The 144,179-nt window shown below is 44.2% G+C and overlaps 1 protein-coding gene across 2 annotated transcripts; it reads right to left on the minus strand.

Annotated features, from left to right (window-relative positions):
- Positions 1-10,691: 10,691 nt before the first annotated feature.
- On the minus strand, positions 10,692-93,868 carry LOC146810339 (uncharacterized). 2 transcript variants are annotated; one of them, XM_085617331.1, is made up of 5 exons: positions 93,446-93,868; positions 69,610-69,673; positions 64,364-64,450; positions 63,209-63,418; positions 10,692-12,235 (listed from the first exon to the last, which is right to left on the minus strand). In XM_085617331.1, the coding sequence occupies exons 1-5, from the start codon at positions 93,494-93,496 to the stop codon at positions 11,865-11,867; spliced, it is 783 nt and encodes a 260-aa protein (XP_085473457.1). In that variant the 5' UTR covers positions 93,497-93,868; the 3' UTR covers positions 10,692-11,864. The 2 variants fall into 2 exon arrangements, with proteins under 2 accessions (XP_085473457.1, XP_085473458.1); XM_085617332.1 differs by having other exon boundaries at positions 63,209-63,415; positions 93,446-93,784.
- Between the last annotated feature and the right edge of the window lie 50,311 nt (positions 93,869-144,179).

Here is a 144,179-nt window from a genome sequence, read left to right on the forward strand (position 1 = left end):
CATCCCGCAGCTTGAGATAAAAGTAGCAAGTAAATGGACCGAGGCTGCACTATACCTAAAGGGGCTCTGCCTGACCAACCAATTGAGGGCGGCAAATGGCAGGACACCCTCTGACAGAGCGAGGTGTAAAACCTTTGATAACGGCATTAGGTCTAGCACTATAGATTATATCTTGGTCCACCTTGGGATGTGGCATGGTCTCGAGGATATGATGGGTAAACCTCGAATCGAAAGTGACCATAACCCATTAGTAGCCTACTTTAGGTCAGGCATGGGAGAAAGTACGGTAAAAGTAAATGTTATGGAAGGCCTACCTGTTCAGCTTACAAATGATGAACGTCACCTGAAGTGGGAAAAAGTTGCACAGCAACTCGATCTCGTCGACAAAATAAAAAGTAGTCTGGATGAGGTGTTGTCATTAATGGGGACGGATTATAATAACAGCCAACCTGATATAATTGTAGAGAATATACACACTACATTTTTTGCTAAACTTAAAAACTATTTCTGCGAAAAAATTGTAGCAAAACGGTTCTACAAAAAAAACCAAAATAATTGGTTTAATATAATTGCCAGCAAGCACGGGAAGAACTAGGAACTGCGCTTAAAATTAAAGATTTGAGCAAAATAAAGCAAGCACAGAGTAATTATAAGAGGGTACAATGGAACGCCAGAAAGGAGTGGGAGGAGAGCAAATGGCAAGATCTTAAGATCGCGTGTAGCGGAAAGAACCAAACAAAGTTCTGGGACATTTTTAAGTGGAAAAGGGGGGAAGTTATAGAATGTCCACATAATTCTGTCCCCCAGGATGCTTGGATAAAGTTTTTTAAAAGTCAGTATGCTAAGGATACTGATGATAGCCAGTTCGAATATGAACCCGTTTTTTATAGTGAGCCACCTTTTAGTGCTAAAGAGGTCGACAGAGCTCTCGATACTGTAAATTTGGGCCGGGCACCGGGTATGGACCTAATCCCTGCAGATGTGTTCGTATATGATAGACAGAGTTGGCGCCTTTATATTACCTACTTGGCCAATGCCATTGCCCAGGGCATGGCCATACCTCAATCTTGGAAAGGCGCCGAAATAGTCCCTATATATAAAAAAGGGGATAAGTCTTTGGCTAGTAACTACAGGCCTATTAGCCTAATAGATGCCATACAAAAAATTATCGGACGGCTGGTCCTGGGGAAAATCCAGTCCTGGATGGAGGATGCAAATATTTTGAGCCCTCTACAGGCTGGTGTCCGCCCCAGGACCAGCACTATCGATCAGGTCTTTAGATTTTTAATACTTTACTGGAGGACAGTGGTTTTAGACAAAGGTGTCCTGTACGCAGAATTTGTCGACCTGCGGGCGGCATTCGATTTGGTCCCGCGTAGCAAACTGTGGCAAGTACTCAAGGAGCTGGGTATGGCACCGGAGTTGCTGGCACTTGTCATCCGCTTACATGAGGACAATTTTGTTCGGGTACGTTGGGGTAGACCTGGAGAGGTTACCGAATCCTTCCCCGTGGAGCGGGGTGTGCGGCAGGGTTGTGTCTTGGCACCTACCCTGTTCTCACTCTTCGTTAACGGGGTGGCAGAGTTCCTCTCCAGGGTCCCCACGGATGCCCCAGCTCTGGCTGGGGCTCGCGTCCCGGTCCTCATGTTCGCGGATGACACTTTGTTGGTTTCGAAAACTCCGAGTGGCCTCCAGCTTACCTTGCGGCGCTTCGAAGAGTTTTGTCTATTGCGTGGACTAGAAATCAATGTCGCAAAGACCAAGTTTATGGTGCTCAATGGTCCCAGACCCAATAAAATGCATAGACCATTTAAAGGAGTAATTCTTATGAATGGATCCCCACTAGAACAGGTCGATGCATTTACATATTTGGGAGTAACACTGCAGAAAAACATGCACTGGAATAACCATATAGAACTTTCGATACTGAAACACCAACAACAGTCTGGTATTCTAATGAAACGCTTCAAAGCCTCGCAGTCTCAGCCAATGGAGCCATTTTTAGAGATATATACGATGAAGATTCGTAGTTCGGCTCTGTATGGGTCTGAGCTGTGGGGGTATGGTAAAAATCCACAGCGGTTGAATACCATGGAAAAGGAGTATATCCGGAAAGCTGTTGGTGTTCCCCAGAGCACCCCCCTGTTACCCCTTTTTCGCGATCTTGGCTTAAAATCTTTGCAGGACGTAGCTTATCTGCGTCCTTTGCTATATTGGTGTAGGGTATGGACAACTGATGAGCTTAGTCATTATGCAATGGGCCTAAAGGAAATTATAGAAAAAGATTCCTCCCACAAGATAGAATGGTTGAAATCTCTAAAATTATTACTATATCGTATGGGACTGAGAGATCTTTGGGACGACCCTTCTAATGCAGATTTCCCTTCAAAAGTCTCTTTGAAAAATAGATATTGGGAGATGATCGGCTCAGAATCATATACTAAGGGATGCTCATCTACTTTAACTGGCAGATTTTTGGAATTTAAGCCTGACATCAGACTGGAACCGTATTGGGGTTTAATAGAAGTTCCGTCTGATCGAAAACTTTTTTTCCAGTTAAGGATAGGCACACTTCCGGTGCGATCATTTACATCTCATTGGGTAGTGGGGTCAGAAAGTAGATGCCCAAAGTGTCTGGACGAGCATGAATCTATGAGTCATTTTGTACTCTTTTGTCCGCTCTATACCATCCCACGTAAGAAATGGGTACTACCCGTTTGCCGATTGATGGGCATCCGAAGATATGAGGTAGCCATGAGAATCTTGTCAACTGACCCAAGCCCGACAATCTCTATTGCAATGTCAAAATACATTAAGTGGGCCTGGGCCATTCGGTCTAAATCGATCAAATGTTAAAGTAACTTTTTATTAGAAATTTGACTGGATTGTAATATTTTATGGGTTGGTTCACCAATGTACCCATGCGTACTGCTAATCCTATTATATGCTTTTTTATATTGCGATTTTTAAATGTAAAAACGTGTTGAAATTGTGTGTATACTGTTTTATGTCACTTTTACAACTTAATTGTTGAATAAAGTATTTGAATTGAATTGATACGTGAGCTGCGCAAGGACATTTGCAGCACCAACTTGACTGGAGCTACCCAGCGCTCCTTACGACTGCGTGCCACCATCTTGATTCTCAGCAGCAAAAGCCAGGGTTGTTTACCTTCATCGTGAGGCACTGCGTAAGCTACAATATTTGACTGGGAATGGAGAGTATGAAGTGGTATATTATTCTCCCTCTTTTACGGATCGGCTCAACGTTGGGCCAATGGAATATGTAGCCACCTAGGTATATTTTACTGCGTGCTGTGGTAATGACTTCCGATTGCTGTCGAAAACACAGCTTCAGCCTGACAGAGTTCTACTAAGTCTTGCAGCAAGTCTATGTTTTTATGGCTATTATGTATGGGGACAGTGCTATGCTTCAGGTGAGAGGTCGCTCACCAGTGTTCTTTTGGTGTTCATTTGCACCGCATATGGTTTTCTGGTGTGCTTTCAAAGGTTTTGCAATGTTGAACATTTTACGTGCATTTATGACTTCATTATGTGCTGTGTTTGCCATTGTCTTCCGACAGGGTTTCCTAAATCAGCTCTTAATGTGCTGTTATGAATGATGTAAGGTATTTCATGATGTGCTGTGTTATGTTTGTTGTAAGGATGTATGAATGACTTAAGCATGACAGGGGCATCGGTGATGCAGTTTATATGCTGTTCTGTGTTGTCATTTTGTTTGTTTTAGTTTTTTTCACATAAAATAAGCACACGTAGATAACTAATGAGGTTTCCTTGGGTTGACTTAGAGGTGGTAAGTCACCCTTGTTTGTGTTAGTGTGTTTTCCTGTATTGTTATGACTGTATGAGGAGGAGTCATTCTGTCATTGTGAACCTTTTTCGGATGGTGTGCTTTGCTATATCCTTATGCATATGTGGTATGTGGGCTGATTGTGAGTAGATTATGTTGAGCGTGGACTCTCCACACAGTAAGCTTGACTCATTAATCCAGGAGATTTGTGTTTGATTTTTTTTTGTTACACCCTTCCTACAAGGTAAGGGTGAAGGGCGGCGGTTGATGCTAAACTTCTTGTGTTTGAATTTTGTTTTTGCTCCACCCTTGCTATGTCTAAGGGTGAAAGGCAGAGAGTAAGCCAAATGAATGTGTTCTTTCCACTCTTCTTACGGAGTAAGGGTGAGAGGCAGGATTAAGGCAACTCTTGAGTGTGTGAAGGTTTGATGCGTTAGTAAAATTTGTTTCCTCTCTTACCATGGGTTAGGGTGAAGGGCAGTCAGTAAGTTAGCTCATTCGTTTTTGAAAATGTGACTTATGTGAAGTATTGTTCACCATTCCTATGGGGTTAGGGTGAAGGTTCAGTGTTGAAGCCAAATGATGTGTGCTTAAAGTGTTGTTCCACCCCTACTACGGGTTAGGGTGAAGGGCATTATTTAGGCCAAGGTGGTTCACCAGTCAAGGTGTTTCATCTTTCCTGTTGTTTTGTTCTTTTGCTATAGGCTGTCCACTACTGCGCCCTGGTTTATGGTTCCCTCCCTGCTGTCTTTATGTCAGATGATTGTGCCAGCTGGCATGTTTGTGTCACTTTGGGGACTGTTCGAGGATTAGTGGTGTGGTAGAGTTTGTATGTTGTGTTCTGGGTAGAAAGGGAGAAGGAGATATTATTACGATTATTTGCTGTTGCTACTTTCATGGTCCACTGCAATTATTATGTTGCTTATTCAGTTACGCATAATGCTTGCAATGTTTTCACCTGTTTTTCACATGCACTTTTAGTGTGTGTTTTGTGTCCAGTTGTGCATAATGCATGCAATGCTTTCCACCTGTTATCTTCATGCATCTGTATTGTTTCTCATTGCTATATGGTACACACCATGCAAGAGTCTAATGTAATTCTGTGAAAAGAAGGGAGATTTGTTATACCTGCTGCGCAGCCAGTGTGACTGTGGTGTGGAATGTTGGTGTGTGATGATGCTGTGGAATGTTGGATGAGTGAGGGAGTCAGTTGGAGGATGGGCTGAGCAGCAGGAAGGCCGCTCCTGGTGGGGCTCTTCATACCATCTATCTTTATAAACCAACTTATCTAATCAACCTGGGAACTGGACATCATTTATTACAACAAGGACATGATAGACCTCTGAGGAAAGTCACAGTGTTGTGTGAGAAGTGAAATGCGGCAGGTCAACAGTTCCACAGATTCTGAGATCACAATGTCTTTGTAGTAGTGTGTGGTGGTGGACAGTGTCAAATACAGCTGATAATCCAGAAGCAACAAGGCAGTTCCTCCATTCTTGCTCACTGTGAGTTTGAGAATATCCCAGATAGATATGATGTCTGACTCTGTGCCTGTGCCTGATCTGAATCCGGACTGTTGGTCTGACATTAAGCCAAGCTAGGGTATGTATTTAGTAAATTTGTCCTTTTTGCATACTTTGGAGAGTGGGAGTCAAATTTGCCTTTTAGTAACCTTAATACAGTTTGTGGAAAATGGAAGTGAAGTTAAACAGCAGCATACACACAAAACTAGCTGATTTAAACTGAAATTGCAAAGGAGAAGCTGCCTGTTCTTATCACTTCACTCTGACCTTTATCTCTGGTATGCACAGGGCTTGCAGTTGCTGGGGAGGGGGGACCAAATGGGGTTAGCTAACTTGGGTTTCCTGGGTGTAAGGGCCTGTGCAGAGTTCAGAAGGGAGTCCTGCTTGTGTGACTCTACGTCCAGGCCCAATCACTAGGCTGAATCAGGTGTGCAGTGGGAAGGAGGGGCTACTGCCTCATCTCACAAACTCCTTGGTTGAAGGCTGGTCCAAATACTTGACTCATCTTTAAAGGTGTAAATATTAGAACTTGTGAATCCTTCATTAAGGATATTTGATCACCAATCTTGGGGCTGGAGCTACCATGTTCACAAGAGCAAAAAGACTGCACTAGGGACAAAGAAAGTGCTACATATGATTCACTAGGAATGTGGATGTTTTTCAACCTTACTATTTTAAAGACTTTTTGAGGTAAGACCCTCCTTCAACTGCTAATTGGTTTCTCTAGTTGTGCTTCAATGCCACTCTACATTTTCTCTGCGTGTGTCCATCATGCCGTGCATGGAAAATCAGTGACAGCCACTCCACTTTAAATTGGGCAGGGCGACTACCAGTACGATATGGTGTTGTACAGATAAATGGGCTGCTGGGTCAAGTGCTGCTACTAGCAGAGCACCCTGAGGTTCACCAACGGTAACCTAGCAGCTTTCCCACCTCCAAATGGAGCTGGAAAACTACGGGTTTAGAAGACTTGGGTTTTATGTTGGTGTTCTCGCTCCATCAAACTCTAAGTGAGGTCCAGTGATTTTGATGGTTCTTTCATCACACCACCAGGAAATTAAGTGATTGGTTTAGTCTGACATGGTATTTGTATGTCTAATGTCAGCTGAAAATATATTCGAAGGATATTAGTGAGTTGCTGTGAATCAACATATATGTTGTCAATCTTCTACCCAACTGTTTTATCTGGATGTGGTGTGTCAATTTCCTAAAAAGTAAGGGAACTAACAGTAGTAGATGTGACATGAGTTTACCCACTAACTAAACTCAATGCGTTTTTAATGTGTTTTTCACAAAGCACCTTCCTAGTGCTAATGAGGCATTCCAAAGAACCAGCACCCAACTATTTTCATGATTCACATTCAATTTGTATAAGGATATGATGATTAAGATGATTACTTTTGAAAATTCAGAACTGTGCCTTAGTTCACCTTTCAAACAATTGTGGAAGGTGATATTGTTTTATATATTGGGCTTTTGTTTTTATGAAGTATTGCAAATGATTATGTTTATTTTGGTCACATAATTTCTAAGGTTTCTATTTAAAACTATGCAATAAAGAGATTAAAGTTGAAATATTCAACTGAGGGCTTGCGCAAATGGCAGGCTAAATCTAGTGTACTGAAAATGGTGTAAATTACATAAAAATACTTAAACCATATCCTTTTCCTTCTGCGTTGTCAATTGTTCACCTGTTATTACATTCATGTTTGTAGTCAATCTTTGTTTTCACCCAAGCATATTGAGTAGACCCATTACCAAAATCCATCATGAAAAGCAATTCTTTTTCATAAAGCTCTTTATATATCTTCAGTCTTCCATGTGATCCTCTGAAGACTCCAGAGATCAATTTATGGCAGCAGATCAACAATTGTTTTGTATTTACTGAAATATTTGGATTCCCTTTTACCAGACATGCTTTGCCTTTCCATAGCACACACAACCAATGCATAAGAAGTTGACAAGTAATTTGTGAAGTAGGCATAGCTCAAGACTCAACGTGTTTAGGAGATGAGATTTAAACAAGATGATACAATACACTAAGAGTGTTTTTAGATGATGTACATAAACATATATACACTGGTGGGTGTTGAGACACATATTGGTAGAGTTATCATTGGTCAATGAGGGAGATCGGGTAAGCAGAATCATCTGGCATGACTTTCAAGGTCAGGAAGTTGGGTTTTATAGATAGTTTGCAGTATTGAAGGGAGAGGTTGACTCAGAGATGTTCAGAAGTAGTTTATAGAACAGAAGTCTAAAGAGGGCCCAAAAACAGCAAAGTGGTTTAGGTTGTGAGAGAAAAAGATGCAGGTCAGGACAAAGCATGCAATAAGCTGAAATAATGTTGGGGTGGTGTACCATGTACATTACTCAGCATTAGCGTGAGGAGCTTAAATTGGTTTGAGAACCAGCATGGTTAGAACATTTTGGGTGAAGTAGTTGTATATCTAGGGATATTGAAAAGTGTTATGGTCAAATTGATTGTGCCACTGGTGAGAGAGTGTACTGTGTATTATTAGTAAATTGCTGCAATGTTCTAGTTTGCAGATCATCAGATCTGATTGACAATTGGATCAAATTGAAAGATAGGTGGGACCACATGTCAAGATCTTAAGTTAATAGAGTACCAGGGATGAAGCAGTGGAGTAGGTGAAGCACTCCCATCTTATAGTTAAATGGTAATGTATAAGAAAGTTCTTGGTGCAGGACAGAAAAATTAAATCATATGGAGGTCAGATACAATTATAGGGCATAGTAGATAGTGTGGAAGAGGTAGTAAATTAATGACATCTGTATTAAATGATTTGAGTATTAGGGAAACGGGGTCATTTATAATTCGAAGGCTGTGTGACAGATATTTTGAAGTTAAGATTTGAGTGAGTGACATGAGAAGAAATGTACATGCCATCACTTCAGAAGTTGGATAGAGTAACCTAAGTGAGATATTATGTCACCGAGAGACATGACATACCAGGTTAAAGTGAAAGAAGCCCAGGGAAATGCCAATCAGTGATGTAGGCAGAAACAGAGGGAGAACCATTAAACAGAGAATGTGGAAATGGTGCAATAGAATAATAATCGTCAGATTTTGGCCTGTCTGGCCTGTCATTCCCGGGGATGCTTGAATCATTAGGACAGTGTGATATTCAACACTTTTCAATGCTGGAAAAATCAATCGAATTAATGGACAAGAGGTGTGTGTTGTGAGCAGTGATAAAAAACAGAGACATTCATGAGAAGGACATTCTTGTGGATTAGAGCCAGATTGTAAAGGGTAGGGAAGATTGTAGAGGGATATGCTACTCATGGGGTAGGTATTTAAAAGTGTCCATAGGGTTTTTGTCAAGGAGGATGATTTTCAGTACTGTAAAGCGGTGGGGATGGAATGGGGGTTCAACAGTGTTTATATTTAGCAGAGACAGAACAACTGCTGACTTAATAGGGATTTTTGTTTGAAGAGTGAAAAGAGAAAAGTCAAACTAAGGAAGACAGATCTAGAGCCTTGATTATTGTGGGAGGCAGCAGATCAAATGTGACAGGTCAAGTTGAAATATCAGAGTTAAGAGATCCATTATCTTGGTCACGTAATAGAAGAGCTGAGTATGGATGACTGTGGGAAAGGCAAGGGTAGTTTGTAAGAGTGTGTAGGTTGAAGTACAATGGCTGCACTTAGAACATTACTAACAGTGCTGATCTTTGTGGAAAATAAAGTCAGAGTGGTTGTGGGGCGGGGAGTAGATGAGAGAGGTAGTGTTATATTATAGCTGATAAAGGTAACGTTTGAGTAAGGAGATGAGGTCAATATAATAATCAGATTGATCTCAGCTAATAGCTATTATTAGGTGTGAATCAGAGGAAGCCGGCTTGGCTCGTGGGTGGGGGGCGAGCGCAGGGCGGGTTACGCAGTGGGGGTGTGGTGGGGCAATTGCGGGAGGGAGTGACCAAAATAAAATAAACCTTGCATTGCCGCGACCGGGTCCCTCGTCTCTGCTCCTGTTCTCCTGCCTCTGACTTCAGGAACAGGATACAGGCAACCAGGCTCCCTCCCCTAAACCAATCAAAATGCTGCAATGAAGCATTGTGATTGGTCTGAGCGCCGTGACACTGCAACCAGCCAGGTACAGGAGGGGTGGGTATGTTCTCCATGCAGGCTGTAATGTCATTGCGCAGTTAGGAATGGGCAAACCTCTCCACTGCCCTGTTCCGAGAGCAGAGAAGCCCCGCCTACCCACCCACCTGCAAAGCAGCACAAACATAAAATGATAATAACTGAAAGTTATTATCATTTTATGTTTTTACCTCTCGCACTGCCTGAAAGCAGTGGGGTGACACTCTCCCACCATAGCGGAGGAGCCGCCCCTGGTGTGAATAGCATCTATGTTACTGTGCATGTGCCTAGAAATGGATTAATATAGCCTTAGAGCCCGACGTAGCGGGCTCTACTGGCCATTAAAGGCCGCTCCAGCATTAAAGGCCCGAGCCAAAGATGAAGGCCTTCAACAAGAAAGCAGGCCTTTAAGAGACTGTAGAGCCCGCTATTGAGGGCTCTAAGGCTATTTAAAAAATCTGCCCCTAGAGGGCATAATGTTCTAAATTGTAAAAACAAAGGCCTTTTGGAGCCCAAGGGGGTTTAAATCCCCTCGGGCTCCAAAAAGCCTTTGTTCCCAGCAACAGCTGTGAAATGAAAAAACATTGGAATTTAGCTCTCCAGACTTCTAGCAGCCAGTAGAAGTCCGGAGCACTCCATTGTCTACAATGGACCGCTCAACATTCCAATGTTCTAATATCCTCTACTACCACAGCTCGGTACACATTTTTGTCTTGATGGTACCAATGGTAGACATCAGCCCATGGTTGGGGCCTAAAGGAGATGGGGTGAACATGCTTGTCAAAGAAAAAAGTAATTGTGCATAAGGTTAAGATGATATGTTATGTGGTTGGGAATTTTCTTCCATTTAGTAATGTAGATTTTGGAATTCTGGATAAGGACAGAGAGAAGGTAATTGGTACATGTATGCAGAAGTGGACAGAAAGGGAGGTGATGATCATGAAAACCAGTAGGATGGGAAAAAACGTTCATGTGAATTTCTATGCCGCATATATTAGAAAGGGTTATCTTATGGAAGGAACTGAAAAACAACCTCTTTCCAAAACCCTCTTCTTAAAGAACATTATCTGGTTATTCGATTTTCTTCTTCTTCTATGACAGCAAAAACTTCCATTCACTACGGTAACCAAGAGCACAAATGCTGATATTGATACATAATTCGAAGGAGCATCTGCCTGTCAATTAAAATAACTGTTGTGGAACATAACACCGGTTTATGTGATGAGCAGTGAAATAAAGCTAAAGTATTTCACCAGCAAAATAAATCTATCTTTTTATTTGGCAATAAAGTGTACACAATTTTTCAGTAGTTGGCAAGGGGAATTTCATTTAACATTGTACATGCAACTAAACTACATTCATATTTCTATGAACACTGCTGCTCCCTCTGGGGCACAGTTAACCTTTAAACTATGAACTGTAAATCCAGGATTTGAGATGCAGTCTGTTTCTTCATTTAACACGATTAGTTTTTGGGTGAAACAGATACTAGTATTCAAAATTTCAATCTAACTGCTTAGGAAAAGGAAAGGGGCAGATATGTGAAACAGTGGCAGGTGTGGGATGCACGAGGGACAGATGTAGAATGCAGAGATGGGGCTGCCCTGGTACTAGACGTGGGATGCACTGGAGGCAAATGGGTGATTAAAATTGGGCAAATGCAAGATACAGGTTATGTGTTTTAAAGAGTGTAGTAGTGGGACAAACAAGGGCAGAAGTTGAGCAGGTGTTGAACTCAGTTGACCAGAACATGGAACAAGTAGGGGGCACCACAAAATAAAAGGCAAATCTAAAGCACCCTCATATCATGCCAGGCTACCTTAATATTTATCATACATATACACCCCCTGAAGCCCGAGAACATCATTTTCCACCTTGCCCAGTGTTGGTCACGATGTAAAGTGCAAAAAGATCTTAAAGTGTATTCAAGATTGATATGTCAAAGGCAGTTTTTCAAGTATCTTATATGTCCATTTACATTTTCACATACGTAGCATTGTAAGTAACGATATGCTAGGTCATGCTGTATTTTTAAGGAAATATTATACACACTAAATAGCATGTCATTAATGATCTCAAAAAGCTCTCTGAGACAGTGTGAGGGCTTCAACAACTGGAAGTAGTGGCATGGGTGGTTCCAGATCTCTAAACAGTAGCAACAATGAATAATGTCTATTGCTGTCTATTACCCCAATATTTCACCTTCAAATTGTAGATTGTGAATCTGGAGTAATTCCCACTTTTCACAGCCTTATAAAAGTAAAATGACAACGACGTGTGACAAGATAACCTCCTGCAAGACAAGTCAACCTTCATGGTGCTTTCTGTGCATTAGATGTTTAAGGGATGATCCTTGCCTGACCCAAGAACCACACACTATACTATCATGCCTCAGAACGTGTTCTTAGCCAGCTCCCGGTCTACAAGGCTAGCCCGGTCAGCTCAGCCACTTCCTTCAAGATGCTCTTGGCTTCCTCTTGATACTGTCTGGACTTCTGCTGGACCAGGCCAACTTTAAGGATATTGTTCTCCAGGTTGGCCTCCACCCGCACCTGGTCCAGGTAGGCTAGCTGCCTCTGCTTCAGGTTTTCAGACAGCTGGCTCTTGCTGTGAAGCACCGAGCGGATCATCTCCTGCAGCTTCGTTTCATTGGCGAGGATTAGCTTGGAGGCTCTACTGAGCTTCTCCACTTGCACTTGCGCCTGCTCGAGGTTCTCGGGCACGTCCTCATCATTTTTCACATGGAGTGAAAAACTGTAACCCTTCATCTGCAGTTGTACATCATAGTCACCTGTAAGACAAAAGTGCATACACTCATCTCGTGCTTGGCGGACATCCCAACAGCAGTCTAAACATTTGTCTTCAGGAAACGATCCCCTTAGGACTGGAAAGCCACTAATCGTGAATGACTGTCAAACGTAGTATGAGAAACAAAGTGCACTTATAAATCAAAATCTATCTAGTTTTTTCTTTAATTACTTCTGCTATTCATTTATGTTGCAATTGAGGCTCTGAAACAGAAGCCAACAGCCAAGCGAGGACCTATGCGGCTTAACCACTTGTTTAAATATATAATCCTTCGACTTTGCAGCCGTTCACTACAATCCATCAAGTTTCCTTGGGAAGAAAGCTGCCCTAAGTGTATTTAAATGTGTCCTAATGGCATTGCCTCATCGGTCGTGTGCTACTCTGAGAGCAGCGAGTTTATTTTCATTCATATGCATTTGGTTTCGAGAGCTATGTTTTTTGGCCCCCTTTGTGTCTCCCTGCTCTGCGTTTCCACAGTAGGAAGATTTACAGTTAGCCTAAGGGTTTGGATTGGCTACCGACTGAAACCTTAATGCGATGATGGCGGGATGGGCCTGAAATAAAAGGGGGAAAATGTGACAGGGAAATCAGATGGTGGTAGGTTTGCTATCCTTGCGGTCCTCATACCACAAACAAGGCATTAGCACAGGGAGCGAACCAAAGAGGGCTTTTCATGAGCACACAAATCCTTAGTGTTTTGGCCAAACTCTATGCAATAACACCATACAGCCCTATGCAAAAACACCATACAGGACTTTCCATTTCCACCTCTCCTACGGCCCCGCCTCAATAGGTGCAATAAAGTGTTTCTAGGGTCTGGAACAAGGAATTACTCTACATGTCCAATGAGTGCAGCATGCGATTATTGGATGTTTCCCTGTTCTAAAAAACTTACGATTCAAAACATGCATTACTGTTCTCTTAGCAGGAACATCAAGCTAAGTATTCACATGTGAAGAAAAACTAAACAAGCTTTGGCAAATCGTATAGGTCTGGAGTTGGCTGCCAGCTTTTTGTCTTTGTTAATGTTTGTTTTATTATCGTTTTGGTAAAACTTTAGTCTTGTTGGAGGTGTTAGGACTCCGCAAAATATAAAAAGAATGGAATTGGCTGAAAGCTAGATCATATTATTTGTCTCAAATTCATATCCCGCTATAGTAATCCCTGGCACTGGAGGGACTCCTTTGAGTGCAATGTGCTCCATGCAAAAGCGCAGAATGCCGTCACAACGCAGTGAAGTTAGCCAATAACTTAAGTGGGATGGTCGACTGCCATATAGTGAATGGTTTAGTGGGAGGAAGAAAGCTTTGAATGGTGCAATAACAGAACAATGGCTTATGAGGGCTGGCTGTAAGCAGTCCAGAGGACAGCTGCCCACTCTAGTCTTCCGAAATGGAAACTTTATTTTTAAAGCTGCATGGATCCCTTTATGGGCATAGACTGCTAAAATAGTTTCCATTTGGGAATACACATGCAGGGTCAGAGGTCTGGTGTCATCTGAACTCCACCAGCCCTGCAATTACAGCCAATCACAGTGGTTAGCCAACTGCATCCTGCCTAATTGATATTCATTAGGCAGGTTTTTTTCTGTAATCAACTGCAAATATTCAATTTGAGAAATAACTTATTAGTGCATAAGTAGGATCGCTCATAACACAATGGGTGAGATGGAGGTATGTACAGCACACCCTTCATGATCACTAATCAAATTTCAGAAACAAGTAAGGTGGCTGAAGATATAAGGCCAATTTGGTCTAAATCAGGGGTACTCACAAACTTTCTCTCGGGGGCCAAATTTACAGTGTGGTTTGTGGCCGAGGGCCGCACCGATGGGGGCGGGGGCAGTGGGGGAGGAGGCGGGGCTAGAGCAAAAAAAAAAAACGGGACCATGAGGTTGAACACAGGCCCCTGCAGCAGACGCCTTCGTCCACTGAGCCACCAGACCCGGCATTCACACATATCTATCTATCTATCTATCTATCTATCTATCTATCTATCTATCTATCTATCTATCTATCTATCTATCTATCTATCTATCTATCTATCTATCTATCTATCTATCTGTCTATCTATCTATCTATCTATCTAGCTCTGTCTCCCTCCCTCCCTCCCTCTATCACTCTCCCTCTATCACTCTCCCTCTCTCTGTCTCCCTCTCTCTCTATCAATTTCTCTCTCTCTCTCTCCCTCCCTCAGTCTCCCTTTCTCTCTCTCTCCCTCCCTCAGTCTCCCTCTGTCTCGCTCACTCTGTCTCCCTCCCTCCCTGTCTCAGTCCCTCCCTCCATCCCTCCCTCTCCCTCTTGTCTCCCTCCCTCTATCTCCCTCCCTCTATCTCCCTCCCTCTGTCTCCCTCCCTCTGTCTCCCTCCCTCTGTGTCTCCCTCCCTCTGTGTCTCCCTCCCTCTCTCTGTCTCCCTCCCTCTGTGTCTCCCTCCCTCTCTCTGTCTCCCTCCCTCTCTCTGTCTCCCTCCCTCTCTCTGTCTCCCTCCCTCCCTCTCTCTGTCTCCATCTCTCTCTATCTATTTCTCTCTCTCTCCCTCTGTCTCCCTTTCTCTCTCTCTCCCTCCCTCAGTCTCCCTCTGTCTCACTCACTCTGTCTCCCTCCCTCTCTGTCTCAGTCCCTCCCTCCATCCCTCCCTCTCCCTCTTGTCTCCCTCCCTCTATCTCCCTCCCTCTGTCTCCCTCCCTCTGTCTCCCTCCCTCTGTGTCTCCCTCCCTCTGTGTCTCCCTCTCTCTCTCTGTCTCCCTCCCTCTCTCTGTCTCCCTCCCTCTTCTCTGTCTCCCTCACTCTCTCTGTCTCCCTCCCTCCCTCTCTCTGTCTCCCTCCCTCCCTCTCTCTGTCTCCCTCCTTCCCTCTCTGTCTCCCTCCCTCTCTCTGTCTCCCTCCCTCTCTCGGTCTCCCTCCCTCTCTCTGTTTCCCTTCCTCTCTCTCTCCCTCCCTCTCTCTGTCTGCCTCCCCCTCTCTCTGTCTCCCTCCCTCCCTCCCTACCTGTCTCACTCACTTTGTTGGTCTCCCTCTCTCTCTGTCTCCCTCCCTCTGTCTCTCTCTCTCCCTCCCTCTCCCTGTCTCCCTCCCTCCCCCTGTCTCCCTCCCTCTCCCTGTCTCCCTCCCTCTATCTCTCTCTTCCTCTGCCTCACTCACTGTGTTTGTCTCCCTCCCTCTCTGTCTCCCTCCCTCTCTGTCTCCCTCCCTCCCCCTGTCTCCCTCCTTCCCTCTCTCTCCCTCCCTCTTTGTCTCCCTCCCCATCTCCCTCCCTCTCCCTCTCTCTCCTTCCCTCTCTCTCTCCCTGTCTCCCTCCCTCTCTCTATCTCTCTCTCTCAATCAGTTTGTCTCCCTTTCTCTCTGTCTCCGTCCCTCTCTGTCTCCCTCCCTCTCTGTCTCCCTCCCTCTCCATCTGTTCTCCCTCTGTCCCCCTCCCTCCCTCTGTCTCCCTCCCTCTCCCAACTTGTCTCTCTCTCTCGCTGTCTCTCCCTCCCTGTCTCCTGCTCTGTCTTCCCCCTCTCCCTCTTTCCCTCCCTCTGTCGCACTCTGTCTTCCTCCCGCTTTAAACTCACCTGCTGCTCTCACTAGCTGCTGCCCGCAGCCCCCCCCCCCTCCCCCCCTGTCTCTCACCTCACCCGGCGCTTCCCTGGAACACAAACAGCCGCCGCACCCAAGTACTTCACAGGTCTTTTAAAGGCCAAGTCACTTGTTAATGAGGCTTTGTTGTATTTCATCTCTTCTTAGCGCCCCTGCATCTCCACTCATTCAGAGGAACCCTATCACAAAAAAATCATGCTAATTCAGTGAGTATCCTACCCTGACAACCCAGGATTTGCTTCCCTAACTTTAGGAATGGAGAGCTTCATGGTCTGGGTATAGATGGTATCCTCTGTAGTCACACATTCGACAAGAGGCATACCATGTGGAACAACTAGGAGTGCCTTTAGGTGTGTCTGGGTGCACAACAGGCTAGTGTGAAGTTCTTTATGTGTGAGCTGAGGCAATGTCTTTGAAGTGCAAATGGGGCTGTGCTCAACTCTGCCCCCAATCCTGCTTGCACAGCCCCTCCTGCCAAAAACCAGTCCCCCGATTGTGTGGCTGTGTAGGAGGAATACACAAAGGTCAACTACAACTACATTGTCATGTGACCCAGGAAACAGGCTGAAGGCACCAAATAGTTAGGAAAATAATATACCAACTTGCTAAAAGTGATTTATTCAGAAGTGTGACTTTAACATTTAAGAGGATTTTAAATTACAATTCCTTACATACCAAACACAATATTGCTACCTGTTCCTAAACAAAGGTTACCACTTAATAAATGTAATAATAAATCTCAATATTATCCTACGGGAGAGGTAGGCATCACAGTAGTGAGATAGAAATTTGTGAGTTATTCACTACCAGGACATGTACATCTTAAAAGTACATGTGCGACATTTCAAATACAACACACCCTGCCATGTGGGCTGTTTAGGACCTGCCTAGGGGTGACATATATGTAATAAAAAGGGAGTTTTCATCTGTAAAGCGGTTTATTCTGCCAAATCAAATTGGCAGTTTAATGCTGCATACAGGCTCCAATGGCAGGTCTGGGACATGGTTTAAAGAGCTACTTCAGTGGGCGGCATAATAAGTGCTGCAGACCCACTAGTATCATTTAATTGACGAGCCATGGGTACATGGTATACAATATTACTAAGGGCTTAAACGTAAATTAAATATGACAATCAGGTGTAAGCCAATTTTACCATGTGTTAGGGAGTGAGCACAAGCATTTTAGTCCTGGGTAGCAGTGGTAGAGTGCACAGAGTCCTAAGGCCGACAAAAACAAACTGAGCAACAGAGGAGAGGAGAAAGCAAAACGTTTGTGGGACAACTACCCTAAGGTTGACAAATCTAACACTTATTCTCTCAAAGATAACTTGGCTTGCAATGTTTCATCTAGGTCTATTAATGCACTCGCATGACTATGTACTTGATTTCAGGTAACAAAACTGGGTGGCCAAGATTTGTTCTCTAGTTGTTCCCAAGATGTGGTACAGCCTTCCTTCCTTATTTCTCTTAAAACCTGTGTTGTGCAATCATGCTGACTCTTCGGGCTTTCTTAAATTTCTGATGTTAATGAGTGCTCCTTGCCTAAAACAATTGCTCCCTGTTTTACTGCACCATGAATAACAATAGGTGTTGGGACTTCTCCAAATATGTGTTCTTACTTATCAAAGAGGACTTCACAAAAAATTCCAATACTTCAGAGTATCTCATGGAAACCAAAAGCAATACTTATATGCAGCGGTAAAACATGTATGCAACTTTTAGAAAACTGAGTGCTATTCCCTCAGAATTTTTCAGGATGGATGGCCATAGGGTTTGTCAACGGATATATTAGCTCCTTTCAGTGCCCTCCTGCCAAAAGCCTGTCCATCCTGCGGCGGTTGTCTGGGCTCTCTATGGCCAGTCCAGCCTTGGCACCTGCTGATTTATCCTAGATGCAACTTTTTAGGTTGAAATGTAACCAAAATAATACTATAATCTTAGAATCACGTACGACTGCTCTTACAGCTTTTTAATCTTTTGTGACTAGTTAAACAATCTCTGATGTAGCTTTCTAATTATCGATTCGAACCATCAACAGTTTCTACTATTTCTATGATGGCATAAGTGAAACTAATACATTTGGGAACTAAAAAACAGGTGCTTTCGCCCCTTAACTTGCGAGTACATGTTTTATCATTCTCACTGAGATGAAAACATGACTCATCAAAGTTTGGATTCACCTTTAGTTTCAGTTTCATCCAGATCACTGGTATGGGAGCTTGTCCCACTGTCATATTTCTAGGCTGACATTGCATTCCTTATATTTTTCCCTACATGCAATAGCGGGGCTTTGCTCCACAGCAGGCTGTTATACAAAATCGCACTAAGTCACTGTTGACGACATAACTCTACTTCAGTGCACACTTCTCCAAAATGAACCATTAGAGCACCAGCGTTTGCTGCTGAATAAAGTGAAACCTTTCTTACCTGAATCTAACTTTAGGACAACAGTGCAAGCCTTGTCCTCTCCCTACCAATCCCTAACTCAGCAGTCTTCCTGACGACAAAAAGGCACCTACCATTGAAAGAATATAACAAAATATACACTGGGAGAATGTGCAGTCTGAAATGTTTCGACTCCCTTGTGGGGTTCCACAGGGGTCTGCTCTTTCACCGACTCTCTTTAATATTTATGTTGCCCCGTTGGCCAAATTGGTTAGAAAACATGGATTTTCACTAATTATGTATGCCGATGACTCTCAGCTCACCATCTCAGTCACAGAGCCCTTAGATATAGTAGCTACTGGTTTTCATGCATGTCTAGCTGACATTATGCACTCGATGAGCTCAAATTTTCTAAAAATCAATACTGACAAAACCGAGGTCCTTGAATTTGGCAAAGGTCCATCGGTATGGAACACAAGCTGGTGGCCCAAGGAGGCGGGACTCTGCCCCACCCCTGTTTCAAAGGTAAAGAACCTGGGGATAACCCTGGACAATCAGCTAAACCTATCCGCCCATATTAATAAACTAACCTCTTCCTATTTCCTCCTTTTAAAAACTTTAAGGAAAATGTTCCCTTTTATAACAACAGAATTTCAAAAGACAATTGTAGTTTCACTTTTTCTATCAAAACTAGACTACTGTAATGCCCTTTTTGTGGGAATTGGCAAGGCACAGGAGAGGAAGCTCCAATCATTGCAAAATGCGGCAGCTAGGTTACTTATGAATATACCTAAGGGCCGCCCTACCTCAGAGGCCATTAAAACTCTACACTGGCTCCCGGTCTGACATAGGGTTAACTTTAAAGCTCTATGTCTAGTACACAAGGCTCTTTATGGAGGTATATCCAGAGAAGTAGGGAAACTCTTCACAAGATATCTTCCTGTCAGAACACTCAGATCATCTACAGAAGGTCTTGTTTGTATCCCAAAAACGCGGAAGGTCAGATGGGGAGGTAGAACACTATCTTACTGTGCAGCAAAATTATGGAACCAGATGCCATGTCCCCTGCGTTGTCAACCGAACCGTTTAAATTTCAGGAAGGACCTAAAAACCTGGTTGTTCGGTAAAAACTAATGAACTCACCTGGAAGAATGTCACGTCTCACACCCAGCGCCAAGACACCATGGCATTCGTGCGCTTTATAAATAACACTTCAAATCAAATCAAATGCAAGACGACATGTTTCATCATAGATCTGTATAAGCTCTACCACATGACCCCAGCTCTACACAGGCTTCTTCTCCATATACTAAAAATACCTCAGAAATTATCCACCTTAAAAAGACAGCACCACACTTGATAACCTGAATGGAGACAAAGGAAAAGGTCAGAAGGCATGTGTTCTCCATTGATACATCCAGGATGGGAGCCGTATAGCCAACAAAATCACAATGGCTCGCACACTCCTACAAAACCGAAACTGAAGACTGCAATGATTGCTATCACCCTGTACCTTAGAAAACTTCTATTTCCAACATATTGTAATGATTCCGAATCATATCTCCGGGTTCCAACTCATGTTCAGGGCTCCCCTACTTTCAAGATAGTTTGGTATGTGAATTGGATCCTAGAACTCCTAAATAACCTGTGCTTTATCAAAGAGCTTCATCGACCAGACAATCAGGGCACCAGTCAGACTTACTTTAATTTGAAAGCATTCAACATTTTCCATTTCCTCCTTCCCCACCCAACATCTGTGCCAACTATACCCTCATGCACTCCAAATATTATCCAAGAGGCATCTCCAGGTCTCATTGACAGACCAAGAGCAGTCATAGAGCCTTACTTTCATCTTTATTGGGCAGTATGGCCAAGAAGATGTCCCATTCACTAAATTTATGACTTGCTTCCCCTCTTTTATGGTATGTTATGATATATATGCTTACAAAGTGCTCAAATGCCAAAAAAGGCATCTTGCTACTAGCTGAGCTACTAATCAGTGTAAGAACCTGACCGATGTTAAGCAGAAGGGAACAGCCATGTCTCCAAAGACTTTCTAAACAGCATAAAGTTAGATAGGGCTCTGAGATGTGGAGGCAAGGAATTCCAGGCCTTCAAACAGCGGCAGTCCATGCAGGTAAGAGCGGTAAAGCGGTGGAGCCGGGTTGAGGGGGATTTGACAGACAACCACGAGGGAAAATTAAATAAATAAATAATTTCCCCTCTTGGTCGTCTATTGAATCCCTCCCCAACCTAGCCCCACTGCCCCACCGTTCTTACCAGCACGGGCCGTGGTTGCATTCGAAGCTCCAACTACTAAGCCTCTGCCTCCCCAGTTCACGCCCTTAAATCTGGGGACAACCACCAAATGTGGGGAGGCCGAGCATATGGATCTGCCAGGTTTATACCAGAAAAAAATATTTCTTAAAAAAATAAGTCCCTGCTGGTAAAGTGCCTTATGAACCAGACATAGCACTTTGAACGTGATCCTCTTCCTAACTGGAAGCCAGTGTAGTTTTTTGATTTCACCATAAACTGACTGGTACTCTGGGATTCTACAGAACACACAGACTGCCACATTCTGCAAGGTCTGTAATTTATTCAGGACACACTGATGTGCATGCAAGTATAGACCGTTGCAGTAATCAATCTGTGACAAGACCAGCGAGGTAATCACTGTCTTCTGTAGATGAGCCAGGATGAATGGCACAATTTTCTTAACCATTTTCAAAGTAGCAAAGGCAGCGGAAGTGACCACATTTACCTGGTTAGAATAAGATAGTTTATCTTTAAGAACAGCTCCTAGGTTCTTTGCTGACTTAACCGGGGATGGAGGTAAACCGAGTTCTGATGACCACCGACAAGGGGACCAAAACGATGGCTGAGCCCCAAACAACAACACCTCGGTCTTACTGGCGTTGAGTTTGAGGGGTTTTATGGCCATCCAATGGCTGACTGCTTTCATGCAGTTGCATGAATTACCGGCAACTGTTTGGTCATCCGATGCAAATGACATGACAATTTGCGTGTCTTCGCCAAATGTCATTAATGTGAAACCAAAGGAGCGGATCAGATCAGCAAGAGGGATAACATATATATTAGAAAGAGTTGGACTAAGTGGGGATCCCTGAGGGGCCCGGCAGGGAAGATAAATTGTAAGAGATATAAAATTGTCCAAAGTTACTGGTTGCTCCCATCGTGTAAGGAAGAAGTTCAGCAAATTCCATGCTGACCGAGTCACCCCGATCCTGTCCAGACGATCCATTAGCAGCCCATGACTCATAGTATCAAAGGCCACTGACAGATTAAGCAGGACCAGGGAGGTCCTGCCTCCGGGATCAAGGGGCATCCTGTTCTCTTCCGTCGCCTTGATGAGGGCCGTCTCTGTGCTATACCTCACCCAGAAACCAAATTGGGTGGTGTCCAAAAAGTTGTTAGTCTGGACATAATCCACCAGTTGTTTATTGAGGGCCTTCTTGATAATCTTGGCCGGTAAAGGGAGGCAGGAAATGAGCCGATAGCTACCCGTATCAAGTGGGCCAAGTGAAGGTTTTTTTAATAGTGGTCACACGAACTCTGTCTTCCAAACAGAAAAATTCCTGAATGGCACATCAGGTTACAAATATCAGCCAATACTAGGCCAAGAACTTCAGCTGCCAAAGAGGCTACTCTCAGTGGACAAGAGTCTCTTGGTGAACCTGATTTAGAAGATGTAGTCCTTTCCGTGAATTCCTACACAGCAGGGATAAATTGACATGGTGAAGACCCCAGATCGACTTGCAGGGGGGGTTTCTCAACTGAGGGGAATGAGGAAATGCATGTGGAGGAATTATTTTAAACTTCCTTGACTTTCCGGTGAAAAGTGTTCACCAGAGAGTCACAAAAGGATTGGAGAAGGAATCGGTAGTGAGCTTTTTATGGTCACAAACAGCTCCTTTGAAGAATTTCCTGCTGCTTCAATTTTATTAGTAAAATATATTGACTTTGCCTAACGATTCGCTGTCTTATATCTAGCCAAACAGCTCTTACATCTAGCCTTCTCAGAATCACATTAGCGGACTCTTCAGTGCCTTCCTTGTCTTCTACAGGCCTTTAGATTTCCGAGAACCAGGGCCCGTGGATGTTCTCGCTTGATCCTGGACTTCTTTGCAGGCGTCTGAGTGTACTGGTCAAAACTAGCCAGTTGGAATACTGTCCTACTGAGGACTCAACGTCCTCAGAAAGGACTGGCAGCATGTCCCTTAATTGCTTAGAAAGGGCCGGCCTTTGGATTTTGTGCCCTCTCTGTGATGATGTCCAAAAGGCATACTCAACACCATAGTTTCAATTTCTGCACATTATTCCACCTATGACTCTTTCAGTGCTAATAACTTAATTTTGGTCATGTGACCTAATGTTGTATATATCACTGTTTTACGTACCTTCCCAAATTTTACCAGCACATCATGCACCCCATGGTTACGGGAGACTCACTTTCTTGAACTCCATGTGTATGCATATATCCTCTCCAACATTGCACTGAATGATAAAAATTGTCCAACGTATATTGAGTGGGACTGGTTAAGATTCTCAAATATATCAAATGTACCCTCTTCAATCAAGTCACCAAACTGCACTACCTTTGCAGCATCCCAAACCCGCACATCTATTTTCCTAGCTACATTATGAAACACCGGCAGAGACGATATTGGAAAATCAGGAGTGAAAGGCACTGTAAATTAAATCCTTAATGTCATTCTATCTATACAATATTTCACAGACAAAATTAATCTGCTGTATTTTATATTTTTGTGAACGGCATCTAGCAGACACATCAGTGTATCTACTCCCTCACCTTCGAACATCCCATACTAAACTCTCACCTGTAGAATCCGGCACCCATCTAACCACCAACTGTAATTGGGTGGCCAGATTATAAAGTTGCTTATCTGGAGCCTTTGTCCGACCTCTGTGGTAGGGAGCTGTAGCTTTCTCAGGGAACACTTACGGCCATGACCAAACCCCCCCCACCCTTATATCAAATCTGTCAGCTAACTATTAGTTCTCACAAACACGTTCCTGGATAGTCTCAGCAGGATCACAGTAAAAGAGTCCAATAGCCTTAGAAGGACAATCAGTTTGGACAAAACAATTCTGCCTAGGGCTGAGATAGGAAGTCACTTCCAGAATTTAAAGGACCCTTTAATTGTAGCAAGTTATCTCATTATATTATTAGCTATTAGGTCTTCTTCAGTGTGGTATATTCGGATTCCTAGATATTTAAATGTGTTGCTCTCCCAGTGGACAGGAAACACCACCTCGCCCCTTATAAAAGATTCTTCCTGCTGCCACAGAAGAAAAACACAAGTCTTAGCAAAGTTCATCCTCACTACCTACACTATTCTAAAATATTTTAGTGCACGCAGCACCTGGTCCATGTCCTCCATTTCCTTTGGCAGATACAGCTAGACAAACCGATACGATGTACGGCACTTTGTCTTTTCTTATCCCCCAACTCTCAACCCTCTGTCTATACCTTGTTGCCACCCCTTTCCATGGTCAAAGCGAACAGGAACAGGGAGAGTAAACACCCCTTCTGCTTCCCCCTCTCAATCAAACAGGACACCAAGACTAACCTGCCAGTTTTAGCTCTTGCAGGCAGGCAGACAGGAGACAAATCCATTTAGGCATCCCATTGCAAAACTCAATTTTCTCCAGAACTGTAAATATGTATTTCCAAATTAGGGTTTGGTAGGCTTTCCACAGATCTATTGACATTGCTGCTGGATATTGACACTCTAAAGACATTCCTCCATAGCATGGTGAAGGTGTCTAATATTCATGGCGACACATATATTAGTTATAAAAACCTAACTGGTTAGGATGAGAAAGTTCCAAATCCAGGGCATCATCCTTTCAGCTATAACCTTAGCCAATATTTTGTATTCAAGATTAAGTATCAACAGGGGCCAATATGCTTTGGTCTGTAATAAATCCTGACCGAACTTGGGGATTATCACTATAATCACTTCCATTGTAGTCTGTGACAACGTCCCACCAATACATGCTGCTTCATGCATTTGCTGCAGTTTGGGAGCTAGAATCAATGCATATGTTGAATAAAACTCTATTGGGATTACAATCCCACCCGGATCCTTTCCTGAAGCCAGCCATCTGATAGCGATTATAGTCTCCCTCACACTCAGTGGAGCTTCCAGGGCCTCCAACTGTACCTAATTCAGTTTGTTAATTCCTGCACAACTCATGTTCTACCACAGAGCTCCTGTCATAGTCATCTGGGCTTTGATATAGGGAGTGGCAATAGTTCCTCACTACTCCATTAATCTGGTATTCTGTGATAACTATTGTCCAACCCTTAATTTTGCAGTGCAGTGATCTGGCCATGTCCCTCCTCATTTCACACCAACCATGGCAGCAAACAGCCTGGTTTATCTGCCGCAGCATGCTGTCTGAGGGTCATTCATCTGTAATCTAATGTACATAGACTATGTATCAGTTCACATTGTTTCTTCACTGTAAGGGTTTATAAAATCTGGACTCCCGCATGCACCTCTCTATCCATGCTGGTTATCTTTTTCTCAAGAGTTGTGATATTCTCAGTGCTACTTTATTCCCATAAGTGGCTGTAATGCACACACCCTGTATATATGCAATGAAGGCTACTCACTGAATGTCTGCATCATCCGTTGAGGCTTCATACAGCTCTAAAAACTACAGGATGTTTAAAACAATCATCTAAAAAAATACTCTGTCCTGTGGAACCTCAACTCCAATTTGGGATGCCAGCAGAGGCCCGTGCAGGTATGAGCGGTGGGCCAGGTGGCTGGGGATTTCGTCAGACGACGAGGAGGGAAAATTAATTATTTATTTAGTTTTCCTCGTGGTCGTCTCTAAAATCCCCCCAACCTGGCCCCACCACTCTTACCTGCATGGTCTGCTCCGGCGGGATGCACTGTCTATCACCCCCATATTTTCAGCCACTACTGGATATAATCAGATAGCACTCTGGCCAGGTTTCTCACCCGTATGAAGGCCCACACCAGTTGCTCAGGTTGCAGTAACAGATCAAGCCTGGACTATAGTGTATGCACTTGTCAGTTGTGTGTAGCTTTGGAGTGTCTTGATTCTCCATCAGACTAAAATTCAACAGAAGAAGGACATCACTATTTGCCTGTCCCACCTCAACAGCAGGGGGCCTTTTGATAGTTCTCCAGAGGTTCAGTCCCTCTGACCACAGGACAGCTGCATATCTCACTCCACCCACAATTAATCAACGGAGCCTGGAAACTGACAGCATGTTACCGGTGGGTGTTGTTAATTTTCTTCTTATGCAGGAAGAACAAAAAGGGTGTTAGAAGTAATGTTCAGACTATGATTCTCGGCCATGTGGCTCAGCTTTGAGTTTCCTAACAGTCAGCAAATCTTGCTTTCTGCCAATGTATACCTGTTCTATATACCAGAATGAAGGTGCGGCTCCTCAATTTGTGTGGAGGAGCGTCACCCCACATGCCCCAGACCTGAAAAATTAAATGGCAATAGGTTTATTTATTACCATTTTATTTTTCAGCAACCCGTCACAAACTAAATGTCAGGAAGGGGCTGTGCCAGTACTGCTGAGTGGAAGCAGCAGGGAGGTGTGGACCTTAAAATGCACGTCTCTTTGGCCGGCCATCTTGGGACGGCCAGCCAAATAAACGCATTTTAAAGTTCTCTAACCTAGCAATCATAGACAGCTGATTTAGAGAAAGCGCAGGCCTCCAGGCCTCTTAGGAGCACTGAGAGCGCCTGCTTTATCCAATCTTGGTACTGCTCTCATGCTGTGAGAGCAGCGACAGCTTTGGATAGTGGAGTTTCCTGTGTCAGGAGCTTCCAGAAGACACTCGAGGGAGGAGGATGTCGCGCTGCAAGTTAGGACGGTAAGTCTATTTTTTTTTTGTGCCCCCGCCCCACCATCTGCGGTACAAGGTGGAAGGTACTGTAACAATACTACAAAGATCATCCTTTTTTTATTGAAAAAGGTACATTATTTACCTCTCTCTGGTGTCTTCTTCTGAGACTAAACGTACAACACAGGGAAGATGACAAATTATAAGAGGCTCCCTGGCAGCAGGGTTATTTGGCCAAATAATAAGTACATCACTCGCACAAAGTAGACTCTTGTGTTATTCTCTCCTTGGACAGACTGCTAGTTGGGGAGCACTGTTCTCCAAATGTACATTGGCTTCCTATTTTCTTTCTCTCTTTTTTTTAAGTCATCTTATATTTGTACACTGGCCAAAATCAACCCTGGCTCTGTGCCGGACTTTCCCTGGTTTAGAGCATTAACAAGGCATGGCTGCCAAGGTCTAGGCTTGACATGAGTAGGTGGGTGGAGAGGGAACTTTTCAGACATATGGATGAAACTACAACGCAAAAAGTTGGGCATCTCCCTGGGGTGTATGTGGCGGGGGAGGTAGGGGCACGCTAATATATGTGGGCCAACTTTGTGAAGAATGGAGGCTCTTCCATCAACTTAATGCATAGTGAAATCACAGCAATTCAGCTTTGTCCGAATGCTTAGTTCAATAGATTGATAATAAGGTATTAGCCCCTTTTATGGAATGCAGCGATAGTGGTGTTTTAATTTTTGAACAGACTACTGTTCTGAGGTCAGTGAATGTATGGAGGTCACAGATGGGGCAGAAGCAGGTATGTTGCGTGCGTGCGTGTGCGTGCGCGTATGCTAATAATCTTATCAAACCCATGCTGCAAAGCATTAGCAGCTTTTAAAAGCCCTTGCCTTCTGTTATTGCCCATAACTGCATGGCGGAAATAGAAAATTTTAAACCACCACCAGAGGGAAAGAGTGCTTAATGAAAGCCCCGAAATGCTGGGCACTCGTTGACATGAACGTAGCCCCAGTGTGATCAAATTGCTGGTAAATTGTTTGTATTAAACTGGTCTTCAATTGCCATTCTTCAAACTGGGCGTCAACTTGAACTAGGAGAAAAGTAAAAGTGTTTACTTCAGTTTATGTGATGAAAAATTCCTAGCAGAGACATACTTTCGACTATTGCTATACATTTTTGTAAGTTCAGGTATAAACACCTATTTCGTTTTCTCGTGGCAGTCTTATGGACCTTTGACCATGCCCGGGAAATAAGCTGATATTTACGGAACATTGATAAACGTTTTCGAGTCCATTTTGGGACGTAGAGTACTGCTGCCTGGTGCAGATTGGGAAGTTTGTGAAACCAGCCGTGATACATTTATATTTGAAAACATTTTTTTTAAAAACCTTTGTTAAAGAAACCTAACATTATGATGCCACCGGCTATGGGTTCAGGGTGGAGTGTGATTAGGTTTTTTCCAGTCTCTGGAAATGTTTTCAACAGTTTAGATGCATCCACTATTAATATAAGTATGAAGGCAATTAATTTAGTGAATGGTGCTAGAAGTTTTCCATGGTAGACAGCGCTATACAAACAAAAACATTATTATGTAAAAATACACGACTAAACTTGCTCGACATTTTCGACTTTAGAACATGTTCACATTATAGAACGTTAATAACACATTCAGCGGGGAGGCGGGGGGGGGGGGGCAGAATACAGAGTGCGACTTCAGACTGGTGTCGAGGTGGGCACAGCTATGGCATATTCGGAGACTCTACGTGCATTTGTGGGCTGGGCAGCATGTACAGAGCCGGTATGTTTACAGCGGGATAGAGGCCCGCTGCCAGGAGTGTTTCAGAGGCATCGGCAGCGGCCTCTGCGCGCTTTGCTCTCACTCTTCTGCCCCCACAAAGTGCCCTGCCAACAAAAACTGCACATCTGTCACTGGCTGCTGCTGCCCCGCCACGAGCTGGGCGGGATGCCCAGTCACTGGTGACAGACACGCAGTGAGCGCTGATAGACATGTTGTCTGTCCGTACCCACCGGTCCACACGTCTGTTATCAAGTCCACTTTCCTTCCTTCTGATTCGTCTAGTGCCCTGCCCCCCGCTGTCAGCGCGTTCCTGCGCAGCTCAATCACAAGATCTCTTGAGCAATCGCGATGATTTGGGATCTGCCAACAGGGAACTGAACCTTTAATTAATTCGCCTTAACCCAGTGCTTCCATGGCCAAAATATGAAATATTTTGTTTTTGTAGATTGAGATTGCCATTTCCCATAAACTGCAGCATAGTCATGCAGAGTGAGGAAGTGAATTGGACAGGATCCCTTGATTAGTCAGGCTCAGACTTCAGTATGGCTAGACCGGGGTAAAGCCAATCTCACAGTGACATCCGGAAGGAACCATTGCGGCTCTAGCACATGCAGGGCCGGACTGGGAACCCAAAGCAGCCCTGGCAAATTTGGTCAGACCAGCCCTTTGCAGTGGTGGCTGGTGGCATTTGAAAGTGGTGAGGCGTAAAATTATTGTCGTACTGCACTGCGGCGAGCGAGCGACCCCGAACAACCTATAGGGGAAAATGTTGAAAAAAGAGTGGACAAATGGTGAATTTTCAAGCAAATTTGAGGAAGCAGGAAGGTTAATAAAGCAATACGATTTAATAATTTATCATTTAAGAAACTGCAAATTTTTAGGAGCTATAGAGGTGATGGAGATACGTCACTCCGGAATAACCTAGTGTTACAATTTTACAAAGTGGCCAGGAAGATTACATTAAAAAAAGTGAAACGCGTTGCCAAAAAAAAGATTAATGCTGTATGCCTTTGTTCATGCCTTCCCTTTAGCACAAATATATATTTTTTTAAAAGGCCGATGTGCCCTAAGTTACAACATCCACATTTAGCATTCAGCACATTTACAAATAAAATATACCTACAAGGAGGGAACGCAGCTACCCGTCCGGCCCATAATAAATTTGAACAAATATGGGAGTGCATGCCAGACTGGCCTAACAAAAAAAGATAAACACCTTCCTCCGCCAGGATGATAGTATGTGTAAGAGCGTCCACCGGTGGGATCTTTACTTAATTCAGCACCCCCTCCAACAACAGATTGGATCCTCACACTTGGCACCAAGCTCTCCCATCAGAGGTCACACTTCCAACCATGCATTCTACTACAAAGCAGAGCGCTTCGAAGCAGGTTGCTACACATGTCACGTAAGAATCACAGTAAAACAGAACATTATAAAATTACATAAACATGTAAAAACATACCACGTCATGATGTGATAAAATAATGTAGCTGCATATCATATCTCAAACCTTAAAATTGCAATAAATAACATAGCACAGCATACCCTAGAACAGCACAAAACTATGTAACTTAACATTACATAACTAACAAACCATAGCACTGCAGTTTACAAACATGGTGCAACAACAACAGGAGCCATGTTCGTTCCCCTGTCAGTGCGAGGCCTCTCAATAAATCGCCACGAAGCCTTCGGCTAGCACAGCAAGACTTGACTGTGTCCTGGTAACTGAGCACTGCAAGTTGCTGCAACTTACTCAGCCATGGCAGTTTTCCTCCTCATAGCACCCTGAGGCCGTGCAGGTGGCAGTGTAGTGCCTCATAACCCACTGATAAGATAAGATATATGAGAGATCCAGTGTGGACGTGAAAGCCCAGGGTAGACCACAAGTGAGAAGCTTTTTAAGGAACTCGTAATTTCTCCCGCCAACATGTCCTTTGTCTACAAAACAACACAACATTCAAGTAAATGACATTTCCTACCGAGGCTATGGAGGCTCCGAGGGGGAATGCCTGCTCGGAGAGAACCGACTGCTGCTCCTGGGAGCTCCAGCGGTAATTACTCTTGGGGAGGCCTCGCGGGGCTGCGCGTCAGGCGGGACATAGCAGCCGGCATTGCTAGGTCAGAGCTGAGTGCGGGAGGTGGGCACGCACAACCGTGTCTGAACACAATCTCTCCACAGCAGTCGCGGATCGCAATACGGGGGGGGGAGGGAGACAGAGGGGGGACGGAGATGGAGGGGGCGAGGGAGTCGGGGGGGGTCACACGGGCAGTTTAAAATAAAAATAAAAAACACAATTTACCTAGTCCATGCCGCCTCTATTCCTTGCCTGGGCCGGGGTCCCGCGTTGGGGGCTGCTTGGCGCCTTCTGTTCTGCTCTGTTCTGGGCCGGTCCCACGCCTTCATATTCTTAACAACAGCCCTGGCCCCTCAGGCTGCGCGGTGTGTGAGGCAGTCAATCCTGGCGCTGCATTAGCAGCACCGGGATTGGCTAGGGCACGAAGACGCTCCGCCCATTAGAGACCGGGAGTTGCTGCATGAAGCAACCCTCGGCCTCTCGGTCCCGGACTACCCCCTCGCTCTCCTGGTCCTTAGGAGGTGGCTGTAGTGTGCATGTTCGGGCTGGTCATAAAAATGACCAGCCCAAAATCGAGCATGTGCACTATTGCAGCTGCGCTTTAGTAAGTGCTGCTGTCAGTCACCCTCCTTGCTGCCGCAGCCAGCCCCGCCCCCACCTCCCTTCAGCGCCGATGGAATGAATGATGAATCAATGCCTGCCTGAGCAGAGCGACTCGCGAAGCAAGTACTTTAAACAACTTTACTATTTTGCTTGCATGCGGCGCGACTTGGGGCCATGTGGCCCGGTGGGGCAACGCCCCAGCGCCCCAATGGACGCACCGCGCCTGGCCCTTTGTATGGTGTGTAGTGAGAGAGCATACACAGCAAGCGAGCCTGACCACTACAAAGTGGGCTGGGGGTGTGGGTGTTCTCTCCCAGACAATATTTTGTGAAAAATGTACAAAAATGGTGCATTTTACAACACATTTTCGTTTTATACTCAACTGTATTAGCTTTTAAAGAAAAGTAAATGATGATCATACAGTGCACCAGGAGACCACAATCTTGTTAGGCATGGGTATCCGCAGAAATGTTCCCGGGGAGGGGGGGGGGGCAAAATGTTAACGTCTCCCCTGTTTTTCTGACTGCTTTCTCCATTCTCCTGCTTTATCTCGTTTTTTTACTGCTTCCTCCTTCCATTTTTCTGAGTATTTTCTCATGCTTTTGCCTTATTTTCACAGCTTTTTGTAGTGTCGCGGTCTAGTTGACGCGCACTACGTCAGGGGGCAGGAACGCTTTCTCCTGCATTTGCCATGTTTTTTTCCTGCCTTTTCCTTAGTCTCCCCATTGTTCTGACTGTTTTTTCCTGCTTTTGCCTTGGTTTTTTTAACTGCTTTTTCCTTCCTCGTCCCCCATTTTTCTGACTCTTTCTGCCCTGATTTTTACCTTCCTCTCCTAAAAGTCTCCTTCTGTTTTCCACCACGTTTCAGAAAATAAACAAAACCAGGCAGGGTTTGCTGTAAAACATACAGGCTGTCAAAAAGCCCTAAAACTTCAAGTTTTAAATAGTTTTAAACTGATCTATTGTTATATCTGAACACGAAGCGCAGGACAGAGAAGCTGCCTCTCTCTGAGCTCTCTCTCCATCTGACTAGAGAGGAACCCGCGCTGTGTACACTTGCTGGGGGCTAAGCAGGTCGTAGTTGGACCATGATTGGTCCAGCTCTCGATTTGCATCATGTCAGGCAACTAGGCGATATGGTTGTCAGCTATCATTGGTGGCCCTCATCTATCCAATGACAGTGCTGCCTGCCTCGCCTGCCTGCAATGCTGCCTGAGCCTCCTGGTGGCTGTCCCATATGATTGGTAGCTGAGCGCTATGCTAGATGTCATTGGTAGTACCATAGCACTGAGCTACCAATGACATGAGTCATGGGAAGAAATAATAACTAAAAAAGAGAAAGCAGATAAAACATCCTGGTAGTAGTGGCGCCCGAGTCACTTCAAACTGCGAAAAGTTTGGACAAATAAAAAGTCGCGGGAGCGCAGTTCATTTCAATTTCACGTCAGTGTCACTGAGTCACAGTGGTAGGGAAGCGAAAATATACCTTAGAAGCATCGGCCGGAATTGGGGTTTTGATGTTGTCCTTTAAAAGTCTATTGTTTATCTCCTAAACCATATCCCGGCCCGAGCACTTTAAACAACACCAATCAATGTTTTAGTAGATTCCCTTAAATGTGCACCAGTGGCAGAAATTCAGGGAAACTTTCGAAATCGTATACTTATGTAAGTTAGCTTTTATTTCCGCCAAATAAACTTTAGCCACGTAAAATGTACTGTTTCCCCCAGGTGCATTCATAAAAGCTTTGCGTTATTATTAATCTGTTTAGCGACGCAAAATGTTTTCAGTGGTTGAAATATATAGATTAATGGCCGTGCTACCGGTGGAGTCGAGACGAGTCCAGTTCAGATGCTTCTCCGCTTCTTTTGTATGTAGCACTGCATACTTCACTTCTGCAGTTTCTAAGCGGTGTACGTAACAGATGCAACTATGTCAAATTTTATGTCCGTTCATTTGCTGATCTCGGAAGGAAGGTCGAGATGCCTTGGCAGATTTCACCTCGCAGACTCCAGAACACCGCATTTGTCAGCTGCGAGAGTTAGGCTGAGTAAGCACAAGAGAAACGAACAGGTGCCTCGAGTAGCAAGTGTGACTGTAGAAAGAGAACAAGCATTTCCAATGCAATAGGTCTCGAATTACTGAAAGTTTGAGCTATTGGCGTTGCATCATTATTTGCTACGCCAGTAGCTCAAACTTTAACTACTGTGAGACCTATTGCATTGCAAATGCTTGTTTTAAAGAGCTGATTTTATCAAAGGATCTGAGACATGTGCCTGGAAGTTGTGCGCTTGATCTGGTTATATTTTTTTTATTTAAAACCATCTATTTCTCGCGACTGCCAGTTCAGTTGTGATCCGTGTTCTTTATTATCGGACTGGACTTCTGTTGCTTGCTTTGGCAATGTTTAGTTCTTTGAAATAGGCTAAAAGTCTTTAAGAATGGTTTTAGGTTATTGGTGTACAGCCTCAATTTTTGCCCCATCTGATTATGTTGCATCCAGACTTGAAGAGATCCAATAGCACTTTAGAGTCACCAATGGTAATGCGGTCTGTTGTGGTGTTAAAGATAAATAGCCTGTATGGTGCTGAGCCTGCTTGTCTGTGTGCTGCCCGAGTGGCTGGACCCATAGCTTAAAACAAGCCACGCAGATCACGTTGAAATTAAACCGACATTGCAGCCTAGAAGGTGATGTCCTAAGGTTTGATCACCTAATTATAGGCCTATTTACAGGTTATCTTAGCAGGACATTCGGAATGTGGGTGGAGAGTTCAGCGAGAATGTAATTATGAAATAATGTAGCTCACCTAATCTCAGAAACCACTCAATTAAATGCATCAGGACTGCCAACCTTCCTTTCTTTCAATGTGAGCGAAGGCCACTTGGTTTTAGCCTATTTCATTTAGCTGCGACCCGGGCATTTCTCCAGTGCGTGGGTCTTTTCAGAGACAGGCAAGCTGTGTTAGGAAATCTTTGAAAACTGTTGCAAGAGTCGTTCGCATAATTATTTTTTTAATACTCTAGCTTCAGCCGAGCTTACCAATGGGGCAGTGGGTTGCTATGCGTATTGGATTCTGTCCTCTTAGCTTCTGGTGCCAGGCACATGAATATTCATTTTTGATGTGACATATTACACAGAATTAAAAATCTCACTTACCAGTCTGTTCATTTTCAATCTGCGAGGTTCCTTAAGCCTGAACGGGCCACAATAAAATAAGTTGTGTTGTTGCACAGTCTACCTTTTCAAGACGCCGAGAGTGGCTGAAAAAGATTATTCGCGGGAACCCAAAAATAAATAAATAAAATGAGCGCAGCGTCTCTGAAGAGGTTGCAGCGCGCACACATGATGAGCAACAGATGACGGGTGGGCGGGGCCTAAGGGAGACAGGGCTGACACCAACCCCGTTTCCAAAGAAACGGGACAGAAGAGCAACAACTATAGATCTCGCCAAGGCGAAGCAGCGCATGCGCTGCAACGCAGGTGAGATCTAAAAAGGGTGCTTTAACTGCAAATCCACAAAGGAGCTGTGTGAGTGGCTGTAAAAAGTAGTGGCAATATTTAAGATAAAAATTAAAGTAATGGGGCTCCGTTCCCATTAGTCTCTGTTCACTTCCACCTTAGCCTATCTATCTTCTAGAAAGGTTCGCCTAAAAAACGAACTATGTACAAACGAGCAAGCCAATTTCTAGAAATGTTCTTAGCACTCTAAAAATTAACAGACTATACGATGAAAATGGAAGTTAATCACTTTGGGCTGTTCCGAGTTCACCTGTACATTTTTTTTCAAATGTACAAGTTTATTTTTCACTGACAATTCAGCTATGTTGTTTCAGACAACTAGGAATTGCCTGGGATAGCTGTGTTTCCATCCACACAAGCAGGGAGTGAACCAAAACAGGGCCTGTGCAACAGGGTCTTTCTCCACTTCGCTTCACAAAACTCTCCGATGGGGCCGACTCAAGAGCTCTCTTTGGCAGTGACGTCAGAGTGGTCCATAGTATACACCAAAATAAAATAGCCTTCAAATTCAGACTACCAGCGCACACGTGCCATTATATGCCTGGAGGAAGTCACCATAAATCTGCTCAATTGCATAGAATACCACTGAAGTGTCACCCTGAGCTTCGGGGGTATCATACGGAGTAGCCTGGCAATCAAGTGCCCAGGTTGTGTCATCCAAAGGACACTTAATGTCGTTATATGACCATGTAAAGTGCCAGCCCAAACATATCCAACATTTCGGATGGCTTCACCAGTAAGGCCCGCACCGGACCAGAGATCCAGGGGGGCAAGCACCCCTCCTTGCCCCCCCCCGCAGACGCCCATGTTGTTAGGGGTCTTCAATGATTCTCTCACTATCACCCTCCAACAGTGCCCCTCATCTCTCCATAGCCCCTCTCAGATATATTTTATTTGTTTTTATAGCGCCTCTCATACCAGTGTGGGGAGTTGGACAACTTTACACAACACACATACACAGACAATAAATCATACATGGGTAATGAAGAGTTTAGCAGTGGGGGCTCACAGAGTTAATGCTGTGGGGCGGTGAGGTGGGGCTGGGTGGAGGGGTAGTGGAGTCCGACATATGATGGCAAAGGTGAATGTAAATAAATAAATATCTGCTGTTGTATGTCAGACTCTACTACCCCAACCGCCCAGCCCCGCCCCCACACTGCCTCACCGCACCACAGCGTTACCACTGCGAGCCACCACTGGAGTTTAGAAAATGTTACATAAGACAAAAGGGAATGCAATGTGTAGGATTTGCATGCCATCCATACTGGTAGGAATACTGGTAGGCATGTTTAAGAGGGCTTGGTCATAAGAAGCACAAACTCAAGATTCAAAATGTAACACAGTGGATGGATTTACTAATAAGAATGCATTTCTTCTCAAACAAACCCATTTTAGCAACATTAGGATAATGAAAGACTGGGGAAAAAAACATAACTTTCGAACCTGTACCGTGCAAATTGAATGCAGCTCTTTCATGGCAGTTCATAGCTCACTGTGCTAGATTTATTATGATTGTAAGTTATGAATTACAAGTAACTAAAGGATCTCTGTGACAATAGCAGTAACTTACTGTGCTATGCACATTAAATACAGTTCTGTGATCTGTATGGTAGACGTTCTTTGTAGCAGGCATATTAACCCTCTGAACTACATTAGATGAGTCAAAACTACCAACAGATAAAACTCCGATCTCTCTCCAGCAGGAGACACAATTGACACAATAACAGACCAACCAATGCAGATAGCTGGATGAAAGCCCATCAAGTAAGTATATTTTACATATATATTTTCAAAAATGACAAGGTATTAGTTGACAAGTTAACGCTGGACTTAAACACTGCAGCTGACAGTGGCATTGGGAGGGATTGGGCAGCAGGGATAAAGTCATAGACTGGATTATGGACGGAGAACAGCAACAGGTGGACACAATGAGTGCTGAAGTAGTCCTTTACTTAATTGCATAATACCACTGCAACCATGGGCATCCACAGAAATGTTTCCAGGGGGGGCAAAATGTTAACGACATCACTATCCTCCGACATGATGTGTGCCAGGTGGGGCACAAGAAACACTGGGGCGCAGAAGGAGCCATGGGGGACAGGAAGCAGGCTGCATATGATCTCATACATCATAGGGTTGTTGTGCCATAGCCATCTCTTTCTTTTGTGGACTTTGGAAGATATCATTCACATCTTCTAGCAGTTGGCAAAGAAAAAAGCAGAGCTCAGCTGCCGACAGGAGCGGCTCTTGGCCAAAAGTGAAAAAGCACAGGCATGCAAAGGATTTAGAAACCTGATGCAAAATATTAATGGAAGGATCAAGCTGCTATTGTCTGATTAGCAATTTCTAATCTGTTTTTATGTCACCGCTATTGAATATACCACATTATTCATACACACATGATACCCAAAAAAATACCATCTACACGGTGTTGAAATTCAGCCGGAGCATTACAAAGACCAAATGGCATAAACAAATACTCTGAATGTGCATATCTAGTATTAAGAGCGGTCTTCCATTTGTCTCCTGCTTTATTGGGAACTAAGCTGTGTGCCCCCCTAAAATCATATTTTGCAAACACCTTAGCCATAAAAAAGTGTTCCAATAGTACAGAAATGTGTGGCAAAGGACATGAAGTATTTACAGTGATGCCATTCAATTCACAATAATCACCATTTGATTTTGAGAAACAAAATATAGGTGCTTTATAAAACCAGGCTGGCTGTATTGAATAAAGTGAGTTGTAGATGGCCCCTGGCCCCTTAAAACTCATACATTCCCTAAGCCCTAAAATTACCCCATGGCACCCCAAAACTCATTACCACCATGAACCCTAAAATTAACTCTGGCACCCCAAAACCCATTCTCGCCCGGAACCCTAAAATTACCCCTGGCACACCAAAACTCATCACCACGCTGAACCCTAATATAGCACTAATTCGGAAGATAAGCATATCTGACGAATTTTTTATAAGACATGTATGTTCAGCCTGCCATTACTTCCTGCTGAGCAGTCAGGTTCTGGGTAGATGCACTCCAACAGCTGCCTGGGGGTGCTAAAACGTTCTAAAAGTGCTGTTTGCGGAATTCTGATTATGTTTGCCAAAAGTAAAACACCTGACAATGACTAGAAAGCGCTCACTATGGAGGCATACACTTTCAAACAAGAGAGAGCTGGTATGTTATGTGCTGATTTTTTTTTTCTTTATTTCATAAGTATTGTTTAAGATGTATTCGCTTTGGAAAATATAAAAACTTGTAAATTATTCCTCTCGTTGCGCACTTACAGTGAGGTCTATTGATTGACGGCTTCTTTGTCAACCCAAAGCCATCCCAATGGAGTCCTCTGAAATGTTACATAAGCCAAAAGACTAAACGTGTAGGAGTCACATGTCATCCATACTGGTAGGCAGTATAGTTTAAGAGTGCTTGGTGTGGAGAAGCCCAAACTCAGAGTCGAAAAAGAAACTGCATAGTTGGGAGTTCTCTTTAATAATAAGAATCGATTTCTAGCCAAATTAATCCTTTTTGCAACATTAATCAATTTTCTAATAATGTATTATTTGCAATGTGTATGCAGTTCTGGGATGAAAGTTAATAGCTCACTATTCTATATTAGGACTTTAAGTTATAAATTGCAAGTAACAAAAGGAGGTTTCTTTTGAAAGCAGTAACCTGCTGATTTGTACATACGCAAACGCACTCTGTAATCACTTGGTACACGTTCTTTGCAGAAGGCATATTAACCCTCTGCACTAACTTCACATAAGTCAAAACCTCAACTATGCAAAATACTGATCTCTCTCGGACGATAATTAATCACAGGAGTTATTGTGACATTTATGTGAGCCTGGTAATTGCCGGGGGAAAGAAACGCTGCAGCAGGTGCTTCAAAAGCGTAATAAACGTTCAAGCATGGCGCCCCCAGGAAGGTGGCACGGTGGCACCGGTCGCACCGCCCTAAAGCCGGCCCTGGCGCTCCATGCTTCTTTAAGTTATAAATTGCAAGTAACAAAAGGAGGTTTCTTTTCAAAGCAGTAACCTGCTGATCTGTACATACACTCTGTAATTACTTGGTACACGTTCTTTGCAGAAGGCATATTAACCCTCTGCACTAACTTCACATAAGTCAAAACCTCAACTATGCAAAAAAATGCTGATCTCTCTTGGAAGATAAAAATCACAGGAGTTATTGTGACATTTATGTGAGCCTGGTAATTGCCGGGGGAAAGAAACGCTGCAGCAGGTGCTTCAAAAGCGTAATAAACGTTCAAGCACGGCGCCCCCAGGAAGGTGGCACCGGTCGCACCGCCCTAAAGCCGGCCCTGGCGCTCCATGCTTCTTTAAGTTATAGATTGCAAGTAACAAAAGGAGGTTTCTTTTGAAAGCAGTAACCTGCTGATCTGTACATACGCACTCTGTAATCACTTGGTACACACGTTCTTTGCAGAAGGCAAGGCATATTAACCCTCTGCACTAACTTCACATAAGTCAAAACCTCAACTATGCAAAATGCTGATCTCTCTCGGACGATATTTAATCACAGGAGTTATTGTGACATTTATGTGAGCCTAGTAATTGCCGGGGGAAAGAAACGCTGCAGCAGGTGCTTCAAAAGCGTAATAAACGTTCAAGCACGGCGCCCCCAGGAAGGTGGCACGGTGGCACCAGTCGCACCGCCCTAAAGCCGGCCCTGGCGCTCCATGCTTCTTTAAGTTATAAATTGCAAGTAACAAAAGGAGGTTTCTTTTGAAAGCAGTAACCTGCTGATCTGTACATACGCACTCTGTAATCACTTGGTACACACGTTCTTTGCAGAAGGCATATTAACCCTCTGCACTAACTTCACATAAGTCAAAACCTCAACTATGCAAAATGCTGATCTCTCTCGGACGATAATTAATCACAGGAGTTATAGTGACATTTGTGTGAGCCTGGTAATTGCCGGGGGAAAGAAACGCTGCAGGCAGCAGGTGCTTCAAAAGCGTAACGTTCAAGCACGGCGCCCCCAGGAAGGTGGCACCGGTCGCACCGCCTAAGCCGGCCCTGGCGCTCCATGCTTCTAACAGGTAAGAAAAACACGTGCATTTGCGTTTTAAATGTCTGATCCTGCAGCAACACACTTCCAAGGCCCATACATGACAGTAACCCGATTCAAGGCCCCATTCTCACGATTTTTTTTACAGAATCTCCCACTTTGCTCTCCTGAAATGGTGGCATGTATGGGTAAGTAAGTACACCGTGACCCGGCCTCAATAAACACGGCGTCCGAATTCCCCTGGCCTTGCCCTTGCCCACTAGCTGTAAATTTAATTAAAAAATAAACACTCACGTGCTCCGACCTCGAGTGGTCCGAGATGCCGGAATGCTATGTTCTTAGCCGAAAGCAGAGACAGGGCATTGGGCGGCAAAATGCTCCTGAGCTGGCCGCAAACGCGAGGGAAGACGCACTGCCGTGCGAACGTGCGCAAGCGTGCGCGCCTATAAAATAATAAGCCAATCACCCTTCAGCTTCCACCCCAAAGCTGAAATGGTGATTGGCCCGATTTTTTTGGGTCCTGCCGCCCTGGCCTGCGCTGTCATTCAGTGCTTGTAGCCGTAGTAGATGATGATAACTTAGTTCTATTTCTTAGTGATTCATTTCAGGGGTGTATTTTAAACAAATTATACACCAACAATAAATGTTATCAATAAGCAATTTTTAGATAAAAAGTACACACACGGGAATTCTTTTTGTGAATGAAGCACAAATCTTTTTATATAAATCAGAGTAAAAAAGGAGTACAAAAGAACCATTGGTTTCAAGCAATAGAACATGAAAGGCGGGTTAAATCAGATCCACATTTCATCAAACGACATCTATTTCCAAATGGTTATAACAGAGACTAATCTCATTGATGAGAAAAAATCAACTGCATTTATCTAATGTTGTGGAATTAGATGATGGAGTCGACGTTTCGGTCTTGGGTGGCAGAAGTCCGTCAGACCATCTTCAGGACAGTTAATTATTGCATAATTAGACCCTTCGTGAGATCAAGGAATCCCACGTAACTTGTTTTTTTGTTTGTTTTGTTGTTGTCAGGGCGTATTGGTTGATATTGTAGCCTATCAATTTACGAACTTTCTCATACCAGGAGATTAAACGGGAGAAGTCCTTGCTCGTTCTTTTGCTTATTGAAAACATTTATTGTTGGTGTATAATTTGTTTAAAATACACCCCTGAAATGAATCACTAAGAAATAGAACTAAGTTATCACAAACAAAATCCCTTGTCGGCAACCTCACTTTATCAATTTATCCGCCTAAGCCCTCAAGGGTATATTGGGCTTACCCTTTACCTGTTACTGTAGTAGATGATGGGCGCTTTAATATAATACGATCCAGTTCGCGGACCCCCTGGGAATGTGTCACGGACCCCTGGGGGTCCGCGGCCCACAGGGTCCAAAGAAGTGCCCCTCCTTGCCCCCCCCCCCCTGCGGACGCCCATGACTGCAACCATCATCTCAAGGAGGCAAAGTAATAGGGTCTTGCCTATGCGAGATCTATTAGCTTTGTAAATGTTTTTAGCCATGTTGAACAGATGTGCAGTTGTTGTGCAGCATGGCTGAAAGTTAAAAAAAAAAAGCACTTTTACGCTGGTCAACATGACAAAAAATACATTGACAAAGCCAATAGATCCTGCATAGGCGAGATCTATTCTGCGTCAATGTTTTTTTTGCCATATTGTACAGCAGCATTCTTCGTCAATGCTTTTTTTTGCCATATTGTACAGCAACACGGCTGTTGTGTAGCATGGTTGGAAAAAAAAATCACTTTGACGCAGCCGGCGCTGACAGTATCATAGCACTTTTTTTGCTTTCAGCCATGCTGCACAGCATCCACGCTGCTGTACAACATGGCAAAAATAAAATTGACAAAGATAATAATACATCTTGCAGAGGCGAGCCCTATTGGCTTTGTCAATAGTTATTTTAGTTTACAAAGACCTTGCAAGTGACAGTGCATGCACTGTTTCAGGCGAGACCTAAACGTCTAATTTCATAGGTTTAAATCCCGGCGTCTTTAACGTAAAGGAAGAATTCTGAAAGCAGCCTTGCTTAAATCAGCAGGGCTCTCTGATCCTCGAAGATAGTCTTCTTTCCTGAGTTTTATAAAGAGCTCCTGCCTCACTGCAATCACCCAATGAGGATCGGAGTTTTATATATTACAGCATCAGTATCCAAGGTGTATACTGAAGGCCGGATCCCAGACAGCATTGCACGAGAAACCGTGGCTATGGAAATAAGTGGCGCTTTGAATCTTATGGGCATTTATCTCAAGTGGATCTTTCAATAACCTACCGTGCGTCCAGCCCACGTGGACCTATGGTAGACAACCCTGAGTTGCAGAGTGTGCACTCCGGGCCTTGTATGTAGTCGATGGTTCTATGCTGTGCGCGCTCCCCCTCCTACAGACTTGGTGTTATTTCCAAGCCCCTGCCCTCCTTTGAGGGTACAGACCTGCAGGCCACAAAGTGCAACCCAATGAACACGTTGCAGGGCTGGCACCTCGGAACCACCTTCACACAAACGAATCCATCATGGCTATGCTTCGTGCTAACACATGCCACCGACTAATGTCATTGTGCTCCAGTTTCAGAGGAAATACTTAACACATAGCTTGCTCCTTCTTACACCCTTGTCAGAAGTTGGCCCCCTGACGCCAATAAAAGTTCCAGACTTTAAACATTTAGCATAATCGCAGCGGAACAGATGGAAGACCTGATTTAAAAACACCTCCCAAGTCCATGCCTCCCACATCGGAAGTGTCCACTCCAGACCAGCGCTGCTAAGGTGAGCTCCAGAAAGGCACCAAACACCACATGTATCCAGCTCATCCGCGCGCGAGGTGGGAGAGCTGCCGACCAACCACCAGTGCACCCGAACCTACCTCCGAGCAGAGACAAAAAGGCAAACACGACTCTCCTACCAGAGGAGTGTAAACACAACTTTTCATACATTTGAGTACAGCACAGGTCGACAGGTGTGCAAAACAAGTGGCTACAAAATTACACCCAACAAAACAAAAAAAATCACAAAAAAATCAAGTCATAGCACTGTTTTGTTTTTAATTCAACCATGGTGCACAGCAGCCATGCTTCTCTACAACATGGGGAAAAAAACATTGACAAAGGCAATAGATTTCACATAGGCAAGACCTACTGCGTTTGCCAACGCTCAGGAAAACAGCGCTTTGATGTGGCCACCGCCAACGACGTCCTAAATTTAAAATCAAGCATTGGCATAGCCAATAGGTCTCGCCTTTGCGACCTTATAAGTGTTTAGCCATGCAATAGTTGCATAACTAAATACTTATAAGGTCCCAAAAGCGAGACCTATTGGCTTTGCCAAGCGGCCGTGCGGCTGCGAAAGTGAAAGTGATTGACATCAAAGCGGCCGTGCGGCCGCGAAAGTGAAAGTAATCGTGTTAAAGAGTTGCGTGCGCCCTTGCACATGCACTGTAGCTCTAGGCTGGCCTTGTAGCACTTTTTGGAGCCCTCTCAAAAAGTCTCTCCAGACCAGAGCATGCGCTGGGTCAGGCGAGACCTAAAAAACAAGAGACACCGAAGCCAGGTAGAGTTGGGACACAGACAGGCACATTTGAATGAATTAATGAAATCATTTTGTAGAGCGCGCAATACCCGAAGGTGTCAGCGCTAGGCGGATCAAGGACTGAGGAGGGCACATCACCAAAGTTTACGGGCGGATAAAGAAAGGTCTTTAGCTGCTTTATGCAAAGCTGCAGGCTGTGCTGGGATCATCGGAGGGCAAGAGGAAGGTAATTCTATAACTTCCCCCCTTGAAGGTCAGTGTTCTGCCGCCCAGTTTACTCGTTTCAGGGGAGTATTTCACAACCTCAGTGGCCTGTTGGAGTCACTGGCATGTCTTGATATCTCCAGGGTTCCTGATAATTCAGCAGGCGTCTGCCTCTCACTTCTCTAGCTCCGCTGTTAACCTAAAGATCTCAAACTCTTCTCGCAGCAGTGTTTGGTGGAGTTTCAGAATGGCCCTTATCACTAAAGGGATCGGAGAAGACACGGCGGGGCACACTGAGAGGAACACACAAGAATGATTATGCGCGCGCCAAAAGCCTTTAGGAGCGATACATCCGGTCTTGGAATACGCATTTCGAAGCCCAGCGTGCAGTGCCTGAACCAAATGCCATAAACGAATATTGTCTGGTTTATTAATAAAGAAATAAGGCGCGATGATTAAGTCACTCCAAGGTTAGTAGTCAGCCACAATTCCCAGCTGCCGCTGCGCCTCCTATTCTCTCAAACTCCTATTAAAAGTGGAGCCCTGGCAGGGCTCTTCGTCCTCGAAGCACCGAATTTATGAAGTGCGCCTTTGACTTGGTTACTGAAAAAGAGATTACGGGCCTGAAGTGTCCTAAAAATTTGCACTCGGGGGAGGAGGTTTGCTGATTTGAACGAGGGGCTCATGATTTGGCGAATGTATTAGAGACTTAAGGGTCTTTACCCCTCATATATGTGTCAGCAGGGCTCAGGCAGTGCCCTCTTTCCTTCCTTCTGGGACACTAGATACGGGCTTATAGATGATGCCGTCGAAATGAAACAGACCCCAAAATAACATGCTGTTTAAACCATCATGTTAAAACTTTTCGTGATGTCACTCGTTCAGCAGGAGCTGCAGTTACTAGCAGTAATGATTTCTAAGTGGGCCTGGTAAAGAAAAATAACAAGCATTGGCAACGCCAACAGGTCTCACCTTGAAAGAGGTACTGGCCTTTCCAATGTGTTTAAGCCATGTTGTACACCAGCATGGCTGCTGTTCAGCAAGGCTAAAAGTTAATGGCATAGAGAAGAGTGGTATGGAGTGACGTACAGTGTTGAAAAGTGGAGTAGAGTGGGGAAGAGTGGCGTAGAGTGGAATGTCATGGAGTAGAGCAGAGTTTCATGGGATAGAGTGGAGTGTCGTAGATTTGAATGTCATAGAAAGAAGGGTCATAGAGTGGAAGGTCATACAGTGGAGGGGTGTAGAGTGGATGGCCATAGAGTGAAGCAGGGTAAAGTGGAGTTAAGGGGAGTGGCGTGGAGTGGCATTGAGTAGAATGGCATAAAGTGAAGTGGAGGGGAGTAAAGTAGAGTGTCAAAGAGTGGAGTGTCGTGGCAAAGAGTGGAGTGTCGTGGAGTAGAATACAGTGTCATGGAATAGAGTGGAGTGTCGTGAAATAGAGTGGAGTGTCGTAAAGTGGAGTGCCATCGAATGGAGTGTTGAAGTGTGGGGTGTCATAGAGTGGAGTGTCGTAGACTGGAGTGTCGTAGAGTGGAGGGGCATAGAGTGGAGGGTCGTAGAGTAGAGAGAAGAGGAGGGTCATAGAGTGTAGGGGATACAGTGGAGCAGCACAGAGTGGAGTAAAGGGAAGTAGTGCAGAGTGGAGTAAAATGGCATAGAGTACAATGGTGTAGATGGGCATAGAGTACAGTGGCATAGAGTGGTGTGGCATGGAGCAGAGTATCCTAGAGTGGCATGGAGTGGCATAGAGTGGAGTGTTGTGAAGTGGAATACAGTGGAATACAGGTTTGTAGAGTAGAGTGCAGCAGAGTAGAAAGTAGTACAGAGTCATAGAGTCGAGCATCCTGGAGTGTTGTAGTGGAGTGTTGTAGAGTGGCGTGTTGTAGAGTGGAGTCACATGGCGTAGTGTCATAGAGTGGCATGTCGTACAGTGGCACAGAGTGGAGTGTCGTAAACTGGAGTAGAGAGTCGTACAGTAGAGTGGAGTACAGTAGAATGGAGTACAGAGTCATAGAGGGGAGAATCCTGGAGTGGAGTGTTGTAGACTGGAGTGGCGTAGAGTGGAGTGGCATAAAGTGGAGTAGCGGAGAGCGAGGCAGAGTGGTGTGGAGTGGTGCAGAATGGAGTGTCACAGAGTGGAGTGTCATAGAGTGAAATCGAGTAGAGTGGCACACAATAGAGTGTTGTGGAGTGTTGTGGAGTGGCATAGGGTAGAGTAATGTAGAGTAGGATAGAGTGGCATAGAGTAGAGTAGAATAAAGTGGCGTAACATACAGTAGAGTGGCATAGAGTGAAGTAGAATGGCATAGTGTGGAGTGGCGTGGCATAGAGTGGTGTAGAGTGGAGCACAATTAAGTGCTTTATTTGTGCTTTCCTTATTCTGATATATTCTTATATATTTGCACAGTTAATTTACAAATATTTACATTTTGTTGTGTGCTTTGAATGCAGCCCGTTTTCCTTAAAGGAAAATGGGATGGATTTAAAAAATGAAATATGAAACTTTTCAGTTTCATTTTTTGAGGGCAGGCAGTGGTCCCTGGGACTACTGCCTGCTCTTAAAAAATATTTCCCTGGGGACTCCTTCCAGCCGCTTATACACCAACTGAGACACTAATACAGACTTTCACACAGTTTAGTCACTAACCCATACATTCAGAAACACATGTTAAATCACTCACTTATACAGTCAGTCATGCACCTACTAAATAATCCATTCAAGCACTTGTAAATCCACTCATTCTTCAATACACCTTGGCATAGATATATATGAAAAATATTTAAAGTTTACAGAAACACACATTCACTGGATGATGTCATCAGTGATGTCATTTGAGATGTCATCAGTGATGTCATCAGTGATGTCACTGACCATGTCATGAGTGATGTAATATGTGACGTCATCACCAGTGCATTGCGGGCGAGCTAGTTATAGTTAGCTCAACTAACTATAACGAGTGAATTTCTCTGGTTTTATACGAGTCAAATGTCCAACTAACTATAACGTCCCTGAAACCTATGGTTTTTTCAGTGAATTTCTAAGGCTTTTTATAAATGCGAATTCCTAACTATAATGTCTGTAAAACCTATGATTTTTCAGTGAATTTCAAAGGTTTTTTAAATGCTAATTCCTAACTATAATGTCTGTAAAACCTATGGTTTTTTTTAGTGAATTTCGAAAGTTTTTGAAATGTTAAATTCGTATTTTAATATTTATAAAACCTATATTTTTTCTATTTTTTTTGTAATATTTTGGAACTCTATTATCCTTTTTATTTAATTAATTAAAAAAAATATGTAATGTTTTATATCTTCAAAAAAAGTATCTATATCTTTTTTTTTTTGTTGAGAAAACTGAAGTCCCGTACCGGTAGTGTACCAAGCTCCATCAGCATGCAAATCCTATCTGCCATATCTCGCTAAACTCGTAAAGGATGCGCATTTCGTATCCGACGGGTTCGTGGCACCTCGTCCCACGTAACATCATATACTTATGTGGTCGCGCCAGCTGCTACTTTGGTATGCGTCAGGTACGCAGCACCAAGCCGCGCCTTACGTCATGTACATATGGGGTCGCGCCCGCTGCACGTTGCGTATGCGAAGAGTGCATGCTGCCAGGCCCTGTGTTACGTCATAGATGTATGGTGTCGCGCCGGGTACGCCATTCCCTAATTTTTTTTTGTCTCAAAACAATATCTAAATAAGTTTAAAGTCTATATGAGAACAAGCGATAATCTAAAATATTTTAAACATTTATATATTTCTAACTGTAATAAACTTATATTATGGTAAATATATTTTCTCAAAATCGCGTCGGGTGCGGCCTCCTTGCGCGCTCGGTGCGCGATTGCCATGTGACCTTAAAGAAAAGCATTTGATTGGTTCATAACATTTCCCATTGTAACAGTTGGAGGACCCCACCCATTTTAGTCATTCTGTCTACAGCGTTTGATGAGAGACTCCTCTTCTGCTTAGAGAGCTTTTTTGAAAACCTTTTGCTATGTACACATATTTGACACTACACACAACATGCAACCATCATCTTCATCAATATTCATGCTCTGTAAAGTAGCCTTCCACCTGTGATAGCCATGCATCTAAAAGCTACATAACAGAAGTTTTCCCCACTGCCAGAGGTAACATGGTTGCATACGATGTCCACAGCACAATGTAATGTGGTACGGCCCAGGATCATTATCATGCATAGATAATGAACACACGGACACAGATAGATAGTGCAAGTGGGTACAGGCACGTGCGCTCAACTCCTTTTTATTACCAGGGTCACATATCCAGTGACATCTGTGCTGAATGCATGTGGAATGAGTGTAAAGCAGCCCTCAGGGAATGGTTGCTGCTAGCATCAACTACAACAGTAATCATTGGATCACACACAGCGATTCAATAATAAAAGGGTCAATAGTTTGTGCTGCAGTAAGGTAGGGACACTAGATGTGAAATAATACAAAAAAGATTCTATCGTAAAAGAACCATAACTTGTGGTATACTGAGATACAGGCAGTAGATCTGAAATAACACACAAAAAGATTGTATCATAAAGGGTCCATCAGGTCTAGTGCACTTAGATAGCCACAGCAAAAGCATTCAGCATGTGCACAGCCAGCAATGATGAGTGCTGCGGGTGGGAACAATGTCTGTTGCCTACAGGACTGCCTTATCTACAATAGCGACTCAATCTGAATTGTAAACACTGCTGTCTGCAGTCTAGGCTAGAGAGCGGTCAGCAAGGGCCCACAGCCACGTGGCGTAGACTTCAGCTGCCCAGTTTGTCATACGTGAAGCAACAAAAACCACGTGCGGACCCTGTGATGATGCGTATGAGTGGTGCGGACAGAGCGCACTGGAGCAATGTCTTTTGCCTACAGAACTGCGTCATCTACAATAGCGACTTGATCTGAATTGGGAAAACTGCTGTCTGCAGTGTAAGTTGAAGGCAGTAGTGAGCACAATCATCTATGAATACTTTTTCTCACTTCCTCTTCACAAAATACAACAACATAAATTACAAAAAAAACTCTGCAATAAATAAATCAAAACAAATAGAATTGCGATCTCTGCTGTCCACAGTGTAGACTGTTATTCAGTGTTCTTTACCACTACCAAGAAGAATTTGGTCATTGTACTAGACCTATAAGTCATCTAAAAAAAGTTCTTCAAGCAAGTATACTAAAAGGCTATTGTGTATATTTCAATAGACGTTGTAGTTAGCTGCCTATTGGATTCTGTAGTTAAACAATCATCACTCAATCTGAATTGTGAGCCTTGCTGACCGCAGTGTAGGCCAGAGGCAGTGTTCATTAACGCCTCACAGCCACGTGCCCTTGGATTCGAAAGCACGGAGTTGGTTGCACCTGATCGGACGGAGTACACACAAATCATCAGACTTTAACTTCTGACATCCTCAATCACAGAATCAAGGCCTGCTGTACCGCGGTGTACTCCACCGAATGCAGTCAACCAAGCCCAATAATCATGTGCAGCAGTTAGCTACGGAAGCACAGAATGTGATGCACCTCAACGGAGGAAGTTCTGTGAAAACCGAGCAGCAGGTAATATTGCACATCGTCCATTTTAGGATCAAGACACCGTTCCACTCTTGGGACCTAGAGTTGGTTGCACCTGGCCGAAGGGAGTACCTTCATCTCCACTCTCAGATGCAGTTCTAACATCGTGCATTGTGGGATCAAGACCCCGATTCACTGTTCGGATTTGCTGTACCGTGGTGTACTCCAGCAACTGCAGTCAGCCAAGCCCAATAATCATGTGCAGCAATTAGCTACAGAAGCACAGAGTCTGATGCACCCCAACAGAGGGAGTTCTGTGAAAACCAACAAGCAGCAGGTAATATAGGACATCGTCCATTGTGGAATCAAAACACTGTTCCACTGTTGTTACCTAGAGTTGGTTGCACCTGGTCTAAGGGAGTACCTTCATCTGCACTCTCAGATGCACTTCTAACATCGTCCATTGTGGGATCAAGACACCGTTCCACTGTTGGTACCTGTTGGACTACTGTGTAAGTAGTATACAGAGCACTCCACGGTGCTGGGCCTCAGGCTGGGTGCTGTCTGCCTGTGTCGCTGTAGCCAGCGTTGATCTCAGGAGACTTCCCAGCTCACAGACCTCAGCCCAAAAGCTTCCGCCGGCACGTGGTGGGCCCTCTTTCACATATGGCGGTGCCGAAAGGTGAACTGTGGGGCATATGTGCGTCACAGCGGCCATGACGGTTTCTGGGTACCAGCAGGCAGAGCATTATTCCCACAGCCACCTTTGCTCACGGCGTCAGCCTCGTGGTGGTGTAAGCTGCGCAGACCTGACAGACATGTTCGTTATTCCGGAAGAGAACCACAACCAAAACATGTGCCTTTTATTCAAACCCCTACGCTAGCCTTGCGTACGCCGAGCCAGCCCACTACGCTAAAGAATTGGGGGGGGCACGTATGCGCTATGTTTTCGTAATCTTCCCTACTGACTGTACTATCATGGTTGCGTCCACTGTCCACTTCACTCAATAGACCATCAGTGTATGTTGACATGTACATTTCTGTGCTCTGCATACTCAAGTCTGTCTGGTACATCCCCTCAACACTTTGCATTGTATACTTTTATAATCGAGAATCACTTGCCACCTTCGCACATACTTTGCTCCCATCTCTCCCCGCATTCTGCATTGTGTGGCAGAGGTGCTATGTTTGGTTTGTGTACATGGCTAGCCACGCTTCCCACACTACGTAGTGTTGTTGTGTCTGCTAGGTGTACATGTTGTTTGTCATGTTGTATGTGATTATATAAGGTAGCACGTTTATTTACGAGCAGTGGTTTCTCCCATTTATATATCGCTGTGTTAAAGAGGATACAGAACTTTGTCACAGATGAAAAGTGAGACCATAATGGCAGTCATTCATTACTATGCAAGAATGTCCAACTGCACGACGCTTCTAACCGTACAACCCCCAATCTTGCGTGCTTTCTTAAAAGCACGCCAACTCCCACAATCAGACCAAAATTCACACAGCTTTCTAACGGCAGTTATCTGCTTCTTAATAACATGGACTGCTACGCAATGTGAGCTGGCATACCATATGTCCTTACTCTTTCAAACCGGATAACTTCCTGTGGCAATCTCTATTCCCACCCACACAAAGTAACTCCCGAAGTTCAACTTGGCCTTCAATACCTACTCTGAAAACATATTTTATTAAACGGAGCAAACTGAATGTGCTTTTGTTTCAAACAGAAGTGTCCCTCACTTCTCCAAAAGGAATTTATCGACTGCAGATAGCACGAACTTCAAGTAAAATACACTCTCTTTTAAATGCGAACCTCCCATTACACTTTGTGAATTGTTACACAATTTTCAAGACATCTGACATTTAAGCTCTGGCACACTTTTTTAACACTGTCTCCTCCGGCCTTTCAAACTGTTTTTGGTATAATACCAGACTTCATTCATTCGATCATCTCTGGAATAACAGGAACAGTGCCCATAATTCTCGCTCTGTTTGCGGCCATCCTACTACTACTATTTTAGCTTGTAAAAAATGCCTGCGCTCCCTGTGGTAACAAGCATGTCTAACAGAATACGCATCTACGCAAAGCTACATCAATACTGTGAAAAAATTTAACACATTTTCGGCTGCCTGCCTCTATCTATTATCGGAGCCAGCTACAACATGACATTTATTTACACATATACAATCTGCGTGCAATCATATTTTTATTGCAAAACTTGCCCATTCGACTGGCGAATGGATCTATGCCTTGCCAACATCCCAGCAAACGCTCCCAATATCCAGCAGGTAATGGAGTATCTTGAAAACGATGAATTTGATTGTTCGGGCAGTGGAGCAATGTCGGATGCAACGCAAAAAGGTATCCTAGGCGGAATGGGATTCCTGCGCAGCCGCGAAAGATCTCCTGCAACGTTCGACCTTTGACAACATCGCAGATTGCCTGCCAATTCAAATTGCCGCTCCAACATTCGAGGAACATTAATGTCCCTTCGAGGATATGAATTGGATCGCTTCGCTTTTCTCACACGATGGCAAAAATCACCTCTTGGAACATTACATATCTCAAGCCGCTGAAGAACTTCCGGACTGCAATCTCTAAGACTTTCTTCTTGGATTGATTTTTTCTAACTTTTTTGACTTTTTCCTATAAAAGTTTTTAATACCCTTCAATTGAAGTATTTTCATATAATAACTTTCTAAGTATGCTTAGGCATTTGAACTCTGTTTTCATTATTGCCCCTTACATCTCCAGACTAACCAGGGATGGATGATGTATGGCCTATACAAATACGCTATTTACTTGCTAAATTAGCCTAAGACTGACATCCATTTTGAAACCATGTCTATTCTTTGTACACACGTCTCTCTGCCTGCCTGTTTTCCACGAAGCCCTTTCACACAAATTAGATCATCCTCAGCCTCTGCTCACGAGCTGGCGATTAAGATAAAAAAACACGGCATTGTTTAGGAACTGGTTGGCACAGTGTGGTAATCGTATCCTACCTTTATTTTCATTCAACAATTTACAGTCATTCATATCTAATAGGTATTGTTTATGTCACATGGAACTGTAACATGTAATATGGAATTGACTGATGCAGGAGCTTAGGTTTGAATATAGCAGAAGCGGTTGAAGTTTGCCTCAGCTGGATGCCTTAGCTCTTGCACCAGTGGGTCCATTTATGGCACTTAAATAATGACACTTTTTATATAACATGCAGACTCCATTGCTTTATCCCGCACAGCCACTTTCTTAAAAAAACCTGATTTCACCATTTGCCTTTGTGGCATTGCAACATTCTGCATTATATTCTTCACGATTATTTCTTTATTCCTGCTTGCTAAAACACTCCATTTCAGTCTTCAGAGCGGTAGGGGTGAGTAGTTTGCTTCCCACTCCCGCTATAGTCTAAAACCATACTAACACCACTTGCACAGCTATGCTACAGTGGCCAGTATGCTACAGCACCCACAGCACATCAGTTTACAGCAATCAGCTCACGGTTTCATCCCCGAGTGTACCGGCATCTCACCTCAGCACCATCTCACTCTGGGCAAAACAGCACTTTCACACCGGTAGGGGTGAATACATCGCTTCACACTCCCTGTACAGCACACCCTAACCACCCCACAGAGCTCAAAGCACTCCTACCCTCCTCTTTCCTACTCTTTTCGCCTTTTTTTCCCCTTACTTGCTTCAACAGAATCACAAAATGGCTGCCAACACTTCCTAGTTGCAACTGCTTGCACCGTTAGCAGCCAATAAGCAGCAAGCTTGTGCTCGTATCGCCTCAGCCAATCAGATGTCAGAATTCCCAAATTTCAATATCTGTAAATTTCAATTTTTCTCCAAAACTACTGAACGGATTCACACCAAATAAACAAAAGCGTGCTTTCTAGACCAAGCCCATTCCCCTTGCCAATTTTGGGGTAATTCCGTTCACCCGTTAGACCTGTAGCCTGGTCTAAAGTTTGCTATGGAAATTAACATAGACCCCCCTTTTTTCTCGGCACCCCCTTGATGAATCATCCCCAAACTTTCAACATAGGAGCTGATATGAACAAAGAATTAGTTTGGAAAATGTCATGAAGATTCATCAAACGACGCCAAAGTTATAAGCAAACCATTAAAATGCTCTTCCTATGGAAACTTGGTCCTAACTATAACTACCTCCTGGCGACCACCAGTAGGTAATATATATATATATATATATATATATATATACACACACACACACACACACGTATATATACACATGTATATATACATACATATATTACCTACTGGCGGTCGCCAGTAGGTAGTTATAGTTAGGACCACGTTTCCATAGGAAAACCTCAACATTCTATTTTGAATAACTTTGGCGCCGGTCGACGAATCCTCGCGAATTTCTCAAAATAGGTGGGGCGCTACGCTCCGCTCCTACCCTGAAAGTCTCGGGGGGATCCGTCAAGCGGGGGCTGAGATAAAAGGGGGGTCCCAAAACGCGTTTTTCCCATGCATTTTTCCATAGGACCTTTAGAACGAGCTACAGCCCGAACGGCTGAACAGAATTACTCAAAATTTGGCAGAGAGGTAGTCCCTAGGTCAAGGAAGTGCCTTTTGTAGGTTTGGTGTAAATCTGTTCAGTAGATTCTGAGAAAATAGCCTTTAAATCAATATATATATCTGAGCCCGCTTACGGTACGCTTACCGTACGCTTACGGTAAGCGTACGGTGGCGTGCGCGAGCGCGATTCTGATTGGCTCTTAGATCTTAGTAAACATTCGAATCGGCCGAAACCAGGAAGCGGCGGCCGCCATTTTGTGTATTTCACTCTGAAAAAAAAAGAGTGAAAACAAGGAAAGGGGGCAATGAGGAGAGTTACAGACCCCCTAACATTTGTAAGGGGGTCAAAGAAGGACAGAAAAGTAAAAAAAAAACATTTATTGATTTTAAAAAAAATCACGGGGTACGCGTACGGTAAGCTTACGGTAAGCGTACGGTAGAAAAAAAAAAAAAAAACGAAAATCAGATTTAAGTGTTTAGATATTAGGGGGCTCTAAAAAGAGCCGTTGTGTTTATGAAATGATTTTTTAGTGGTACCTACAAGTAAGTACCGATGCAGAGTCTAAGGTTCAAGAGGAAGACTCTGTTCCCTTCATCATTGAAGTGCACACCATCTCCTCTATAAATGTCTTGCATGTCATAACGCAAGTTGTTGTGGTAAATGGCACCCATACCATAGTCACGGAGGAAAGCAGAAACAGATTTGTTGACGTGCTTTCTTGCTTTGTCATCGCACCGCGTGCCCACCGTGCGTGCACGGCACTAACTGCGTAAAGTGGGCGCGCGGTGCGCGAAGCGCACCGCGTGCTCACTGTGCGCGCACGGTGCGCGAAGCGCACCGTGCGCGCACGGAACGAACTGCGTTAAGTGGGCGCGCACGCCACGAATGGCGTAAAGTAACTTAGCATTTAAAAAAACGTACAAATTCACTGAAAAAACCATAGGTTTCACACACGTTATAGTTAGGAATTAGCATTTAAAAAACCTTGCAAATTCACTGAAAAAACCATAGGTTTCACACATGTTATAGTTAGCGGAAATTTTACTGATAAAAAACCAATGAAATTCCCCCGTTATAGTTAGAGCAGGCAACTATAACTCACACGACCGCAATCTTCTGCTGATGACATATGTGCCTTTATGAAAAAAAAATATTTGTAATATATGTATAGCTAAAAATGTATGGAAGAAGACATGGGCAAATAAGTGTCTAAATACAGTATTAGCATCAGCAGAGGATTGCGGTCGCGTGAGTTATAGTTGCCTGCTCTAACTATAACGGGGGAATTTCATTGGTTTTTTATCAGTAAAATTTCCGCTAACTATAACATGTGTGAAACCTATGGTTTTTTCAGTGAATATACATACATATATATATATACACACATATATATATACACACACACACTCACACACACACACACACATACATATACATACACATATATACATATCACTGCAAAAGCCAAAGGTTAAAGGGACTTTATGTCTAGTTGAAATTTTCAGTTAAAACATGTATTAAACTAACAAAATCATTGAACTTCACCAGTTATAGCTATCTCAAGTAACTATAACTTGTGCCCTAAATGAACTATAGCTCCCACTCTCCCTACGCACAGTGTTGTTACCAAATATGTAATTTCAGATGTCAATAAAGATGTTATCAATGCAGTTACTGAACAGGTCATGAGTCATTTAATGTGAAGGTACACGCCTGGGGTACCTGCTACCTATGGCTGTGTTTACATATGCCGAAGACTCCTGCTGAGAAAGGCTTAACCCCTTCGACGCTCATGACGGAACGGTTCCGTCATGAGCGTCGGTTGAGCTGTGCTCATGACGGAACCGTTCCGTCATGACCACGCCCGCGCAGGTAACGGTCAGCACAGCGGGGGAATCCGCCCCGCATGGAAGGGGTTAATATCTGCAAAGAAACAAGCACATCAGAGAAGGAGAAAAGGGAATCCCTTCTAGCCTGACTACTGGAAATGTAATAGCATATACATAGTGGCATACAGAGAGTGTTGGTGAAAGGGTCTGATAAAACAAGTCATCATGGTGCATCTTAAATCCTGTGATGTTTCCAGCAATCTGATGAGAGGAAGTAGTGTGGAGAGAACTGCATCCATGAAGTGTATTAGAAGGAAGACAGAAGTCTGGCATGCACGCAATGAGCAATAAGTACCAATTATCCCTATGCCCTGCATTAGTGTTTGTATCATTTGTCCTGCCCCTGGTTTGTGAAAATTAAGAGTGGAGTAAATCATGTGTGTTTACCCTATCACTCTGTTACTTTTATCAGCCATATACATAGACACCATCAATACTACGTTCACACGAGGTATACCATGCACTACACATTTACAATTTGCTCACGGAATGATCTGTCCATTGACGTAGGGTTGCAGAAACCTGGGATAGTACGACCCCTGGTCAGAAGGACCTGCATTCGCCAACTAGGACTGCAATCATACATTCTATTCAGCATCTAACCAGCCACTTCAAGCAGGGTCCAATTATTTGCCTCAATTCACTGCACATCAGCCTTTAAAGCCAGCAGTGCAACAGAGAAACTCATTAGTCGATGAGAAATATATTATTGGAGGAGTCTTGCCCCTCAAAGTCCACTACCTCACCATCTCACTCTCATCTTGAAGTCCCATGGCACCAGAAAGTGGTCAGGAAACTGCAAAGAGACTCATCAGACTCACTATGGAATGTGATTCTCCCCACACACTGAGAAAGACAGGTGCCCATTTGCTGCGCTCCATGATGATTTCCATTTAAAGCCAGCTGCACTGTGGAGTAGTACACTAGCTAAGGTCAGACATAGGCTTGTGGTAGGGAGCTCTCCAGGTCCACTGTCTCGCCACCTTGCTGCCCCTCTAAATCCCCATTAGCATCCACAAGAGAGAAGGCCCCTAGGATGATATAACAATCTCTCTAAGGTTCTGCCTCCGCCATCATGTATTTGATTCCTCCCAATACTTTACACAAAGCAGGCAGCTGATCTCCACTGCTCAACAGAATTTAAAGCCATAAGTACTGCAGAGTGTAAGAGTCTAGATTTGCCCCTCATATCCCTTGTGTAATACTACATAAACGTCAGTGTCGTCAATTCTCTTTAATTGTCAGTTACTTTTTGACCCTGGTACTCAGCAAACTGAGTGATGGGTGACCCTGCATACCCCCCCCCACAACTAGAGAACTTGGTGCCTGGATCTCTGGATGTTGTCCTGTATGTCTCTTCACACTGCTAATTTGAGAAATTGCTGCACCTGTAGATAATGGCACACTAAGAATATTTGGTGGAAAACTGATAAAACAAGATGTCCCGCAGTAAGAGTTTCTGAATAATCAGGGTCCCTGTATTCCATTCTACCATGTACTGAGTAATTGGTGGCCCTAGGCACCCTTCAGCCAGAAAACGTTAAAGAATGACACATTTCAGCACCACGTTCTCCCACAAAACTGACCAGTTAGTGTCCCAGTTCATTCTGGTACCATGCAAACTGAGTGACTTGTTCCCCTTGTAAATATGAGTGATGTGTACCCATGTTATTTGTGTCTCTGAACACCGCTCTGCACTCTAAGGACTGAGTGACTGATGCCCACTGCGTTCTAGGAAACATTATGATCAGTTCCTCCACGCACCAGCTGTTTCTGAGCATCTGAGTTATGGGTTCCATATTTATTTAGATCAGGTGCATAACAAACTGACCCTACTCCTAATATCCACGTCACATGGCTTAATAAAATTGAATCTCACAGCCCCAAAATAATTCATTTACCTAAAAAGTCCACAATTCTTGATGATACAGGTTCTGTTTTATCTAATCTTCTTAATAAATTACTCCCTTCTCTTGTCTTGTCCTGCTCAAAATGTCTGTTTTCCTGCCTCCCACTTCAACTATCACCCTGTCTCTTAGCCACAATTTACTCTTAGATGCTTGAAAACCTTCAGGTAAACCATCTCACTCACTATCGCTTATTGCATACAAAATCCTCTCTGTTAAGGTTCCATTTTCTCCACTCAACCAAGTATGTCCTCACTCAAGTGTTCAACTTTATGATTGTCACTCATCTTGAATTGCCTTCCTACTCCCCCAAATCTGAGTCTTTCTCCTCCCTGCGGCATTTTACTCACAACACTCACCCACTTGGCATCACTGGCATGGATCAAGAGTGGTTCACCTTCTATCTTTCTGACCATTCCATATCCATTTGATGATCCTCTCACTCTTCACTTTCTCCGCTAACTTTAGTCAATCTTCAAAGCTCAACTCAGGCTCACCTACTACAATCTAACACTCTTGGTAACTAGTTTACCCATTTAGCTTCTCCTATCTAGGCTGACCATTCCCAATCCCTTTGCACATCCTCCAAACTCTACTTCTGCCTTTCATGCTGCCAACTATGTGTGTGCCACTGGACGACTTTCTGTTCGCTGATGCTGAACCAAAAGCCAAACAGAAGTATTTACCCACATCAATATCTCCACATTTAATAGAGGACCTCTTATTATTCCTGGCTGATTTTCTCACATCCTCCCAACTGCATCAAAGTCTGCATATTATTAAGCCCTTGTTCACATCTGAAAACATTAGTCTGCAACAGCAGAAACATATCATATAATGCAATGTACAAAAAATCCACAATTAACATCCATTCCACATCACAATGGAACATATCAATTTACTAGTCCTGAGCAAAATTGATTATTGTTAAATATTTTATTCATCTCAACACACTATATTTTCTCATCTGTAGATAAGGTTATTAACTTCACCACACAACCTGTTTTCGATCTCCCCAAACTACCATCCATTGACTCATAGCAGCACCAATCCTGAAGCATGTCTGCGGAATCAAAAACACTGTATGAATACCAACACTAATTTTTCAGCATCATTCTGACAACATCAGCAGTAGATCTTACTCGTCAACACAGAGAACATCCAAACTGCCCCTCCGGCTTCTAGATTCCAATCCTTTAATTCCATGAATCCTCTGCACTAAAACTAAGTGGCACCATGTTTCTTGGAAACTAAGATTCATACTCTGAAGATCTTTAAGATCAGGCACGGGCGCACATGTGCTCCTTGTTCTCCAAACAAATGGAATAACGTACCTATTACCTTTCCTCTTTTAAAGACTGCTCTAAAAACCTGCCTTCTGCAACCTGATGCACATTCTATCCATAACTCATAACACTCAGGCCCAACATCACTACTAACCAAGACAATTGGATTTCAAATTGCATTAATGTCTTTTGAGTGTTTGTTAACTGACCAATGCAGTATACTGTAGGTGTTTTTGCTAACTGGCAAGCTTATGTGTATATTCTTTAGTTGGGGTCACCATCACCCATGTCCAAATATGTAGAGCATGGCTGGAAGGTAGTCTTTCATTTATTTGTTTGAATAAACCATACAATCATATCTACTGTTGAAAAATGGTATTGTGTTTTAGGCTACTAGGTCCCAAGGTGGGGGTTTAAACTCATTTTGGAGTCAAATCTAAACATCTATTGGGGTAAAACCTGTTTTTTGGCCACTGAGTTCAGGCTAGTTGCAGTAACTGGAGCAACATACGAGATTAAAAACCTGACCATATTATTATCTTGGACTGACTGGACACAAAGTTGTTGTTAGATGACCTCTTTTAGACCAAATCAAAAGAAACATCCAGAGCAAAAAAGATAAAAAGGATCTCATTTGGGATGTTCAAGTGTGTGACTGAAAAAGCAGAGGTCCTTACTTGAATCGACGAATATGACCTTGCTTCAATTCACAATGGGATTTTGCTTTATCTGTCAAGGAGACTATAACAATTTCACTGACTAGATCAGGATTTGATTTTGATAGCTACTCCACCCCCACATCTCATTTCAAGTTAAATAAAACCTCTTTAGATGCAACTCCTATCAAAGACCGGAGACGATTTTTGGTAGATGAATTCCACACCTCCATCCATAAATTAAGACCAGATTTATACTAGTGGTGAGCATAATTCTTGTAATTCCGTAGCCTAATCACGAAAAATTACAAAATCTGATAGATTACACAGGAAGAGTATTTCTGCATCTAGCACTATTTTTGCAGTATGCATTTGAGCTAAGACATAACTCTAAATTCACTAGAGCAGCCGTTGACGCTCGCTAAATGTGCACTTGGGGTAGGATTTTCGCCCAAATATTTAACGGTAGTTTCTTAGAGCAAAATGCACTCTTTCGACCAAAATGGATGTGAAAATGGTTTTTGTGTTAAATAAATAGTGCGAAATAAAACAGAACACGAATAGCAGCACATGCAGCTGCTCACACTTATTAAATGTGCTCTTATGGTAGGATTTCTTCCTCCAAATTACACAAGCATGCTTAATTACGTTATTATCTCCAATTCCGCTTCAAAGAGTAAAGCAGAATTACCAAAATTATCCCATAACTCTGGCCTAATTAAAATCACATCCAGGCCTAATTATTACTCGAGATTAACTGTGACAACAGCTTTTTGAAATATTTGACAGCTTTAATGATGCAGCAGGTACACCATGGATATCTATTTGTGTGGCTTCTGATGTTAAAATGTGCATGCTGTTTCTTTTAGATCTGTCCCCACCTTTTGGGATCATGGACCACTTCTTTTTATTGACCAATTTGATAGATGATAAAATAGTTTGTGGGAAACCAGGGCCGACATAAATATTTTCTACAAAACAGGTATTGGAGAACCTCAGAACTCCACAAACAGAGCTGCTTTTTGGGCGGCCCAATGGGGAACATCCCTGTCCCAGACTATGCTTATTATTTTCATGGGTCTCCTAGTTTGTTGTACTATTCATATTGGGATGACACTCAAATATGCCCATCATTCAACATGCAGCAACATCATTTCCACTGCTAAACAGTGACTTGTACATGTTGATTTTTACCAAACCATAACAGTCTGTATTTTCTCCCATCCATATTATTTAATCAACTGGAAAGAACAAGGTGATACATGCACTTGAGGAGGAAGGTGTTCCTCAACTCAGTGATTCTGGGATACATTGTTGGGAAAATGCCTTGATTCATTCTACTTGGTTTGCTTTTACAGGCATGTTAGGAGCCTATGATTTTTTTTTTTACATTTTGTGCTATCTCCAATGTTTTGAATGCGGACATAGAACATGAGGTGTCCTAGTAGTTCCAACTAACTTGGGGGTTAACATTGCATGAACATCTACTCAGTAGTAGATGTTAACAGGAATAGAAACATACAATAATAACATGGCATTTTATAGTCTCTACTAGGAACCCTTCAGGTGCTTTAAATAATTTGTTTTATGCCCTATTCAAAGTATTGACTTCGGAGGCTTGAATGGTTAAGTGGAGTAACCTGGATTCCAACATGTGATGTGGAAATTGAACGGTGTTCTCAGCAGCCGGTGGTGAATCAATGAAGCTATCTTCCTGGCTGCTCAATTGAGGTTTCATTTTCGAATAGTTAAGTGCACCAAAAGTGTCAATAAAATTGTGAGAAAATTGAGATTGCATCAATATTTGTGTTGATAAGTCTAAGGTTACAGAATTGAGGATAAATAAAAAAGCAAATACGGGGTTGGCTTCATGGCTATAGATGTTCTTTGTATCTCTTCAGGGAGAAGAGCTTCCCTGTGGTCATCAATATCAAATTGACAGCCACCAGCAGGCACATACCAAGGGCTAAGGGGGATGGCTAAACGGGGTTCACTGTTCTCAGATCTGTGCAGATCCAAAGACTGCAAATGGCAATTTTCAGAATAAACTATGAAAAGTGAAAGTAAATGCCTCGATGACTGAGAAATCTGAATCAACCACTGATCACAAGGGCTGTAAAAGAAATCTTCAACTCAGTAGTATAGCCCTTCCTTCCCCACCTTAAAATCCTACGATTAAGTAAGATATACTGTATATTTGATTTGTACAGTATGGCAATCACCTTATTTTCACAGATTAAATCCCCAGCAGATCGCATGTATGAATCTATATATGCATGTGGTGTGTGAGCACCACATACCTAGCCCATAAGGCAGAAAAGTACTGAACCGGGTAAAATACAAGCGTACAGTCAATGAGTGATAGGAGAGGTAGCTTAGTTCTGGAACCAGAAGGGTGTGGTTAATACACTGTGAAATGTGCCTAGACACAGGAACCCTCATCTACAGACCCCCCAGCCCCCAAACACCCTTCGCCACCACCATCACCAACTTCAACGCACCCCACGCCATCGCCTCAACAAACTACATACTCATTGGAGACCTGAACTTCCACCTAAACAACCCCAGCGACCTCAATTCCACTATCCTTCATGACAACCTTGCCCACATCGGAATTAAACAACTGGTCAACACACTGACCCACAGAGCAGGACACACCCTCGACCCCATCTTCATGGCAGGAAACAGCGTCCAATTCAGTCACACAATGCAGCCGCCATGGACCGACCACCACTGGGTACACTTCGCCATCAACAAACCCAAGGCACCCAAACCAGCCCCACGCCCATCACAAAGAAACTGGAGCAAGGTTACCGATGAGCAACTTAACTCCACCCTCACCCGAGACAACCACACCTGGGCACCCGACGCAAACGACGTAGTCAGAGAACGCCACAGCTGGATCTCCGACTGCGCAGACGAGCTCGCCCCGCTACGCAACCCAGACAGACAACACCCCAGGAAAGCCGCTTGGTTCACCACCGCTCTCCAAGAAGCCAGACGCACCTGCATACGCGTGGAGAAGAACTGGAGAAACACCAAGACACCGAAAACCACACCACCTACAGGGACGCCATGATGGACTATCACAACCAGATCAGAGCAACCAAGAGGAACTTCATCCACAACAAAATCCTGGCCAACTCCACTAACTCCAAGGAACTTTTCAGTGTCATTCAAGAATTCACCAGCCCACGCAGCGAAGCCACAGACATCACCCCATCACAAGACCACTGTGACAAGCTTGAAACCTATTTCAACCTCAAGATCAAAAACCTCTACAACAACTTCATTGACTATCCAACAGGCGCCAGAGACGGCCCCCTGCCCCCAGAAACACGAGTTAATCCACCATCTCCAACTGGACACCGATCACGGCCAAAGACACTGCCTCAACCATGAAAAGCAACCACTCGGGGGCCCCCACCAACCCCTGCCCCACTCACATCTACCACAGAGCCGCGGCCACCAATGCACCCGAACTACAACGCACCATCAACACCACCTTCAAAACAGGCACCTTCCCAGGCGACTGGAAGCACGCAGAAGTCAGACAAGAAGCCCACAGCTAACCCCACTGACCTCAAGAACTATCAGCCCATCTCGCTCCTCCCCCTCGCAGCCAAAGTTGCAGAGAAAACAGTCAACAGGAAACTGATATGATTCATTGAAGAGAACGCCATCCTTGACCCGTCCCAATCCGGATTCCGAAGCAACCACAGCACAGAGACATCCCTACTCGCCGCCACAGATGACATCCGCACCCTCCTGCACCAAGGCCACTCTGCAGCCCTCATCCTAAGTCAACCTATCAACGGCCTTCGACACTGTCTTCCACCGCACACTAGTTGCCAGACTACACGACGCAGGCATACATGGAACAGCCCATGACTGGATCCAATCATTTCTCACCGGCAGAAGCCAAAGGATCAGACTCCCACCCTTCCTCTCCGAACCCACGAAAAACACCTGCGGTGTCCCACAGGGTTCATCCCTGAGCCCCACCCTCTTCAACATCTACATGGCCCCCCTTCTCTCACATTGCAGCCAAGACCTGGAACAAGCTACCTACAGACATCAGACATGCCCCCTCCCTGAACACCTGCAGGAAGACCCTCAAGACCTGGCTCTTCGGCTAAACAGATCTGCGGATCCCCCCCCCCCTTAGCACCTTGAGACCCTCACGGGTGAGTAGCCTGCTTACAATTCACTGATTGATTGATTGGTTGATTACACTTCCCTGATTGATAGACACCTATGTGTAGTAGAGCGCTTTATAAATTGCAATTTCATTTAATTTCAAATAGTGTTCTTTAAAGAGGTGTGTCTTCAACTTTTTCCTAAGTTGGAGTATTGTTGGGGTGCTCTACATTGTCGCATGACAATGTGGATGAGAGGATGGTGTCTGCACCAGATATTCCCACCAAACTTGGAAACCCAAGTACAGAGAAAACCCAGTTTTCTATCCACGTTGTTCCGCCCACTTACCATTGTCCATTTGCAACTTTTCAATACAGCTTTTCAGGCTACTGTTGGCAGCACAGTTGCACACTGCCTGAAGCTCCCTGATGGAGTCCCCCATCATTAAATGATGCTCCCGTTGTTCGTTGAATGTATCAGCAATATCAGAAAACAGCTTATCAACATCTGGAATGTCCACCACTTTCATTGTGAGTTTCTGATCCTTGAGCAAATCTGCTGAAGACAGAAAATCATTTTTTAAGTGTAATACTTAAGAACAAATTCACCATTGTGGATCAAGAAAAGTTCAAATTCGCTAGGTTAAGCATGTCATGTCTTTATTTTTGAAAATATTATTGTGATTGTATACTTTAGTCCTGGTAAAGGATGAGAAGCCCACTAATGGCAGTAATGGAGGATGGGTGTGTGCAGCTCCAGTTCAAGAGGACACTGAAGGTGCTTGCACATCTTAGTCACCAAGAGAGGCGCATGCTGCAACTGGCCCTGTATCATATGTCTTTTTATTTATTGTTTTATTGGAAAATCCCCAAATTTTTGCCACTGCCACATACTAAAATGTCTACACCAACAAAATCATTTGTAAACTAAATCGTTCATTCGCTCACAACTTGGAAAGTGAATAACTCCTTTAATTGTACATAACTTTGCCCATACATTTCTGGACAAGACCACCATCACAAATATGGCAAAAACAGCACTGTGGATGCGCGTCTTTGCATGGTAATCAACGAATGAGCAATGAGTCTTAATTTCCTTCTTGATTACTTAGCAACCTCATGCACACTGTCTTTCAGTGTGAGGTAACTAACACTAATATGGATTATCCAGGACTCCCAATACATTAATTCACATCATACATGTCTGCAAGTCTATCTATGTGAGTCACTTTGTTCTATGCACTTTTAGAGACAAAAGACTCATCTGGAAGGACAACCATGTGAATTATGCCTTCATTATGATGCAACATAATCTCAACTGGTCTCTCCTTGGAGTTCTTCCTGAAACCCTGAAGTTATGTAGGGTTGCCTCTAGAGAATACCTCTCTTTCTAGCTACAATCTGGCACTGCCCAATTATCAATGAAAGCTAAGAATTGCCTGTGCAGCATCTCTAACTTGATATTGCAGTACATTAAAAAAATCCACTAAAGAATTCATAGTACCTTCTGAATCAGAGACGGCATGTGTGGTGCGTTTTGAGACAGCAGGCCCGCTGACTTGCACAGAAGCGTCATTTGTCGGAACATTGTCTGTAGGAATAAAACATACTTGTGTTAGTTTCAGTTACATAAATATGAGGAGGCTGTTTGGGGAAGTGGGTAGACAGACAAAGGGAAATGTGTCCCCTTGGTTATTTTTAGAGGGGTCTGCATCTTTATTAATTGGGCTCATAATGTCCATAATGTAAACGGGGGGAGGGTGCTATCTTTTAATCTTTCTTTTTACAAGAGGACATAATGTGTTCAGAAGTACAATAATAAAGGCCTATATTTGTAACGTCTTAGCAACTTGTAGATCTCATATTTAATTTTTATATTATTCCGACTATTTGAACCCCTATCAACAAAGAGAAAGTGGACTATTAACTTGCTGTGTTCTTGCTCTGGAATCAGTTATACAAGCAGCATGTATCTAGGGCTCCAGAATTCAGTTATCACTACTGTGCAGGGACTCAATATCCAAACCAAGGTCCAGCGTTTTTAATGCTCTTTTGATAGAAGGCAGGGCTCTGGACAATGTAGAAGTATTACAATCATCGGAGGTCAAAGCTATCCTTGTACATCTATGCTAACTTTGTGACGTTTAGTTTAAAAGACTATCAACTTTGTGAATGTCATTAAGTTGCCGACATTTTAAATAATATGCATGAAAAAACCTGCTACATTTAGTTTTTTAGAGGGAGAAACACAAGACTGTACCACCTTTAATAGAAGTGTCTTGCAAAACATCTTTCTGCAGAAAACCTCATCCTTAGGCCATGGTGTTCAAAGTTCACCAAGTCTGCTGAGGTGGGTCTCCTGAGTCCCGATATCCCTCGTCAGATCATGGTTCGCTGTAAAGTTGGAGTTCGCTTGGACACAGTTTAGTAGGTATTTGCAACTGGAGGTCCAGTACCCCAGGTATTCGTGCATTTCAGCTCCAGTTGGTCCTGGGGCCTTAAGACTTGGTGTGGAGGATGAGCTGAACCTCCAGAGCAAGTGTACCTTTTGTTGGTACTCTGAGACATTGGTTGAGCTTGGGAGCTGGATGACGCTGGACTGGACTTTGCTGTGATTTAGACCTGCGGCCGCAGGGAGATAGCTCCTCTATCTCAAGAGAGTTACATAGTGATCTGGAGGATGGGAATTGTCAAGTTCTGTGGTGGCAGGCAGGAGTTTGCACCCAAAGTCCACCAGAAGATCTGCAGTTCTCATTCCAACAGCGTTTCTTCATTTGTCTTTTTCTTGTGTGCATGAATATTAGTTTCAGGGTCGGGGGATGCCACCTAAATACTAAATTTAGAGGTGTTTACAAGGAAGTGACAGGTAGTGGCCAATGGTCCCCTTACATGTGGTGTCTATACTCTCTATTATGTCAACCTCCAGTGGGAGGGGGGACATAGCCCTAGCCCTGATTGGAGAAGTCCCATCATCTTCAAGATGGTGAGCACTGAAAAATTTACTTCACCTCACCTCCAGGCCCTGAGGGGTGGAGTTGGCAGAGGGGGGCACATCTCCTACTCTTTCTTAATTTTCCCACCTGTCTTCCCACCAAGAGGGGGTGAGGACAGGGGGGCTTCTCCTTCGATCAGGAGAGGATGGGGTCATGTTTTAAAGGTAGCAAGCTTCCTGCCACAAATGGCTCTTCCTGACCAAGGGGAGGAGTGAGCATTTCTGCTCAGGGCAGGCATTGTTCTCGACCTCTGAGCATGCAGACACCCACCCCATGAGGTCAGAACTCTGGTGGTGACAGGCTGGCTTAGACCAGTTGGTGACCACACTAAGAGTTGGTAGGTTTCAGGGGACCCCTCTAAGGGGTCCTCTGTGTAAAATTATTAATGAATCTGACACTGGAATCAGGCAGTTTTATTAAGACAAGATGTTTGGTATCAAACATCTCATCACAAAGTGAAGCTATTATGGAGCTGGGGAACTCGTATTGACAAGTGTCCAGCCCATGTACTCTCTTTAGCTTCCCTGTTCACTTACAATATCCAAGATTCGACATGGATATTGCAGGATCATATCTGCTCATGCAGCTATGCACTCACAAGAGATACACCTAAGGTGTGCACCCTGCCTTAGAACTATAAGGCCTGTTATAGGGGTGTCTTACCTATTTCCCATGCAGTGTTTGTGGGCATGGCACACAGGGATGTGTGTCATGTCGACTCTTCGGTTTGGTCTGCACCAAGGCACGCAGTCTGCATTGGCAGTGTGCATGGTATTGGTGAGGGGACCCACAATGACCTAGGTACCAGGGGTATCATTTACTAGCGACTTACATGGGGTACTGAAGTTGTGCCAATTGGGAAACAAAAGGTACAGTTAAGGGAAAGAGCTTCTGGCACAGGGGACCTGGTTGGCAGGGACTTGTGTACTTGGAGTCGCAATGGCATAATTTTCCTGGCAAAATGTGGGGGCTAACCATGTCCAAAAGAGGCACTTACCTACACTGTTCATCAATATGGCAGCAGTATGCCTTTCTTTTGCTTGACTCTGATCTTTTAACATTATTAGTGATATATATATACGTATATACACACAGATATTTATGTTTAGAGAGCGAGACCATTATGAGCTGAAGATACAATATTTTGAACTATTGGACCTGTGAAAATCATTCTAAAATGTTTCATAAAAACAAAATTCCTTCTATATAATAATCTTAATCATTGCTACAAGAAATAAAATGTCCATATTTTGTTTTGTTAACTTTCAAAGTATTGTATCTTAGCCTGTGTGAATACACATATACCAAGTGGTTTACTATACTCTAAATACACAAACAAAAATTGTCTGCTGTCCAGTGCTGAAACCTGCAAGATCTATAACTCGAGCTATGTCTCTGATGTCTACTCCTAAGTATACAAGATTTATGCAACCCTTACCCTGCTGTCCGAAGTTGGAATATGTATAATACATAACCTGAAACATAGCTAAGTAGTCTCAGATTTGGGCTTATCTAGGTAACTTGAGACATAATTCTACTATCTATGCCTGTTGACCCTGAGAAACTAGAGGGGTAGTTATGTTGTCCAAGTCCCAATCCTGTAAAGTAGTTGCGCCAGAAGGGGTGCCATGCGGCCAATGTTGTATGGAATGTGTGTAACCTAGGAAATGGTTCTGTTTTAACCTGCATTTGCTTTACAAGCTATAGTTCTGCTATCTGGGATTTTAAAGATTAATACGAATTATAGAATGCTCTGGTATCTATTCTTCAAATGTCTGCGTAATTCGTGCGAGTGTTTTATTGCCCAATCCTATGAGGGTTTTTAAACCTGAATACTAGACCCGTTCTCTGAGACAAAAACGACGTATGTAATCTAAAGGATGCCTTGGTTACTGAGTCATCAGACATAGGAGTTGTGTAATCGGAGAGATAGTAGTGCTGTTCAGCCTGTAAGGCATGTGTAACAGAATAGATGACTTGGGTGTCGGCAGTAAGAGTCTGCAAGTTTCATGTAAGTTAACTAGACCCACATTGTATACATTGAGTTGTTTCAGAAATACTCAAGCAGTAATTATCTGAGGAGAAGATCTGCATGCAAATAACTTCAGTGAGATTGGGCAACATTTTTTTTATACTTATTTTTTATTTTGGAACGATGTGATAGTCAGTTTATAAATTACTAATACTACTCCTCACCTACCCTTCAAGAATTATGTCAAACAGTTTCTTCTTGAGCATTAATTCCATCCTGGAGCCTTCGAATGCTTTACTGTCTTGTTCTTCTCTCGTAGTCTCATTAGACATGTTCTACTTTCTCTTCATTTGACTTTCACTCACAACATTCTCTATCTGAAAAGATTGTGTATGGGGCAGAAAATAGGGTTAGCCTGAGAGGGTTATACCCGCCAGTTCGACTTGACCAACACATCTCTATAGCAGGAATGGTGAAAATGTGGTTTTGAGACAAACCTATTCCCGAATCACCAGATCAGCAGTGCTGAGAATAACTGTTTTTCACATGAGCAAACTCAGGCGTATTCAGCATCTCGAATCTATTCCCAATAGGGCCTGGATGACAGACAAGGATTATTGTAGTGCCCATCTTGCTAGTACGCCTGTTTCCCAGATGCACCATCTGAGGTGTACAGAATACATGTCTGTCCACTATTTGGCCAGTGAAGCCAGGATCACTTCAAGGCAGCCAGATGTGCACTGCATTGGCAGCCTCTGAGGGACAGGATCCAGTAAGTATAAACTAAACTGCCTAGCTTTCAGATGTTTACATAATCTGGCCCCAGCATCTTATACAATGGATTTATTGCTACAGTCCAGCCAGATATCTCAGAAGAAAGCTTTTACATCTTATTGCTAAGTATAGGACTAAGCTACTCTCCAAAAGGGGCGGAGCGTTTTCATATCATGGTCCCATGTGCTGGAAATCTCAGCCATTGCAGTTTAGCCAGATCACTTTGTTACTTCGTTTAGGAAGGCTCTGAAGGCACATCACATCTATTTTTTTGGTTCTGCACCAATGTTTGCAATGCCCACTCAAAAGTGCACGATATGGGTGTGATCAGTTAGTCTGGCGACTCATCCTTTACTTTCACCTCCCATCTCTCTTCATTCTCCTACTTTTTTTTAACTGCCCTTTGACTGGTATTTTCTTGAGGCTTTTATACACTGATTTTCTTTAAGTACGTAAATATTGTACATTTGTACATACTGTTTGGCAAACACCCCACCACATGTTTGTTCTGGCTCTTAACCCCCATATTTCGATGTATACTTGTAACTCAGCCACTGAACATGAAAAGTGCTCTAATGCCTTTGGGCTATGGTCGTGCTATGAATCCTGCAACATCAAATAAGTAATTTTCTGAAATTTAAGGTACTTTTTATTCATTTCGATGTGTTTATATTTAGAGAGGGGTTGAATTTATTTTTTGAACTGTGCATTTATTTTCTATATTTATACTTCTTTCAAGTCCTGTGATATTGCCTCATACGAGGCCCCTTCCTATATTACTTTCCACTTTTTGTGATGTCGCTCACAAAATGCCATAGGTAGTTGCTTAAGGACAGGTAATAATGCACGAGGTGATCTCGTTTATTTATACATCAATTAACCCTTTATAAATTTTTAAGGTCTTAGTCCTAGAACATGGTACTGGGTAACAGGTCATCTGTGGCTATTAATTGAACTGTTGGCAACTGAAAGAAAAGGTACAAGGACACTTTGGAGGAGGCTCCCACCTACCGTAAATTTTGCCGCCCAGGTCTCGTTGCGGATGTGAGTGATTTCGACTGGAGATGGGAAGCCGCTGTGAAGAGAAGACGGAGACTTGGACAGGCAGTTATAGACAGAAGACAGAATCATGTACACATACAATGAAAGTAGACATTGGAATGTCAGGCTAATGCATGCAGTCCATTTCTTCAACACTTTTGTGACATTTGTCTCCAATTTTACCTCTCCTTCACTAGCCCCAGTGCTCCCCCTGTCTTCGATCCTTTCCTCCTATAAACATGTATTTTGTTTGTCTTCTCATGTTCTGCTGCTAATTTCGGTGTATTTGCCGTGATTTCCATTGAATTATAATTTTGAATGAGTATTCATCCTCAGCCACATATTTTGACTTCCGGTTCTAAGAGTGCTTTGCCATTGAACCGTCTCTGTACAGCGTTCACTTCAGGACTTGTAATGCCAATTCACAAGCCATTCTGTTCCTTACGTGTATAAAAGTACATTTTTTATTTCTCACTCTCTTTCTATAGGTCTTATGTATGATACTTTACACATCTCTGACAGATATATATTTTTCTCAAGATGAGGCCACCAGAACTGGACAAAGCACAGCTGGTGTAAATTTTAGTAAATATCAGAACTGCACATGAGGTTTACAGAATTAACCACATCATCCCAGATGTGGCATGTATGATAATGCGTATAATGGTATTACAGCCCCCTTTTCCAAATGTTACTGACAGTATCAATGGACAAGGGAATTTATTGTGCTATGGCCATAACAGCAGGTAGTTCTCGAGTCACTTGATTGGTTGATTGTTTTTCCGCCCAGAATAAAGTAATCAGGTTTGCCACCGAATAATGTAAACCTGCCCCACCAATCAGCTACAAGCTCCCATGGACACAAGTTAAGATAGAGCTCTGTCAGCTACAAACGCTGCTAAATGTCCTTACCTGCTCGCTGAAAGCCATTTGCAGTAACAATTAGCCAAACTTCATGAAAAGTCTTTTACAACCCTCACACCATTCCATTTCAAATATTTCTATTGCTTGAACCAATACTCTCGGATTCTTTACTCACTAGAGAGTTTTATGATAGCTGTTATTTGAAACTTATAATTATACCAACTGGAGCGGTTTCTGGTTCTACCCAACAAGAGAACCATAACATGACACAGCAGTAAAATCACGATGTACTAAACAGAAAGCAATTATTCATACCCAGGAACGAGCCATTCCTCCCAGATGTGCAATGAGCCCTGAAAGCTAACTTCATTTATCTCAAACGTTCAGTCATTGAACACTTTGTCTATCCTTACAATAGTCAACCTACTTCTGTCCTTGAGTACTGTGATAAGAAAATGTAAATATGTATCATTATTTATTATTGCAAATGTTTTGTTAAGATTAAGATCATTTTCGTCTCTCTTAAAGCAACTTTTTAAGCCTCTTGTTCAAACGCATGCATCATCTTTAAATCTGTGTGGAACAACCCAATTTCTCTTGATCTCATGTACTAGTTTGTTACTATCACCACTCCACAAATTTCCGAAGGGACTCTAATGCCATTAAATCAAATGTAAAAAGACAATCCTCACACTCGCACCACCACTTTTAATGTAATGGATATTTGGTTGTAGTTTTATCAACTATGAAGAAATTGTCTTGGATCGGATACATGTCACATCAATTTCAAGACGTAGGAGACTGCTAGACAACCAGTAATACTGGCTCAAATTTAAAATGACCTTGAGTCGAAAAAGATTTAGCTATGTATTACCGTCACTCATTTGCTATTGCAGATTAAGCAAGAAATGAATCATTGCGTCCTTCATTTGCAAAGCTGCAAAAAATATAAGCTTCACTAGAATTCTCGAGATGGAAACTGACGCTGTCTCCAGAATATAATTAACCCTGGGCATAGTTCGCGTAGTAGTGCTACGCGTAGCTACGTGAAGTGCACTTCGCACTATGCGAGTTACGCGTAGCACTACGTGAACAGCGTAGTGCGCTGTTCGCGATGATTGCATAGTGCCAGATGCTTGTCCGCACTGTGCAATCATTGAAAACGGCATCTTGCACAGTGCGAGTTGTCGTTTTCTGCCGCTCGAGTAGATTTTTACTCGAGCATACGCAACCACTCGCAATGATAAACCTGACCTCCCCTCGTTGAGAATCTCGCCGGGAGGTTTATTTTCCACGCTCGCGATCGGCAACTTGATGTTGCTGATAGCGAACGAGGAAAAAGTCTCGCGGGGATGTCATTTCGCTCGCTCGCAGTCGCCAACTTGACGTTGAGGATCTAGAGCAAGCGAAAAATGCCAACTACGCTACGCGATTTTGCACTGCGCTACGTGCAATTCGCGTAGCGCGAAGTAGCACAAACTACGCAAACTTCGCGAGCGTAGCGTAGTTGTCCGCCCAGGGTTAAATATAATCCTCTCCAACATGAATGGCACTGTGTAGTATGTTGTTCCGACTGAAGAGAGTTTCAGTGCTCTTTTGCAATGAGGTCTAAACTGGGGTGGCATGGTGAGCAAAAGAATGATGGATTTAACCCAGATCTCTTGACTGGGGGTGAATGTTTTGATTTGTTCTGCATTCCGTCCATCAATTGTGTGTCTTTTGCTTTTGCAATGAAAGCAACAAAAAAGAAAAAAAGGAAATAAACAATCTTTTCGGTAAGGTGATGATGTATAAATTTGCTTAGCAAGCAAGGAGGATTTCGAGTGCATTATCTGAAAGTTGGAAATAGAATCATGTTTAGACAGTGACTGATTATAGGCGTTCATGCTGTATTATTTAAATGAAAAACCCTTCCAGTTTCCCGGTTCTAGACTGTTTACTGGGATGAGCACTGGATTGGACAAGATCAGCACGAGTTTACGGTATTTTCGTGGGCCAAATACCAATGTCTATGCCTCAGTGGCACAACGAAACGTGAGGGCTCCTCCCTGCAAGGTACATGGGGCCCCCCCTACTTGTTGGTACCACTGAAACAAGCAATTTGGGGTACATTGCGGATTCTATGGTGTGTTACCATGCAAATGCATTTGCTCTTAAGGTTTTGTGTTATGAAGTATTATCAGATTTTCATTAACTGGGTGCTTGTAAACTAACCTTTTGTAACAGATTAAGACAGAAGGATAGAGAGTTAGCTGCACGATGACTGGCCATTTATTTTCTACAGCAACCGAAGGGGGTCAAAAGTGATGTTCCATTTATCAGCCAAGCACTTTGCCATGTGAAAACAATTTTCATCACTTTCTAATTCTTGCTCATGATATCGGGGCATCAAACTCAAAAGTAAGTAGAATGCTCATATTTGCACGTGTATCGTTTTCTTGTAACTATTGTATCCAGGTTGTTGCAGCGCAAGGCCTGAGTTCAGGCTGATCACTACTTCGGCAAAGAAGCACAAGAGGAGCAGCTTCTCTTATATGTTTTGATATTGTTTGCTTAGGTGCCCACAATTTAATGCACCTGCCCGCTTTCGATACTTGTCTAAAGCCTGATTAGATGTTGAAAATTCTGTTTACAACAGTACATGCCAGTCAGACGAAGTAGCATTTCAGAAACCAGGAAGCTCATTTTGCCACCATCAATAAACAGGGTTCTCAAGGTGAGGGCCAGGACTTGAAGGCCTCAGGCAGCATGCCTACACCATACAAGCATGAAATATGTACCGTGAGTTCTTGATGGCAGACTTTACAGCCCCCTATTCCCATTAGCAAACTCTTAGTAGGATGAGGAATTATATAGAATAACATATTGTCTTCATTCATATTATTTACTTTCTGTTATATTTCACTCACTGCAATTGTAATATTTGCTACTATAATTTAGCATACAGTCTGCACTTGCTAGGCTTTGATTAAGACACTATAAAATACTACATTTCTTACATCTGAGCATTCTGGAGAAAGGTTGAGATGAACTGACAAAACTACATGTCTATCAGGTAGGTAATGTTCATTCCTAATCTATAGTACTTGCAAGTAAGTTTGGGAGAGATTCATGGAAACCACCTGTCCATTTTCAGTGCTCCAGATGGTATCTTCGTCTTCCTATACTGTTTGTGAGGCAAGAGAAAACTACCTGGTATAGTCACGATTAACATGAGAAGTAACATAGTGACCAACTGCAGGGCCAAATAAACCTGGCACCCTAAGGGGGCACACACAAGAGTGAATACCAATCCAGAGAACAATCTTCCAACAAATCGGGCAGGAATGCCCTGTTCTGCTAAAGGGTTTCTACTAAATGGAATTCCTGACATCTGATTGAGCTTTCAATTGTATTCAGAATCTGTTGCAATGTAGGTGCCAATATACTGCTAAAAGTTAAAGTGTGGGGTCTTTTGACTATTGAATGTCACAAGGGTTCCCTGTTACAATAGGTGAGATAATACTGGTTGTTAGATTAAGGCTAGCTTAGTAGATGGAGAAATTGTACTCATGGATACAATGGGACCTAGTTAAACCAGATCAAGCATTTTTTTAATAGCTATTATTACATAGGATCTCCGGCTAGATGTGCACCTTATGTTACTCAGGAGATTACCATAATGAGTCATGAACACTTACAATGGTTAAACGAGGAGCTACCACTCAGGGGAGAGTGAGTTAGAATTAGACTATTGTGTTTCGATTTAGATGCCCGTACATAGGTCTCCCTAAAGCATGTCCTTATATAGGCACAATTCGCATTGCCCTTATTTAGGCATAGAATCCCAGTCCTTATTTAGGCATTAGCCATGCTATCCAAATACAGGCATGGTCACCTACATCCGTCCATCCTGCATCACAACGAGTTCTTAGAAACCAGACCCTTAAGTCATCGGGACTTTCCCTAGCTAGGATTATTGATTTCTCTACGAACTCATCTATTATGCATGAACTACTATTCCTTAGGGGTTCATTCATGACATCTTCCTCTGCCGGAATTAACGTCAATGCTAGCATTCCTAAGCACCTTCCAGGTATAAATATACCTTCCCTTACCATAGCAAGTACGGCTCGGCACGGCTCAGCTCGACTAGCCTACACAGCTCGATACAGCTCGCCACAGCAAGTTCGGAAGGACTGCGAGTTCCCGCCTGACACACTGACCAGACGCTGTCATCCCTGCTCGCAGAGAATCCAGCTTCCAGTATTCTGACTCCCTTCGCGGGGTGTTGGAGTTTGAGATTCTGAAAGAGATTCCCACCTCTCTCATTCTAAGGTATGGAGCTGACTAGAACCTAGGGGGACTCTTAGCATATAAACGTAGTATATACCATACTATAGAAAACAGCACCTACTTCTTACCTTGTACTACACTTAGGTTAGGTACACTGGGGTATAACTATTTTAGAAGCATGAGACGAGTATTCACTTTTTAGCCTGTGTTATTTATGTGTGTATATATGAATATATGTCATAGCTAAAAGACAATGCTATTGCAGTATTATTTCTTCTTACTGCTTACACTGTGAGTATTATATCCTGCTTACTGTCTAATCATTGTAACAGCTCATATCTCTTACACGAGAAACAAGACTGTTCAATAAATCCTTTTATTGAAACGCCCGTCTATCTATTTCTGTGTAACTCTGGAGAAACTAAGCATGCACGATTGACTGACTGAAACTGTTATCTGTTGTCTCCACGATTCTGAGACACATTCCGATTCTAAGGGAAACAAAGTTGTCATGTTTATGCGGTTGTCAGAAACTACTCCCTTCTTGTTTATTCGAGAAGTTTCTAGTGACCTCTGAGTTAGCTGGCCCACAAAGTAATTAAGTTTAATGTACTCGATAGAGGCATCCTGACCGTAGTCTTATGCAAAAACTATAGTGTAGATTATTCCAATGCGCAGAGCCTATAAGGGAAATAGGAACTACACTACAGGACAGTTAAGTATTCCATGGCATACATGGCCAATTTTAGCAGGATACGCACAACATCCAAATGTTGAACAGTTAAGACAATTGCTAATAGAATTAGCGACAGAGCCCAAAGAGGAAGATAGAGACTCAGAGGACAGCGGCATAGTAAGCAGTTCCACAGGCCTGAGCAATCATCATGAGATGGCAGAGTTCACTGATGATCAGCTAGGTGAAAGGTCTATGGGGAGAGGGGGGGGTCACAGAAGCTGTGGCTAGAACCAGGAGAATCAGACCCAGAAAGACTGAGGTGTGTCTCACAGGTGAAGTGTGATCACCCACGCTACTGCCTGCAGACCAACCCGTCCATCCCAGTGCTACAAAGGCTATGAGCATTAAACTGTGAGTTGGTGATTACCACTGCTGACTATCCATGTAATTGTGATTGTCTGATATTATTATTGTTTACGATCAAGAGGAATGTGGTGTCCATATGTACAAGCCTACATGCACTGCACAATGGATTAGTTTGCTTTGCTGTTTGGTGATCTGGGAATTTGGAGCTGGGTGGTTCCATCCCAGGTGATACAACTTGTTCATCAAAAGAGGCTAAAAGCCTGCATCTAAGCTTTTGGCTAGCAGCCGACATCTCTGTGTATACATCCCTGTTTATGCTGCATGATGTTCTCACTTTACAAATATCTCCCCTTCAGCTCTGCCTGTCTAACCTACAGCTTCTTAGCCCTAACAGGTGCAAAATTGATAGTCCAGAGGGATTTTTTAGTTATGTGTTTTCTTTAAATATGCTACTCCACAGTTTTATTTTACTTTTGTCAATATTCATTACAGCATCGCATTTCATTATGCAGTCTCAAGAGGTTTTCTAAAACTGCCTGAACAGAAGAAAACAGGAAAGGGTGGGCGTAGCTTGTGCACTTTGCTGTAGTATAAATGACGTGAAAATACAGATACATTTTGCAAGATTACACAAATCAGAATTACTCGAGGAGTGTAATCTAGCATTTAGTGCTATTTTCCAAAATTCACCTAAGGAAGCATTTTGCTCAATGAAAATAGTGCTAAACGCAACAGCACATGAATAGAAGCAGCCAGCAGCCGCCTGCACTAGCTAAATTCGCTGTTCCTGTGCTCCTGTGGTGGGATTTTTCATGCCAAATTTCTCATAATTACTGGAATGGGTATCAACATTACAGAAAATAATCTGATTACTCTGTTGTTACTCTTGTTACACCAAGGCCTAAATACAGCTCAATTTTTATGTGCAATTTCTGCAAAATAAATGTTTAGTCGAGAGATGTATGTAGCCCCAAACTATATTTTGAACACTTTGCCAATCCCTCGAGTTTAAAAGTAGTAACCACAGAAGTATTTTGAGATTGCTAATGTTGGCAGGCAAATCTTTATTAGCTTGGCTTACCCTGTGTTCACCAATGGCTTGGACAGGGAATGGTGTAGTACCTTCCCTATACGAACTTTGGTGCTCCCCGATTGGACAAGTCTCTGGGTCTTTTCGGACTCAGTAATGAACTAGGACTGTGGGTCATAGTCTTAAGGCTTTATGCAAATAATTTTTAGGCAATACATGAAATAGCATTGAGACAGTTAGCAGCGAGAATACAGATCATAATTACACAGAACTCATTAATGTTCAACTGTCAATTCAGTACAGATTTTCGTTCTAGGAGTGGGAAATGTAGGTCTTTTTATAGGACTTTAGACAAAGGATTACTACAAAAGTACATGCTTCTCAGGATATGTAGAATGAGAAAAAGGCAACAAGAAATATTTTATTACAGAATACCTTCGAAGATTCTCTCATAATACTATTTCTTTGGATTCAGAGCTCCCAGAGTTGATTAAGGTAACATAAACTGCAACATTGTATACAGAGTTGTCTGGGACAGTTAGGTTGTCCTTCATTAGGTACATCTTAATCACAAAGACTGGAAACGCTTACAATACTCAGTTAGAGAAAAGGCAACAACAACAACAACAATGGTCACGTGGTGAAGTGTGTAGCCATTTCAAAATGAAAGGCAGTACACATTTGGTTATATTAGAGCAAGCTCAATTTCGAACACATTGGAATTTGGAAGCTTATAAAAGATAAAAAAAAAGCCCCTCTGATGATTTCTAATTCATCACAACAACCTCTTTATTAAAACACAGCCTTCATTAGCTTGGTGTTCTTTTCTTTCAATTCTCCAAAATTCTTCATAGTGTTGTAGAGTTGACTGTGCATCTTTTCAACCTTTACTTCAGTTCTCTTCCTCTCACTGCCGACTACTTCTTATACCCACAGCCATGCCCATTACCAGCTGTAATTTATTTGCATTTTAGGAGAGAGAGCACACATGCATTGGCAATTAGTATAATCAAGAGAGCAGGTAAAAGAAATGTCAGTATTCCTCCACCTATGCTCCCTAACCATTTGCCTATCTTAGCAAATCGACTTCCAGTAGGTACAAGTACTGAACCTTTTCCTTCCCACATACCTGTCTAACTCAGCTAGTTGATGCATGATATTTGCAATGTTAGTGACCTTACAATTAAGCCTGCTAATAGCACTTTTTTTGGGAAGTATGCAGAACATTCCAATGCATGGATGACTTTTCAGGCTCAGCCTTCGCAAGCCAAAAATTCAACGCAAGGCGGTTGTACATGATCATAGCTCTCATAGCAAGTAATTCCTTATTAGTGATTGTTAAGGCACCTGCAGTATTAGTGGCAAGTCTATCTACTAAAGTGGGCAGCTTTCTAATCTTAACATCATTTAATGCAACTCCTACTGAGTGTATTAATTCTCCAAAGATATCGCTAAAGATCTGCTTAAAGTCAGCTAATACCTTGCAATATTTGCAAACCAGATCAACAGTGATATCCACAAGTGCAGCATCTGAAATGGAAGGGATTTGCATGGCTCTTCCCATCAACACCTCGTGAGGAGACAATCCTGTCCATCTGCAGGGCGTGCTTCGAATGCTCATCAATACCAGAGTAAGGGCATTGGACCATTTAAGACATATAGACGCACTGGCTTTGGCCTATTTTGCCTTCATAGTTCCATTCATTCTCTCTATAAAGCCTTAAACTTTGATCTGTAACTGCAATGGAATCTCTGATCTATCTCCAAAGCTGTGCATAGCAACTGCATTACTCTTCTTTTAAATGACTTCCTTGATTCAAGATGAACTAACATCCCGAAATGCGGGATTAATTCCTGCAATGGAAGTTTGGCGACTGTCACATCTCCTGTTTGGATATGCTTCCACCTAACAGGAAAAGAGGCATACAATCACAAGAATATACCTTAGCTGATTACATTGGGGCACCTCCACAAAATGGCTCTGAAGATGGTTGAAGGGACCATTACACTTTCCAATATGGCTCATGGTCACTATAACCTTTTTGCCCACATATTGCTTTTGGCAGATTACACAGTACAAGCTCTCTGCCATGGATCAAAAGTGTGGATAATGCCTAATGTGCTTAAAGGTTGACACCATCCCATCCCTCCCCATGTGTTGGTCCATACATGTGTCTTACTATAGCAGGTGGCATAGAATCAGGGAGGACTAATTGTCCATCATTAGACACCGATGTGTCGCTAGCATCCCAATCTTTCCCACCTGGCCTTTTCAATTTCTGTGGCATTGTATTGTAACTCCCTTAGCTCGCTGAACGTCTGCACAGTGTTGAACAACATGTTGGTTACAGTTTTTCCCTCAGCTTTGCATGGCTCATCTACATGAAAGGTGCTGGACTGAAGAGCACAATATCTGGTAATTAGTGGTTGCTTCAGATGGCAAAGTCATTGTCACTCCTATCTACAGCACATTTAACCACAGAAATTTCTTTGGGTTACTGAAGGGCTTCCAACAGGTTGGAGACATGCAGTGAATTTCTGATAGGTGAGCCAGCAAATGTCAGGAATGCTCTCTGCGACCATAACTGCACGAAGTCATGCACAATGCTAAATCTATACTGTGGTGTGAATGGCAACTTGCAAGTCTTCGGATGTACAATAGGCTCTACTGAGGGCAAAAAATACTGCAATCTGTGTAGAAGTTACATTTTTTTAAATTTATTTATTTATTTGAAGTTATATTTAGGGTATCAGAGCGCTTTACAAGGAAAGGTACGTTACATGCATGAAGGCATTGGCAAAGTACAGGGTTGGGGGATAGGGAAAAGTCAATAGCGGGACAAAGCTGTGGCTATATACAAGAGTGAATACAGTTCCAAAATCAGCGATGACTTGAGTACAATAGGGCACAAGGAGAAGATATATATAAGAAATGGTAAAGATCCAAGTACAGGATGGCATGGGCAGAATACAGGGACGGGGGTTGGGGATTTGACAAAAGTAGGGCAAAGCAGTGGATATATACAAGTGCCAATACAGTTCGAAGATCGGCGGGCGATTTGATAACAATAGGACGAAAAAGATATGTAAAAAAACTGGTACAGGGAGCATTGGAAGGAGTGAGAGTTGATACAAATAGTAGGTCATACGAATGTACACCAAGGGAGCATTATTGGAGGAATTTTCTCATTAAGAAGGTTTTAGATTATTTTTTGAAGAGCACCAGAGAAGGTATTCTTCTGAAGGAGGAAGGAAGCGAGTTCCAAATTCTTGGTGCAGCTCCGGAGAATGCTCGATTCTATTTTTTTGCTGTGCGGAAGCGGGGTGGCTGCAGCACACGGCCTCTGGCGGATCTGGTGTTTCTGGATCTCCCAGATAACAAGCGTTTCTGGGCAAGATATGCCGGGGAGTTCGTGTACAAGGCTTTGTGAGCGATGCAGGCCAGCTTGAGATGAATTCTGCCTTCGAGGGGAAGCCAGTTCAACGGCTTCAGGTGTGGAGAGATATGGTCAAATGTTTTTGAACCGGATAAGAGTCTGGCTGCTGCATTGAGGCAAGCTTTGGAGGGGGCAGTCGAGGTCTTAAGCAGGCCAGATAGTGTGGAGCAGCCATATTTGATTCTGGAGATAACTAACGCCTGCACCGGGGTTTTTAGGTAGGCAGTTCCAAGGAAGGGTTTTAGTTTTCTCAAGTAGCTCAGATGGAATCTGGCAGTTTTGGCCATCGCGTTGTGTTCAATCATATTCAGGTTGCGGTCCAAAATAATCTAAAGAGATTTGGCAGAATTCACAATGGTAGGGGTGCATTTTAGTGCTGTGATAGAGTTAGTCCATTCAAGAATGTCAGCAGATTTTTTTTGGGTGGGAGATGAGAAGAAACTCTGTTTTTTGGGCATTCAGTTTGAGCTGGTTGTTGGCAAGCCAATGGATGGTCCGTTTCAGGGCATCATTTAGATGGGTGATCTGCTCAAGAGATGAGATTTTAATGTAGATCTGGGTATCGTCGGCATACATGTGAAAGGAGATATTGGCCGAGTGGAGAATTTCAGCTAAAGGTTCGAGGTAGAGATTGAAGAGGGTAGGGGACAGAGTGGAGCCTTGAGGGACACCGATGGAGATCTGGGAGGGAGCAGATAGATTGCTGTTGACAAGGAATCTCTGTGTGTGGTTATGGAGGAAGGAACCAAACCATTTGATGACGGTACCTCCTAAGCCCATCCTGTGTTCGAGGCATTCAAGGAGTTTCTCGTGGTTGACCATGTCGAGTGCCGAGGAGAGATCCAGAAGGATCAGAAGACATGTTTTGCCTTGGTCAAGGGCTAGGAGAGCATCGTCAATGATGTGAAGAATAGTAGTTTCAGTGCTGTGCCCAGGCCTGAACCCAGATTGGAATTCGTCAAGTAGATTGAAATTGGCGATGTGTTGGCTTAGTTGTAGCTGCAAACATTTCTCCAGTACTTTCGCGAGAAGAGGGATATTCGAGATGGGTATGAAGTTATCTGGAATTTCCGGATTCAGAGTGTTTTTTTTAGGATGGGGATGATTTGCCGGGTTTTCAGAGAGTCGGGTATGGTCCCTTGGGCAAGGGAAGCATTGATAATGGTAGTCCAGATGGGAGCGATAAGTGAGGTGGTCGCTGCCAAGCAGTTGGCAGGGAGGGGGTCGTTAAAGTGGGCATTTGGTTTTAAGGAGGATAGAATTTTCGAGATGGAATGGTCATCATAAAGTTCGAATTTGGACCACTGAGCCTTGTTTTTGGGTGTTGCTTGGTGGGGACGAGAAGATAGAAGTGTCCCAGATGGAGAAGGAGGGGAGTTCGAGGAGGCCTTGAGTTTGTTACCCAGCGAGTTGATTTTGGTTGCGAAAAAGGAGGAGAACTAATCGCAGGTGATTGGGGATTTAGTGGTTTCTTTTGATGATTTTGCTAGTTTGTTTGATTGAAGTTTGACTATTTCAAAAAGTTTGTGTGGTCTGTTCTTGGCATTTTCCAGCTCTGAATTGAAGAACTCTTTTTTGGACGAAAGGATATTCTTGTTGTACGTACATGGCACAGATAAGAGGCTTCCACAACCCCACTAAGGGTGGTCACAGCATGTGTGGCTCTCAAAATGCTGTATCAAGCTCTGAAACAAGACCCATCGACAAACAGGGTGTGGTCGGATTTAGGAAGGGAAACATCCAATTTGTCAGGTCTTAGCTGTGTGCACAACTCAGTAACACTAACAAAGTGGTGGCCAAAATCTCCCTCTTTGACTCCTTTTGGGGATGGTAACAGAGAAGTGAGGCTTAAGGTATTACATCTCGTGATAGAAAAGTTCTCAGCAGCCAAAATTATTATTTCACAGAGGGTTAAGCAGCTGTTGGTAAAATGTTGTGTGTGGTTATGTGTCATGGGAATTTCGATTGAATGTGGGACCATCACAATGAGTGGATAACCCATCACTATTCCTTTGGTTTGCTGAATTCTAAGGCTTACCACTGCGGATGCCTTGAGACAACCAGGTATTGCTGCAGCTACGGTATCAAGAGTCGCTGAAAAATACCCGATGGGTCTCCCTATGGGCCTGAGTCAGCACAGATAAAGCACACCTATCTTCTTCATGAAAAAAGAGTACAAATTCTTTGGTGCAGTCTGGTATTCCAAGAGTGGGTGCTCTGTAAAGTAGATTCTTAAGCTCCTAGAAGGCTTCCATGCTTTCATCATTGTTTGGTACGGAGTCATCGACATCAGTATGGGGCAGTATTGCCGCAAAATAAAATGTTTGGGATCCACTGTCGGCAGTAGCCACCAATGTCCAAGAACATTCGAACTTCTCTATGTGTGGTTTGGAACTTTATTTCAAGGACTGTTTCAATGCATTCATTGGACACTTGCCTGATTCCCTTCACTATCTGATGTCCCAAGTACATGACCTCATTCTGACAGTACTGTAAGATTTCGGGGGAAACCAGCCAAGTTGTTGAGCAGCACGATAGTGTCTTGCCGATAAGCTGCTTTTGTCATTGATGCAATTAGTAAGTCATCAATGTACTGTATCAGGGTCAAGCTACAAAGTAGTCACAGAGTTTCTAGGTTCTTTTATAAGTATGAAATAGGATGGGCTGTCTGTATTCCCGTGGCGAGGGCAACACTGCACAAGAGTCTTCTCTTGGAAACGGACCGCGGAGAAACTAGTTCTCTTCATGAAGGGGAGCTCAGAAGAATGCATGGCAAAAGTCAATGACCATGAACCATTCAACTTTTGGGGGATTTGGAACAGGATCACAACAGGATTGGGTACCACAGGATAGGATGAAACAACTATTTGATTAATTTTTTCAGAGATCACTATCCTCCACTTTTTAATTGCTTTTTGCAAAGCCATAATCAAAGAGTTACATGGACTCCCGATGACTTCCTTCAAAATGCTATGTTCTATCATATTCTCAATGACAGGCATTATCCCTGCATTGACTTCTGGTGTCAGCGTGTAAGGATGTGTTTGACGAAATATCGCATTAGACCGCAAGATTATCTTCAGGGGTTTGGCTCCTTTAATCAGCCCAATTTCTTTCCCGATGAAATCCCATACATCTTCGCTAAAGGTCTCTCAAATCATTAGATAAATCCTTAGTAATAACCGGAAACAACTGGACTACATGTTCCAGGGCCTGAAATTTAAATTCTTCATCCAGTGCTTGGGTCTCTAACTCTACTCCATCTTGCGTACATTAGATTACACAATTGAGCTTGCAGAGAAGATCCCTCCGTAGCAAATTCACAGGGCTTGAATAGGACACAGCAAACTGGCCTGCTCTCTGGTGTTTCCAATTTTTACTGGGGCAGTAATCTGATTTGTACGCTGCTGATTTGTAACCGCTACAATGTGTACTACTTTTCCAAAGAGGGGTAGCTTTGGGACCTTAGCTGTCCTAGCAGTCAAGCGAGTAGCTCCGGTGTCTATCAAGAAGAACATGGGATGTCCATTGACCTCTCCATCTACATATGGGCCACACTGATTCACTTTCCCTTCCACGACTCTTCCAAGTACACCCTCCTCCTCACCCCCTCAGGCACCGACCATCATTGAGACTGTTCAAAGTCTGTGGCACTCTCAAACATCAAGGCAACTGGGGCAGTCTGAGATGTGAATGAGTTATTAGAAGCTGTGTGGCTTGGTTGGAAGTGGGGATTTCCTCCCTGTATCTGTACCAGCCTTGGGGGATTCTGTGGCATGCCTAACTTCGGGACCTCTGAAGTCTGAATAGGTGGTATGGGTACTGGGAGAAGTTCTCCCTGCAATGTGAGGTATGGGGATTGGGCATCGATCATTGCTTGATACGTATTGTAGCAAAATTTGTGCTTCCAAAGCTCAATCTTGTTACAAATGTGACAAATGCTTTCCTTAAAGCAATCATACTGTTTCCAGATGCACTTCCATGGCCTCTTCCCTTTCCTGCGACATTCCCCCCATAATCCATCAATACTATCTACATATTTATTCTAGTACTGGGGACAAAGTCACGTCCATGAACGGACAATTTAAGTACCCTTTCTCTTCCATTTTGTGCCCGCTGGGTCTGTGCAATCATGAACCTTTCTTTCATCCCCTTAGATTTTGTGTCTAACATATCAGTGCAATTTTCTGCATATTGCAGAATCTCATCTATGGGTTTACTCGACCAGCAAAGAACATCCTTTATTATCTGATAGCAGTCCTTGCACTGAGGAGGCAAGAAACCCTCCCATGTTTTCCCCGCACAGGTCGTTTAGACTGCTAGGCTACCTGTACATTAGCATTGGCCTTTCATAGTATGCATGTACAGATTTTTGGGGTTCTTAGGATGTACAGAAAATGTAGAGCCTATTCATCTCCTTTTGGGGAACCTTAGTTTTGAGATGGTTAATGACTGCATCATATTTGGACTTGGCCAACGGCGAAGAATCATTTGTACCTGCTATCTGAGGGGGGTTACTGCATCGGCCACAACACTGCTCACTAACATTTCACCCAGAGGTCCTTCCAGACGTCACTTCAAACAACACCACCAAATCCTCCCATAATCACTTTGAAATGGTAACTATCCATTCTATCTGCATGTACCACATATCAGGATTCTCCCTCAACCTGTGGAGAGAATTTGTGAAATGAAAATGATCTGTCCTAGACCATGGGACATGCACAAAAGTGCCTCCATGTACTTCTCTAAAAGGGCATTCCTTTTCTAGTTCTCCTGCAACTTCTCCTTCTTGGTGACCTCCTTTTTCCGTTTTCCCTTGACCACAACTCCCTGAACTTTTTTAGTCTCACTCCAGACCCTGATGTTCTCAATCAACTACGTTACATGCCTACTTACCCTGCTCTGCTCCAGCAACTTTAACTCATTGTCACCCATCATCATTCTGACATTGTTTTGCAACTTCGTTCTTTGTGTCAAATCAAATCTGTGTTTGTCCGCCATTATCTCCATCTTTGTATATGCCTCTCGTGCCACCCTCGCAGCATTCTTAATCATGTTAAGTAACTTGCTCTCATTAAAGTGTTTAAGAAAGTCCATCCCTGTTACCCTTAACAATTTCATCATATCTGGCATTTAACTGGGTGACTTTGTCTTTGCAGGGTCTGTCTTTACTATGGGGTTTGACTGGTAGAGTTTCAGTAATCGTGTGACCTCCTGCCACCGAGGTTGTTAAAGCCTCAACCTGGGGTGGGCCTGACACTATTACACTGAATACCAGTTTGCATCCTGCGGGATACTCAGAGGGGTCTGACTCTGGGACATGTTAATGGCAGTTGCCATAGGGGAAACATTCAGAATTACTGATGAGTGTGAAATACCCATTGCTACGGGGGTCAAGATCTGTGCAAGAAGTGGACAACAGTCTCTGAGTAACTTGGGGGGGTGCACTAACTTCTGGGGTGACAACAGTGTTTGTGTCTGGTTCAACCTCCTGTGCTGTAGCACTTGGTGAGGTTGCTGCATTATATGGGGCGGTCTTAATCTTAGGAGCTCATCTATGTAAGCATCTTCCTCATTGCTGTCTACTTCTGTCTCGTCCTTAGATTTCTTTTTCTCACTAGGTTTTTCATTTTCCATCTCCTCACCCTCTATTAGTGAGTAAGATCTAATTTTCTCAATCACTTCCTTTCTCCATTTCTTTTGCCTCTCATCTTCCTACGAATTCATCGATAAATAAACCTCATAAAGGATTTTTAATTCAAACTTCTTTCTCTTTTTCCCATTCACAACTTGTTCCCAAAGGCGTAGGGCCACAAACTGGGTGTGTCTAGGCTGAGGTTTCATGTCACACATTCCATGTCTTAAATTTTAGATTCTAGGAATGTAAAAGGTTCTGATCAATGGGAATCATAATTCACCATCCTTGGATGAAAATTCTTGCCATTGGCTAAGCCACACCTTTCTCTTTTTTCAAAAACGGATTTCTCATTCTGATAGTGTTTTCAGTCACTACATACCCAAATCTCACACTATCTCTATACAATTTTGTTCACAATCTGACTACCAATAGCAGCGCGTCTGGATCAATGATCACTCTACTACACAACACAGCTTCAGTGTCCAGCAGCCAATCCCTGTGCAGCACCAAATGACGTTAACACCTGACTACTGCCAACCTCTCCTGAACGTCTTTTTCTGCTTCGCCTAATCAGAAGCCTCTATAGTACCAATACTACTGCTTACTTTCACACACCAGCAGACTCTCAACCCGCGTGAGTTGCTGTATTCAGCATAATCACTCCCGGGGACCAAAGAATAAACTGCCACTAGTCTCGATGAATGCATTCTCATAATAGAACTGTTACGTCCTATTTTGGTGAAACTGACAGCGCCTCAAAGTACACCTCACCTTAGCAGACAGTTCAGCAAGTCCACAAAATCTATCTGAGGTGCCACTCTTCAACTTTATGCAATATACCTGTAATAATTTACCCGTTTTTTTCTTTTTTGCTACTATGTGTGTTTCATTTTTTTCCATACAGCCTAAGATGTGGGAACCCCTGTCCTGAGTGACTGCATGTTGGTGTTGGCCTGTAGGTTGCTTCTCCTACTCCAGGACCTGAATCATATTGACCCGTGCGATGTTGTTCCATGTAGAAGGGCCTCTTTAAATATTCGAAGGTTATGCCAGGTGATAGGGACAGCCTACGACGGCTGTCCCAAAGCGGGATGAGTCTCACTAGCTCTCCAACACACATTTGAATCCTTGGGTTGGGACTATTTGTTCCTGACTACTCTATACTGATCCCAGTTCAAGGGACAACACCGAAACACGCATCGCCGTACAATACTGGATTTCCTGGGGAGCCCATTGTCACCCCTCATCAGTGGCAGGCCATTTAGCACTCTCCAAAATGGTGATGCTGCCCACATTTTTATATTATTTTGTGAACTTGGCAATAGTTGTCCCTAGTTCTGTTTTTAAGGCACTAGAATCCCTACTACTATAACTTATTTGGGGTTCTGGGCGACGGCACATTAGCCTACTCAAGTTGCAACTGCTGCCAAATAGGGGGATGGGGGTGGCTGGTGTGCCAGACTTTAAGCCTTATTGCTTTGCTGGCCAGCTACAGTGGCTGCCTCAATGGTTGGCCGGGTTACACCTACAACAGATTGACTACTCACTGCGTAAGCTATGTTCAGGCGATTTACATACATTGCTGCTACTGGGTGTGCCACGCCCCCCAAAGCTCCCCCTACTCCTTTACAATGCTCTTACATACTGGAGAAACGCTTTCCATTGTACACACATTTCTACGAATTATGCACCAAACATTCCATTGTGTGGCCTGTCAACCCCGGGGGCACACTACTGTGGGAGAATGCAGGAATCACAACTGTGGGCGATTTGTTCATGAAGGGGCGCTGCTGTCCCATCAGGATTTCACACAGCAGCATGAGTTCCTAAGGGCCCTCTTTCTCACACATGAAAATATCCTGTGCTACGTCTGGGCACACTGGACACGAACGGGCTGATACACATGCACAGCTTCAAACTGTTAATGAAATGGGCACCGGTAGATACCTAGTCAAGTGGCTTTACATGGGGTTGTGTACCCATTTGTACACCCTCCTGCTCCTGCTGAAAACCTTCTGGGGAACTGAACCTAATCGTGCTCTCCATGATAAGGAATGGAGTTTTCTCATAGAATACCAAAGCATGGAATAAACGTTTCAAATTCATTCAGTTCTCATTGTCACACATGGCATATTTAACACCATCTAAACTTCATACAATATTCCCTGCAGCCTCGCCTTCTTGTCCGTGCTGCTGAGCTGATGCCGTGGACTTGCTACATAGGATGTGGTCCTCTCCCATGTTCTTATACTACTGGTCAGACATTAGTAATTCACTCATGCAAAATATGGGGTAGCTACATTGGCATATAGGCGAACACTGTCTTTTGTGGCTCTACCCTAGACCTAAAACCTCCAGACTGCAATGCGATTTGCAGATCTAGCTCTTTTCCTGGGCAAACAGCCGATTACTCCTCATTGGAAATAACCCATTGCTCCCCTCGTGATGGGCTGGCGGGAGGAGGAGTGGCATTGGGGCTCTGCTGAAAGTCATGCATTGCACTGGGAGGAATACCGTGGGTTATGTAAACACCACATAGCTATGGTGTAGGATGCCCTGCTGGAAGAATTTAAAGCCAAAGAAGACAATGCCACTTGATTTCGCTATATGATTTGGGGCCCATATTCTGGGGTCTCTAGCTCTGCTCATTCCCCTACTATTTGTTATATGCGTTACATGTTGACTCTGGTATTTCCTAACTGGGACAGTCGGCTCTTAATCTCATAGATTGGTGCTGCTTTTAAGAGAGGCATAGACTTCACATAGTGGAAAATGTTGTGAGGTTGGTGGGATATTGTTTTATACTTCACTTTATATTCGTATTTTCTTTCAGCTTGTGTCCAATATATACTTAAATTTCATAGCAATTTATGGAACTTAATTCAGAGTACATATTTGTTCTGAGCAATGTATGTGTCCATGTGGCTGCTATCACTCTGTTGGCCATGTTATATTGTATGACAATGTTCATTGATATATTATTTTGTTCATGTCTATCAAAAATGCAATAAAATCTGTTTTAAAAAAATGTGTGTAATGAATCAAAAAATTACAATCTCATCAAAGACACAACTGCCATCCCTATAAGCCCAAGAACTAGTGCCACATAGTAATTACATTCCTAAGTCCCTCCACTGCATTCCACCACAATGCACCTACTACAAGTACCAACATGCACTGCCTTAAGGCTCACTTCTCATTTACCCATTGAATGAGCCTAAGTCCCTATTATTACTAATGTCGTCCTTTGTCGGGTTACCACCACCTCATCCTCAGGAACCAGGAATGGGTCAGGGTAGGATCAATTTAAATCTTGGTGCATCACCTCCTTAACTATGGAGGTACAGTAGTCAGTTCTATAGACAAATGGGATTATTGAATGCTGATCAGATCCAATGTGAACCATCAGCTCTGCTACCAGATCCTTTGGCACGCAAATCTGTATCATCTTGGCTTACTGTGCACGCTAGTGGCTTAGACAGGGAGCGGGGTAGTTACTATACAGACTTTGCTGCTCCCCGATGGGACCAGTCTCTATTTCTGTAAAGAATCAGTAATGAACTGGGACTGTTACTTTGTCAAGAACATCTAGGCCTCAGAGCATTAAATGACGGCTACAAACCTGACAAACCACCTGTGCCTTTGTTTTTTAACTAGCTCTAAAGCATCCCTCAGTGATTATACATTTGTGAGCCTTTCACTATTGCAGGTTGTCACAGCTAACAGATTTGGCGAGAAACTGGAAAGTGATCATCGGCCTAAAAAAATAACTCTAGACATAGGCTTACCAGCTCACACACCTGCACTGGATAAGGGAATTTCAGGTTATAAAATCAACCTTACATGTATAAAGTGCAAGGTCGCTTCTATACCAGCATTGGCACAAGGTGCTAAACAACTGGTAGCAACCTCAAAAACATCAGGCGAAAACCCATTGATCACCTGGGAATCGTTTAACACAAACTTCGCAAATCAATGCGCCAAGCAAGTTAAGCCGGTTACTACTAACACACAATGGCACAAGAGCAAGGTCGATCCTTTGAAGTGGAGTGGATACACCCCTACGATTAGAATGGCCAAAAAGAAAGTAAATCATCTCTGGCAGGCACTGAAAAGGTCACCCAAAGATTCTATCATTCTGAACTACCTCAGGGCCACGCAGAAGCAACAAAAAAGGGCAAAATGGCAGCTTCAAAGGGAGTGGCCGGACTCGTTTTGGGCCAAGCTGCTGTACGATATAAGGAAAATTAACTCGACATCCTTCTTGCAGTCTGTAAACGGAATCAGCAGAACCCCTCCAAGGGTTGCCACCTCCAGTATTTCTGAGACCTCCTGGTGTCATTTCTTGTTCAATCATTACAATCTAGGGGCACAGGTAGAACAACTAAAGAGCCACTCAGAAGACTCAGATCTTGTAAGAACCTTGCAAATCCCAGTTAGGGGAAGGGACCAAACATCATCTTGTGGCACTATTACTTCAGGCTCTGTACGGAGGCAAATTGCAAGGGGATGCAGGGAAGGGGCGCCGGGCCCAAATGGAATTGTGCCAGCCATCTACAAAGAGGACCCATCGTTCTGGGCAGCTCAATTAACCCAGGTCTTCAACACTGTTATCCAGAAACATGGCATTCCATACTTATGACAAGGCATGATTCTCTCCCCGATTTATAAGGGAGGGAACAAGGGCGACCCTGGACACTATCGCCTAGTAGCCCTAATTGAAAATGATGCAAAATATTTTACAGCAGTTCTTCTGGAGGAATTGCAGCATTGGGCGAAAGCGCACTCCATTATTTCCCCAAACCAAACTGACTTCACAAAACAAACAGGGACCACAGCAAACATCATGACACTTTGGTTGCTGATCGATTCCACTAAAATTAACAAACACCCATTTTACTTAGGTCTTATCGACTACAAATCGGCATTTGATGGGGTGGACTGGGGAAAACTCTGGAGGAAATGAGCAAACTTGAACATCCCAAATGGCCCGCTGAAGGCCTTGGAATTATTACACACTGAAACCTGGGTCAGAAATAAGGCATGGGCCCACGTAAATCAGGTCTTGGGTTCTTTCAGCCTGGGATCATTTAAAGCTCAGAAAGCTAACCAAATCCAGCCCACAGCTGCCATCAATGCTTTAGGTCAAAGACCGACTGTCCAAGTGCAGTCATAGGTGGATGACACTTCAAAATTACACCAGGCTAAACCCACAGGGCTATCTAGGCAACACATACAGCAACCAGGGCCTCGGCACACTTCCTGAAATATAGGCTGGGACTATTACCCTTATTAGGGCATCTTCCCACATGTAGAAGAAGGCCAGGGCAAGATGCTTGTCTGCTATGCAAACAAGAGCCGGAGAACATTGTTTAAGTCTTATGCCTGTGCCGCTCTGGTATGGGAGACCGATGCGAGCTCCTCTGCAGGAAGTGGAGAGATCAGGCATATGGTCATGTGGGAAGGCGGTGTTGACCTGTTTTGAATCAATGGACACTGGTCTGAACTGCGCAGTGGTTAAGTTCTTACAGAGATTTAATAAGAATTCCGTGGCCAAGGATCAAGCTGAAGGCAGAGAGGCGGGAACTGTCCTAAGAAGATAGCATTGTCCTTGATTTTCTTTTTTGCATCCACTCCTCAAATCTCCTCAAACCTCCCATTTGCCCACAGCACCCAACGGCTGCATTCATGTCTAAATTCCATACTGCCCATCGCTTGAATTCCTAAGGAGTAAACACTCGCACTTTAACTCTAAAAATGCACGGCCTCAGACCTCTTAACATGCACTTTGGACTTTCTTCTCTATAATGGTCGCTGCTCCAATGCCTAGCGCTTGCTCTAGATTTTATCATAAGCATCTGTACACAACATTTTTATAAAATTAGATTTTATAAATCAGCACTTGCACCATAATGGTTCATAATGCACTGCCCTAGAGTGCTCAAATGAGCATCTGCACTTTCATTTAAAAAATGGACTCTGCTTTTTTGGTCGCACTGCTTTGGTAGACTTTATCTTTCTTTGATTTTATAATAAGCACTCACATTTTTAATTAAGCAGAACACTGATCGTGTAAGACTTAATGATCGGTCCCCGCACCTGCCCTGGACTCTAAAATGAGCATCCACACTTTAACCCTTACTATCTCACTGTACCTTCTGACAAAGTAGTACTTGCATAGAGAAAGGAGCTCCCTTGGCCGGAGGAAAGGGTTTCAATTGATTTTATAACCATGAATTCATGATGACGGTTCAATTGTATGTGTTTCTGTATGGGTGTTTATCATCTATTACATTGCAATTGGTTGTTATTAATCAAGCAATAAAGAATTACTTTACAGTTAAAAGAATCAGTAATGAACTAGGACTGCAACATTCTCAATAAGAATGATAGACATGGGTTAGAGTTTCAAGGCTTTATGTAAAATAATTTTAGGCAGCACATCAATTAGCATTGAGCGGGTTAGCAGTGAGAATACAAACCATACGTGTAAAGAACTCTACACTAAAGTTGAATAGCAAATCCAGCAAACAGTTGCCTTCTTAGAGTGGGTAAATGGGGATTCCCTTAACGTGGGACATGCAGGTACTTTAATGGGACTTTAGATAAAGGATGTCACACATTACTACACAAATACATGGTTCTCAGCATATGCACCAATGAGGAAGAGGCAACAAGAAACTTTCTACTACAGAATACATTTGAAGATTCTCTCATAATGCGATTACATTGGAATCAGAGACTCCCCGAGTCGAGTCAGGTAACATAAACTTCAACATTCTATACAGAGCGGTGAAAGACAGCTAGTTGGTTAGGCACAGCTCTTAATCCCAAATACTGGAAAAACTCCCAATTCTCTGTTAGAGAAAAGGCATGGCAACAACAATGGTCAAGTGGTGCAGAGCGGTGTCACTTCAAAATGTAGGACAGTACACCCTTGGTTATGTTAGAGCAATTTCAAACACATTGGAAGCTTAGAAAAGATAAAACAACGTTCACACTAAAAGCACATTGAATTAATGTATCGGCATGTATGCAACATTCAGGTGACATTGTTTCAATTTCTGGCCAGGGCAAAACTCTCATGATATTCTGCCATATTAACAAAATAAATCCCATTTAGTTGGGCGAGGCAACACATCGTTACTTGAGCACACTGAGTTTCAAAATCTGTGTTTCCTTTAACAAACACTTACAACCACAGGCTTTTATCTAATTGGCTGAACTGAGTGAACTAAGACTACGGCTCCCAGAATGCAAGTAGTTCAATGAAAACCCGGAAGAGGAAACAAGCCATCGCTTGTGACATTGAACAAGTTATAACTCTACTACTAGACCCCATTGCCTGCCCAGATAGTGCACGATTATCACGTTAGCAGTTTTATATAAACCCCTGCGTGGCTGTTGCCTAGCTCCGCCCTCCTGGGTTTGTGTTCAGAGATTTCCTGTCACCTGAACCTCCGTCTCCCTTTCTTTATAGTTTCGATCTTGGACAAAGAAGCTAGTGGGGAGCTTACCTCATCGGCACTCGAAGTGGTACAGCAGTCACAGCATGAGAAACAGAACATGTTAGCTTAGGGTCGAGTAATTCAAGAGGAGCTCGGAGCTGGCGCAATGAAGTAGAGAGACGCGTAATGCCCTCTTAATGTTTTCACAAAGTTTGCTTTGTTCTCAAGTCCGGTCATAAGACCTTTGAAAACACGTAATCCTTTTCCGGATTCGAGCTGTCCTTTCGCTATCTATCATCGCATCATGCGTGCTGCACCGAAATGCTGCTCTCATTGGGGAGCTAAATTTTATCTCGAAACTCTATCTGAACTCGAACAATAAGCCACTTCCTTCTTTGGCAGGCGGGTGTCGCCGGAATGTGCCATTCCTTTGGTGCCTGGGGAGAATGAAAACAAAGGTGGAGTGTACCATTGAAGCAACTATTCAACTGTGCCTTTACAGCTCCAAAGGCAAACTAAATAGTAGTATCAGTTTCGATTATGATGAAATCCGATCAAATCTGTATATTTCCTTTGCCTAGTGATGATTGCTTTTAACCACGGTGGGGAATTTTTTTAGCCCTTTGAGATAGTGATTCTGTTTTCTTTATACACTATATACCATTTTTCATATCCATTTTCTTACATGTTTAAATATGTTTTCAATAACAAGAGTGAAAAGTGTAAAACAGTCCTCTTCTCTTTCCTTTTACAATTGATGTCCATGTCATGCAAACATTTTATTTACGAATACAATGTATAATAAGTGTTTTGATTGAGAGGAACGACATATCTTCTAAATTTCCCTGCACTTATCTGTAGGTAGAAATGAAGGGGCAGATATACAATAACTGGCGCATCCCTGCATATCAGCAGGGATGCGCCAGTTATTGTGTGTCACGGCTCCGCCACCATGGATGCGGCGCATTGCTGGAGTTGCGTCGCAAGCGCAACGCAGCTCCAGCAAGGCTCGGGGGTGCCCTATCTTTAAAATGCTGTGTCAATCCTTACACCTGCTTCAAGCAGGCGCAGGGTTTTGACGCAGCATGGCCTTAAAAGTGGCTGAGTGAAATCTTGTAGATTTCACTCAGCCACTTTTAGGAGGCGTTCCTGCGCCAGAACGCCCCCCCTTGAGCCGGAACGCCTACATGTGGCGCAGGGCTTTACAACCTGACGCATCTCCCAGATGCGTCACGTTATAAGTACCCCGCACCATGGCGCTGGCTTTGTGCCGCCGCTGCATCACAAAAGTGACGCAACGGCGGCGTAAAAGAGGCGCAAGGGGCTTGTAAATCTGCCCTTAAGTGTTAAATGTTCTAGAGCACAGGCTGCAGTCTCTTAATCAATAGGAAACTTGGCAGGTATTCCCATAATTGGTAAAGGCGGGGAGATAAATAGCTGCTACTAATAATAATATTATTAATAATAAGAACAATAATACAAGAATGATGTATTAGTTATAGAATACTAGTAGCGCTGCCAACAAGTCTAAGGTTTGCACAGCATAAGAAATTTAAAAGCATAAGACAACAGGAAGAATAATTAAGAAACATTATAAAATACATCAATACAAACCGTCAGATTACAAGAAACAAAAAAAACAGAGGGACATTCAGTTGCTTCCTAAACTGCAAAACAATTAGAGAGCAATAGACTATTCCCGTGATGGGTGTCAATGTTTTGAGTCTGTTATAACAGTGCCACCCCTGATGGGAGACAACTTTGCTGTACGAGAAACACTGCCTTCTGAAAAGCAGCTGAGGCCATGGCCGAAGGAAGAATCAGATGGACTGGAATCAGAATCCGCTGGGTGACACGAGCACACACGTCCATGCCTGTGGCTACCTTGACAGCAGAGCTTCCAATGCTACCATAAACACAGGGTTAGCTCCACCAGGACAGTGTTTCCAGTATCCACCCAGAAGACATGAACAACTGCTTTCAAATACGCTCTGAGATACAACATTTCAGTTTCTTCAAGAAACAAGCCCATAAGTTACAAGACTGATAGAGATTCCTGAACGAGACTTTAAGTTAAAGGCAGTCGAAAGTAAAACCCAATAATTTGACATTACTTGTCATCTCTGTACTGGTGGCCATGTGTGTTTACGGCACACATAGCTCCTTAGTGGTTTAATGTAGTGTTTGAAATGGGACAGAGACAAACTGATTGTCGGGGAACACAATAGGACATGGGGACAGGCCTGATCTGGACTCATATGTCATACCCGTAGAAAGAAAGGAACAGTGTCAGCTCAGAGCAGGATCACAAACTCCAAAGAGATCTCAAGCACCTGCAACAAAACGACTGCTCATTTGTATCAAGCTCCTAGAGACAAGGGGCTACTACCAACCACTATATCGAGGTAATCATCAAATACCTGAAAGGTGGCATTCTCTCTGCTACAACCAGAAAGTACATAGTAACCACAAATGTCTTCCTTGTTATACAGACATAGAGTTTACGGTCCCCCATGCAACAGACTTCTAATTGCATGAAAACTTGTCAAATATTAGAATCCATAGTTGGGTTCTTCTAAGATTGACATCATGTGGTTTGCTTAAATACAAAAGTCAATCTGAATGTATTATTCCCTAAAATGGCATGTATAGCTGCCCATACTATAGACAAGTAACATTACAGTTCATATGCTGAAGCAGAAAACATACTTTCTTCTGACTTGGGTCTCCTCTATCCAAATTTACCTATTACCTAGTTGAACAGGAAGCACTGGGCAAGGATTATCACCCTTTGTAATAATACTACACAAGGCAGTTCCCCGTGCGACAGTTAAAAGACCACATCCTCATCGGGATTAGAAACCCGGTGATCAACACCACAAATCGGAAGCGTTTCACCCAGACACTTAGTTGCAGTTACCAATGCCAGTTGGATTGGTAATTCAAGTGGGGAGGGGGAAGACAGTCCACTAACGATGTTCCCATTAAAGATAACACACTTTTCCATTTTTGAAGCTCATCAGAAAATCATTGTGCTAGCTGATTTATAACTGTGTATGCGATGCTTATGATTTTTCCACCATAATGAACGGCGAGGAAATTTGTGAAGATTGAAACTACTGGAGCAAATGATGAGTAATATTTAGACAACGTTTCTATTGGTATTTTATTCATCTTTGCTTGCGATGAACAGAAGTGTTGGAGTGACGGATTGCAGCAGGGCACTATGACCCTGCACACCCTGTTCTCTGCAATGGACACCGGACACTGCTTCTGATCAGTAGGGGCAGAGAAGGTTGTACACAGGCCTCCCTTTGGGAAGGGTATACATACTGCATGCTGACACAAGGGCAGGAGGTGTTCCAAGGGTCTCCAACAGCCAGGTGCCAGGCCTGACCAACAAGAGAATAAAGAACAGTCATCCCTACTTTCCTGACTTCATGTGCTTCTTCTGTTGTGGGACGAGGGACACGACAAGAAGTATTTCTTGACTGACTGGTGGTTTAGAACACAATCTAGGATTGAAGACTGAAAATAAAATCTATAGTAGTTATCGATATATTGATTAACCGTATGTATGAATTTGGGTGAATTGTGATATATTTTGAGCATATTGGAAATGGGGTTGTGGCACGAGCATGGCATTTCAACTGTTTATGCCCTTGTGTGTCACATCATGGGGTGTCCATAGTGCGCTGGAAAAGCTTAGCTTCTTACCATGAACCAGGCCATGAAACTTCTGCAAAATGAAGCAGTTTACCTAACTTCTCCATGAGTGCACCTGTACTTTCGCAATTGGAAAACTTGTTGCAATATTGTGGAAATAGGTCGGATGGTGACCTGTGTTGGGTGGCACCTTCTTTGTCCAGGCTTCTGAATGAGGAAGGTGCCGCCCAACACAGGTCATTGTCTGGCCCGCTTTCACAATACTGCAACATGCTTTTCAATTAAGAAAGTGCAGGTATCTGTATATATATGTATATGTGTATATATATATAGATCTATAGATCTATAGTTATGGTTAGGTCTGCTTTTCCATAGAAAGAATGTTTTTTGGTTTGCTAATAAGTTTGTACCCCATTTGAAAAATCTTTACAAACCTGTCCCTAAAGTTCATGCACCTCAGCTGCTTCCTGTAAAGTTTTGGAGTAATCTGTCAAGTATGGGCTGAGAAAAATGAAGGTCTCAAATCACAAAATTCAAAATGCATTTTTCATAGACTTGTTTAAGATGAGCTACAGCAAAAACTAAATTTCAACAAATTTAGCAAGACGCTAGATCTTGGTTTGCAGATTGTGCTTTTTGTGTTTTGGTGTAAATCCATTTTTGGGAAATTAAGGCTAAAAAATAATTGTATAGCTGGACAGTTGGGTTCACAAGAAGCTCAAGAGACTCTTGCGGGAGTGCCAATTTAAACAAGCATTTGCAATGCAAATAGCTCTCGCATTTGTGAGTTAGAGCTATTGACATTGTAAATGGCAATGCTTTTACCTACAAGTTTTATTTTTGGAGTGAATGTATGTAGTGTGCAAAATCCCTTGGAAAGGTCCTGCATTTCGTAATAAATATATTGCAAAAGATGCAAAGTGTGGATTGTGTCAACAATTGCTTGGTTCGTACCTCATGGGTGAAGTATCGCCACACATACACACCGTGGTGCTTTACTAATGCAAAACTCATTAACAAAAGTAGTGGTTACAGACTAACCAACGCGATCGGGATAGGAGCATGTGAATCCGAATCCCGGCTTCTCTTTCATTTTCTAGACTATTTGACTCACTCTCCTGCATCCTGGTTCTCCCCCAAACACTGGGCGGAAATGAAGTTTGCCAAGGGGGTGTGGGGGGCAGAGGGGCTTCGGAGGTACATGAAAATGTATTCATTGCCTAGTTGTCAAAGGTCGCCCGGTGCTATTAGTTAAATGTGTGCAGATTTCATTAAGATATTAGGAGTACTTTACTCGCATTTATGAGAAAATCAATATTACTAAACAAAATGACAGAACGCGTGTCAGTTTTTAACAGTGTTTTAGACAGTACTGGTTGCTTAGTTTCATTGCATTAATTTTTGTATTTACTCTTTTGCACAGCATCCAAAGTAGGTTACCTAACCCCAAAGCCCCGAGTTGTTAAATGACCCATTGAAGGGAGTGTTTTACAGTTGAGCAAATGTGTCCAAATGTAATTTTGGTAGTGCCATGGAATGATCAGCCAATGAGGTACTCGATGAGCACGTATTTAACTACACATTATTATTATTATTAGGGAGGTTTATAAAGCGCTTGGTTACGCTAGAAAGCGTGTCCCCGCGCTACAGCTGAAAGACTCAAAGCAGTAGTGAGGAGTGGGCTCGACTATCTTGAAAAAAGGTGAGTTTTTAAGTTCTTCCGGAAGCTGGATTCCGAGGGGTCTAGGCGGAGATTAAGAGGCAGGGCGTTCCAGCGCTTCGCTGCCAAATGGCGAAAAGAGCGTCCACCCATGCGAGCCTTTCTGACCCTAGGGACCACCAGTAGACCTCCGTGAGAAGAGCGCAGAGCGCGAGAAGGTACATACTTGGTAACAAGGTTCAGGAGTGGTATAGGAGCTTTCCGAGCAAGAATGCGATGGCAGGTACAGAGGGCTTTAAATTCCATTCTGCTTCTCACTGGCAGCCAGTGGAGAGTGTGAAGGGCAGCTTTCGAATCCGATCTATTAGGAGTTTTAAGGATGAGGCGGGCTGCCGCGTTCTGCAATACCTGGAGGCGGTTTATTGCCTTACAGGTGGCTCCTAAATACAATAGGTTGCCATAGTCTAGGCGCGATGTCACGAGGGCATGTACCAGCGTTCTCCGGGCGGACATAGGAAGGAGAGCAAGGACCTTGCGTAAGATTTTTAAAACGCTAAAGCAGACACCCGCCACTCGGTTTATTTGGGGTCCAAAAGACAGGTCCGCATCGAGCCATACGCCCAGGTTTTTAACTTCCTGACGGGGTATAGGTGCCTGCCCTAGGCCTGGGGGCCACCATGCCGACGACCAGGCGGAAGGACTCCCCCCCACCACGAGTACCTCGGTCTTGTTGCCATTTAATTTCAGGCAATTAGTGGACATCCAGGTTGCAAGATCTTGCATGCAAGCTCTGAAACTGTCCATAGCAAGTCCGGGCACTCGTGAGAGGGAGATAACCAACTGCGTGTCATCGGCATATGACACGATTTTCAGTCCATGACTCGCGGCAATTGAGGCCACTGGAGAGACATAAAGATTAAACAAAGTTGGGCTCAGGGATGATCCCTGGGGAACACCCTGTCCCAGACCTATGTCTCTAGAGTAGTGATCACCCAGGCGGACTTGGAAGCTTCTCCCAGTCAGGAAGGATTGGATCCATTGAAGTGCAGCCTCAGATATTCCTCCGTTATTCAAACACTGTAGCAAGTTGGCATGAGCTACAGTGTCAAATGCTGCACTCAGGTCCAGTAGGATGAGGGCCATGGTGTGACCCTCATCCGCCCCCTGACGTAGGGATTCCACCGCCGTCAGTAATGCAGATTCTGTAGAGTGACGGGGACGAAAGCCGAATTGAGTATCGTGTAATAATGTGGCTTTTTCAACGAAATCCATCAGTTGTAGATTGACCGTTTTTTTGGCTACTTTGGCTAGGTATGGTAGGAGTGAGATTGGCCGCAGGTTCTCAAGTTTCTCAAAACTAATGGTAGGTTTCTTCCTTAAAGGTAGGACCACCGCCTTTTTCCAGTCTTTAGGTACTGTCATGGTACTAAAAGACACGTCTAGTAGATGTCTGATGTAAGGTTCTAATACCACCAGACTATCCGCTAGACGTTTAGGTGTGGTAGGGTCCCGTGGAGAACCCGACCTCACAGATCTACAAATTATTAGGAAATCTTCTGGGGGCGGGACGAAAAAGTGGGTCAGTCTGTGACTATCTCCCCATTCCCTGGGGCTTTCGACAAATTCTGTCCCAGTTATAGGCTGCGTTGGGAATGCTGAATAGATTTTGGCTATTTTTTCTGAAAAGAAGTCTGCAATTTTATTGCATGATTCGGGGGAACAATCAACTGGGACATTGACTGATTTTCCGCTCGAAAGAGTTTTATAGAGTGAAAACAGCTCTTTCGTTGAATTACCAGCTTCACTGATTCTAGACGCATAGTATGCTGTTTTGGATTTTCTGATTTGGCCATGGTAGAGTCGTCTGTTAGTCAGGTAGATGGCTCTAGATTCTTTGGAGAAAGTCCTGCGCCAATCTCTTTCGGTTCTTTTCAGTGTGGTTTTCATGGCTCTTAATTCCACGTTGAACCATGGGGCAGTTTTTTGAACACGGCCCCCGGATTTGGCTTTTTGAAGAGGAGCTGTAAAGTCCAGTGCCTCAGAGATGCGATTGCAAAGGTTAGTGTTAGCCGTGTCAGCGTCATCCCCCCCCGGGCTCCCCCCCTTAGTCAGTGCCTCGCAGAATTTAGGCTGGGAGAAAGTAGCCCAATTCCGCCTAAGATGATACAATAATGTTGGCTGCGGGGGTGTGCTTCCAGGAATACGAATGGTGAAAGGGACTAGATAGTGATCCGACCAGGGGATGGGAATAGGGGTTTTAGCTTCTATTTCCCCCCAGTTTACAAATATTCAATGCGTATGGTATTGTGGCAGTTGTTTGTTTGTACACAATCACCTCTTTGAATGTGTTTATTAACACAGAGCTTCATCTACCAGACAGTGCTCACTGAGGGGTGACTAAAGCACAGAACAAAATGTATTCATTTATCCTGAGTGTGAAGGAACCCGGAAGGCTTAGGTGCCCACCTGGAGATACTAGGGATCCCAGCGTTTGTACAGACTCTGCCGTGCTCCTCTGCACCAGCAGGGCACAGCTCAGAATCTGCTGCTTCTGCTAAGAATAGGTGAGGGCGATGAGGTTGGGGCATGCGGGAGTTGCCGGCAGATTTGCAGGTTATTGAAAGGAATGATTCTGATGTGAGGCAATGGAGACTGACTTTGTCTGTTTGTCTGCACCAGTCTATTTCTCTACCATCTACCGGGCTCTCTGTCATGTATCCATTCATCTCTCTTTGTTAGAGGTGCGCGAGCCAATATATTAATTAACATGTAGATCCAGCGGGAGACGAGTCAAGTGTATACGAGCCAATGGGCGAGCCGAGAAAATGATTGGCATGTTAATCATACAGTCAACATGATGTAAATGTGTGATAATGTCTCTTCAGGATTAAAAAAAGTACATTTCTTTAGTGAGTCACCTCAGTACACAAGATTATAGCACTGAACTGAGAGGAAGTTATTCAAAGTGCTCGTTTTAAGCATGAGTTAAAACACTGCCGCTCCTTCCGCCTGACAACAACGCCATTTGTGAACTAAGAGGCGTCAGTTGCCATGCATACCCCAAATGTTGCCTAGAGTCTTATTATATTTAGAGTAACATTAAAATCTAGTTCATTAAACACGAGAAGTTTTTGTACAGCTCGTATCTTGAACTCGCATATTTCAAGGTTGCAATAATAAAGATGAAAACGGAAGTGCCGGCAGGCAAGAAAACACGAACGGGAGTGGTGGGGGAGGGTGAGAAGTCACAGACTGAGGGAGGGGGCGGTGGGGTGGGGAGACAGGGAAGAAAATAGTGTTAGGAGTAAAGGGGCCAATAGCCGTGGAAGGATACAAATGATGAATGAGGAAGGACTAACAAGCCTCAAACCAATGAGAAGGCATTGATTAATACAAAAGCCAATGGGCAGGGAGTGGGTGGAGCTTCCACGAAGCTTCCACACTACAGTATATACTGCATGTCTCGCAAAGCGATGGCAGCGCATTTGCGCTACAACGCTTGGCAAGACCTAAAAGAAAATAGTTTCAGGAGTAAAGGAGCCCATAGCCGTGGAAGGATACAAATGATGAATGAGGAGGGACTAACAAGCCTCAAACCAATCTGAAGGCAGCATTTAAGACAAAAGCCAATGGGCAGAGAGTGGGTGGAGCTTCCACTAAGCTTCCACACTACAGTAAATACTGCATGCCTCGCAAAGCGATGGCAGCGCATTCGCACTGTAACGCTAGACGAGACCTAAAAAGGAGCATTCTGATTTGCGCATCTATATATTCACCCCTCTCCCCAGGCCAATTTCGGCCACAGGGACCCCGCTTAAAAAAAAAAATTTAATAGCTTAAAAGGAGTGGGGCTGAGTGGCCCCCTTCTCCAGGCCGATTTTGGCCCCGGGGACACCATCCCCCAGGGACTGACCCCAGGGACTGACCTCACTTGAGGGCCCCCACTCTGTTGGGGACCGCGGTGGAGCCTAAAGGCCCCCAAGGACCCTGCCGGCTCCCCACCCCCTGTGGGAGCTGTCATTGCTTTGACAGATAGAGAGCTGCTGAACATGCACTCGCTTGCTCAACGTGGAGCACAGTTTGCTGTGGCTTGGCGGGAGAGGTAAAGTTCCCTCTAAGCCATAGCACACAGCTATGTCCCGGGGTAGTCACACCGGGACATAGGAGGAGATGGCCCTGGGGAGTGGGGAGTCCCCAGGTCCATCTATGGATCCAAGAGGGGGGCAGTGTTGTCCGTTCCTTTCTTCTTTTAGGTAGGGACAATTTTGCTGTGGGTCCAACTGCGAATTTGCGGCAAAATAGAATACAAAAATGCTTTTAATCCCGGTGGGACCCTCCCCCAACCATATCTGGGGGTCAGGGTATTCCTACTCTGCCACCTTTTCTTTATTTTTACATTATTTCTGAGACTTGAGTCCCAAGATGACTGCCAACACTTTCTGGTTGAAGTGTTGGCAGCCAATTCAATTCCTGCACGGGGACTGTGGATCGTGAGTCTACTGCAGGGATCCGCATCTCCAGATATCTGTATTTTTTCAATTTAAATGTCTCTAAAACTACTGAACAGATTTATTCTAAATCACTAAAAGTGTGCTTTCTGGGCCAACATCTAGCATTCTGCCAAATTTTGTGTAATTCAGTTCAACGATTCAGGCTGTGTTCAAAATCCCCATAGGTAAATGCATGGGGAAAACGCTTTTTGGGACCCCCCTTTTTATTGCCCCGGCTTGACGGAACATCCTGAAACTTTTAACAAAGCACCTGAACTGACTGAGGCACACGTTTTGGAAATTTCATAAAGATGCTTCATGTGGCGCCAAAGTTGTTGGCAAAACAAAAAACGCTTTTCCTATGGAAACATGATCGCGCCCATTGTGGAAATACTTTGTTGAAATCAATTAACCAGGATGCTTTGCACCATTGGGGCGGAGTAATTAAAAGTGCAGAGGTGCACCAAAGTCACGCCATTGATCTCTTGGGGCCCAAGCCAGTGACCAAGGGTAAAGAGTACCCAAAACGCGTTTGGCAAAAAGATCCAGATTAAGGGGCAATGCTGAAAAAAACGCTGGTGAAAGAATGCAGACCCGGACTGCCAAATAAATGGATGAAAATAACACGCTATGTGAGGCGCCTCATTTGCTGGAGCAATTTTCTTTTGGATTTGTAGCGGTCGACTCAGGACCGCGAGGGTGCCCTGCTGCAAACAATAGCGGATCTGCAGCGCTGGTGAATGGAGAGCGCTGTAGGAATAGCATGTCCAGTTTGGCAGACACAAAAAGGTGAAGGCTCTGTTTTTGGACACTAAGCAACCCACTATGGTTTATTTTAATAAATTGCACATTTTCCAGGAGATATGATGGCGAGCCCATTGTGGAAATACTTTGTTGAATTCAATCAACCAGAATGCTTTGCACCACTGCGGCGGATTAATTAAAAGTGCACAGGTGCACTAAAGTCACGCCATTGTTCTCCTGGGGCCCAAGCCAGTGACCAAGGGTAAAGAGTACCCGAAACACGTTTGGTAGAAAGATTCAGATGCTAAAAACAACACTGGTGAAGGAATGCAGAACCCTTTACAGACTGCCAAATAAATGGATAAAAATAACATGCAGTGTGTGGCGCCTCATTTGCTGGAGCATTTTTCTTTTGGATGAATATATATATATATATATACCTATATATATATTCACTGAAAAAACCATAGGTTTCACACATGTTATAGTTAGCGGAAATTTTACTGATAAAAAACCAATGAAATTCCCCCGTTATAGTTAGTGCAGGCAACTATAACTCACGCGACCGCAATCCTCTGCTGATGCTAATACTGTATTTAGACACTTATTTGCCCATGTCTTCTTCCATAAATTTTTAGCTATACATATATTACAAATATTTTTTTTTCATAAAGACACATATGTCATCAGCAGAAGATTGCGGTCGCGTGAGTTATAGTTGCCTGCACTAACTATAACGGGGGAATTTCATTGGTTTTTTATCAGTAAAATTTCCGCTAACTATAACATGTGTGAAACCTATGGTTTTTTCAGTGAATTTGCAAGGTTTTTTGAATGCTAATTCCTAACTATAACGTGTGTGAAACCTATGGTTTTTTCAGTGAATTTGTACGTTTTTTTAAATGCTAAGTTACTTTACGCCATTCGTGGCTTGCGCGCCCACTTAACGCAGTTCGTTCCGTGCGCGCACGGTGCGCTTCGCGCACCGTGCGCGCACAGTGAGCACGCGGTGCGCTTCGCGCACCGTGCGCCCACTTTACGCAGTTAGTGCCGTGCACGCACGGTGGGCACGCGGTGCGCTACGCGTGCCCACGTTACGCTAGATGGGCCATGTACGCACGATGCGCTTCGCGCACCTTGCGCACATGGAGGACATATGATGCGCTTCGTTGTGAAAGGTCCTTCAATTTATTTAATAAATGTGATTGTTATTTCGTTTTTTTTTTTTTTAGTTTTTTTTGCCGTGCGCGTACGGTAAGCTTACCGTACGCGCACTCCGCGATTTTTTTTAAAAATTATTAAATGTATTTTTCGTACTTTTTGGTCCTTCGTGGACGCCCTGACAAACGCTAGGGGGTCTGCAACTCTCTCCGTTGCCCCCTTTTCACGTTATCCACCTTTGTTTTTCAGTGCGAGAGACGGAAAATGGCGGCCGACACTTTCTGATTTCGACCGATTCGAATGTTTACAGTCATGTAACCACCAATCAGAATTGAGCTCGCGCACGGCACCGTACGCGTACAGTAAGCTTACCGTAAGCGCACGGAGCGCGCTTTCAGATATATATATATTGATTTAAATGCTATTTTCTCAGGACCTACTGAACAGATTTACACCAGACCTGCAAAAGGCACATCTCTGACCTGAGGACTACCTCTCTGCCAAATTTCAAGTAATTCTGTTCAGCCGTTCGGGCTGTAGCTCGGACTAAAGGTCCTATGGAAAAATGCATGGGGAAAACGCGTTTTGGGACCCCCCTTTTTTCTCAGCCCCCGCTTGACGAATCCCCCCGAGACTTTCAGGGTAGGAGCGGAGCGGAGCGCCCCACCTATTTTGAAAATTTTGCGAGGATTCGTCAACCGGCGCCAAAGTTATTCCAAATAGAATGTTGCGGATTTCCTATGGAAACACGGTCCTAACTATAACTATCTACTGGCGACCGCCAGTAGATAATATATATATATATATATATATATATATATTTCCGCCAAACTTTCACAACAAAAGTAATCGACGCCGTGTCTGTGCGCAAAATAAATGTTTAATGCCAGCTGAAAATGCTAGACGCATTTCGCCTGTCCTGCAGGCTTGTTCACTAGCAATTCAATAAAGTTACAATGGCTTTTTTTAAACTGTGAATATTAACAAGTCACATGTGAACTACAACAATAAAACTGGACAACAGACTAGTAGTTTCTCGTAGTGTGTCACAGCAATTGAAGTTATTAAAGGTAAAATACCAGAATACAAACTCAATTATTCATGGTCATTTCATAGTTAAACAACATAAATTTCATTGTGTTATATTTCAAAATTACACTGTAGCGTTTGTCAATAGCGCACTATTTTCGCAGAATAGGCTAAACCACAGTTTCGACCCTAGTGGTCCAATCATAGCCTGATCTTGTTAAAAAAGCCGAAAACTGTATACGAGACCAATATTGCGTTTAAGTAAACCAATAAATTTAGTCAAAGTTAAGTGTATCCAGTCCTATAACTGACAGTAATCAGCTAATTAATATGTGATGTTGTGCCCAAGTGGGCAAAATGCACAAAATGACATAAATTGAAAACCTATGTAACACATATCGTCTGTAGTATAACACTGTCCAAATATCTTAAAATAAAATAAAACCTGAAAAGGGGTCGGGAGGAATCTATAAATGGGTATGTAAATCTTCTTCCATGTTTAACCCATCTGGAATCTTTGTGTTAAGTTTAATAATGTAGCAGGATTCAAGTTTACGTAGTTTTTTCTCACGATTGCCACCCCTACTGTTCACTGGGATGGCATCAATGACAAAATAAGAGAGACCTTCAGCATTTTTGTTATGGTATTGCTCGAAGTCTACTGGGAAACTTGTCGTGTTTTTACCAAACATGCACGCCTTGCATTTAAGGCATTTGATGAAACCATCCCTTCTACTTAACCATGAACTGATCGGTCTTGTCTGAGTGTCACTGGATAACATGTTGCTGACCAGAGCTTGATGGAGAGATCTGGCTTTTCTGACAGTGAACTGTGATGCCTTTGTACAAATTTACCTAACACAGGATCATTGCGGATGATATGCCAATGTATGTAGGGTGTGCTATAGCAGGAGTGTGAAGCAAATTATTTATCCCTACTGGTGTGAAAGTGCTGTTTTGCCCACTGTGAGATGGTGCTGAGGTGAGGTGCCGGTACACTCTGGGATGAAACTGTGCATCTAAACTGTGAGCTGAGTGCTGTAAAGTGATGTGCTCTGGGCACTGTAGCATAGTGGGCGCTGTAGCATATCTGTGCAGGTGGTGTTAGTATGCATTTAGAGTATAGCGGGAGTGGGAAGCAAAGTACCTAGTGGTATCGGTATGAAGACTCGGGGATGAAACTGTGAGTGTAAGTCGTGATTTTATTGCTGTGAAGTGATGTGCTGTGGGCGCTGTAGGATACTGGCCGCTGTAGCATACCTGTGTAAGTAGTGTTAAAGTGCGTTTATTCTATACAGGGAGTGTGAAACGAACAACTCATCCCTATTGGTCTGAATAGTCGAATGTAGTCTTTTAGGAAGCAGGAATAAAGGAATAATCGTGAAGAATATAATGCAGAATGTTGCAATGCCAGAGAAGGAAAATGTTAAAATGAGTTGTGTCTAAGAAAGTGGTTGTGTGTAATAAAGGGATGGAGTTTGAAAATTATATAGAAAGTGTCTTTATTTAAGTGCCATAATTGGCCTCACTGGTGCAAGAGCTGATGCAAAGTTGAACCACTTCTGCTGTATTCAAACGTAAGCTCCGGCATCGGTGAATTGTATATTACATGTTACAGTTGCATGTGAAATAAACAATAGCTATTACACTTGAATGACTCTACATTCTATAAAGAAAATAAAGGTAGGATACGATTACCACATGTATCGTTTAAGAAAAGAAAGTAATAAAAAAGAAATTGCAAAATGTAGTCATCAAACTTTTTATGTACCTTGGTAGTGCTTTGCTGTAACAGAAAAGTAACAACAGCAGAATAGTTAGCAATCTGTTGTACAGTAGATTCAATTTGGTGCGTGTCAGAATTGGTACTAGTTCTACCCACATTGGAACTTTGAGGATGAATACAAACATTTCGCTTCTGAGAAGCACATTTGGTACCTTTGTAGTCAAACCGTACATCATTGTCTTCAGCTGTTTCAAAAAAAATTCTTGTGTAGAGAGCTAAGGCATCGAGCTTAGACAAACTCCAATTGCTTCTGCTGTAGTCAAATCAAAGCTCCTCCATCAGTGAATTGCACATTATATGTTACAGTTCTATGTGACCTACAGAATAGCTATTATATATGAATAAATACATTGTATAATGAAAATAAAGGTAGTTTACGATTACCACACTGTGCCAACCAGTTCCTAAACAAAGTCGTCTTTTTACATTTTTATCCTGAGGTTCTGAGCAGAGGCTGACTTTGAGTAAAATTGTGTGAAAGGTCTTTGTGAATAACAGGCAGGCAGAGAGGTGTGTGCACAAATAATAGACGTTGGTTCTAAATGGGTGTCAGGTTTAGGTTAATTTTGGAAGTAAATACGTATTTGCATAGGCCATACATCACCGATTCCTGGTTAGACTGGAGACGTAAGGGGGAATAATGAGGATAGAGTTCAAATGTCTGAGTATACTTAGAAAGTTATTATATCAAAGTGATAGGATTGAAGTGTATTATAAAAAATGTAAAGGAAAAAGTAAAGAAAGATGGAAAAAAATCCATTCAAGAATAATGTGAGCTTCTTACAAGTCTTGGAGATTCCAGTCCAGACGTTCTTCAGCTGCTTGAGATGGGTAATGTTCCAAGAGGCTATTGTTGCCATCGTGGGAGAAAAGCAAAGCGATCCAATTCATATCCTCGAAGGGACAGTAATGTTCCTCGAATGTTGGAGCGGTGCGATTCCTTTTTGCATTGCATTCGCTATTGCTCCGCTGCCAGAACAATCACTTTCATGGTTTTCAAGATACTCCATTACCTGCTGGATATCTGGAGCGATTGTTGAGATGTTGGCAAGGCATACATCCATTCGCCAGTCGAATGGGCAAATTTTGCAATGAAACGATGGTTGTACGCATACGCATATTGCATAAGTGTAGATAAATGTTATCTTTTAGCTAGCTCCGATAATCGATAGAGGCAGGAAGCCGAAAAGTTTTTCCGTTTTTCTGTTTTTTTTCAGTATTGATGTAGCTTGGCGTAGAGGCGTATTCTGTTGGACATAGTTGTTTCCATAGAGAGTGTAGCCATTTCTAGAAGTAGAATTAGTAGTAGGACGGCCGCAAAGAGGGTGAGAATTATGGGCACTGTGCCTGTTATTCCAGAGATGATCGAAAGAATGTCTGAATGTAGTCTGGTATTAAAAGAAGAACAGTTTGAAAGCGTGTTAGAAGGCTGTAGGAGACTGTGTTAAAAAAGTGTGCCAGACCTTGAGTGTGAAGCAAAAACCAAAGGAAATGATGGACGGAGTGTTGAACATTGCAAGCACTCACCCCCAGTCAACTGATCTGGGTTTAATCCATCACCATTCTTTAGCCCACTCTGCCACCCCAGTTCAGACATGGCCATATGCAAATCAGTCTGACCCTGTGCCTCATGGGAACAGTCCAGCCCGAACTGCCAAGCCATGTCTTCCCTGAACCGGAAACAAGCTTCCTAGGACCGGTTTCTGGCATTTCAGCCGTCTTCAGCCAGGCTTGCTTGAATCCAGTGGCAAAGTGAGCAAGGGACTCACGTCTGAGCATACCCTGCTAACTTATGGCGAACAAAGCAAAAACCAAAGGAAATGATGGACGGAGTGTTGAACATTGCAAGCACTCACCCCCAGTCAACTGATCTGGGTTTAATCCATCACCATTCTTTAGCCCACTCTGCCACCCCAGTTCAGACATGGCTATATGCAAATCAGTCTGACCCTGTGCCTCATGGGAACAGTCCAGCCTGAACTGCCAAGCCATGTCTTCCCTGGACCGGAAACAAGCTTCCTAGGACCGGTTTCTGGCATTTCAGCCGTCTTCAGCCAGGCTTGCTTGAATCCAGTGGCAAAGTGAGCAAGGGACTCACGTCTGAGCATACCCTGCCAACTTATGGCGAACAAAGCAAAAACCAAAGGAAATGATGGACGGAGTGTTGAACATTGCAAGCACTCACCCCCAGTCAACTCATCTGGGTTTAATCCATCACCATTCTTTAGCCCACTCTGCCACCCCAGTTCAGACATGGCCATATGCAAATCAGTCTGACCCTGTGCCTCATGGGAACAGTCCAGCCCGAACTGCCAAGCCATGTCTTCCCTGGACCAGAAACAAGCTTCCTAGGACCGGTTTCTGGCATTTCAGCCGTCTTCAGCCAGGCTTGCTTGAATCCAGTGGCAAAGTGAGCAAAGGACTCACGTCTGAGCATACCCTGCCAACTTATGGCGAACAAAGCAAAAACCAAAGGAAATGATGGATGGAGTATTGAACATTGCAAGACCTTGAGTGTGACATGTGTTGAAAATTGTGTAACAATTCACGAAGTGTAATTGGCGGTTCGTATTTAAAAGGGAGTGTATTTTATTTGAAGTTCGTGGTATCTGCAGTCGATAAATTTCTTTTGCAGAAGTGAGGGAGACTTCTGTTCTGAACAAAGGTGCTTTTAGTTTGGTTTGTTTCTTGAAATGTGTTTTCAAACTAGGAATTGAAGGCCAAGTTGAAGTTTGGCAGTTAGTTTTTGTGGGTGAGAATAGATATTGCCACAGGAAGTTACTGTGTTTGAAACAGTAAGGACATGCAGTATGCCAGCTCATATTCCGTAGGAGTATATGTTATTGAGAAGCAGATAACTGTCATTAGAAAGCTGTGTGAATGTTGGTGTGATTGTGGGAGTTGGCTTCCTTTTAACCCCTTCGCCGCGTGTCAAATTTTGCTGCGGTGTGAGGGGGGGGGGGAGGGGCTGGGCGTGGCGCTCAGGTACCCAGGACGGCTCCCGGCCGTCATAAATCACGGTGGGCGTGTGCTCATAACGGCTGGGAGCTGTCTGAACTCTGCCCACTAGTTAATTCGCCCGCACAGGCGGGGAATTAGCCGCGTGTGGGCGGAGCGGCAATGGTCAGACGGCTCCCGACCGCCATGAGCACACGACTACCGTGACTCATGACGGCCGGGAGCCATCCTGAGCACCCATGGGGTTAAGAAAGGACGCAAGTTTCGTGGCTGTAAGCTTAGACGCGCCGTGTAGTTGGACATTCTTGGATAGTAATGAATGACTGCCATTGTGGTCGCACTATTCACCTGTGAGAAAAACTTTTGTATGCTCTTTAAGACAGTGATATGTAAATGGAATAAGCCACTGCTCGTGAATAAACACACTACCTTATATAATGACATTCAACATGACAAACAACATGTGCACATAGCCGACTCAATGACACTACACACTGTGGGAACCGTGGCTAGCCATGTATACAAACTAAACATGGCATGGCACCTCTGCCTCACTATGCAGAATGTGGTGAGAGATGAGAGCAAAGTATGTGCGAAGGTGGCAAGTAATTCTCGATTATAAAAGTATACAATGCAAAGTCTTGAGGGGATGTGCCGGACAGACTTGAGTATGCAGAGCACAGACATGTACATGTCAACATACACTGATGGTCTATTAAGTGAAGTGGACAGTGGACACAACCATGATAGTACAGTCAGTAGGGAAGATTACGGAATGGTAGCACGTACGTGCCTCCTCCCCCCCAAATGTTTACGGAAGTGGACTGTCTCGCGGTATGCAAGGCTATCGTAGGGGTATGAATAAAAGGCTTGTTTCTTTGGGTGTGGTTCTCTTCCGGATTAGCGAACGTGTCTGCCAGGTCTGCACAGCTTACACCGCCCCAAGGCTGACAATGTGAGCGAAGGTGGGTGCATGAATGATGCTCTCAGGTGCTGATACTCAGAAACCGCCATGCCCGCTGTGATGCATATATGCCCCACAGTTCACCTTTCGACACCGCTGTATGTGAAAGAGGGCCGACCACGTGCCGGCGGAAGGTCCTGGGCCAAGGTCTGTGAGCTCGGAAGGCTCCTGAGATTAATGCTGGCTACCGCGACACAGGCACACAGAGCCCAGCCTGAGGCCCAGGAGCGTGGAGTGCTCTGTATAATAGTAACACAGTAGTCCGACAGGTACCGACAGTGGAACGGTGTTTTGATACCATAGTGGACGATGTTAGAACTGTGTCTGAGAGTGGAGATGAAGGTACTCCCTTCGACCAGCTGCAACCAACTCTGGGTCCCAACAGTGGAACAGTGTCTTGATCCCATAATGGACGATGTCCGATATTACCTGCTGCTGAGTTTTCAGAGAACTCCCTCTGTTGAGGTGCACCACACTCTGTGGTTCAGTAGCTAACTGCTGTACAGGATTATTTGGCTCTGTTGATTGTAGTTGCTGGACTATTGCGCGGTACAGCAGGTCCGAACAATGAAAGGGGGTCTTGATTCTATGATTGAGGATGTCAGAAGTTAAAGTCTGTGATGATTTTGGTGTACCCACTCCTATCAGGTGCAACCAACTCTAGGTCCCGAACAGTGGAACGGTGTCTTGATCCCACAATGGACGATGTTAGAATTGCATCTGCGAGTGGAGATGGAGGTATTCCCTTCTACCAGCTGCAACCATCTCTAGGTTCCAAAAGTAGAACGGTGTGTTGACTCCACAATGGACGATATTAGAACTGCATTTGAGAGTGGAGATGAAGGTACTCTCTTCGATCAGGTTCATCCAACTTTAGGTCCCAACTGTGGAACCGTGTCTTGATCCCACAATGGATGATGTCCGATATTACCTGCTGCTTGCTTTTTTCAGAAGTTCGTGTGTTGAGGTGCATCACAGTCTGTGATTCCATAGCTAACTGCTGCACATGATTATTGGGCTTGGTTGACAGTAGTCGGTGGAGTATACTGTGGTACAGCAGGTGCAAACAGTGAAATGGGGTCTTGATTCTATGATTGAGGATGTCATAAGTTAAAGTCTGTAATGATTTTTGTGTACCCCCTCTGATCAGGTGCAACCAACTCCGTGCTTCCGAATCCAACGGTATGTGGCTGTGAGTTGTGAATGACCACTGGATTTGGTGTAGACTGCAGTTCGAAGGGTTCACAATTTAGATTGTGTGGTGATTGTTTAATTACAGAAGCCAGTAGTTAAGTAATTAGAACGTCTATTGAAACATACACAATATTGTTTTAGTATACTTGCTTCAAGAAGTTTTTTTATATCAGTTATAGGTTTAGTGAAATGACCAAATTTATCTTGGAAGTCCAAAGGAACAGTGAATAGTGTAGACTGTGGAGAGATGAAATCCCAATTCGAATTGTTTCGATTTATTCATTGTAGAGTTCTCTGTAATTTATGTTGTTTTATTTTGTAAAGAGGGAGTGAGAAAAAGTATTGATGGTTGTGTGTGTGAGTACTGCTTTTAATTAACAATGCAGACAGTTGTAGATGATGCAGTCCTGTAGGAAAAGACATTGCTTCAGTGTGCTCTGTCTGCACTACTCATACGCATCATTGCGGGCTCTGCACATGTTTTTTTTGCTTTGTGTATTGCAAACCGTAGAGCTCAAGTCAATGCCATGTGGCTGTGGGCCCTTGCTGAACGCTCTCTGTGGCCTATACTGCAGACTTCAGTGTCCACATTTGACATTGAGTCAGTATTATAGATGATGCAGTCCTGTAGGAAAAGACATTGCTCCAGTGCGCTCTGTCTGCACCACTGATATGCATCATTGCAGGATCTGAACACGTTTTTTTTCTTCGTGTATTGAAAACTGTAAAGCTCAAGTGAATGCCAGGTGGCTGTGGGCTGTTGCTGACTGCTCTCTCTGGCCTAACTGCAGACAGCAGTGTTCACAGTTCAGATGGAGTCGCTATTGTAGATTAGGTAGTTCTGTAGGAAAAGACATTGCTCTGGTGTGCTCTGTCTGCAGCACTCATACGCATCTTTGTAGGCTATGTACACGTTTTTTTTTGCTTCGTTGATTGCAAACTGTAGAGGTCAAGTGAATGCCACGTGGCTGTGGGCTCTTGCTGAACGCTCTCTCTGGCCTATACTGCAGACTTCTGTGTCCACATTTGACATTGATTCGGTATTGTAGATGATGCAGTCCGGTAGGAAAAGATATTGCTTGAGTGCGCTCTGTCTGCACCGCTCATATGCATCATTGCAGGCTCTGCACACTTTATTTTTAGCTTGTGTATTGCAAACTGTAGAGCTCAAGTGAGTGCCATGTGGCTGTGGGCCCTTGTGACCACTCACTCTGGCCTACACTGCAGACAACAGTGTTCACAGTTGAGATTGAGTCGCTATTGTAGATGAGGTAGTCCTGTAGGAAAAGACATTGCTCCAGTGTGTACTGTCTGCACCATGCATATGTATCATTGCAGGCTTTGCACACTCTTTTTTGTTGCTTCGCTGATGACAAACTGGGTAGGTGAAGTCACTTTACGTATCTGTGGGTCCTTTGTGACCGCTCTTTATGGCCTAGACTGCAGACAGCAGTGTTCATAATTCAGATTGAGTCGGTATTGCAGATGATGCAGTGTTGATGGCAATAGATATTGCTCCTAGTACGACCTGTCTACAGCACGCATTATCGGTGGCTATGCACATGCTGAATGCTTTTGATGTGGTAATGTGAGTGCACTAGAACTGATGGAGCGTTTATGATATAAACTTTTTGTGTATCATTTCAGATCTATTGATTGTGTGTCAGTATACCACAAGTTGTTGTTATTTTACGATGGAATTATTTCTGTATTATTTCACATCTACTGTCCCTACCTTACTGCAGCATAAATTATTGATTCTTTTAATATTGAATCTCTGTGTGTGATCCAATGATTACTGTTGTAGTTGATGCTAGCAGCAACCATTGTCTAAAGGCTGGTTTAGACTTACCGCACACACATCCAGCACAGACATCACTCGATATGTCACCATGGTAATAAAAAGGAGTCGAGCGTACGTGCCCGTATCCACTTCCACTATCTATCTGTGTCCGTGTATTCATTATCTATGCATGATACTGTCTCTGGGTCGTACTATATTACGTTGTGTTGTGGACAGCGTATGCAACCATGTTACCTGTGGTATTGGAGAACATTTTGGTAATGTAACTTTTAGGTGTATGTGTATCATAGGTGGAAGGCTACTTTACAGAGCTTGAATATTGATGAAAATGATGGTTGCATGTTGTGTGTAGTGTAAGATATGTGCATATTGCAAAAAGTTTTGAACAAAACTCTCTAAGCAGAACAGGTGTGTCTCATGAAATGCAGTTCAGATATTGACTAAAATGGGTGGCGTTTTCGAACTGTTCCAATGGGAAATGTTATGAACTAATAAAATGCTTTTTTTTTATGGTTACATGGCAATCGCGCAGCCAGTGCGCAATGAGACCACACCCGATGTGATTTTGAGAAAATATATTTATTATAATATAAGTTTATTAGAGTTAGAAACATATCACTGTTTAAATTATTTTTAATTATCGCTTGCTCTCATATACACTTTAAAGTTTTTTAGATATAGTTTTGAGACAAAAAAAATGAGGGAATGGCGTATGCGGCACGACATCGTACATCTATGACGTAACACAGGGTGTGGCAGCGTGCACTTGTCACATACGCAACACGCAGTGGGCACGACCCTAACCGTACATGACGTAATGCGCGGCTTGGTAGTGCGTACCCGTCGCATACCAAAGTAGCAGCTGGCGTGACCTCATATGTACATGTTGTTACGCCAGACGAGGTGCCACAAACCCATCGGATACGAAATGCGCATTATTTAAATGTGGTGGGTAGGATTTGCGTGTTGATCAAGCTTGGTAGACTACCGGTACGGGACTGTAGTTTTCGCCCCAAAAAAATGCATATATATACATAATTTGTGGGGAAGATATAAAAGATTACATAATTTGTAAAGTTTAGAAAAAGGATGATAGAGTAGCAAAATATTAAAAAACTATATGAAAAAATATAGGTTTTATAAATATTAAAATATGATATTAACATTTAAAAAACCTTCGAAATTCACTGAAAAAACCATAGGTTTTACAGACGTTATAGTTAGGAATTAGCATTTAAAAACCTTAGAAATTCACTGAAAAAAACATAGGTTTAAGGGACGTTATAGTTAGTTGGACATTTGACTCATATAAAACCAGAGAAATTCGCCTGTTATAGTTAGTTGAGCTAACTATAACTCGTGCGCCTGTAATGCACTGCTGATGAATGAGTGGCTCTATGGCTGAATGACTGTGTGTGGCTATACGAGTGAATGAGTAGGTGTGTGAGTGGCTCTATGGAGGAGTGAATGGGTGTGTGAGTACTCATATAGGTCTGTGAATGGAGACGTAAGTGGTTGTATGGGTATGTGAGTGGGTGTACGAGAGGTTGTATGGGGGTGTGAGTAGGTGTGTGACTGGTTCTTTGGATGTTGTAATCAGTGATGGCATTAGTGATGACATTTGAGATGTCATGAGTGATTTCACTGACCATGTCATCAGTGATGTAATATTTGAGGTCATACGCATTACATTGTGCGGGCATAAGTTATAGTTAGCTCACGTAACTCTAACTGGGACTTACTGGAGGTAACAGGAGGGGTAGTAACTATAGCTGCTGAATTTCTCTGGTTTTGAATGAAATCTGACCCTACCTATAACGTTCCTGTAGCCTCTGGTTTTTTTCAGTGAATGTCTGAGGTTTTTTTAATTCTATTTCCTAGCTATAACGTCCATGTAGCCTTTGTTTTTTCAGTGAATTTCTAAGGTTTTTTAAATGTTAATTCCTAACTATAATGTCACTGTAACCTTTGTTTTTTTCAGTGAATTTCTATAATTTTTAAACTAGTAGTTGCTTTTGCAGAGTGGTGGAGAAAGTTGGCTGGGCCTCTGACCAGTTCCCAGGAATCCCGCTGTATAGGACATACAGGAAGTAGCAGGAAGGCATCTTGGCCCCCAAGGTCCCTCAGGTGTAAAGTGGACTTCATTCCCTAACCAGTAGTGCACCACGAACAATGTTTGCAGAGTGCTGGAGAAAGGGGGCATGGCCTCTGAAGACCTCTTAGCAATCCCGCTGAGTGGGACTTACTGGAGATAACAGGGGAGGTAGTTGGACCCCAACTACTCCTCTTACCTCCAGTAAGTCCACACAACGGAATTGCTGATACCTAGTAGAAGGCCAGGCCCCCTTTCTCACCACTCTGCAAATATACCTCCTGGCACACTACTAGTAGGGGGCTGAGGTCCCCTTGGCTATTGAGGGTCTTTGGGGGCTAACTACCCCTCCTGTTACTTCCAGCAAGTCCCATGCAGTGGGTTTACTTAGAGATTTTCAGTGGGCACACCCCGTTTGTCCACCACTCTGAAAAAGTGCCTCCTGGCACTCCACTAGTTGGTGGTTGAAGTCCCCTTGCCTCTTGAGGGTCCTTGAGGGCCAACTAGCCCTTCTGTTACCTCCAGTGAGACCCACATATTTAGTTGCTGAGAGGTGGCCAGAGGCCACGCATCTTTCTCCACCACTCTGCAAACGCACCTGCTGGCACACGTTAGTCTGATGCCCTCAGGAGGCAAAGAGACCTCCTCTCCTCACCAGCAGTATGCCAAGAGGTGTGTTAGCAAAGTGGTGGAGAAAGGGAGCATGGCCTCCGACCACCTCTCAGCAAACCCAGTGAGTTGGGCTTATTGGAGGTAACAGAGGGCCTTTTTGGCCCCTAAGGGCACTCACCAGCAAAGGGGACTTCATCTTCTAAACAGCAGCACACCAGAAGGCATATTTGCAGAGTATTGGAGAAAGGGTACGGGGCCTCTGGCGAGTTACCGTGTTCTTTTTCTTTTCTATTCTATTTTTTAGGAAGGGGCCACATTTTCCCCCTTTCCTGGGCCATTTCTGGGGCCTGCCCCATAACAAAAAGGAGGGAGGGCGCCTGACCCCCTCCTGGGGCTAATTTCAGCTCCAGGCACCCCATCTCCCAGGGCCTGGCCTTAATATATATTTTTTTAATAGAAAAGGGGTCCCGTGTGGCACCCCTCCCTGGGCCAACTCAGGGCTCAAGGACCCTATCCACCGAAGCCAGGCCCCTTTCTTGGGGACCGCCGGGGGAGCATACAGGCCCCCGTGGTCCCTGCCTACAACCCAGCTCCTACAGGAGCCGGCATTGCTTTGGGATCCAATGAGCTACTGACATGAAGCTTCCTGGGTCCCAAAACAAAGCAACTCTTCCCTGCTCGCTTCACAGCAGGCAGGGAAACAGACACTGCACTGCTTTCAGCAAGTGGGAGCATTTTAGCTCTCGCTTGCTGAAAGCAGAGCTTAGTTTGCCCTGCCATACCATAGCAGCTTGCAATGTCCTGGAGTGGGCTCCCCGGGACATTGCAGGAGCTGGCCCTGTGGGGGGTGGCAGTCCCCAGAGCCATGTAAGGTTCCGTGAAGGAGGGTGCATGGCCCCCTCCCTTGTTAAGTAAGCAAGGTGGTGGTCCCCGGGGGTCTGCAACGGACTCCCTTCTTGTTTGTGTTTGTGCCCCGGTGATTTGGTGGTCTCTGGGGCTGCATGGTGGAGGCAGAGCCCCCCCCACAAATTAATATTTATGTTAGCCCCGGGGAGTTGGTGCGCCCTGGGATAGCGGGGGAAGCTGTAGGTCCTCCCCTGCACTCTTTTCTTTAAAGAATGTATGTGCCCCAGGGAGGTGGCGGTCCCTGGGGCAGCGAGGGGGGCCGTGGGCCCCCGCATTATTTGTTAGCAAAGCCCCAGGGAGATGGCAGTCCCTGGGGCACTGAGGGAGGCCCTCCAGCCTCCCCTGCATTATTTTTTTGATTTCATATATGCCCCGGGGAGGTGGTGGTCCCCGGGGATTTGAACAGCCGAGAAGGGGAGACCCGTGCACCCCCCTCCTATATTTTCATATGCCTCCGGGACCTGGCCCACCCGGGGGCCTAATTAAATGAATCTCGAGAGCCTGCACTTTGTTATTTTTTTCATTTTCGGCAGGAGTCGCGAATTCAACGCGACTCCCGGTGAAATTTGTTTTTAAACAAAATGTTTTTTTAGCTCTGGGGGATCCCTGTGGGGGTCATGATGTTTCTACCCTGCCCCCTTTTCTTTTTTGTAATATTTTTTCTAGGGACTCTGTTCACCCGAGACACAAGATAGCTGCCAACACTTCCTGGTTGGCACAGAAGTCAGTGTAGAGGCCAGTTACTCTCTGCACTTTATTGTAAACATCAGTCATTCAAGAGAAGGATCCCAGCAGAGAAACCAATCCCATCATCTGAGACATAGGTCTCAGAGAAGAAGCTAGTCTTTGCACACACTCTACTACACACACCCGTCATCCCAAAGAGAAGTCTCAGTGGAGAGGCTAGTAACTCTCTGCACCTTACTATGCATCCTGTCAGCCCAGAGAGAGGTCTCAGCGGAGAGGGTAGTCTCTCTCCTCACCCTATTATGCACACCTATTATTACAGAGAGTGGTCTTAACAGCGAACCTCTCCTTAGTATGCACAGTTGCTATGCAACAGAAAGGTCTCAAAGGAGATCTCAATCTCTCCCCACATGCTACTATGCAGACCCGTCATCTTAGAGGGGGGTCTCAGAGGGGAGGGCAGTCCCTTCACACACCCTACTATGGTCACCGATGGATTTAACCCAGATCTCTTGACTGGTGGGTGAATTTATGATTTATTCAGCATTCCGTACATCATTTGTTTGCATAGCAGTTTACACCCTAAGTGGGATGTGTACGCCCAGACGTGGGTCCCTTGCTCACTGTACCACTGGATTCAAGCTAGCCTGGCTGATGTGTAATACCCAGAAACCAGTCCCAGGATGCTTGTTTCTGGTCCAGGGAGGACCTGGCTTGACAGTTTGGTCTGGACTGTTCCCATGAGGCACAGGGTCAAGACTGATTTGCATATGGCTGGGTCTAAACTGGGGTGGCATGGTGAGCAAAAGAACGATGGGTTTAACCCAGATCTCTTGACTGGGGGGTGAATGTATGATTTATTCAGCATTCCGTCCATCATTTGTTTGCGTAGTACTAAAAACAGAGGCCATACCTCCCACACCCTATTTTGCACACTGGTCACCCTGAGGAGAGGTGTCAGTGGAGAGTCACTCTCCCCTTACACCCTACACTGTACATTGGTCGCCTTGGGGAGAGGTCTCAATGTAGAGGCAAGTCACCCTACTAAACACTCCGGTCATACAGCGAAAAGGTGTCAGTGGAGAACTACTTTCTCCCCACACCCTACTAGTGGGAACTATAAGGTGTATGTACTGTACGAAGGAAAGTGTAAAATTAACCCCTAAAAATGTTATGATCTTGCAAGACTCTTGAGGGATTGTAAATAAAAAATAAGAAAACAAGTAGGGAGTTAGATTTAAAAAAATAAAAAAATAGTTTTCAACACAGAGGCTTGTGTGTTTTTACAGTCATACACACTCACCCTACATCACATAGCTATGATTCATGAAATATAGGTTAAATGTTTGGGCTAGCGAGCATCTCACGAGAGTCAGATAAATACAGGAATGAAGGCAGGCATTTGGGTGCTCCCGCACCAAATCCCATCATGTGGCAATAGGATGACTCTGACAAGAGCCTTTGTGTTTATAGTGTACACTTTTCAATTACACAAAGAACTGGATGCATTCCTTGATGTTATTAAGGAAGATCCGGATCGCTTCTAAAGTGCGCTCCATCTTTCCTATAGACACCTGACACATCAAACCGGATGTTGTTATGATATATAGAGCCCATGCCAAGGTCATAAAGAAATGCAGAAATTGTTTTATTAACCTGCTTCTGGAACTTGTCAATATTAGGACAAAAGTATTTGGACCACTGCCATTTTTGCCTTTGACATATATTAGAATATACAAAGGCAGTATGAGGAAAAAGAGACATCAATTCTGAAAAGTTTTCCTTCATTTGGATTTTAAAGCACAGCCCCTGTGATTGAGCCGAGGTCATTGTCACCACAGTGCAATATCAACAGGTCTGGGTGCTCGCAATCCAAAATGTTCTCAACTAATGATAACAATTGATACCACTTCATACCTCTATGGCCAACTAATGTCCAAGTTTGGAAATCCAAAATTCTTGTCAATACCATAATTAATGGCATATTCCATTGCACAGTGGACGAAGCTGTGTCTCAAAATCCAGAGGCGATCTTTGGTGCAGTATGGAGATGTCAGTCACAAGAGTAGTGCTCAGCAGAATGAGTAAGCTTCAGAAAGAAAATTGACTAACAACAGGAGAGAAAAAAGGGATGGAGGCAAAAATGTAATTGGTAGATTCTTGGCAGTTAGAAAGTAGGTTGAGTTGTGACATCTACTGTTTGTATGGTACACAATTACTTGTTAAACAGGATGAGGGTTTCTATTGACTTATTTTCAAATTGTACTACGATCGGGTGAGAGTCTCGTAAGAGTCAATAACAAGTTTCTGCAGGCTCAGGAGAGCCGTCGATTATGATGGGCTGTGCAAAGGTTTCGCTAGAGATTTTGAGAAAGGAGAAAAAGTGAAACAACATAGACCATGAAACTATAGGGTAGCTCTGAAAAAAGCCATTTTATTAAAAGAAATTGTGCTTGCCAACAATTTTATACTTTTTTGTAGTTTAAAATTTGCAGAGAAAATGTCTCAATATGAGAGTCAGTAGAGTAAAGGAAATAGACAATCTCAACACAAATATTGTGCAGCACTCTGTTTTATACTTAGACATCACTTTTTAGAAACATTTTGCAAAGTGTGCACCCTTTCCAGTAAAGTTACTATATGAAAGCAGTTCCCTTTCAGAATAATGTCCGCACACAGGATATATTACTCAGTTATTCTACCATACATACACTTATCATTTTTTTATATACTTAAAAAAAACTAGAAATTGACTGAAAAAAAACCAAAGGTTAAAGTAACATTATAGTTAGGTGTGATAAAAAGATCTGTTTTCATTTGAAAAAAAACTAGAAATTCACTGACAAAAACAAAGTTTAAAGTAAAATCTATGCTATAGGCTTAGTGTTGAGTATTATACTTGTTTTTAACATCTAAGAGGGTTGTATCTGTGATGGCAGTATTAATGGCTGATATTCTCCTGAGCTACTTCGTAGTTACTGTCAGGCCTTTAATATGCGAGAAAATACAATTTTGAGGATGTCATTAATGATGTCATCAATGATGTCATTTGCGAGGTAATCAATGATATCAGAAATTATGTCATAGAACATGTCATGAGTGATGCGTCATGAGTGATGCGTTATGTGATGCCAAAATGTCTATTCTAGGCTCAGTTAATGCCAGGGCAAGTTGTTTGTCAGCACTACAACTGGAAAACATTGATTCAGAAGCTACTCTGTGAGGAGAGTAGTCTGTTATTACCACCAATAAGGGTGTGGTAGGTAATCTTGGTCTGGTGATTTCAGAGGAGAGATGGATCCAGGGGGAAAAAACAGATGTTCTTACAGAAAAGGGAAGGTAGCTTGTTGAGAACGTATGGCCAAAGGAGAAAATGTTGGCACTCTAGTTGTATGTTTTCCGTAAGGTAAAAGTACATATTACTATAGAGGAGGATCCTGTCTTAAAAGGATAATTTTCTTTCCCAGAACGAATTATGTACCATGATTATTGATTTGGTTCATTCTGGTCATTTGAGTGAGACATTAACAGAAAAAGACATGTTTTGGTGGGTGCCCATATATTGATCAACAGACCGCTAGTTTTCAAAAGGTGTTACTAAATTTAAAAAAAAAAAAAAAAAAAAAATTAATTGTTCATTATGTTTTACTGAATCTCTTGAGAGTCCATGGGAGGGCTTGTTAAATGGTAGCGGCAGTTTCAGTCGATAATCTCTCAAGTATTTGCCCGGCGGTAATCGCCTCTCATACCACTCGATAATTTACCAATAAAAGAGGCAGGCGCCGGAGACTGGAAGGCAGGAAACAAAGTTTTATTCCGTCGGAGCAGAACACATCAGATCAGACAGCAAGGTATCGTCACGAGGTGCTCTAACTGCATCTCTGAGACCTGGTCTCTTATACACTGGTTTATTGCTTTATTATACATAGTACATTCTTGAGATTCCCTTGATGTGCGGGGAAATATCCCCTGAAGCCCCGGCTCAGATCCGCTCCCACACATGGTTACAGTAGAGGTTCCCACCCTACCCGCAGTGGGAGATGGCTATCGCGCAGCAGGGAATTCCGCTAATTCCCGGGGGTGTGTGCAACCGGCCGGGTCTCAGGGGGTAGGGGCTTTGATTCTACTGTAATCCCTTTGATGTGGGGTGTTTCCCTTACAGTAGGGGCAATAAACTGCATCCGCAGGGCTAGGTGATGGCCTGGGACCAGTTCAGACAATGGGGCGCAGAGGAAGGGGGTTATCAAAGGAGAGGCATGACCATGTATGGGTTGTCGGTCGGAAGTGGTTCCGTAGCAGGGTCGCGCAGAAGGAGAGGGTTTATGGCCTGTATGAGAGAGCGGGGGTGGCCAGCGCGCGGGGGATGCTTGCAGCGCCAGGGGAAAGCGCTGGCGGTCGAGAGTGAGCGGGGAGAGAGTGGGGTGCCTAAAATGGCGGCCGTGCATTCGCTGTGCGTGGCGCTGGGGAGAGGCAAGATGGCGCAGATAATGTTCAGTTTGCACGCTAAATTTCCACAGTCCTCCCTTTTAACATGTCTCGCCAGCTTGCCTAGTTTGGATCTATCCCCATAATACCCCGTACCTCCACCTCATTCAGAGCTTTCATCCGCTCAGTTTCAAAGTCCAAAGTCTTAGGGCAGATGCAGTTCATAAAAAGCGAACATAAAGGTGGCAGACACTGAATCCCCAAGCAACATCCACATAGTATCATGATTGGTATGAGGATAAATGAAAACAGCCTCCATCCCCAACCTTTAATAGTGTCCCAAAACCAACTCCCCAGTGACCATTCCTCTTGTTCTTGATGGACCTCTGTGGACAGTCTGTGGAGGTGTTCAATTGCTTTGTAGACTGAGGGTGAGTTATCCGGTACGTAGGTACAACAGCTGGACCCAATGATGCGGCATGCTCCTCCGCGGTCAGCCAGAACCACATCTAGAACAAGGCGGTTCTGGAGGGTCACCAGGCGGACGGCCTGAAGCTCGGCGGTGTTGTTGGCGAGGGCGCCAGCTGTAATGTTCATTGCTGTTTCGACTGCCTGGGTTAAGTGGCGGATGGCACGGCTGTTTGCCATCGGACCCCAGAGCGGAACAAGACCCTTTACGGCGTCCATGAACTGTGCTCCGGTGGAGTCGGTTTGTACAATGTCTTTGGCACGTTTCTGTCGGTGATGGTTTGCTGGAGCCACATACGTCGGAGGAAGGACAAAGGCGATGTAGCAGGTGCCTCCCCAACCTTTCGGGAGCCAGGTGTAGGCCTTAGTACCACACACGAAGTACATATTCGGGGAGGCAACAAAGGAAGGTGGGTCAACCGAGTCCAATGTTCGGGTGATGAGGCAGGAGCTGTGGCCCACCAGCTGTGCCCCCAGGCCTTCGAGGCATACAGATCCAGTGATGTTGATGACGGACAGGGCCACTGTTAGGGTGGCGGCCGTCCGTTTTCGGAGGTAAGAGAAGGTGGGTCTGGCTGGATTGTTGAACACTTGCATTTCAACTCGTTCTTTGGCAGGGATGTCCATGTGAAAGGAAGTGTTCGATCTCAGAGGGCAGAAGAGGGCGGAAGTTCTACCAGTTTTGTTCAGCCAGAACCCATGGTAGAAGTGTGACATGGTTCTGCCGGAAGTGGCATTGTCCTTGTAGCTCTCCTGCAGGAGGATCAGCCAGGCGAGGCAGGAACCATGGACAGAAAAAGGTGAAGGGATGAAAGGGATTGAGTGCCCAGTGGCATGTGGTAGCAATCCACAGATCCAGCAGTTAGTGGCGTTGGTGGCAAGATTGTGTTGGTGGAGTAACTGCACAAAAGAGTTATTCCAGAACTCCTTACGCCTTTCTCGGAGTTGGGGTGAAAGTGAGATCAGATGGTGTTCTTTCGTGGTGGTAGGTTGAACGGTAGTCAGCAATGTCTTATGAGCGGGTGTGCTCTCCTCCATGATCCAGAAGGTAACCACGAGGAGAAGGCAAAAGAGAAGGGAAATGAAAAGTGCTATTGTCTTAAAGCTGTGCATTCGGACAGTCTTTGGGTTGTTGAAGTGGATCTTCGGACGTCCGGTTGCTTCCATCATCTTCATGTCGGGCGCTTCCATCACCTTCAAGAGACTCGGTAGCGGGCAGAACCACAGACTTCGTTTTAGTTTCTCTCCTGGTGGCCTTTGAGGCGACTAGGCTACCGTTCTGAGATTTCCACTTAGCCTGTGGTCTGCTTAGCCGAAGTTCTCTCCTTTCGGCGCAAGTTATACCCTTCTTTGGATGGCACAGTGGGATCGGGATATTCAATCAACTCAAGCGTCTCTGTATCCGGGCAGCGGCTCGGGGATGGTCGGTCTTTGTCCAGTAGTTCCTCTTGGGCGGTGATGTTGTCCGTGGTTGTCAGGGTCGGTGATACCTTCTTGCAGTGGTGTGCATGCAGCCAATTGCGTTTCCCCTCCACTCGAAGAGCTGTTCGGGTGGTGATCAGGACTTGCAGGGGGCCCGTCCACCGGGGCTCCAGACTCTTGGTGCGCTGGAAGTTACGCACTAAGACGAAGTCACCGGGTTGGATGTCGTGTCCCGGGCCCCTGGAAACATCGGGAATGGCGTGCAGCACCTGCTGGTGGATAACAGACAACGTCTTAGTTAGGTTATACAAATAGTCAGACATGAGGACGTCCGGGACGTCGTGGATGGATGATGGTTTTGGTGCAGTCCAAAGGTTCATGGGCCGCCCAAAGACGACCTCGTAGGGGGTTAAGTGGTGTTTGGTGGGGGTGGAACGCATTGATAGCAATGCTAGTGGGAGAGCATCTGGCCATCTCAGTCCTGTGGTGGCGACTATTTTTGCTATCTTAAGCTTCAATGTGGCATTGTGTCGCTCAACCAGGCCTGCAGATTGGGGATGGAAGACCGCATGGAACTTCTGTTTTACACCCAACCCTTTTAAGATGAGTTGGATAACTTCGGCTACGAAGTGGGGGCCATTGTCGCTCCACAAAATTCGACAAAGGCCGTATCGGGGGAAGAACTCCTTCAGTAGTACTTTTGCGGTAGTCATAGCGGTGTTATCATGGGTCGGGTAGGCTTCCACCCACTTGCTGAAGGCACATACAACGACAAGCACATACTTTAAACCTTGGCACCTTTCTAGCTGGACGTAGTCCATTTGTAGGACTTCAAAGGGGTGATTGGGGACCCCAAACCCTCCCCGGGGTACAGCAGTTTCTTTCCCAGGGTTGTGTTGGAGGCATACTAGGCATTGTTGGACCAGACGTTTGGCTGAGTCTGGTATTCTGTCGTTGTGCCAGACTGTGGAGATGAGTTCGATCATGGGGGCAGACCCTATGTGTGTGGGGGAGTGTGCCATGGTCAGCATGGGGATCAAGTATGAGTCGGGTAGCAACCATTTGTTCGAGTCTTTAGTTCGCCAACAACCGTCATCGTCCTTCAACCCTACCCGGGCCCATTCAGTTAATTCGTGTGGTGTGCTGGCTAGTTGGATATCCCTAATCGTTTCCCTAGCATCCTTCCATTTCTCAGTTTGTGACCTGGTCACGTACATGCGGGTCGTGGACCTATTCTCGGCTGTGGTTCGGGCAGTAATGTCAGCTAGTGCATTTCCCTGTCCTATAATGTCTGTCACCTTCTTGTGTGCCTGGCATTTGATCACAGCTAACCGTGTGGGGAGGAGGACTGCTTCGGTCAGGGCAGAGACTAGGTCTCCATGCAGGATGGGTGTGCCATGAGAAGTCAAGAATCCCCTCTCTTTCCATAAGAGCCCGAAGTGGTGAACTACCCCAAAGGCATACTGACTGTCTGTGTAAATGTTTGCGGTTGTCCCTGCTGCCAGGATGCAGGCTCGTGTGAGGGCAATTAGTTCAGCCGCCTGTGCGGATCGCTGTGTGATGCGGGCTGTCTCAACAACTGTTCGGGCTGTGGTGACTGCATAGGCAGCTGAGGTGGTGCCATCAGGGAGCTTGATGCATGAGCCATCCACCCACAGTTCTCCGTCAGGGTCCGGGAAGGCAGTATCCCGGAGGTCAACCCTACTCTTGGTTTGCTCGTCGGTGAGGGTCACGCAGTCATGTATAGGGGATGCATTGGGGTCAGCGTCAGGGAGAGGTAGTAGAGTAGCTGGATTCAGAGTGGTGCATCGTTTCAATGTGATATGGGGTGCAAGCAGAGTCAGTTCATACCCAGTCAGTCGTGCGCTAGTCAGGTGTTGAGTCTTGGTTTGGTTCAGGAGGGTATCAACAGCATGGGGTACCAATACTGTGAGGGGGTTCGAGAGCACGATCCCCTCACTTTGTCGGATAGAGACAGCAGCGGCAGCTACTGCTCGAAGGCAGGCGGGCAAGGCTCTGGCTACGGGGTCGAGAGTGGCAGAGAAGTAGGCACAAGGGCGTTGCTTAGGGCCTATGGACTGGGTTAGGACAGACAACGCACATCCCTCCCTTTCGTGGGTGTAGAGGGAGAAAGGTTTAGTGTAGTCTGGGGTTCCTAGGACTGGGGCCGAGCAGAGGGCGTCTCGTAATTCTTTGAAGGAGGATTGGCATTCGGGTGTCCAGGGGAGGGGGAAGGGGACATCCTTAGCCAGCAGGGAAAGCAGAGGCTTTATGGTGAGACTGAAGTTTGGCAACCACTGTCGACAAAAGGAAGTGAGGCCCACTAGGGATCGTACTTGCTTCTGAGTTTTGGGAACAGGGGTTTCTAGGATGGTTTGAATTCGGTCAGGGGTAAGTTTCCTCCCGTCTTTGGATAGTAGGTGGCCTAGATAAGTTACCTGGGGCTGGCAGAATTGCAATTTCTTTCTGGAGACCTTGTGACCGTTCTCCGCAAGGAAGCGGAGGAGGTGAATGGTGGCTGTGACGGCAAGAGGAGTGGTGTCGGCCGCCAAAAGAATGTCATCGACGTACTGTATCAATACCACTCCATCGGGCAGTTGGACTGCATCCAGTTGCCTCTTGAGGGCTTGGCTGTAAATACTGGGACTCTCAGTGTAGCCCTGGGGTGCCCTGCAGAATCTGTACGAACGGGCTTTTAAAGTGAAGCCGAACAGGTAGCGGCTGTCTGGGTGGATGGGGATGGAAAAGAATGCGTTCTTGAGGTCAATAACAGTAAAGATGGTGGCAGTGGATGGAATCAGGGTGAGGATGGTGGTGATGTCTGAGACTACGGGGTACTGGGGTATGACTACTTTGTTAACCTCTCGCAAGTCAACAATGAAACGGTAGGCTTTCTCATCCCCCTCGCCTTGCTTCTTTACAATGGGTAGGATAGGGCTGTTGCAAACATTACTCACTACTTCTTCTACCACTCCTGCCTCGACCAGGGACTCGATGATTTCCACCAATGCCTTCTCGCCTTCGGGAGATATCCGATACTGTGGAAGCTTTGGGAGCACTGCGTCCGGTCGGACGGTTATGTGTACCGGGTCGATCACCATGCGCCCTACATCTGAGTCGGTTTTAGCCCATAGATGTGAAGGTAATGTGTCGAGTAGGGACATATCAGCATCGGTTATAGAGAGCATACGCCGAGTGTGACAGGGTCTGGACAGATCTGGGTTATCGTGTAGGATGACTCGAACTCCGTCTGGGGAGCATCTGATAGTGGCTCGAAAATGTTTTAGCAAATCAAGTCCCATAATAGCATCGGGGGTGTTGGAGGAGAGCAGAAAGGTCGTGTCAGTGGTGTTATCTTCTAAGTCAAAGGAGATTGGTGCTGATAAGGGGTTAGTGGAGGGCGTTCCGTCAAAGCCTATTGAGGTTACGTGTGAGCCAGACAAGGGTGCCCTAGGAATCAGTCGTTTAGATAACGCACTACGTGTCGCCCCAGTATCTACCAGGAATGGAGATTTTGTGCCCAAGACCTTAGCGGTGACGTAAGGACCTTGCTGGTCAACACGGAGTTCGACTGGATCCCTCCCTTGCCCCTGGCGGTCCTATGCGAAGTCATGAGTGCTCTCATAGTCGGACTGCTGACACTGGTTTTGGCGGGGGCGATCAAAGGTGTTTGGTCTGCCTGGCCTATCGTTGATGGTGTTGTTCGTGTGCCCTCGTCCCTGTCCTCTATTTCTGGGGTCATATGCTGTGTCTCTGGGGTCCCTATTCTTGTTTATTTCCAGAAGGACCGGGCACTGGGATTTCCAGTGTCCGAACCCTCTACAGAACGCACATTGATTTCCATCTAAGTCTCTCCGTCCGTTGTAGGGTGTAGGTGTATGGTCTCTAGGGGGTAGCTTTCTGGGGGCGGTTGGTTGGTAATTCTCTTTTGGGGGTTCCCTTCCTATGGTCACCCCTTGCAACTGTGCTATCATCACCCTCTCCTTTAATTCCTTTTTCTTCTTCTCTGACGCCCTATCGTTCTCGTTCTTCTGATTTTCGTAGTATTGGGCCATCTGGAGAATTGCTGCGGGTTTGGAGGCTGCCCAACTACTCTCGCTGGTCTGTAGCTTCTGGGAGACTTCTTGAGACAGACCCTTTACATAATTCTGGACAAAGAGGTGGTGTCCGGTTGCGGTGGTCATGTCTTGGCCACTGTAATCGGAAAACACAGTCTCGAATCGGGAGAAGTATTCAGACACATCCTCCTGGGGTTTCTGGCGGCAAGCCGTCACTATCGACCAGTCTACCTTTCTTTCTGGGATTAGAGTCTTCAGCTTTTGTACAATCTTGTCTGGGAGCCCTAAGATGGCTTTCGGGGGTTTCTGTCCAGGTTCTCGCTGCTTGTCTATGGTATCGAGTTGTACCCAGGTATATCCGAACGGCTCGGCGTGGTCAACTTTCCGGATTTGTTTCCACACATCAGCCGGCAGGCATAGCCCAAAGAACAAGTCGATATCTGCCAACGTCATTATCGTTGAGCCTAAGGCTGTACCCAATTCAGTGTAGAAGGCGGTCGGGTTCTTTCTCAAGTCGGGTAGAGTCTTTCTAAAGGTCAAAATATCTTGCCGGTCCCACGGCTGGTAGACCCAGTTATATACAACCCTTCCCTTCGCATCTTGGTGGTTGATGTCGTCGTGTGTTCCCTGACCCCGTGGGGGGACCCAGTAGGGGGCAGCTTCTTTAATGGGCATCATGGCATCGGCCCTTCCTCCCTGGGGCTTGGTTGCTATGGGGGTTTCTGTTTTGGTGGTCTGTCCATGTTCTTTGAGGTGTCGGTAGACCTCGAGTGTACGAGTGAAGAGGTTCGTTACATCGCCCTCTCCTTCTTCCCCAATGTCTACCTTCCTATATAGGGCCGCTAAGCCTTCGGGACCTTTATCGTGGTATCTGTCCTCATATGCATTCAGGGCGTGATAACAGAGCCGTACGACGAAGTGTCGTCTGCGGCTGTCGGCATACGAGCTATACACGTCTGTTATATACTCCTCACTTTCTTTTCGCTCCACCAGCGTCCCTACTATTCTATTGATTCCTGATCTTTCATCCTTAGTTAATCGATTCATTCTGGTGGACTCTTTCTTTCCTATCTCATGGTCGTCTAGCGTTGTAGTCGACGTTGGGTTTGGCACAAGAGGTTCAGCCGGCGCGGAGGCCGTGAGGGCCGAGGCCCTTGTACTGCTTTCGCTCGTGTTCGGGGGTTGTGGGTGTTGTACTATTGATTGGGAGGGTGCATACGGAGGGGGCATGTAAATGATCGGGGGACCTAACAGTAATTCGTCATTCGTTCGCTGCTTGGAGGACAACTCAGGGTAGAGCAAAGAAGGGGTCCTAACAGCGTACTGGCCTGAGGTTTCGGGTTCCTGTCTTAGTTTAGTTTCCCTTCTCTCTTTTATGTCTTCTTCTAACTTTTTAGCGGCAAGGTGAGCTGCCTTTCGTAATTCCTTTTCTGCTTTTACTTCTTCCCTCTTTTTCCGTTGCGTTGCTTCTTTGCGCCACATGCCGATACTGTCAAGCATAGTAGGCGTCGTCTTATTGCTACGCAGAGCTATTTCTAGCGCTTCTATCTTATGGTCGTCGAAGGATCCCATCAGTGGCCACTGACTTTCGGGGTCCTTCTTGGTATATTTATGCCACAGCTTGCTATAAGCTACGGCGACTAGTCCATATTTAGTGAACATGTCCTTATTAGGGGTGCCTTCCAGTGGAGCCGGATGGTTCACCTCTAATAAGCGGTCCGGGCAGAACCAACTACCAATCAGTGGGGAGAAGATAGGCATGACGGGTTTCAACGGGGACAAAAGTCAGCACTACCTATCTTTTCACTGCTTGCAAAGACTAGACAGAATATCTCTATTCTTCGTTATTTGTAAGCAGAGAATACCTCCAAAGAACCAATATCGAACAACTAGTGTTCGGACAATCAATCAATCAATCAATGGGGAGATAAAGATAGGCACGACGGGTTTCAACGGGGACAAAAGTCTGCGTTACCTACCCTTCACTATTTGCAAAGACTAGACAGAATATTCCTATTCTACGTTATTTGCAAACAGAGAATATCTCAAAAGCACTATTCTTCAAAACAATCAATGTTCGGACAATCAATCAATGGGGAGATAAAGATAGGCACGACGGGTTTCAACGGGGACAAAAGTCTGCGTTACCTACCCTTCACCATCTGCAAAGGGAGAGAGAGAGAGTATTTCTACTCCTCCCCGTTTGTAGACAGCGAATATCTCAAAGAGAACAATCAATGAGCACAATCAATGAGCAATACTAGTATTCAAACAATCAATCAATTATTTCGCACTTTTTTCGTATTTCACGACCTTACCCGGACCGCGTGGACAGTTTCTCGTCTTCCGCCTCCAGCGCCCGATCGTCCTCTATTCTCCGTATTTGCCGCGGCACTCCTGATGGTTCCCAGTCAGGACCGTAGATCACTCGAGAGAGGTCTGCTCGGAACCAGTGAAGTTCGGATGATCGGCTGCCAGACGAGGGTCTATTGGGCAGGAGCTCTCCCGATCGTTGCAGTCGTTCACTCTGTCGTCGGGACCTCTCCCACTGGATCCACGTGTCGCTGATGGGCCCCTCGTTGGGCGCCAATTGTTAAATGGTAGCGGCAGTTTCAGTCGATAATCTCTCAAGTATTTGCCCGGCGGTAATCGCCTCTCATACCACTCGATAATTTACCAATAAAAGAGGCAGGCGCCGGAGACTGGAAGGCAGGAAACAAAGTTTTATTCCGTCGGAGCAGAACACATCAGATCAGACAGCAAGGTATCGTCACGAGGTGCTCTAACTGCATCTCTGAGACCTGGTCTCTTATACACTGGTTTATTGCTTTATTATACATAGTACATTCTTGAGATTCCCTTGATGTGCGGGGAAATATCCCCTGAAGCCCCGGCTCAGATCCGCTCCCACACATGGTTACAGTAGAGGTTCCCACCCTACCCGCAGTGGGAGATGGCTATCGCGCAGCAGGGAATTCCGCTAATTCCCGGGGGTGTGTGCAACCGGCCGGGTCTCAGGGGGTAGGGGCTTTGATTCTACTGTAATCCCTTTGATGTGGGGTGTTTCCCTTACAGTAGGGGCAATAAACTGCATCCGCAGGGCTAGGTGATGGCCTGGGACCAGTTCAGACAATGGGGCGCAGAGGAAGGGGGTTATCAAAGGAGAGGCATGACCATGTATGGGTTGTCGGTCGGAAGTGGTTCCGTAGCAGGGTCGCGCAGAAGGAGAGGGTTTATGGCCTGTATGAGAGAGCGGGGGTGGCCAGCGCGCGGGGGATGCTTGCAGCGCCAGGGGAAAGCGCTGGCGGTCGAGAGTGAGCGGGGAGAGAGTGGGGTGCCTAAAATGGCGGCCGTGCATTCGCTGTGCGTGGCGCTGGGGAGAGGCAAGATGGCGCAGATAATGTTCAGTTTGCACGCTAAATTTCCACAGGCTTGGCTTTGGATTTATGATGTCCTTTTTGTAAATGGGCAGAGTTTAAATGGATAATGAGCCCTGACACTGAAGATGTTATGTTTTTCTTGCAAGAATGTTTCCACAGGTAGTGTTTACCCAGGTCCATAAGAACAGAAAGTTGAATTCAGTTTACTCCGTGGAAATTGAGTATGGTTTTTGAAGATTGTGGTATCAATCATAACAGGACTGCATTATATTTTTACAAAATTAAGGGTTTGGTAAAGAAGGTGATGGAGCAAGGTCTCATTATAAAGGAGACTTGCTCGGATGCAATCCTCTCAAATAACGTGTAACACTATAATCAACCTGTTTGTAAATACTAATATTGCATTACACACATTATACGGTAACTAGGGGAGGCTTTCCTCTGTCTATTACTAACAAGTAACCTTAGTGTTCTAAAATGGCCGCCAAAAACGCGGGATTTTATACCACATGCGTCTATTGCATCTATGTAGTATGACGTTTTCTATGCTTGGAGGGAAAACTTTGCAGCTGCGCAATAGCTTCTAAAATGGCCGCTTGAAACTCACATGTTAATGCGCATGCTATTGCTTAAACTAAACCTTATAAGTTCTACTAAATGCTAATGTGAAAGATTTATATACGTAAATGGGGATAGAGTAGAGATAAGTGGTATACAGTGAATTCATTTTATTTTGTATTCTAACATGTCTTTTTCTGACTTTATTATTAGTTCATATTTGGGCCTCGGAGGGTGACTGAAATCCCTACCCCGCCTGATCTATGCGCAAGCGCACTCAAACCTGCCTGGAACTATGATGACACCTTTGAAACTCAGCCAAGGTCGCACTGGCAAGAATCTCTTGGGAACCAAACCCAATACAAAATATATACAATGTATTGATCATAATGTGAAATACGGGTGGGAATAAAGCTTGGGGAAGTGAGTTAAGGGGTGGGAACATTGAACAATAAACCTAATGTAAATAATTACATTTAGTATTGTGTGATGACCTCTTCCCCTTGCCTTGCCCAATCAGAAGTAGGGATTTTCACGATATTGAAACATTTGGGGGTGGTACATGAACATAGAATAGTATAACTGAGGTAGTTTAGTTAGATAGATGTCCCAGACCCTACGCAGACTGCAGATGCCAGAGACCCTGCTCAAGAGACCGAAATACTGATCGAAGAATCTAATCATCTAGAAGGGGATCACGGAAGAAAAATCGAGGAGGCACATACAAGAGGGAATTGCGGAAGAAAATTCGAGGAGAGTAGTGCCAGAGAGGGGTGCGACGCAGGCGTTGCACTTAGAAGAGGTCACCTCCCCGGTCCTGAACCTGTCCTGAGTTGCCAAGGAAATTGCAAGGCCTTGTAGTGTATTGACACTCAGTGCTTACTTCGTATCTGTTTTATTTTTGTTTTGTGTTAAAATTTATGAAGCGAGAGGTGTGTAGTAATATACTAAAATGTTTGGAGCAATCTCTTGTCATTCTTTGATGTTTCTTGTGTATACATTCCATCTTATACTGTTAGGTTTGAGTGCATACATTTAACCTTGTGCTGTGCTTGAGTGTATTCCATGTTCCAGTCTGGACTGTTGACAGTTACTTAGTTGGTCCGGTAGCTTCTGGATTTTCATATAAGATCCCTTAAATATTCCTTTCGAGGAGTATCCAGCTTTGTGGCATCAGTACTGTTCAGTCTCCACTGCTCCCCGAAGATTCAAACCTGTTATTAAAAAGTTAAACTCAAATATCATCATTGTTAGTCTTAACCATCCCCGTTGGCCCATCTTTTGAAAGGATCCCCACTTGCAAATTTGTGCTTTTAACCAAAACTGTTGTTCGCCCTTGACCAATCAAACAAGAAAATGTGTGTATTTATTGCTTAACATCATTGAAACAGGGCCATCGCTGATTTACATATGAGAGTTCCCTGTTTCTATTAGTGCACAATGATGGGCTAAAATGATATAATTAAATGTTCTCATACAGATTACCAGTGGCTCGAATTGATTCAATATTTTTTATATCTAGTATCACACTAGGGCAGCTATGAAAAGCAGTCTAAAGGAAGAGCGAAATATTTTGATTACGGTTTGCCCAAGATTATCTCATCACTAAATCAAAAGGATATGTTAGGATTAGACTAAATTTGGGGGCACCGTCTTCTTATCACCTCCTTTTAATTTTGCTGATTTTTCACAGGCACATTTGTGGCTTACTAAAATGATTATATTGATCCCTAATAATTTAGGATGTATTTCTACTAAAGCAAGAAATATGAAATATGAAAAACATAATTAAGCAACTAGAAGTGTCTCCAACTCATTCATGCCTGTGTCTGAGTACTTACTCTCAGAGTGTGGTCATAGGAAGTTGCCCAGGATTGCACAATTTGGTGAACAGCAGAAAGCGGGAGCAGGGCTCAAACCCATCAGCTAGATCGCATCTTCTTCCACTTACCTAAGTGGGGTGCTGCTCCCTGCATGGATTCCACGATGTACAGTTGCTTTATAGTCTTTTGTCACGTTGCCACATTTTTACTTTTTTTTTTTTTTAAAGGTCCATCAGTCCATGGTCATAGCAAATCGTGATCTCATCTGAAAACTACAGTAGTCGTGATAATTACCTTCTCGGTTTCTTTTCTATCCCAAACGCCTGTTTATTGTCGATTTATATGGCTGCCTGTAGTCGAGATCTGTCGAAACATTGCGGCCTTACTTCTGGGATCCCTGGCTTTGTCTACGACCTTTTGGGGTTTGCATGATGATCTGTTAATTATATCCAGAGAGGCTGGAGCTTATATACAAGAGGCAGACGCATATCGTTAATCCCACCCCAGAGGCCCACTCAGGAATTCAAAGTGCGTCAAAATGAAGAAATGGATGCAGGAGGTCTGGCCGGTTGAGGGAACTCGTTGTGCGAATGTTTACTTGCGGTAGAGCCGTAATGCCTTCGACTTTATTATTGGGTAAGGCTCTCACCGACTATTGAGAAACCGTACTGTAAAGTGCAGGGCCTGCTCGCCGGCTGCGGCAGCGCGTGTAACACGAGCTGACTCCATTAGGGTGCGCATCACGGAAGGTGTGCTGCTCTCTCGAGCTCGCGCACCAGAGGTCGAAAAGAAAGGGAGTTATTGAAATGCTCCCTGGAGGCCGGAGGGAACCAGAGTGAGTCACGCTGTGCTGAAACCGCTAAGCCGGACTTTCTGGAAACACTAACTTTCTCCTGACTATCGACCACCCTTCTTCTCGCCCTCTTCTCCCCCTGGCTATCGACCACCCTTCTTCTCGCCCTTTTACCTCCCACTCCCTCCAGTCAAACAGTGTCTCTCATCCAACATGGTGATCAAACTGGGCGTATTTCTTTAAGAGCTGCAAGAAAGATAATTCCATACTTGGCATATTCTATAAAATCAAAGCTATTTATAGCGTCTTAGGTTTTGACTACGTGACTGGATTTCCCTTGTCTTTGAGCATATCTAATCCTCTGTCTTCAGAGGCTTCTAAATGTTGCAGCGAGGTTACTAACCAGACCTTCAAATCGTGAACATTTTTGCATCATCTAACGTGCCATTAAATTTCATTGGTTGCTGGTAAAAAAAATGGTTCATATTTAAGGTAACCCATTTGATGTAACCCATACACGATCTTTTATAACACTAGTGCATCTTTCCTGGCTGAAAAAAACACAGCTACACTTACCTACCAGCACTTTACGTCTGGCCTGCACATACACGCATCTCGCAGAAGACCCCATGTTGCACAGACGTCTACTCTTTAAGACACTTCTGCAGTATCAATGTGAAATTCAATCTCTCATTTTAGCAAACATTTGAAGACATAACTGTGTTCGTGCCATTTGGAGTTAAATTTAACAGTGTTACTTTTGCGTCCTGAGTCATTCCCACTGTCAGCAGCGGACCCTCACTTATACAGATAGGGTGTGCTGACCCTATAATTCACAAACTATCTGCATTTTTAATAGCAACGTTCACACCATCCTATCACACGAAAACAAAAAGACACTGAATCTTTCAAAGGGGGGGGATTAACATGTTTCAGCAATGACTCGCTAGTCATCAGGTTAATTTAGTGGGGTATTTTGGAGTAAATGCTTGCCCCACTGGTAGTTGAGAGGAAGCACCTACAATTAATTACAGAGGGACCACGTATAGCAACTTTACCATTAGATTTCTTATGAAACTGGATCCCTTTTACAGTATTCAGTTTTAAATACTCAGGAGTATTTGTGAAAGGACGCATCTGTCCTATCACTGTTAAGAAATACTTCCTTTTGAACATTGCATATACCTGTTCCTCATATTTAAGATACTTGTGCATAAGTCTTAAATGAAATAGTGAGGGACTAGTTAAGAAAAGCAAAACATCACATCACAGGAAGACGTCAAAGTAGGTGATGAAACCATCCTATGCGAGCTTTCTATTTTTTAAGGAATCGGTTATTTGTTCCTTCCTCTCCTCCACTTCTATTGACATTAACCCAACCTTCATCAAGGCAAGTTTGTCAGCTCAGTGGTGGTTCTCAACAATTGGAGCAGGAACAACAACAAGACTGGTATTATGTGGTGCACATCAGGAGGGACCCATGCAGATAATAGTGGTGGGGCGGGGTGGGGGGAGGAATTCGACAGGCGAGGCAGAGGTAAAATTAAATAAATAATTGATTTTTCCTCGTTGTCATCTGTCGAAATCTTCACCCCACCCCACCGCCCCACCACTCTTACCTGCATGGACCGCTCCTGGTGGACATAGATTCAAAAACGTTTTGAAGAAGTTGGCAGGAATTGGCAGGACTGCTCCAAATACACCTGCCCAAGTGGCTAGAGTCCCACAAATAAAAGTGTTTAATAACTGAAAAATTAAAATATTCTAAAAAGTTTAGCACTTTCAAAATGAACCCACGTGTTTTATGCTTATTGTTTACAACTATATGGCCATTTTTAGGTTTCACCCACCTGACAGTGCTTGTGCAGTGCTTGTGAAATCTATTGTATTTAATATAAATCTTACACAGGGGTTACATTCCGCCCTTGCTTTTAATTGGTTGGTGTGCTGGCCACTTACTTTTCCTTCATTTCTATTGGGTGTAGCATGCAATTTTCTGTTGTTCTTCTGTGTTATTCTTATCAGTATCCCACAGGCCAAGAACTCCTTTTTATCTGTGTCAAACTTCTTTATGAGCAAGCATGTCAGCACCCCTCCTTGTCCCCTCCTTCCCCAACTTCTTCCTCAGGCGCCGCAGCTTGACCTCCCATGCTGTTCCTCACAGATTCTTATTGTCTCCGCACAGCTAATGTTATTTGTGTAGCGCGCTCCCTATCAGAGCACTTTTCATGAGCACCACAGACAAACAAGAAGCTGCCTCTCTGCTAAGAATAAGTTACAGTAAATAACCACCCCCACACTCCAAGATGATAGCTGCTAAAGCAATATAGATGGGTGCCAAGCACAACTCTTAACTGACAGTTCCTTGACCCTATCCATAGCTGACAATTTTCCGAGACAGCTCTATCAGAATGAGGATTGTTGTTGAACGGCCGCAGAGGAGCAGGAGGCGGGGCTTCAGCCGAGTTCGGGCACAGACGTCGAGCTGAGCACGGAATTGCAGGGGCTGGAGGTGAGGTCGGGCCGTGAGGAGCAGGAGCCCGCTCCCCGGTTGGCCGGCGGTCCCCAGAGCAGGTTACCTGCCTGAATGAACCCCGGCCTGATTTTGCTCTACTCCACTCCGTCCTGCCAGACAGTCAGCCCGTGGTGTGAGTTTGAAAAAGCTTCCAACCTCCAGCGCATCAGGTAGCTCCATAACTCTGAAGTTCCGGCAGACAATTTCAACAGTCAATTAACATCAGCTGTAGCCACAGGAACATCAGTGCATCAGCATACCAGCACACCGGTGCAGAACGGGTGCATCTGATCATCACGCAGGAGGTCAGGTGAGCTCAGGGGAGGTGGACTACATGGAGAGGTCCATGGTAGGGGAGGCCTCTGCCAGTGAGCAGCACGAGGGATGGCAGAGGTGCTTGCACTAGGTGCCTTCCTAAGCTGTTTCAACTTCCAGAGCTGCCTTCAACTGTGAGGTCCCCAAGGTAACTACCAGCCAACCACCCACCAAAAACTCACCACTGTTGTGGGGCCCCCCTACACCTCGCCTCAGCTCGCCCGCCTGCCTGCGCCTCTCACTCCAGCCTCATCCCAGGCTCAGGCCCCTTCAGGCCGGAACACAAGATAGAAATTAGACAGTGTACTCGTGCCCCCCACCATTCAATAGGCTACAAGATCCTATTGAAGCCTAGAGGGAGGGTAGAGGAGGCACTGATCTGGCCGCTACCTAAGGACTGATGCTCCTACATTGAAGAAGCAGGCACTCTAAATAGTTCACGCCAAATCGAGGAACTACAAATAATTACCTATATTAAACAAACAAAGGTGACAATGGTCAAACAACACTGCTTGCACCTCACAGTTTCAGGATAAATGTAAGAAAGCAAAAAAAACGTGTAGAGTGTGCTCAAATGGACAAACATACACTATGTCACCAAAATAGTGTTACACAAATATGAGAAAGAAACTCAAATATTCATAACATGATAAACATTTCCAGAGCACCACAATGTTGTTATATAAGGTCCGTAAATCCAGCAGGTTCAAAGGCATTGTCCAAGGATACAATGAATGAATGAAAATGGAAAAGGGTCCAAAGTATGAAAAATAGCCAGTGAATTTAAGCGTCCAAAAACCTTTATTGTTTCTTTGAGTATTCCGTTTAAATGAGATCCAAGATTAGGACAGCCAACACGTGTTTCATCGTATTGATGACTTTTTCAAGGCTCAAAGATTCTTGAGAAGAAAGGTATGCTTGATAAATGCATCTAGCAATCAAAGTGTTGATCAATCACTTATGCCTCGGAGCCCCGAGGACAGGAGTCAAAAGATTTGGACCCAGCGCTAAACAAGAAGTAGAACACAAAACAAAGGCAGATGCAGAGGAGGAAGGGCCAGAATATAATAACAGTCATAAATCACCCAGCTGTGTATTCCCTCTTTCGTCCACAACAAACCCATTTGGAGGTTATCCCCTCTTGCCCTGCACCCCAGCCGCTGGTCCCCCTAGAAACCTCGAATCAACACACCTAAGAGGACTCTCTCTCTTTTCGCCACATCCCTGGGAGGGCAGATACTCTGGAAGAAGCTAAAACTGCATCTCTCAAGGTAAAGAATATCACCACACTCACTGACCGGGATCACTCGATCTACACGAGTCATTCTTTAGGGATCAATTACAGCTCTTACATGCCCGCGGCATGACAATAGCCCTGGTGCCATTCCAACATGAACCAACACAGGAGGGGAACCTCTACAGGAACCAGGCAGAAGCCAGTGGAATAAGCAGATCAGTGGCTAGTCCCGGCAGTGAGCCTCAGGCAGCACAGGAAGTTTGTACCAACACCCCCATCTCAACAGAAGGCATCTCCGTCTCGGGCTCAAGTCCCTATATACTGCCGCAAACTCTTGGGGCCTACCATTGAGGGTCGCCAGCACTGAGGATCTGAATGGCCAAGAGCTCGCTAGTACTGGGCCCCAAACGCCATTCTCCACACCTTACCGGTAGGGCAAATCATTGCACCTGAAAGGTAGCAAATCCTGCCAAATGTGCCCACCTCAGCCAGTCAGCCCCTTAAGGGGGCAGGGTCACACAGTAGCCTCCAGTCCTCGCAGGTGGACTCTTGCATCCTACTTTTCAAGTCAGAGTACATGTAAAGAGACAATTGTGATGTGCTAAATAGGGGCAACATTCTATTGCAGATGGCAGCTATTCCAACCGTAGCCGAAATAAGGTCCACTGTCTTGCTCTGAATCGATTTTATCAAACCAGGAATCGCCTCTGCTCGCAAATTCACCAAGACCACCTGGAGATCATCATCAATTGCCAAAAAGTCGTCACGATGCAACAAACATTTAAGAAGTGGAGCATAAACATCACTAACCACCACAATATAGGCTACCCATCTCCACTACTCCCCAATGTCGGAAACAAAACCCATGCTTCAGCAAAAACCACCTGCTCGGTTCTTAGGGGAGCCCGGGGTGAGTCACCCACAGGGAAGTGGGCACCCAATGATAGACTATCCCAACCACAGCATTCATCATAGGCATTAAATTTGCACTCAGACCTCAGGTGGATATCCAGAAGCATCAACGGCTCGCCCCACACCCAATGACAAGACCCACATTGACCAGTAACACTCTGGAAGACTAATCCCACCCTCCGCTTGTGCACATGGAACACCAGAGGTCTGGCAAGCAAAGTCACAGATCCAGAATTTCTGCTCTCCATCAAATCTTTTGATATAATCCTCTTCCAGGAAACCTGGCTAAATGACCCACCCCAATTAGAGGGCTTTATGTGCTTCTCAACCCGAGCAGTTAAGTGTTCTCAATACAGCCACCCATCAGGGGGCTTGGCTAATTATTTGTCATTAACCTGTACAACCAAGACAGAGAAATTACCATCTCACTCAACAGCCATCATAGCAGTCAAGACCAGCCTTATATTCAATGGTCACAAGGAGGAGGTAATAATTTTCAAGACCTACATACACCAACACGTAAAAACAAGATTCAGAACACCTCGTGGATCAGCTCATGGCACACATAAGCAATCAGAATAACCCTAACTCATCTTGTCTAGGGATCTGAATTTACATCTCCTAGGCTCCTCAGAGGAAAATGAAGTAAAAGCCCAGTCCTCATTCTGGAGTATCCCAGAACAAAGCAGAAGTCCTTATGGCTTAACAAGCAAAACAGCCAGGCGCCTTCTGGACGATTTGGAGCACATTAATCTCCAGGAGCTAAACCGAAGAGTCTATGAGGACTCCCCACTGGCGGCTTCTATTTGTTCATCTCGCTTTCACTATTTCGCAGAGTCTCCACATTCTTCCTACAGGACAGCGGAGATAGCGACCATAGGCCATAGGAGACACTCCTCCTAGCAGAGGCGCCTGCTTTGAAACTGTCGACAGAAGTTCAACACTCTAATTATACAACAAAATTTAAGAGAATCAAAACTGCTCTGGCTTCCATCTGCAAAGGTTCTACTACAAGCACAAGAAATGTCAACAGATAGCCTTACTGACAGATGGGAAATGTTTACTGCAAACCTACCTAACTCTTTCTCCATGACAGCCAAAGCAAGATTTCATAAAAAGACTAGGGATGCAGTTTGTATCTCCATTACACCCCGTAATCGATTGAAACAAAGCAAAAGGGCCATAAACAACACATTGAGATCGCAGGGACACAAACCTGGGGACTCTCACCTCAACTCACTACTCCATGAACAAAGAAGCTTGTTGAAGAATCTGAAGTGGAATGTCAATAGAACCCAAAAAGTTCATTTCTGAGCAAAACTATTCCCAGATATTGTGAGAGGCTGGACTGGTATATGATGAACACCTATGTAAGTAGACACCCTGCACCAGTCCAGAGAACCCTTATGGTGATTTAGGAGGTCTTAGACAACCATAGAAAGGTCTCTAAGTGGTAGCTTTGGAGAGCATCTAAAAATACTGGTATGCAGTTCCTAATGTAAGAACAGGTTGTTGGTGAAGATCGAGATACTCCAAATGGAGTAGAAACTAAGGAGAGTATTCTCCTTTTTCGGAAAAAGGCCCTCACACACCCAGCCAGCTAGGTGTCTTGCTTCATCAGCGGGTCTGTTCCTACTCGGGTCGGCGCTGCAATACCCGATCAGGCGCCCGTGATGGGGTATTGCAGCGCCGACCCGAGTAGGAACAGAGATCTTTATTCCTGAAGCCGTTGGGTGACGTGCGTGTGGGGGCCCTGGAACAGTGTAGGTGATGGTGATGCGTAGGGAAATGTGGAATTAAAATAGGGAGAGATGGTCCATTCAAGATAATTTTAATGAAGTTGGCCACTTCCCTAATTAAAAAGATAAATTCCCGTATCTTCACTCTATGGTGTGAGGTTCTACGCTAGGAATGGCGGTCGACATGTTTCTTGCCCTTATATCAAATAGATGGCAATTCTTCAGGACCTGTGAAGTACTACCTACACTTTTTGGTAGTGGTCACTAACAATAATTTGTGAGTGGTGACCAACGTTACAGCACCCTAAAAAGTGGTGGTACCTTTAGTTCAGAAAAAAACAACAACAACCTGTAAAAAGGAAACAGAATAACAACCGTTTGTAACAAACATAAGCAGTGTCATGTTTATAAGTGACGAGTCGTATTCATGAAGATTGTGCACCAATCAGTGTCTATGGTGCGACATACGCATTCAGAGCGCTAGTGAATGGTGGCATGCTTAGCACAATTGTACTATATCTTATAGAACGTATGAGCTAGTAATTAAAGAATATTACAGGGATTAAAGCTAAAAACAGTAGGATGAAAATTGATTAAAAGAAAGGTTCTCACCCAATTAGGGTCAGCTTTGGGCCGCAACAGTACCGGCCGGTGTAGACACTAAGGTGTAGTGTCATAATATATGGGAAAAAGTCATTAGGTGGAGAAAAGAGCATATGTTTCCCAGTAGCAGCGGAACACATTAAATGTCAAATTGACTTAGAGCTGGCAATCACAACAAACAGAGAAGCCCCTGTGTGTCAGATTAGACACAAAATCCTGTAACGCTTGGTTGTGCTTGGAACATCCAGTATAGCGTGCTCATGGTCCAGTGGAGTGAGCCACTGGTGCTCATGATACTAGCGCGCTGGGTTGCTAGTTAAGGCACCAAGTAGTTAACACCACGGGTCAAGTCAACTCAGAGGAACCGTGTTTGCGGCTAGTGGGTGGAACAATGACAGCGGGGGGAAAGAGGAAGGAGAAATGGAGGGAAAGGGCGAGTTTGCCACAAAACCACAAATCGAACCAACAATGTGGAACACTGCCTGCAAAGACTCCCCTTACCGTGAGGAAGCTGGCAGGCCGTACCTCCGTCGGTCTTAGGCGGAAGATGAACACACAGAGAGGTCGGAAACCGATTAGGGTTTCGCGTAGCTCGTCCCCAGGTAAAGGAGGAGTCCATCGGAGTCAAGGTCCGGTAGATTGGTCATAATACAAACACAATAGGACCAAGGTGTGGTCACAGTTACTCACGGTACCCCTGGAAGAGGATCGGCGTCTGTCCTACCCCTCACTCGGCCAGTCCGGGTATTAGTGAGCGTGGTACTGGCTCGTCTACAAGTAGCGGATTGCGTAGGAAGGGTGG

This window comes from Triturus cristatus, chromosome 7 (genome assembly GCF_964204655.1).
Source record: "Triturus cristatus chromosome 7, aTriCri1.1, whole genome shotgun sequence".
In the NCBI taxonomy this organism is placed as follows: Eukaryota; Metazoa; Chordata; class Amphibia; order Caudata; family Salamandridae; genus Triturus; species Triturus cristatus.

Excerpts from the sequence above, each read along its gene's own strand:
- LOC146810339 (XM_085617331.1), bottom strand. The coding sequence starts at position 93,496 with ATGTTCTGTTTCTCATGCTGTGACTGCTGTACCACTTCGAGTGCCGAT. Across the intron at positions 64,451-69,609 it reads CCTGGGCGGCAAAATTTACG|ACAATGTTCCGACAAATGAC; the intron begins GTAGGTGGGAGC and ends TTATTCCTACAG. Across the intron at positions 12,236-63,208 it reads AAAGTTGCAAATGGACAATG|GTGACTATGATGTACAACTG; the intron begins GTAAGTGGGCGG and ends TTTGTCTTACAG.